Below are 144,179 nucleotides of genomic sequence, written 5' to 3'. Positions count from 1 at the left end.
TATGTCTGTAAAGTGGCGCAGTTTTCCCGTGATTAGTACAGTACCACAGCAAAATTACATTTCTAATGGAAAAAAGTGATTAAAAACTGATCGCAGCTGTAATGAATTGTCGGGTCTCGGCAATATAGATAATACTCATTGAAAAAACGGCATGGGTTCCCCCCCAGCCCATTACCAGGCCCTTTGGGTCTGGTATGAATATTAAGGGGAACCCCTAACCAAATTTTTTTTTTAAAAAATGCACGGGGGTCCCACCAAATTCTATACCAGGCCCTTCAGGTCTGGTATGGATTTTAAGGGGAACCCTGCACCAAAATTTTTTAAAAAATGGCGTAGGGGTCCCTCCCAAAATCCATACCAGACCCTTATCTTAGCACACAACCTGGCAGGCCGCAGGAAAAGAGGGGGAGAACATGGGGAGGGTGCTTTGGAGTAGCCCCCAAAGCACATTGTCCCCATGTTGATGGGGACAAGAGCCTCATCCCCACAACCCTTGCCTGGTGGTTGTGGGGGTCTGCGGGCAGGGGGCTTATCGGAATCTGGAAGCCCCTTTAACAAGGGGACCATCAGATCCCTTTCTCCCCCCCTATGTTAATTGGTAACGGGTACATTGTACCCCTACCATTTCACAAAAAAAGTGTCAAAAATAGTAAAAAAGACAGGAGACACTTTGGGACAAGTCCTTTATTAAAAGATAAAAAAATAAAAATGTCCCACGATGTAAGTCCATCTCACGCCGCCCGACAGACCGAAAAAAAAGCTGCACCAGCTCTGCCTCCATGGGAGGCTCCCGCCGAGTGACTTTTCTTCTCGGTAACAGCTGTTATATAGCTGAGGGCAGGGCCACCCAGTGACATAAATGGGTGGCCCGCCCCCTTCAGACACCATGTGACGTCAGAGGCGTCAGAGACATAGAGAGAAAAGATTAGACATTATAGAGACAATAGTCAAAGAGCTGTTAGTGGATGCTGCTGGAATGGGTGGGGGAAGTAAAATGATGATGATGATGAATGTTCTTGGCTGATTGTAACCAAAGAGGAGCAGTAAAATAGCTAGAACTTAAGTACACATGTACAGTCAACTTACTTTCACTTACAAATAATGCCGTTCGACATGAAGAAGCAGCTAAAAATATATGATCACCGCGAGCGGACATTTACAGTCAAATGCTCCACCCATAAGCTATAGAAGAATTCTAATGTTGTTTGACTAGTAATAATAATAATTATAGTTATTACTAGTTAAACAACATTAGAATTCTACTATAGCTTGACCGGAAATTTATGATTGCGGCATCGTACATTTTAGCTGCTTCATCAAATCTTCTTAGAACATTGGACAGACACCATAAGCCTTCAAGCAGTGTGACAGGAGGGGGCAGTATGATGGGGTGGCAGTATGACAGAGAGATATTGTGACAAGAGAGGGCGGTATGACAGAAAAAGGATACCTGGGAAGTATGACAGGAGGGGGGCAGTGTAATGAGGGAGCACTGTGAAAGGAGGGGGCTGTGTAACAAGAAGGGGTTAGTGTGACAGGAGGGGGGTAAATACGGGGCAGTGTAACGAGGGGTCAGAATAATGGAGGGGTAGTGTTGCAGGAGGGGGGCAGTATGACAGGAGGGCATTGTGCCAAGGGGCAGTATGACAGGGGACAGTGTGACAGGTAGTGGCAGTATGACAGGTGGGGGGCAGTGTGATGGGGAAGTAGTAAGACGTGGGCAGTGTGATAAAAGAGGGGCTATGTGGCAGGTGGGGGGGCAGCATGACAGGTGGGGGGCAGTGTGACAGGTGGGGAGGCAGTGTGAAAGGTGGGGAGGCAGTGTGACAGGTGGGAGGCCGGTGTGACAGGTGGGGGGCCAGTGTCACAGGTGGGGGGCCAGTGTCACAGGCGGGGGGCCTGTGTCACAGGTGGGGAGGCAGTGTCACAGGTTGGGGGCCAGTGTCACAGGTGACAGGTGGGGGGCCAGTGTCACAGGTGGGGGGCCAGTGTCACAGGAGACAGGTGGGGACTGTGTCACAGATGGGGGCCAGTGTACCAGGTGACAGGTGGAGGGGCAGTGTCACAGGTGACAGGTGGGGGGCCAGTGTCACAGGTGACAGGTGGGTAGGCAGTATGAGAGGTGGGGGGCCAGTGTCACAGGTGGGGGCCAGTGTGACAGGTGGGGGGCCGGTGTGACAGGTGGGGGGCCAGTGTGACAGGTGGGGGGCCAGTGTGACAGGTGGGGGGCAGTGTCACAGGTGGGGGCCAGTGTCACAGGTGGAGGGCCAGTGTCACAGGTGACAGATGGGGGCCAGTGTCACAGAGGGGAGGCAGTGTCACAGGTGGGGGGCCAGTGTCACAGGTGGGTAGGCAGTGTCACAGGTGGGGGGCCAGTGTCACAGGTATGGGGCCAGTGTCACAGGTGGGGGGCCAGTGTCACAGGTGACAGGTGTGGGGCCAGTGTCACAGGTGACAGGTGGAGGGGCCAGTGTCACAGGTGACAGGTGTGGGGCCAGTGTCACAGGTGACAGGTGGGGGGCCAGTGTCACAGATGGGGGGGCCAGTGTACCAGGTGACAGGTGGAGGGGCAGTGTCACAGGTGACAGATGGGGGGCCAGTGTCACAGGTGACAGGTGGGTAGGCAGTATGACAGGTGGGGGGCCAGTGTCCCTACTAAAGGAACTGCTGAAATGCACAGTAATGACACTGTCTGCTTCGCTTTGGGCTTTGGGTTTGGGTTGAGCTTTGGGTTTGGGTTGAGCATATGTTCAACCCAAACCTGAGCTTTACACAGTTTGATGAACGGGCAAACTTAAAAGAGGGGCTATGTGGCAGGTGGGGGGGCAGCATGACAGGTGGGGGGCAGTGTGACAGGTGGGGAGGCAGTGTGAAAGGTGGGGAAGCAGTGTGACAGGTGGGAGGCCGGTGTGACAGGTGGGGGGCCAGTGTCACAGGTGGGGGGCCAGTATCACAGGTGGGGGGCCAGTGTCATAGGTGACAGGTGGGGGCTAGTGTCACATGTGGGGCCAGTGTCACAGGTGATAGGTGGGGGGCCAGTGTCACAGAGGGGAGGCAGTGTCACAGGTGGGGGGCCAGTGTCACAGGTGGGGAGGCAGTGTCACAGGGGGGGCCAGTGTCACAGGTATGGGGCCAGTGTCACAGGTGGGGGGCCAGTGTCACAGGTGACAGGTGAGGGGCCAGTGTCACAGGTGACAGGTGGAGGGGCCAGTGTCACAGGTGACAGGTGTCGGGCCAGTGTCACAGGTGACAGGTGGGGGGCCAGTGTCACAGATGGGGGGGCCAGTGTACCAGGTGACAGGTGGAGGGGCAGTGTCACAGGTGACAGGTGGGGGGCCAGTGTCACAGGTGACAGGTGGGTAGGCAGTATGACAGGTGGGGGGCCAGTGTCCCTACTAAAGGAACTGCTGAAATGCACAGTAATGACACTGTCTGCTTCGCTTTGGGCTTTGGGTTTGGGTTGAGCTTTGGGTTTGGGTTGAGCATATGTTCAACCCAAACCTGAGCTTTACACAGTTTGCTGAACAGGCAAACTTAATGGCCAGAAATGGGCAGCTCATCTTCTCACCTGACCATTTGGCTGCTGTTCCCCTCTAGTGATTCATTTTGTGGTGGTATTACTATCACAGCCTGCTAGCCTACTGGCTGCCTGCTAGCGTGTTTCAAATAGTAAATTACAGTAACAGTAAATTGACCAAGTAGGGCACAATCATATTTGGTTAATGAAAATATTCTCCAACTGTTGACATTCAGCTACTGTCTGGGGAACTGGTATTTTGGTAAGAATCCAGCGTAAAGGGATTAATTTACAAAAAAATTAACTAGTAACTAAAACACACACACCATTAAACAAGTATTTTATTTTGAAAAAAGTCCCACAATGTAATTGCAATGTCAATTACCTATTTTGCGTTGTCAATCCTTTTTCAATCACAATGAATGACATCCTGCTGCTACAGCTGACACAAAACATACTAATAGGCACCAACAATCCTCTCCTTTCAGACTGTCACCAAAAATAACAGCTTCCCAACCAGCATTTATATTTTAACAAACTGGTTGGGAATGCTTGTTGGCATCTTTGACCACATATGGTCATGACCATATGTGGTCAATGATTTCCCACAGAAGCTAGCTGGGGATCAGAGCTGTTATTTAGCTGCAACAGTTTTTTTTTTCATAGGGTGCTTCCTACAGGTGTGTTTCTTCACATGCAGGTTTAATTTATCCCCTAAACATGGTTTTTAAATACATGTATGCTAAAGCCATATTGATGGATAACCAAATTGCTAATATCAAGAAACTGAATGTAAACAAAGTGATGGGGATGGTGGCTGAATAACTGACAAAATATGGCTTTGGCCATATTCAGTGAAATCAGTCAGAAGTGAGCAGTAGCAGACTTGTAGGTGGGTAGGCATGCTTTTTTTTCTCTCTTATTGAATCAGTGGGCATTGTTCATCATGATTGATCAGAATGAGGCCTGGTCAAAGTGTGGGGTGTGTTTATTTACTGTTTACATTTTTTTTTTGAGTTGAGTAGGGTACTATATACCCCATACTTATTCATGTAAAATGTGGGCCTTGTATCTGGGGCTTTTTTCGTTTTAAAGGGGGGTTTTCAGATTTTAATAAGACAACCAAGACAGAGTTATGGACAAGAGACCCTTGTCCCCATCAAACAATGTAATTTACACAAATTTGGTAATTTTTATTTCTTTTTTTATTGTGTAAATGATACTTTTGCTGTAGTGCATTTTGTACAACATATGCCAGTTCACAGGTAAGTTTAGGGCATTCTCCAACTGTGTGTGTTAATGTTTCACTTAAAGCATTTTTAAAAGAGCTGCTGCTGCCAATTTTATTTAAATGGTTAAATTATATAAAAAAATGTTATGCCTCAGGGAACTTCCCTGCTTCCGTGTCCTTTGTTTGACAATTCCTTGCTTATTAGCTTTGAAAATGGTCAGAATTTTTCATAAAGATTCTGCTCCCATTATCTTCAATAAGGTTTTGGTTAATGTTCATAATGTCAGCACCCAAAACCTGAACATAACTCCCAAACCCCAATTAAGCCTGTAGGAGAAGAATCTTGTCTTTTTTTTCTCTTTCAAGGCCAATTTGTAAGATTTTTGTAAAAAAAAAAAAAGGGGCATGGGTAGTCAGGCTCTGTTATGAAGTATATGTACTAGTGAAAAAAAATGCCCTAAAATACACAATTCCATTACATAACATGTGAGGAATGCCTTGGGGCTATGTACTACATCAAAAGTTACATTCAGAAAGAAAAACAATGGCTGCTAACTTAAATTTCCCAGCCAGCCTTACTCTGTTAGTAAACAAAGCAAGTGATGAATAGACCCGTGCAATTCGTTTCGTTCCAAATTAGTTTTTTGGTGAAATTCGATAAATTTGTTCATTCGGAAATATTCTAAATAACGAAAACCCGTTTAATAATTTTTTCCGAAAATTCGTAAGTGTGAAAATTCAGAAGTTCAGAAATCCAAAAATTCGATAATCTGAAAATTCGAAATTCCGTAAATAAGAACGAAAACCCGAGAATTTAAAAGAACGAAAATCCGAAAATAAGGACAAAAATCCGAAAATTTTAAACACAAAAATAAAAAATAATAACTAATAATAATATCTATTACTAACTATTAAATTATAGGTATTGGAATTTTCTTTCAAATTTGGCTGTTAGTAAACGTAACAAATACAAATTTATCTAAAGTTTCAAATTATCCGAAATAACGAATGCCGCATCTAAATGAATAGAACTTAACAAATTAATAATAATAAATAATATTAATAATTATAATAATAATACAAACTTTTTATCATTATCATTATTTTACTCTCCCAGTCTTATTCCCCCACCCTCTTCTTCTCCATCACTCCCAACCACCCCTTACTACTAGTGTTTACAAACGTAACCAAAACCCGAAAATCATATCAAAATCATTCCTTGTGTGATAATAAGGAGAAAAAATAAGGGAAAATGCTCCCATCTTCCTCTATAATTCTCCCATTTCCTTTCCACACCAAGCTCCCTTTCCCTTCCCTTTTATCCCTCCCTCCCTCATTACCCATTCAGGCCCATTGTGGGCATTCTAATCTAGTGAAATACCACTATCCCATAATACAGTGATATAGATTTTAAGGGGAACCTCACATGACTAGAGATCCACACCAGACCTTTATTCAAGCATAAAGCCCTACTGGCAAGGAAAGAGGGGTTGTGATGAGTGTGCAGCCTCCTCCTGAACCATCCCAGGTCACATGTCCTTAACATGGATAGCATACCTTGACAAGGGCTCCTCTGGGAAAGCACATTATCCCATGTTAATAGGGGACAAAGGTCTATTCTTCACATTCCTGGCCAGGTAGATGAGGGGATATATGAGGTGAGACCCATCAGAATCTGGAAGCCTCCTATAATACAGAGGGACACCAGATGTCCAGACCCCCTATGTGAGGGGGGTCTGCACCCCTTGGTACCGTTTTTACTAATTCCCAAAAAAATGTACATCTAAGAAAATTACACAGACACTGTTAACAAGATAAAGTACCACAGTGTAAATCCATCATCAATTTTGTCATCCAGTGATGTAGATCCATCATGAATCTCAATGAACAACACCCTGATGACCTGCCAACACAAACATGATGGTCCGTGTACAAAACATGCTCTCTACAGATTTTCACTATGATTGGCAGCTGCTTTTGCATGTGAATAGGTCATCAGGTGATGCTTGCTAATTTACAAAATATAGTCATGACTAGTCGTGACTGTATTTGGTCAGCGAAGTCACCCTGGATGCCCACTGGCTTGTTTTCTATATGAAACAAGCTGGTGGGTGGATTTGGAAGAAAGTAATTTACGATACTGCCATTAAATGAATTACTCCTTGCTGCAACAGAAGCCAATGGTTCAGAGGTGTAAACAGAAAAAATATAGCCATTTAGTTTGCACATTCGGCTAAACTCGAACAGTAATGCCGCGTACAGACGATCGGGTTTTCCAACGGGAAATGTTGGATGTGAGCTTGTTGGCGGAAAGACCGACCATGTGTATACTCCATCGGACAATTATTGCGGGACTTTCCGCCAACAAATGTCGGCTAGCATGTTCTCAAATTTTCCGCCAACAAATGTGTGTTGTCGGACTTTCTGATTGTGTGTACACAAGTCCATCAAGACAAAAGTCCAAAGTACAAACAAGCGGTTGGTCTTGTAAACTAGTGTTTGTAATGGAGAATTAACATTTGTGATTTGGCAAATTATGAAATCTGGAAATGCAGCACACAATTCTCTTCTTATTTAATGGGATAATAATGAAGCTGCTTTGCTGGTGATACTAATGGAGTTATTGAAAACAAATTTTCAAAGGCTTTTTTTTCTAGTGATATCAATAATAATTTTATTATTTTTTTAAATTTAATTTGTGCATTAAAAAAAAAAAATAGACATGCTATCTGCCAATAGAACTTAACCAAAAGTGCATTCTATGCATCCAAAAATATAGAAAATATACCAAATCAAATCATTATTCAACCAAAGAAATAATGTCAAAGCAATAACTCCAAGGCCAGTAATAAATAACACGTTATTTCCTCCGATTCCGCAACATGTCTGCTCGACAAACGGCCATTCAGAAACGAACTAAAAAGCACAAAATGAAAAGCGCGAATCAACACTCACCAAACTTCTACTAACACGAAATTAGCAGAAGGAGCCCAAAGGGTGGCGCTAAAGAGCTGAAAAACCACGTAGTACGTCTAGTACGTCACTACGTTCATAACTGTTGGTCAACATTTGTGTGACCGTGTGTATGCAAGACAAGTTTGATCCAACACCCTTCGAACAAAATTCCACGGTTTTGTTGTCGGAAAGTCTGATCGTGTGTACGAGGCTTTAGAGTTTGAGTCAAACTCTCTATCCACTCGAAGCTCAATCCTGCTAATGAATTGCTTTCAACACAAATTGCTGTGTTGTTATCAATTCTGGTTACATGTTGCACAGCTTTGAAATTTGTGGGATTGTACAATGTTACCTGTCCTGCAGACACAACATGAATTGAGAGTAAATCTTTCCAAACTGAAGAAGATATCGTTTTAGACAGTTGTTATTGCAGCAAGTGTCCCCGTTAAAAGGCACCCCAATAATCCTGTTTTGGTGACCATCTCTTTCATTCCCAGTGATAATGATCACCAAGACACATAGAGAGTATGGATTTCCCTTATCAAGATACAGCAACATTAAAGATCAAAACGCAAGAACAAAGGGGGTGTTAGATTCAGATTTTCTAAGGGTCACTGAAATGGTAACTGGGCACAGTGGCTCTGGTTTTTCTTTTTTTTTTCCAAGTGAATTTTTATTTGAAGGTAGAGACTAAAACATTTACAGCAGTCATGAACAATAGTGATACAATGAATAAAAAAGACAAAAAAGAAAAATGTAAAGCAACAGTATCCCGTTACATAGAAAATATAATCACTTCAGCATGAGTTATTACATGTGGAGGAATGTGGTCCCGATATAAAATTCTGGACATTTTCCTGTTTGCTTGCGGGTAGTCCCTTGAGGAGGCTCTAGTTTTTCAGCACTCCACAGAACTGGGCCTCACCTCAAAAAAAAGGAAAGGACCCAGAGTTTATAATCCACATACACACAACCTCGGACTCTTGAAATGTGTTTGGCACACTCATTGGATTGTAAGCATTAAAGTGGTTATAAACCCTCACGTATACTCAGTGAAGTGACTGGCTTTAGGTAAAACATAGAGTTGAAACAAATCCTTCTACACAAGTTATCCCTGTTTATCAGCAGCCCTCTCTCCTCTACAGTCATTCATAGTGCAGAATGTATACAGTTTGTCTGAACTTTCACACATCAGGAGGCCGGGAGCTTAATGTACACTCTGAAGAGTTCAGTGAAGGGAACACTGAGAGCTGATTGGAGGAAAGGGACAGCCCCCCTTCACACAGCACACAGGAACAGAACTGAGGCTTTCAATCACAGGCTGTGTGGAACTCCCTCCCCTGTCACCTGTTTACCTTTTAATGTCAGGAAAATCTGTCAGAAGTGACTCCTGCAGATAGCAGAAGAACGAGGCAGCAGACAGAAATTACACTGTTTTGTGTGTCAGGGATCTTCCCTGCTCCCCGTGTCCTTGGTTTGACAATCCCTTACTTATTGGCCTTGAAAATGGTCAGAATGTATATTAAAGATTATTTCAAACATTATTTCAATAAGGTTTTGATTATTGTTCAGTACGACAGCACCCAAAACTTGAACATAGCTCCAATGAAGCCTGTAGGAGATGAATCTTGCATTTTATTTCTCTTTCAAGGCCAATTTGCAAGATTTTTGGGAAAATTAAGCCATTATCAATGTTTTCATGGGATTGACCTATAGGGAAATAAATTTTAGATTTTTTTTATGTTTCATCAATAAGTTTTTATTAAGTACATAGGAAATTTAACAGGGAACATAAGAGACAACAAAGTGGGCAACAACCCAGTCTTATGAAGACATACATCATTGACAAAGGTATTGGAGAACAGAATAGAAGGAAATCAGAATGGAAGGAAAAGACTATACATTCTCCATACTAGGTAGCCTGGAATAAGGGAAAGACATACAGTTAGGGCAAGACAGTAGTAAGTTAGTAGCAATAACATATGGCAACACAAGACAGAATGCAATATTCAATGTTACAAGGATACCCATTGAATCCCATTGTGTCTGTTTGAATTTGGTGTGGGAACAAGAGCTTTTTCATATTCATAGGTGAGTTGTAGAAGAGCTATAAGTTCAGAAGCATTGGGTGCCAAGTCGGTTCTTCATATTCTGGTAAGAAGCGACTTAGCAATCAAGAAGATAATCACTATAATATTACAAAAGTCCTTGTGGAAGCACTCAATACCTAAAAATACAGTAACAGGACTAGTGCAGGGTTGGGCCTAGTAAGCACCCTGGTAATTTGAGATATGAGCTGAATATTGTTTTTACAGCAACTGTTTAGGCCTTTGCATGTCCAGAAAATATGGATGATGGTACCAGTATGTCCACACGACCTCCAGCAAAGGGAAGCGTTATTAGATGAGAATTTAGCCAAGTGGTGTGGAGATAGATACTGGCAGGAGATCATTTTTTGGGAGAGTTCCCAATGATTGATGCAGCTGGTGACACTCTGGGAGTATCGTATTAGCAACCATTGGTTGTCATAAATAAAACATGAGGTCAGATTCCCATTGAATACTGGGGGGAGTTTTAGAATTTTAGATTTTTTTCAATGTACCTTTTTTTCATAGTAAAATTAGTTGTAAACCCTCCCATATACCCAGTGATGTGACTGACCACAGGTGATATACAAAGATGAATCCTCCTACATAAGTTGTACCTGTTTGTCTGCAGCCTTCTCCTCTCTGCAGTTGTTCAACGTGCAGAATTTATGTAGCTTGTCTGAGCTTTCAGAAAGCAGGTGATGGAGAGCTGGAGCCCCACTCTGCAGAGCTCAGTGAGGGCTTTTTGGAGGAAAGGGACATACACTCCTTCACACAGCACACAAGAACAGAGCTGGTATTGCACCACAGATCCCAAGAATTATATATAGTGACACCCTTGCTGCTCACCCCACCTCCCTATGTGGTGCACACAGTGCTAATAAACAGTAAAGAAACAACACAAAAAGCGCTAGGTGCTAATAAATGATCTATGCAAATTCCCTTAGAAAGTGAATTTATAGGGTAAACATTACCCTTTACTAAATATGCTCAAATGTTCAAAAAAAATAAAATAAAATCCAAAAAATGTGTTGTATGAACTATATAAAAAATCCTTCATTAAAAGTGCACAAATATTATAGTGCCAAAATCTGTATAAAAGAGTGTATCCAACGTGCTCAACACTCTTCAAGCAAAAAGAGACAGCCTCCCCCAGACACGGTACGTCTGATGTCACTATGAGTGCCCATCAGTGCCCATCAGTGCCACTTATAATTTCTCATCAGTGCTGTATATCAGTGCCCATCAGTGCTGTTTATCAGTGCCACCTATCAGTGCCGCCTATCAGTGCTGCATATAAGTGCCACCTCATCAGTGCCAAACAGTACTGCCTCATCAGTGCCCATCAGTGAATGAGAAAAAGTACTTATTTACAAAGTTTTGTAACAGAAACAAAGAAAAACGTATTTAAAAAAAAATTGTTATTTTTATCTGTAGCGCAAAAAAAAAAAAAAAAAACAGAGGTGATCAAATACCCCCAAAAGAAAGCTTTATTTGTGGAAAAAAAAATTATAAAAGTTTTGTTTGGGTAAAGCGCCGCATGACCGCGCAATTGTCATTCAAAATGTGAGAGCACTGAAAGCTGAAAATTGGTCTAGGCAGGAAGGTGTATAAGTGCCCTGTATTGGTTGATAAAATTGATTTTAATTAATTCTGCTGTGAATCAATTTTTCCATTAAAAACCCTGAACTCATTTGTTTGGCACTCTCATTGAATTTTAAGCATTACATATTGAACAGGGTTTTAACCCCTCATTTTTCTGTTCAAAACTAAAAGAAAAAAAAATGTTTGGGTTTTAGATATGCTTTAAGATATTTGTAAATGTTAATGATTATTCAAACGTAAGTACAAAAACTTTCTGATAATTTCTCCTGCAACTTTTTTCAAGTCTTTATTCCTCAGGCTGTATATTATTGGATTCAGTAGTGGGGTGACCACTGTGTACAGTAATGACAGGAATTTAGAAATGTTCAATGACTGCCCCCTACTAGGAACCAAATAAACACAAACAATAGTGCCATAAAATATGGACACAACAGTCAGGTGGGAACTGCACGTTGAGAAAACTTTCTGTCTGCCAACAATAGATGGGATTTCTAAAATAGTGACTATAATACAAATATATGATACAATGATGGCAAAGAATGGGATGATAGCAAAAATGACGCTCAGTGCTGTAGCTTCTAGTTGAGCAGTGGTGGTATCAGAGCAGGAGAGTTGTAGAATCGGGTCAAGATCACAGAAAAAGTGGTCAATAATATTGGAGCCACAAAACTGTAATTTGGATATGGTTAAAGTGTGAATAAACTCAGATACAAAGCCCAAAGTCCAGGATATAAGGGTTATTCTCCAGCAAACCTTGTGATTCATTAACATAGCATAATGCAATGGCTTGCAGATGGCCAAATACCTGTCGTAAGACATTACTGTCAGAAGAAGACATTCCAATGTTTCTGTGGCAGCAAAAAAATAAAACTGGGCGATACAATCAGAAATTGATACTATCATAGTACTTTCAACAAAAGCAACGTGCAGCGTATTAGGAAGAACATCAGTTGCTAATAAGATATCTGAGACAGCAAGCTGTGCAAGGAAGAAGTACATGGGAGAATGGAGGGCTTTGCCATAGGACACCAGTGTGATGATCAGGAGGTTTCCACAAATTGTCACACAATAAATCATAAGAAAGAGGAAGAAGACCAAAAATCTTATATTTTCTGGAATTTGAAACCCTAAGAGGTGGATTACAGTGGCCACAGTCATATTGTTTATACCCATAATTTTAGGAAAGGGCACAGTGTTTTTTTTTTTAATAAGAGGATTCAACCTGATGAAAATTGAAAAAAATGAAAAGTGAAAATTATTCAAATTGAATTTTAATGGTGGTGGGGGGTAAGAAAGATTGGATATATGACAGTCATTGCCAATAATGATTAAATATTGCTTTCTTTTACAGCTGGCATATTTAATGACATGGACACATTGTGGAAGAAAAAAATACAATTGTTCATTGCAATCAGATTTCCTTTAATTGGAAATAAATCAGTGATTGCTAAATTACTGTACTTTACACATGGTTGACTGATGCAAAATAAAAGAAAGTTATTTTATATTAGATAAGAGTAGATGCATAATGTTATTGACTGTTGAGTGTGTAAAATGGGCAATTTTTCAAAGGCTGCAGGAAAAAAAAAAGAAAAAAAACTTGAAAGCTTGAAATGTGCTTTACTGTTCTAAAGCTTTGCATTGTAATTTTTTTTATAGCTTTTAAAAAATACCTAAAAATTCTAATTTTCAGGACAAGCTTTTGGGGTATACTATCGTCCTCTAAGGTTTAATTAAATCTTAGAAGATGGGGATACACCTTGAAAATTGTAAATTATTATATATATCACGGACAGTATTTGTTTTTGTTGCAAGTGTACTAATATGGCTACAGTCACCTTAAGCAAAAAATAGCTATATCCAAAGATTGTCATTATATTTAATTTACAAGCCTACAAGCAAACAGAACCAGGAAAAGGATAGTTATTTTAAAAAAAGGTGACAATTCATTTGAACTAAATCCAATTATATTTAAACATTATAGTTATGTGGCTAACATAAAGCTCATGACCAGAGACTATGGTCACTTTTAAATCTTTTATAATTTACTTACATAAAGCAGCAAATAATAATAAAACACACAGTTCAGCAGATGCACAAACATTGTATTTTCCCACTAGATGTTGAAATGTATAGTGATCATGTATTATTGTGTCTTATATAGGTAAGCAGAATTAATAGCATAGAGCCACTGGGAATATAAAGTCATTATTGATTTTTTTCATGGGATCGACCTATGGGGAAATTAATTTTATATTTTTCTTCAATGTACCATCTCTTAGTTATTTATTATTAGTAGGTCAAACAATCAGAATTCTATATTTGTTTTTATGCTTTGCAGGTTGCCCTTTGTTGGTCCATAATATCACATTGCTATGTACCAATTTGGCATAGTTACATAGTTAGTCATAGTTAGTCAGGTTGAAAAAAGACACAAGTCCATCCAGTTCAACCATAAAAAATAAATAAATAAATAAAATAAAAAATGTCATACAATCCCATATACCCAATCCTATACCCACAGTTGACCCAGAGAAAGGCGAAAAAAACCCCAGAAAAGCAAGATCCAATTTCCTACAGCAGGGGAAAAAATTCCTTCTTGATCCCAGAGAGGCAATCAGATTTTCCCTGGATCAACTTTACCTATAAATGTCAGTACCCAGTTAATAAATGCTGCCATCCTATTTTTGTGTTTTTTTCATGGGTAAAGTTCAGGTGTGGAAGCCGAACCCCACTGAAGTCAAGGGGAGCCGAATATTAACCACTTCCCACCCAAGGACGTCATATGATGTCGACCTTGAGTCTTTTTCCCTGATGAAGGTCTTGTATGGCTATCAAAGGGGAAAACCATGCAAAAAAAAATGACATGGGTTCCCCCAAATTCCATACTGGACCTGAAGAATCTTGTATACATTTAAGGAGTACCCTGAGCAGAAATGTAAGAACAAAAGTATAGGGTTCCCGAAAAAATCCATATCAGACCCTAATAAGAGCATGCAGCCTTGTTGGGCAGTAAAGTAGGGACTCAGCATGCGGCCTATACTCCTGAACCATACCAGGCCACATGTCCTCAACATAAGGTTGGGGTACCTTGCCAGAGAGGACCCCTCCCCCACCAAAAAAGCATCTCATCCCCATAAACTATTTTTTATTAAAAAGTGCAGCGCAACAACTAAATTGAAATGCAATCACATAAATATAATTTTTCCAGTGTATGAATAATAAAAACTTATAAAACGAACAGTAAGTGTCCGTGTTGTTTTTTAAGATATGTGCATAAATTGGAATGCCAAAACATATAATTAAATAATACATAAATGAAATAAAGTGCAAATAATTATGTGAGTCCTTGTTTCTTCCCAACATAGTAAAGAGTGACTAGCTCTCCTAGGTTTTAAAAAAGGGGGCAGTGCCACATCCAATAATGCATATATATATAGAGAGAGAGGTTCCCCTAAATGGATTTTACCTGCACTTATAAAGGGTTGTAAGCAGTAGAGGAGTACAACAGTGTATGAAGTGTAAAAAAAGGTTTTTTTATTTATTTAAAGATATCATATGTTAAAAACATTATGGACATTACAATCAACGAAACATATTACATATTCAACATATTTGTAGTTGGTTACTTAATGGTAACGTTCTTTAGTGGAACTCTTTTCAAACCCAACGCGTTTCGGGATAAATAGTGTTTCAGTCCTTCTTCAGGGGTGTAACAGAAAAGAGAGATTCATCTAAAGTAATTGAAATGTAAGGTGATAGATAAGTTGCCATATAAATATGTAAGCAAATATCCATTTTAGGTTTATGATCAACTGATCACCTACCTGGTATGTTTCGTTGTTTTTTTTTTTAAAAAGCAGAGAAGCAAAAAAAGCTCAAAAATAGAATAGCATTGGGTGTTTAATGTTGGTGCAAATGCTGTTCCTTAGATACCATGGTTCTCACTGGGTAGTATTGCTTAGCAGTGATTCCCATTTGGGGGGTATGTAGTTTCACCTACCCTCGTCCTTCCCGGATGCGTGCAGGCCAGAGCGGTATACTGGGGCAAAAAGAGGAAACCCTACGAGTAAAAGAGGAGCTCAAATAAGTTTAAATAGGTAATAAATCCTTATTGGGTATTGATGTTGGAAGAAAATAATTTATTTAGGGCATATAGCTGCCAATTGTGATTATACGAAGTATTCTATTATGAAATAAATACATCTGTTTTTATAGACATTATTACTATGTTATTAAAAAAAAAGGGGGAATATAGTCCGTGCAAATATATGTGAAGTGTATGGAAATTATATGTAAAACTTATGCAGCATTACAACATCCATTAGTAGCTATTTATACTGACAATATAAGTATAGTAATAATGCCATAGCTTTGTTGCTATGAAAAGGACATTGGGTAAGTTAGAGTAAAAGGTAAGTACAAGGGTTAAACATCATCCAGGGATTGTCCTGATATTTAACTAACAGTACATGTGGATCCTGATTCCAAGCAAAGATAGCGCTCGGACATCAGGAATGGAGGACCAAGAGGATTTTTTCAGATGAACAATTTGGTGACCAGATAAGTAATCTAAATGGACGTGAAGATAAAGAAATACCTTTGTTAGCATGTATTTTCAGTAAGCCAGCCACACATCCAACGCATTGTTTCTTCCCAAAGACAGTATTTTCTTCTGAATAAAAAGTACTATACTGTGTGCATACTTCACCAACGTGCATCACCACCTTTAATTCACACTGCTTACCTACACTAAAGTAAGGTCAATACTTGCTTTGCCCTTTAATTTAATTTAATTGTTGTGCTGTACTTTTTGTCAACATGGCAGTGGTTTAGCGGCAACATATTTTTATGATTATTTCGGAGTTGTATGGTAGGGTGGGGTTTTTTAGTTTTTACACACCTTGTTCCCATGGAGTCCAGTCACATGATCCTTCCAGATGCCAGGTTCTGTAAAGGGGAGAGATCACCAATAGTGACTGCAAAGCCTATGTGGTGACCTCACACATAGTCTTTCTATGGGGCATCCGTTGGCAGTCCCTCATCTACAATGAAGCTGCCACTGGGAGATGATCATGTGACCAGACCGGAACGACTTCAGCATAGGTAAGTATACACATCTTTCTTTGGTACAAAGGCTTACTAGTCAAGTGATGATGTAGGAGTTGGCATAGAGGTCATACACTAAGGCAAGGCTGAGCACAGCAACAAGGCACAAGGCAGTTATATTGCATCAGCAATGTCTCCCCAGGCAAAGGTTTCAAAGCAGACTGGGGTTTCAAAATGTGCTTTTCAATCTCTTCTTAACAAAGAAAGGGGCAATGTTGAAAACCGTAGACACATTGATCTGCCAAGGAAACTTAATACATCAGATCAAAGATACATCATGCTTACTTCCTTTTTTACATATCAGAAGATGTCCAGCAGTGCCATCAGCACAGAGCTGACGCGAAACCAGTAGGACCCAGGTAAACCCATCAACTGGAGAAGTCTGGCCAAAAGTGATCTTCCTGGAAGAATTGCGCCCAAAATGCCATACCTCTAATATGGAAACAAGGCTAAGCAACTCAACTATGCAGGAAAACATAAGAACTTGAGTGCAGAAAAAAATGGCAGCAGGTGCTCTGGACTGGTGAGTCAAAATGTGAAATATTTGCCTGTAGCAGGAGGCAGTTTGTTGGTGAAGGGCAGGAGAGTGGTACACTAATGAGTGTCTGCAGGCAAAAGTGAAGTATGGTGGAGGTTCCTTGCAAATTTGGTCTGCATTTCTGCAAATAGAGTTGAAGATTTGGTCATTGGAAGCAAATTATAGGGATCCCTATGGTCTTCACCTAGGTCGTCCAAAAACTTTTTGTAATATGAAGACAAAAAGCCATCAGGAGGCTTCCGGTTCCGGCGCCACATTAAGAGGAGGTAGGAACCCTCAGCTCCCGCTACACTCTCCATAAAAACGGCCTTAAAAGCCCAGCGACAGCCTTGGGGAGACCCCCCCTTGCACTGCCACACAGAGGAGACACACATGGATCGCTTTGTGGAGCGATCGTATGCCCGAGCGGCGTCCGCCTCACTGACACAGGCAGGAGGGACAGAGACAGGCGCAGCTAAAATGGCGGCCATGATCTCTTCAGCAGAACAGCTGCAGCCGCCTCCACTGCCTACACAACCGTCCTCCTTACATCCCTCAGCCCCAGTAACAATAGCAGCTGACCCTGCTTCACCTGAAGGCATAGCCCAGGCAGTTGTAGCGCTGCTGGGACCTACTCTTGCTGCCACAGTAGACACAGCAGTAAGCAGAGGGCTGGAGCTGCTACATGTAGAAGTACAGGAACAAGCACAGAGGATTTCACTCACGGAGGAACAGATCTCCTCTTTGGAAGATGAAGCTGCTGCTACATCTGCTGCAGTAGCACGTATGAGCATTACACACAGAGAGATCTGGGAAAAACTCGACGATCTCGAAAATCGTTCGAGACGAAACAATCTAAGGATAATAGGACTTCCTGAATCAATCACTACTCAACAACTAACAAACATATGTGCAAAGATCATTCCCGAACAACTGGGCCTCCGCATACCATGCATAGTAGAAAGAGCGCATCGCATTGGGCAATACACGGAAACCCGCATAAAACCCCGACATGTTATTGTCAAATATTTGAACTATGCAGATAAGAATGCCATTATGCAAAAGTTTCGTCGATCCCGCTCACTAACAGTAGATGGCGCAAAACTGCTCTTGTTCGCGGATTACTCTGTTGAGGTCATGAATAAGCGCAAGGCATTTTCTCCAATATGCTCCATTCTATACAACAATCAGCTCAGATTCTCCTTGGCCTACCCGGCAACCCTTCGAGTTCAAACACATGATGGGGAACAACTCACTTTCACGACGCCTGAGGAAGTGGAAAAATTTGTCTCTACCCTGGGCACGGAAATGGAACATAACAACTCAACAGAGGACTATGCTGCAACATCGGGGATCCCTCCATCTTCATCTGCTAAACCCCAACGTAGTCCAACCAAACCCCCATACAAGCGTCTTCGTGCTACACAGAAAGAGGATCGTTCAGGACACCGCTGATGACCTACAAGGGCCAGATGTTGCTCCACCTATCTGGGAGACGGGTAGTATTACTCCCCCCACATGCTCCCTTTCCTCTTTCCTTACGTTGTTTCTACAACTTTTATACCCTATATGCCTAAATGAATAGCCGCAGTTAATATTGCAACATGCTGCTATACTTGGGCACGGTTTTGTTTGCTCAATATTTGTTTGGTTAACCATAGAGATATTGCTTTGTAAAACTCATATTGTTTACGGGTTAAGCTATTTAACCACCACTGAGGCTTCAGTTGCAGATCCGCTCCTCTGATTCCCCATATTTCTAGTTCTACTTTACAAAAAATAATCCTTCAAGGACGCCGCCCTCCTAGGTGAGGACTTGATACGCCCCATGTAAAACCTCAGTCCTTAGGACTTCCAATTTACTCTCCTCCCCCATGCCCTTTTACCCCCCTCCCTCTGGCTTAACACCTGCAGCCAAGAGTGGAATGGGAGCTCGATGGGAGCCATGAAAAGTAATCGAACCTCATGTGGAAAAAAGTGAAGCCCATAATACATGTTAAAGGTTTTTCCCATTTAACTTCTGCCAAGCTGTTCTTTTCTATTATCCATAGCTATGTTTACTTATCAAATGTATTCACCTGTTCAATACTTATAACCTCAGGAAACTTTGGTGACCTTCAGATTGCAGATGCATTGTCTGATTGGGGACCTTATTCCATACCCTTAACCCAATATACTCCTCAACATCAGACATGGCCTCTTCAACCGGTGAGAACCACTTAAAGTTTACTTCATGGAATGTCAAGGGACTCCGCTCTCCATGTAAGAGGATGGCTATTCTTAGACATCTGAAGCGTCTTCGGACGGATGTGGCCCTGCTACAGGAAACACACCTGTCTGCAGATGATCTAACCCGCTTACGTAAATTGTGGGTGGGTACAGTATATGGATCGCCTGCACTTGGCCGCAAAGCGGGTGTGGCCATATTAATACATAAAAATTTAAAACACACATTAAAAGACGTCAGGATTGACTCATCAGGCCGCAAAATGACCCTACACATGACATTAGACAACAAACAAGTGGCTATCACTAACATCTATGCTCCTAACTCGCCAGACACCCCTTTCTTCCAAGACATGGTGCAATGGATACTCTCCGCTCCTGAAACACTAAACTTAGTAGGCGGGGATTTCAATTCGGTCATGTCCACGCTAGCAGACCGCACAAGAGATTCAACCCACCGAACACATAATCCCACATCGCAAACACCCGACTCTACTCTACTGGCACAAGCTGTTACTTCCATGCAATATGTTGATACATGGCGTCTGTACCACCCGACAGATAGGGAATACACTTTCTTCTCACCCCCACACAACTCCTTTTCACGCATCGATTACTTCTTTGCCTCCCCTGCACTAATCAACACCCTATGCGAATCAGAGATTTTAGATGCTAGGATATCAGATCATAGCCCTATATCTATACACATGACACAGGTGGCACCTTCATCTCCCTCGCCCATATGGCGCTTTCCATCTTACTTGATGGACAACCAAGATTTTCAACACACGCTAAACACAGCATGGAACGACTATGTCTCCACCAATGGAGCTCATATTACCGAACCCAATCTCTTCTGGGAAGCTGGCAAAGCCTTCCTCAGAGGGACGATCATTTCCTATACCACACAATTCAAAAAACACTCTAAACAACAATACCGACAAGCTAGTGAAGCGTTACGTACAGCACATGACTGCTTAACTTTAAATCGTACACCCGATAATATCCGAACATGGAGACAAGCTAAATGCACGTTTGATCTTTGGGCGGAACAACAGGAGGCAGCTAAGATGGCATACTCTAAATTACATTTTCACAGGTATGGCAACAAAGCTGGCAAGCTACTGGCTAAACTGTGTGCAGGAACGAGACGACCCACCCGCATCTCTACTTTGAGAAATGCAGATGAATCCCTAATTACATCTACTGATAAAATCAGTAATATAATCACAAAATATTACACAGATTTATATGCTGCTGACCAAACTGATCCAGCCACTACGGAAGCTCTCCTGTCCAAAGTACGTCTACCCAGACTTCAAACTGCACAACTAGAGGCACTTAATGCACCTATCACAACCGACGATATCCGGCGAACGATCAAAACTATGTCATCTAATAAAGCTCCAGGTCCTGACGGATACACGGCTGAATTTTATAAAATGACCAACGACTTCATCCCAGACACCCTAAAACACGTATATGCAGCCATGTGGGATGGGGGACCATATCTTCCTACAGGGACACAAGCCCACATCAAACTGATAGCTAAAAAAGGAAAAGACCCCCAACTTCCAGGTTCCTATCGCCCAATATCCCTCATAAACGTAGATGTCAAAATCCTCTCTAAAATCGTTGCGTCACGCTTAGCACATCTTCTCCCTTCATTGCTACACCCAGCCCAATCAGGATTTGTTTCGGGTCGATCAGCCACTTTAAATATACGAAAAGTACTAATGGCGTTACACTACGCTACAACACACCCAGATCAGGATGTCACTATTATATCACTAGATGCCGTGAAAGCTTTTGACAACGTTAGTTTGTCCTGGCTGTTTCGAGTACTACAACAATTCGGCTTCACGGGTCCTATCTTGAGTTTCCTTCAACAAATGTATGCATCTCCGACAGCACGACTTGTCACTCCTGACTTCGTGTCTGCCTCGATCCCTCTGACTAAGGGAACGAGACAGGGCTGCCCACTTTCCCCCTTACTTTTTTTTTTTTTTTTCAAAATATTTTATTAGGTTTTCACAAAAGTAAACAAGTGAAACAAATATATGCACACGTTACAGGTTGACAATGGATAAAGTAGATAGGTACAACATATTTGGTTATTGTTCATATCACATAACATTGTAGTAATGGCAGTAAAAGTCGGCAAATAGTGAACCTGTTATGGACCGTAGGTAGGGATGAAAATAAAAAAATTAAAGTGAGAGATAATAATAACAACATCTGGTTTGGGGTAACAGTCGAAGATGGGAGTTGCATTATGTCTAAGATATCCCTGTGGTGTAAGATAACACATCTATATGTAATTTTCCCGGTCGAATAATCTCCACTCCTACACCCGAACACCCCTATATGGGCGCTGACTGTGTCCGGGTGAAGGAGTAGATGGAAATGTTAGTCAGTGAAGTCGTAGTTAAGGCCGGGGAACTTGTTCCGATGTAGTGTTATCTTCCCCAGCGTATCGAGTCGTGTTTGTCACACCTGTGGGGGTGTGGAGTTTGCAGGGAGCAGTTGATGTAGTGATGTGGAAAGAGAGGATGGGAGGGGAGGGAGGAAGACGGAGAGTAATGGTTATTGAGTGGTGACTTATGGGCTTAGGTAGTCGGTTATGTGTTAGTAGATCCTCCTGGGTCTGAGGGGTGAGGGGTGGTTGAACTAGACTGTAATTGGGACGATTTAAAGTGAATCCAGCATGCCCAGATGTTCGTGTATTTGGTTGGCGTATCTGCCGTTTGGTGGATAAGGCTTTCCATTTCAGCCACTCTATCAACCCGTTGAAACCATTCTGTTATGGTGGGGGGGATGTGGTTCTCCAGTGTACTGGGATACATAGGTTTGCCGCGTTGATGAGGTGTAGCACCAGGGATCTCCTATACGTGTGTTGTGGGAGAGAGGTATGGTGGAGTAAATATTGTGCCGGGGTGAAGTCAGGAGTGTATGTTGTTATCTGAGAAATTAATCGATGGATTTCGGACCAGAAGGTCTGGATGAGAGGGCAGTCCCACCAAATATGGAGTAGTGTGCCTCTCGATGCTTTGCAACGCCAGCATAGGGGAGGGAATTTAGGTTGATACCTATGGATCCTGTCGGGGGTCCTATACCATTTTGTAAAGAGTTTGTATCTGTTTTCTTGAGTAGAAATGTTGCAGGAACCCTTATGCATATGATGGAGAGCTCGTTGCCACTCCTCTTCGGAGAGGTCTATGTTCAAGTCCTGTTCCCACCTTCTAATTAAGACATCAGTTTTGATTTCGTCTGTTGGAAATAGGAGTTTATATAGTGATGAGATGAGGTGTCTCTGGGGTTCGGAATTGTTACATAGTAGTTCAAAAGGTGTAAGATCTCTGTACAGGTTAGCCGTGGGTTTGAGGCTATAGGTGAAGTGGCGTATTTGCAAGAATTTGTAGAAGGGAATGTGGTAGTCTGGGAATGTAGAAGTAAGGTCATGGAGCGTCAAGAAATTTCCATTTCGGAACATTTGATGTAGCTTGAGTTGTGGTCTGTTGGGGTCTGTTGTTGGGTGGAGGGTGTGTACTCCTGGGGTAAACTCTGGATTGTTTTCCAGAGGTGTCATGGGGCCGGGAAAAGGTTTCAATTTTAGTGGATTGCAGGCTGCTTTGAAATTTATTAATGTGGAGTGGATGAATGGGTTTAGTTTGGCTTGTGTTGGTATTGATTTTGGGTTGATCCACGGTAACGCACGTATTGGTATCGGGGTGGAGGCGTTCTCGATATAGACCCAGTCCTTGCTAGTATCATTGGCATGCCAGTCCACAATTCTAGCTAGGTGGCATACCCAATAATATTTTTGCATGTCTGGAATGTTTAATCCCCCTTGCGACTTAGGGTAAGTTAGTCTTTTCCAATTTAATCTGGGCTGTTTGGAGGACCATATAAAGTTTCTACAGAGCTTTTTTAATGTGGAGAAGAAGGCAAGGGGAATTTGGATGGGTATGGTCTGAAATAAATATAACAGTCTGGGGAGCACGTTCATTTTTAGGACAGCTGTCCTTCCAAACCAAGAAAACGTCCCCGAGGTCCATTTATGTAAGTCTGTTCGTATAGTATTTAGGATAGGTAGGAAATTCAGCTTATAGATCTCTGTTAGTTTGGAGGGTATTTTAATGCCTAGATATGTGAGAGCCTGAGGTTCCCAGCTGAAAGGAAAATTTTGCGTGCATTGGGCAACTATTTCGGTGGATAAGGAGACGTTAAGGGCTTTGGACTTAGCTAGGTTGATTTGCAGGTTGGATAGAGATTTGAATGTGGCAAAATCTTTGAGAAGGTTAGGCAAGGTAGTGATTGGGTCAGTTAGAAATAGCAGGACATCATCCGCATATGCCGCAAGTTTAAATTGTTTATGGTCCACTTCCACCCCTTTAATATTTGGGTTTTCTTTCAGTTTGCGGAGGAGTGGTTCCATCGTGAGAATGAAGATTAAGGGGGACAGGGGGCAGCCCTGTCGTGTTCCGTTGGAGACGGAGAAGGCGTCCGACAGGTGTCCATTCACTCTTATTTTTGCAGTGGGTGAGGAATACAAAGCCATAATCATATGGATCAGTTGGTGTGGGAGGCCTATAGCGTATAATGTGGCTTCCATATAGTCCCAAGCAACCCTGTCGAACGCCTTCTCCGCGTCCAAGGACAAGAAAAAGCCTTTAACGTTGTTGGTGGTCATCCAGTACTGAATGTCTAGGGCTTTAGTGGTGTTATCCCGGGCTTCCCTTCCCGGGACAAAGCCCACTTGGTCTGTGGATATTAGTTTGGGGATTAGTGGTAATAGACGGTTGGCAATAGCTTTGGTGTATACTTTAATATCCACATTAAGAAGGGAAATTGGGCGGTAGTTGGAGACCCTGGTAGAATCCTTACCTGGTTTGGGAATAAGTGTTATGTGAGCTTCTAATATGTCTTTGGAAGCCGTACTATGGGGCGAGAGGTTGTTCAGTGCCTTAACTAAGGGGGGTATGAGAATATCAGAGAAAGATTTATAATACGCTACAGAAAGCCCATCAGGTCCCGGGCTTTTACCTGGTTTCATCTGCTTTAGTGCTAGAGTGGTTTCTTCTGTTGTCAATGGGGAGTCTAGTGTGGCGGTGTCTTCTGTCGTGAGGGGTGTGGGAGCGTATTGGGAGAGGAATGCTTGAATTGTTGTCCGTCTATCCTCTGGAGTCTCTGTTTGTGAGGCGAGTCGAAGGTTATAGAGGTCTGTGAAGTAGGTCACAAATTGTTTCGCTATGTCTCCAGAAGTGACGGACGGTTTGCCTGAAGGGTCTTTGATTGTGTGTATGGTCTGGGCCGCACGTTTCGCCCGCAGGGCTCTCGCAAGGAGCTTTCCCGATTTGTTGCCGTATTCATAAAAGCATTTTTGTTGCAACGTATACTTGCGCTTAAGTCTGGAGTGTAATTCGTTTAATAGTTCAGTTCTGGCTTGTGTCAGCGCTGTGAGTGCGTCAAATGCCAGCGATTTTTTATGTTTTTGTTCAAGTTGAGAGATGCGTGTAGTCAGTTCTTCCAGTTTAGCTTTTCTGAGCTTATTTCGGTGTGCTGCTATTGAAATGAGCGTGCCCCGTACAACGCATTTATGTGCGGCCCAGACCACGTCTGGCGAGGTATCACCCGGTTCGTTGTCTGTGAAGAAATTTGTGAGGTGTTGGGAAACCTTATTTGAGATATCTAGATCTGCAAGTAAGGAGTTGTCTAGTCTCCAGATGTGTGGACGTACCAGTTTGCTGGGAATGTGAAGGGACATTGTTATTGGGTTATGGTCTGACAGAACCATTGGTTCAATAGAGGTGTGTTTCAGCAGAGGGAGATCGTCTTGGGATATAAAAAAATAGTCGATTCGTGAATATTTAGAGTGTGGCGTAGAGAAGAATGTGTAATCTTTTTCGTTAGGGTTCATAGTGCGCCAGGTGTCATGCACTAGCAGTTCACTAAGTTGTTGTTTTATGGCACGGAGGGCTCTGTATGTGATGGAGGAGTGGCCGTTAGAGGTGTCAAAAGCTGGGTTGAGGGGTACGTTGAAATCGCCTCCGATTATTAGTGTGCCCGAGCTGAAAGCCGCGAGTGATTGTAATGTATCCCGAAAAAAGGACACTTGGTGCGCATTCGAGGTGTATAGATTGGCAATCGTGATTCTTTTCCCGAATAGGGTGCCTTTTAGGAAGAGGAAGCGTCCTTGTGGGTCAGTATGTGTGCCTGAGACAATAAATGGGCAATCTTTAGCTATGAGAATGCAGACACCTTTTGATTTCGCGCTGTCGTTGGTGGCATGGTAGATTGTGGGAAATCGTTTGCTGTGTAGTCTAGGGATAGCATCTGTTCTGAAGTGTGTTTCTTGGATTAAGGCTATGTGTGATTTAGACTTATGTAGCGAGGCGAGTAGGAGAGAACGTTTTTCGGGCGTGTTTAGGCCCCGGATATTGATTGAGAGGAGATTTAGGGGAGGGTGTGATTCCGACCCAGTGTTTGTCGTTCGATTTGTGTCCATTATTTCCGTCGGAGTCAAGAGTAAAGGATAGAGATGAACAAGTAAAAATTAAAAAGGAAGGAGTTGGGGAAAGGGGAGGTGTGGTCAGGGAAGAGTTTCTTTTATTTGTAGGGGAGAGTAAGGTTATGTTTGACGTCTAGGAACTCTGTAGAGTAACCGATGAGTCCACTGGGATATTGAGGTATCCCGTGTCCTCACTTTATAGTAAGGGATCGGTAATATACAGCTCGGGGGCTGCGCACGACCCGCTACAAACAGGCCTGTACACAACTCCAAAGCTGTGTGGGGGTTGAAGTAAGCCCGACACGAGAGAGCTGGCAGAGGTATAGAGGGAATGAGTGAGTGTCCCGCCACCGCACTGCCGTCGGGCAGATTGAGGGTAAATGGAGGGGTGTGAAAAGAGCCTGTAGGAGAAGAGTGTACCACTCATGCCAACGAGAATGTGCATACAAGCATCCATATAAATATCCAATGATAAACTATAACATTAATAACCGTTCTTGTAGGAAGGAACAAAATGGGTAGTTTCTTCAGTATCAACCTCCGCAAGGTATCTAGGCAGACCACGGGGGCCACTTCCGTGCCAGAATGAAAATGCCCTGGATAATCACAAGAGCGCGTCACGGCATATCATGCAGGGGTGCTAATACTGAGGAAGTTGAAAGGATTCCACGTCCTGAACAGCTGAAAATACTGGTCAAGCGTGTAACAACCATCAATGGCCCATGAACATAAGTGTATCATCCATGTAAAAAACATCAACATATAATAAGCTAAACTCAGGGCGTACTTGTAAGTTATGTCGTCTAAAGTTGCTCGAGTCCGTGGCTACCTAAGAAATATACCCTGTATATATTAGGATACCCCCTCCCTCTCAATGTCCCTGGGGACTGAAGAACTAGGGACATAATGTTAGCATATAATGAATTTGGATCATAAGACCTTAAATGTGTCCTGGGCGCCGTCCTGGGGCGTGTATGGTATATGGTCAAATACCTTGTATGGTCCGATGCTCACTCCAACTGCAGGTTTTGTGGTAAAAATGGGTAAAAGTGGGAGTGGGTCTTTGTAAACGCACGGAGTGAGGGGAGAGATCCCGCAAGTGCCATGCAGGCTGTTTGACAGAGAGGAGTCGTTGCTGCATTGAGGTTCTAAGCCGTGGGTGTATGTGCCGAGCATCTCTGTAGGTGATATTTCCGGAGTGATCTTCCGTGGAGCGTAAGTCGTCCGGAGATTCAGGATGACGTAGCGCGTTGGCAGGTGACTAGTGCGAGGTTGGTCACGGGTATCCTTATGAAGGTTCCGGTAATCGTCCTTCCGTGCGGTTCCGATGTCAACGGGTGCTAATCTGCGTGTCAAGTAAGCCGTAAGGGTTGTGACAGGGGTCGCAGTGTTGGATTACTTCCGTCGCTGTGGCGGTGAGTATGTCGGAGTTCCTGTTCCGCCGGATGAGGGCAAGGGAGTTTCCGTATCCTATGCGAGGTTCCCCTCGTACGTCCGGTGTGCGTTGCATTCTGGTTGTTGTAGTTTGTCGTTCGCGCTATGTGAAGCCCGTGAAAGAGGCACGTTAGTTAGAGGTCCTTTTGGGTCCAAACAATAAACTGATTTAACTCATACATGGCATGTGTACTCACTGTTTGTCCTGTAATAGAGCGATAGCGTTAGGGGGAGGCACATATATGAGAGGCTTGTCCAAAACTTAGCGTCCAGGAACAGTAGTGGAAAACAAAGAGAGCTTAACGGGGCTCAACAGAAGAAGAGGGTCACTGTGAAAATGCAATGAGGTATTGCCCTGAGGTATTAGCGATCTCTTCTGGCCCTTCTGGAAGAAGGCGAATCGGCTGAGCTGAGGTTGCGGTGCTGGGAGCTGCGAGTGTCATGGTATGTTGAGGCGGAGGGTGATCTTCTCCTCCTGTGCCCTGTATTCGCGGTTTCCATAGGCGTTTCATGGTGCTGCTCTCTCCGCACAGCTGAGCGTCGAAAGTCCGCATACCAGTTAGGTACTTCCACAGCGGGAATATTGAGGGTCTCATAGAAGTGGGGAAGATCCTCCGGTACTTTGAGAAAAGCAGTGCGACCTTGTGATGTGGCAGCCAGGCAGAAGGGGAACTTCCATTTGTAGTTTATGCCTCTGGTGCGGAGGGTGTCCAGCAGGGGTTTCAGATCCCTCCTGTGTTGCAGAGTGATGCCTGAGAGATCCTGGAATATCTGGATAGGTTTCCCCTCGTGTATTAGCTGTGGAATGCCTCTAGCCTGTCTAAGAATGTCCTCTTTGACTTTGTAGTCAATCAAGCAGCAGATTATATCCCTGGGTGGGTCAGTGTCCCTTCCTTTAGGTCTCAGTGCGCGATGGATTCGTTCAAATTCCACAGGCGTCTGGAGGGGCCTGTGTAGAATGCCATTGAATAGGCTGGTTATCGATGGGGTCAGTTGATCTCCTTCAATCGATTCCGGGAGCCCCCGGACCCTCAGATTGTGTCTTCTGCCCCGGTTATCGAGATCCTCGAGGTGTCTCTGCATGTCCCTCATCTGTAGGGTATGTGCATCTACATGGCGGGTGGTTTTGCGCAGTTGAAGGTTTTGTTGTTCGGCCATTTGTTCCGCTGTGGTAACTCTGTCAGACAGGGTACGGAATTCCAGGCGGAGGTCTGCTATGGCCGCCGACAGAGTGTCTTTTATATCAGTGGCTATCATCCGCAGATCATGTATGGTTAATTGGTGGTGGGGTTGTTCCTCTGGTAAAAGTTCCCCCGGCAGGCTTACTGGCGGGGCGAGAGACGGCGCTCCCTGCTGAGAGGACATTGCGGCCTGTGAGCTCCTGTGGCGGGATGACGCCATGTTGCTTCTGCCCGTCCGGAACATTTCGGGGATATTTTGGTCCGTGTGTTCCGAGTGTCCCCTCGGGGAACGGGAACGGGAGGCTGAGGTGTTCCTGGATGCAGTCCCCATGTTGTGTGACGGTTTTCGTTCGGCTGAGCCTCCGGTAAATGAAGGTTAGGTCGTGCGATGGCGGGAGCTGAGGAATTAAGCAGCCATCTCCGTGTCAGGCCAGGCCACGCCCCCCCCCTTACTTTTTAACTTAGCCATAGAACCACTATCCAGACTACTCAACGCACAAGATGGGGTCAGCGGGATCGCAATAGGAGACCAAGTTCTCAGATCCGCTTTATTCGCAGACGACATACTGTTGTTCTCCACTAACCCTCTTTCAGACTTTGACAAACTGCGAGAACTCTTTGCGGCTTTTCAACTGAGCTCGGGCTTTCGAATAAACCTCGACAAAAGCGAAATCTTACCACTACACCCACGATTATCAACTAAGTGGAAACATCTATCACCATTCACAGTGGCAACCCGATATATCACCTATCTAGGCATACACATAGGACGTGAACCCTCTTCTCTCTATGTACTTAACTACCCACCTTTAATAACTAAGATTGTGCAGGAGTTGGAAGCTTGGGCGGCCCTCCCCCTCTCGCTCTTTGGGAGATGCCACTTATTCAAAATGGTGTCGTTTGCGCGCTTGCTCTACCCAATGCAGACCATACCTTTATTATTAAAACACTCAGATGTACAGAAAATACATAAAGCATTAATTACTTTTATTTGGTCTCGCAAAAAACCACAAATTGCGCTACAAAAATTATGTCTCCCTAAGTCCGAGGGTGGGGCGGTTCTGCCCAATTTACGTTTTTATAATCTCTCTTGTTTGCTTAGGCAGGGTTTAGATTGGCTGAACGGAAAATCGAAATACTGCAATACTTCTCTTGAAGGTGCCATGACCTCACCTCACACGCTATCAGCTATCCTCCATTCTAATCTCAACGCTCTACCACCTCACCTCAAGTCAAATACACTTATCAGAGATACTATAATTGCCTGGAGAGAAGTACGAAAATTACTGGGGCTTCCCTCAAATATTTCAAGACATTTACCCATTCAAGGAAACCCTATGTTTCTCCCATCCACGATGCACAAAGCGTTTGACCAATGGGGTTCCAATGGCCTCACGAAAGTAGTCTCCATATACCAAGGCACCTCGGGGCCGCTTCAAACCTTTCCGATCACTGGCAAGCGAATTTTCCTTACCATCAAAACATATATTCTTCTACTTTCAATTAATCGATTATTTGAAGTCTTGCTATGGGCCCAAATCTGATCCCTTCCAGAAATCCTTCATAGACACAGTATTACAGCAAAATGACTATTCCATCACCAATCTCTACTCCTACCTCATCCAACATCAATCTGCAAAATACCACCTCAAACCGTTTCATAAATGGTCTGTTATCTTAGGAGATGATGAACTGTCAGAAAAAATACTTGAAGGATACAGACAAGTCCGCAAACTTACGATATCTGAAACGTGGCGGGAAACCCAATTCAAGATTATACACAGAGCATACTACCCTTTCTACTTCACCAAAGACAATCCAAGTCAAATGAAATGCCCCTGGTGCTCGGAACCACGCCCCACCCTATTGCACCGTCTTTGGGACTGCACAGCCATAACTACATTCTGGAATTCTGTCTTGGACCACATTGGCAAAATCAATAAAGCACATATCCCAAAGAATCAACTATTATGCCTATTTGGATACACGCCCCAAACATCTCCTCCAACAACCAGAGGACCTACGAATATTCTCCAGTGGGCACATCTACTCCTTCTAGTAGCCCGCAGAACGATAATGAAACACTGGATTTTAACGACTCCACCGGCCTTACCCGAAGTAAAAAAAGCTATGATGTCACTTTTTTACATGGAACGGCTCGACACCATCTCACTGAACTTTCGCTCTACTTCGCGCTTCTTCATGAGGTGGCATAAATATATAGAAGCCACATTCACCCAAACAGCTCTACAAGATGTCATGCGCCCATTCCGATACACTGACTGGTACCTGAAAAGAGATATCTCAAACTCTCTGGGCAACCTTAAAATTAAAAATCCTACTCAGACGGACCCCCCCAGCTTCCATCCACCATAATTCTACACAAAGTCATCACAGCTCCTTGACTTCCATGTTCCCCATATCTCTGACACTGGTTACTCACACAGCCTACATTGTTACTGTTAGAACATAATGCATCATTATAGGACATTGTTGTCTATACTATGCTTCCACTCCTGAGGTTGTAATGTAATGTAATACACCCATCATAATCGGTAATATGTTGGTCAGCTATTATTCTTTAAGAAAAAGTAATCCGCTTGGCAGATCCCCCCCCCCCCCCCCCATTTTTCTTTATTTAATTTTTTTTTTTTTTTTTTTTTTTTCTTTCTTTCTCTCTTTTTATTTTCTTGTATACAAGATAGTTTTGTTTTGCTACCACCTTATCTATGCTAAGACGTATGCATTTACTTGTATGTATATGAGCTAACCTGCTTTGATATTACTGAGCTGTACCTGTTTATACTATGTAAACCTCAATAAAAATTTTTTTTTAAAAAAAAAAGCCATCAGGTCCTAGAATTGTATGTGTTTTAGGATATTTGGTAGCCTTGAGGACTTCTGGAGTGGTGATTTCAGCTTCCATTGTGTTAAGCATGGTTTGGGATAAAGAGGTAGTTTAACATTTTGGAATAGAGTTTTGGCTAAATCTTTTCAGAAAGGGCCTGGAGGCTGATATAATGCAGATAAGGTTGATTTAAATTTGTCCATGATCGTGGATACGTTAGCTGTGATTATATTGTTTGGTAAGCATAGGTTAATAGCTTTGGTTTCTTGAATTTGGGTATATTTTCCTCATGGGCTATCACAGCTGTTTTTTAATCCTGTCATTACCCGCCGGATGGCTGTCATATGACAGACAGCTATTGACTGATCAGTTTACCGGCCTGCTGCTGGTACCATGTGATCGCTGTGATCAATCACAGCAGATCACATGACAATTGCACAGATTGATTGGTCACAGTGATCACACAGCACACACAGGGATAATCACAGCCCATCTGTACCATGTGATTAGCTGTGGCCAATCAAAGCTAATCACAACAATACACACTGAATGAATCAGTTTCCTTCAGTAAAAAATGGTTGCTTATTGCAGTGAAATCCCGTTATAAGCAATCATAATGTGAAAAAAAAATCCTGATCATGTCCCCAGAGTAGTACACTGTTACTATTACTATTACTATTTATATAATGACACTGTATTGCACTGGTGGCAGTATGTAAAAAAAAAAAAATAATTTCTTAATTTTCGAAAAAAAAGTGCCAAAAATGTACAACTTCAAAAAACTTGTTATGCCTCTTATTAAATATCTAGGACTGTCTGCTTTCCAAAAAGGGGTCATTTGGGGGATATTTATACTGTCCTGGTCAGTACATCAGGATTGATCAAATTTCAGATTTAATTCATATATTAAAGCACAATTGGAACCAATTAAATAATCAATTCCTCCCAGCGCACAATTGGTCAACATTAGGATCAACATATATAAAAGTCCTTCTATGACACTCTGTGAGTATAAAAGCTGTGAGCCTGTTCCCTATCTGGGTTGAATGGCAAGAGATTGTTGCAATAATTACAGTTCCCGTCACCATACCTTGTTGCAGACCCCCCAATGGGTAAGGACTCACTATATCGCTGCAAAAGCCGAGCCTTATACAATAATATCTCTTTATCTTGCGGTCTGTTAAATGTTAAACTCTTCATCTATATCAGCTAGCCACCATGAATGGGACACTCGCATAGCAACTCTCACCACCCTTTCCTTGAAATGAACAAGGCAGTTCCTGGGTTGAGGGTCACGTCTGTACAGATTGATCGTGTGGTCGCACCCTAATGCTTTTTGTAGGAGTCTTCATCAGAGGGCATAGCCACACTACTCAATTGCTCATTCATATAGGCCAGCACACAGGGTGGCTGCTAGGGGGGGACCACCGGTCCTCTTGTAGGGGACCCGGGTACACAGGGGGGCCCAGACAGCAGGAGGATCAGTAGACCAGAGAATGAAGGATGACAGCGCCTCTGACCCAGCAACTCAAAAATGGTTTCTCCCTCTCTCTCTCCCGCCAGCTTTCAGGCTGGGTGAGAGACACAGAGGCTGTTTTTAGGGGGTGCTGAGGTGGGTTGTGCCCACCCAGATTTAAATTCTGCCCCATGGCTGTCTGCCGCTGAGCTCTTTCCCCCGCCCTCACTCGCACTCACAGACAGGATGAGGAGACAGCAGAATGGAGGCTGGAGCAGTGGGAGATGAAGTGTTAGGAGGAGATGCGCTGTGCTCTGCTCTCTCCTCCTGTCAGAAGAGCGCTGGTCTTTACAGTACATGAGACCGGATCCCTCTTACTGTAGATCGCATACACACACACCACCCCCTATCTCCTGCACAGGCTGATCACCTCCCGGCAGCAGTAAATGTGGATAAGGGGCGGTGTGTATGTACAGTGCAATACAATCTACAGTAAGAGTGATCCGGTCTCTTGTACTGTAAAGACCAGCGCTCTTCTGACAGGAGGGGATAGCAGAAAACCATGCACCTACTCCTGACTGTTAGCCGGCCGACCCCCTCCTCCAACTTACAGGGGGAAGTTACTATCTGTAATGGGGATTTGGGGAGGGGAGATTTGTGCGAGGAGGAAGAAGAGGGGGGATATGTGCTAGGAGGAGGGTTTGGGGGGTTACAGGGTGGTTAAACAAGGAGAGGGGATGTTTGTGCTAGGAGTGGGGGTAGAGGATTAGTGCTGGGGGGATTTGGGTAGGGAGGAAGAATTTGTACTGGGAAGGGTAATTTAGAGGGGGTTGTGCTAGAAGGAGGGAATTGTGGAAATGTGTCCTAGAAGGGGGATTGAAAAAAGAAGATTTGTTCTGGGAGGGGAGATGGGGGGATTTTGTGCCAGGAGGGGATGAGGGAATTTGGGCTAGTAGGTAGGATTAGGGGGGATTTGTGCTGACAGGTGGGATTTGGGGGAGAAGATTTGTGCTAGGATAGAAAGTTTCAGAAGAAAGAGGATATGTGCTAGGTGGGGGATTTTTTGGGGTGAGAGAAATTTGTGCTAGCGGGGGGGGGGATTAATGCAGCACAATGTTCATTCTGCTCTGGTAGCAGAAGCCTGTGGAATTAAGGTAATTATGCCATGGCACATTTCATGCCAAGATTTTGTGTCCAAATCTCGGACACAGTCGTTTTTGGAATCCCCAGATCAGCACTGTCAGTCACCGATCTTTGTTGATTGCAGTACACCAAGGGTAGGCAACCTCGGCCTTTTAGCTGTGGTGAAACTACAAGCCAGATGAGACATTGCAAGACCCTGACAATCACAGGCATGACTCCTAGAGGCAGAGGCATGATGGTATATGTAGTTTCACCACAGCTGGGGTGCTGAGGTTGCCTACCCTTGCTGTACACGTTCAACATTCTCAGGTATTCTCAGGTATTCTGCTATTTGCAGGCCTTCCACTTTCAACATATTCTCTACCATCTTTGAAGAATTTGTGCCACTTTTATTTCCACTGCCCTCATTGAAATATCCCTGAAAGCCTTCCGAATCATCTGGATAGTTTCCACAGAGGAATGTTCAAATGTGAAAAATTTTAAGCAGATTTGTTGCCCTACTTGCTTAGTAATTTTCAGTGCAATGGCCACACAGTACACCTGCTCACTTAATGGCATCTAGATCCCCCAGTAACTAGTATAGTGAAGTCATCATTGCTCAGGCATGCACATTCCAGGCCACTCTTTTTGGCTGCCAGGCTACAGCAACGTTGCAAAACCATTTTCATTATATTAACAAAGGCTGGACATTTTCTGGACAGGCCTTGTATATATGGCTTACTGCCCAGTGTTACAAATCAGCAGTTTCAAATAATGAAATAACAAGCCCACATAACAATCTATTGGTGTTTTCCTCCCAATGGAATATACAGTATATCACCCACATTCCTGAAACCACCAAACACATCAGCAGATAGTTTGACCCCTTGATTTAACCACTTGCCTACAGGGCACTTTTACCCCCTTCCCGACAGGCCAATTTTCAGCTTTCAGCACTGTCACACTTTGAATGATAATTGCGTGGTCATGCAACACTGTACCCATATAAAAGTTTTATAATTTTTGTTCACACAAATAGAGCTTTCTTTTGGTGGTATCACCACTGGGTTTTTTTTCTGAATAAACAAATAAACACTGATAGGTGGCACTGACAGGCACCGATAGGCGGCATTGATAGGCGGCACTGATAGGTGGCACTGATAGGCAGCACTGATGGGCACTGATAGGTGGCACTGATGGGCACTGGTATGCAGCACTGATAGGTGACACTGATGAGGAGGCACTGATTGGCAGCACTTATGGGCACTGATTGGTGGCACCGGTGGGCAGAGATTGGCAGCACTCATTGGTGACACTGTTGGGCACAGATTGGCAGCACTGGTGGGCACTATAAGGACTGCACTGATAATCAGGACACTGATAATCAGTGCCTTGATTATTAGTGTAGATGCCCCTTTTAGAGAAGCCAGTTATCATCTCTCTTCTCCTCTACCGATGTTGTCAGCATGAGGAGAGGAGTGCTAATAACTGGCTTCTATTTACATCCATGATCAGCTGTGATTGGACACCAATCACCTCAATCTGTGATCAGCATCAGCTATCACAGAGTGTGCCGCCTGCCGCAGTAAGTGATCATGAGAGGCCTTTGTATGACAGACTCCCAGAACTAGCCGTCCTCTCTGTAGCCATCATTTGTCTATGGCGCACAGTGGGCTAATGGCTAAAGGGGGTCAAATTGCACTTAATGTTCCCTCAAGGGATTTAATCAACTCATTATATGTACTAGCACTGTATGTAAATAGTTTGATCCAATTTCCAAACTGGCACGGTAATTTTGGTCAGAGTAGACATTTCACATTAAAGGCATATCCCTATTTACCAACTTCTACAGGACAAACTAACATTCACCAAATCCAGTTTCTAGATTAAGTGGGAGCGGGAGCTTGGATCCTCCTCCACAGTAGCTAACATGGTTAGCCGCCCAAGTCGCCCCATATAAGACCTCTAAATCTGCAAACCTTTGGGAACTTTCCTACAAGTACAAGATCACCTTCCACTGGTATAGAACTCCCCACATATGACATACAATAGACTCCTCTCTATCACCTCTTTGCTGGAGAGGACGTGGATCTCATGACACATTCCTACACATATTTTGATTCTGCAACACCCTAAATGGTTATTGGTCCAATGTCTTTCTACTGATCCAGGAAAACACCCACATTCAAGTCAACCCCTTTTCCAGAATTAGCCATCCTAAACTTGGGTATTGACAAAATCCCCTTCCCACTCAGATGTAAAGTTATCCATATACTGCTATCTGCCAGACTGGTCATCACCCGCAATTGGCTCTCTAATTCATGGCCCTTCTTGCCCTGAAGTAATATCTCTCACTCAGTTGCATAGTATTTATGAATGCATGTTCACCTCAAGCAAAGGGGTGCCTCTGTGCAGCCCAGGCAAAGTGGTTCTATTGGTCTACTTGGTATAAAGAAGTGTACACTACTAACAATTAATATGACTTGTGTAATAGATTATGATTCCTTCTTGGACTTGGTGAACATGCTTCCAATAGGTCACTTCCAATAGGTCTAGCGTTGATCTTTTTTCCTACTGAATATATTGTATGCAGTTCTGCTGCTATAATCTTCTATTGACATTTAAGATCAAATAGAGGTATTTCTCACAACATACATTGCTTGGTAAAGCAAACAAGCTGAATATTTTCCTTGAAGCTCGGTTTATTATTTAAGCACTTTTTTAGGATGGCACAAATGTATTTTTTTACAGTAAAAATGAGTGCTTTAGGCTCAGCAGTTATCTATCTTCTAAACACAGAATAATATTGGTGGCAATATTTGCAGTTATCATTGAGGCCTATTTCCATGAGAGATATTTGTATAATTGAGGCCTTTTCATTCATGAGAGATATTTGTTTTTCGTGAAGGTAGCCATTATCCGTATCTGCAGTTAATGTGCTAGAAGTCCATTTTCTTAAAATAAAATAAAATTAGAAGAAAAGCTTAGTTAAAACAGTTTCCTCAATCTCTGCTAAAAGTTTATTGGCAGAAAATAAATATTCAGCTTTGATAGAGTTTTTTATTAGTGCAGCACAACTTTTATATATTCGTAAGAGAGGCAGCAGGCAGCAGGCAGCAGGCAGCAGAGCTGTTTGAAAACTTCTAAACCGTGGAATGCTTTTGTAACCTAATTAAAATTTAAAGTAGATTAAATATAGTATAGTGCCTTGAAAAAGTATTCATACCCCTTGGAATTTTCCACATTTTGTCCTGTTACAACCAAAAACATAAATGTATTTTATTGGGATTTTATGTGATAGACCAACACAAAGTGGCACATAATTGTGAAGTGGAAGGAAAATGATAAATGGTTTTCTAGACTTTTTACAAATAAATATCTGAAAAGTGTGGCGTGTATTTGTATTCAGCCCCCTTTACTCTGATACCCCTTACTATAATCTAGTGAAACCAAATGCCTTCAGAAGTTACCTAATTAGTAAATAGAGTCAAACTGTGTGTAATTTAATCTCAGTATAAATAATAGACATGTGCATTCATTTTCGTCCGAATGCATTTTCGTCCGAATTTCAGGTATTTTCGTTATCGTTTTAACAAACGATAACGAAAGTGCAGAATCCGAAAAACGAAAGATCCGACATAAACAAATGCTTTATTTTCATTTTTGTTGCTACAACAGTCTGGTATAGATAGGAGATTCGACATGATGATGACAATAACAATCTGTGTCCATCAAACCTGTGGTCGAATGTGCCTAACCTTAACTCTATTAGTCCAAGATTATTCTACATAGAGAGAAAAGATTTGACGTAGGGGAGAAAAGATTCAACGTAGGAGAGAAAAGATAAATAAAAATAATGATGATGATGAATGTTATTGGCGGATTGTAACCAAAGAGGAGGAGCAGTAAAATAGCTAGAATTAAGTACACACATACTTTGGCTTATAGTGTCTGTTGAAAGTTCTAAGAAGATTCGATGGAGCAGGTAAACTATACGGCGTCGTACAGTTTAGCTGCTCCGACTAATCTTCTTTGAACATTCGACAGACGCCATAAGCCTTCAATGACAGATTAGACCTTAATTTGGATTTTCGGACGAATGCAATTTTTAACGAAAAACAAAATAAATAAAAACGAATTTTGGGAGTAACTAAATACATTTATTTTTCGGCTGAAAACGAAATTCCGAAACAAAATATTTCAGTGTGAACATGTCTAATAAATACAGCTGTTCTGTGAAGCCCTCAGAGGTTTGTTAGAGAACCTTATTGAACAAACAGCATCATGAAGGCGAAGACAGGTCATGGATAATGTTGTGAAGAAGTTTAAAGCAGGGTTAGGTTATAAAAAAAATATTCCAAGCTTTGAACATCTCACGGAGCACTGTTCAATCCATCATCCGAAAATGGAAAGAGTATGGCACAACTTCAAGCCTACCAAGACATGGCCGTCCACCTAAACTGACAGGCTGAACAAGGATAGCATTAATCAGAGAAGCAACCAAGAGGCCCATGGTAACTCTGGAGAAGCTGCAGAGATCCCCAGCTCAGGTGGGAGAATCTGTCCACAGGACAACTATTAGTCGTTCATTCCACAAATCTGGCCTTTATGAAAGTGTGGCAAGAAGAAAGCTATTGTTAAAAAAAAGCCATAAGAAGTCCCGTTTGAACTTTATGAGAAACCATGTGAGGGACACAGCAAACATGTGGAAGACGGTGGTCAGATGAGACCAAAATTGAACTTTTTGGCCTAAAAGCAAAATGCTATATGTGGCGGAAAACTAACACTGCACATCACCCTGAACACACCATACCCACCATGAAACATGGTGGTGGCAGCATCATCTTGTGGGGATGCTTTTCTTTAGCAGGGACAGGGAAGCTGGTCAGAGTGGATGGGAAGATGGATGGAGGAAAATACAGGGCAATGTTAGAAGAAAACGTGTTAGAGTCTGCAAAAGAATTGAGACTGGGGCAGAGGTTCACCTTCCAGAAGGACAACAACCCTAAACATACAGTCAGAGCTACAATGCAATGGTTTAGATCAAAGCATATTCATGTGTTAGAATTACCCAGTCAAATCCAATTGGGAATCTGTGACAAGACTTGAAAATTGCTGTTCACAGACGCTCTCCATTTAATCTGACAGAGCTTTAGCTATTCTGCAAAGAAGAATGGGCAAAATGTCACTCTCTAGATGTGCAAAGCTGGTATAGACATCCCCAAAAAGACTTGCAGTTGTAATTGCAGAGAGAGATGGTTCTACAAAGTATTGACTCAGAGGGGCTGAATACAAATGCACCCCACATTTTTCACATATTTATTTGTAATAAAAAATTTAAAAACATTTATCATTTTCCTTCTAATTCACAATTATGTGACACTTTGTGTTGGTCTAACACATAAAATCCCAATAAAATACATTTACGTTTTTTTGATTGTAACATGAAAAAATATGGAAAATTTCAAGGGGTGTGAATAATTTTTCAAGGCACTATATGCAAATCTGAAAGTTAATTTAAATTAACATTTTAATGTGGGTTAAACTGGAGGAAAAAATATTTGTTGCACCAGGCAATCATGGGCGATTGTGATGGTGCTGGAAAGTGAGGCATGGACAAAAAGCTCGGATTATAAATGTTCTGAATAGAAAAATAAATCAGATAATATTAACTAGCCAGATGTCTTTTAAGACCTGTAATAGAACATTTTATCATACCATTTTTTTTAATTGAAGCAGTAGAGGGGAAAAAAATAATTAAAGGTAAGTCAGATAGAAAACTTTCTTCCAATCGTCCACCAAACCAAAAGCACTGAAAACTAAAAGATAGTAAGGACATTGCCATTCACAACCAGATCTTGATTTTTTCCTTCCTGTCCATTATGCCAATTGCCTTTTACTGCCTCCCTTCTAGAGTACAGCACTAGCAGGATCATATGCCATGACCCCACAAGGCACCCAGAAGCTTGGGGAGTGGGCAGAAATAGACACTTTGCCTACTCTACGGTAATAAACCCAATGTCAGTGATTAGAGTAGAAAAACTTTCACCCTACTCTGCTGGAAGTTTGGTGCTAGGAGAATGGGGCCAGAAAGGGTGCTACTGTAAGTACAAGGCCCATTATTTCATCAACTAAAACAAATTGTGCATGGAGAGCAGGTAGGTTGACAGTCTTAAAGCTTATGTTTAGTCAAAAAAGTTTAAAAAAAAAAAAAATGCAAGGGACATTACTTATAGTAAAGTGTCCAATGTGCTGCTGGCTACAGATGTAGTTGAAATCTATTGTCCCTTGATCCCCTTACACCAGTGGTTCTAAACCTTTCTAGTGCCGTGGCCCCTTGATAAAATTTGCCAAGTTGTGGGAACCTCTAACAGTAAAATTATTTTCGTAGCGTGGGTTGTCAGCATCCTAGGCAAGACAAATAATTTGCGCCCCTAACCCACAGACATTTAGCGCTCCCTGAGTCCCTTCCACTCGTACAGTATTACAACCCTTATGATACATTTTAGGATGTACCACTCCTTTTCTTTGTTCTCCTTTCTTTCCCTATTATCTCTCACTATCCTAATTTCTTGTTTTTTTTCCCCCATCCCTCTCTCTAGCCGTTTTTCATGTTCTCTCTTATGCTTTCTCTCCCTTTTTCTTTGTTCCTCCCCCTCTTTTCCTCTCCCTTCCATGTATTCTCTATTTTTATTCCTTATCTTACTCCTTGGTGGGGGAATGGGATGAGTGGCAGTGCTGGTGGGGGGTGGGATCAGTGGCAGTGCTGGGGGAAGTTCTGATCAGCCAACTTAGGTGCTCTTGATCAAGGTCATCTGCTGATCTGAGAACTGTAGTGGGGACTTTTTATGGCAACTATAATCACAGATAGTGTTACTTACTGTGTCTCCAACTTTGTAATGTCTTGTAGCAGTGACACCTATGCCGAAATCAGGAGATAGGGTCTCCTCCAGCCCCTCCCACTTCACATTCCTCCCCAGTCAGCTGACCTCTAGTCTCTGCCCCCCAGCCATGCTGTGAACTGAATGGGCAGCTGCGAAGAGGCTGAGTGGGCGACCACAGGCTCCAGGAACAGTCCTGCTGGGCAGCCACAAAAAGACTGGGAGAGCGGTGCAGGCTTCAGGAACAGCCCAGGATTCAGTGACCCCTGGCAAATCATCATTTGACCCCCGAGGGGGTCCCGACCCCCAGGTTGAGAACCACTGCCTTACACGAAGCCGTCATCATATCCTGGTGCCGAGGGGGTTAAAAGATCCAGGGGACCTGTCAAGAGTGCTGACTATGCCTGCCTCCCTCCTACATTCATAGTATCTGTACTTATGTTTCATAAATGAAAAATTATCTACATGTATGAATGGAGGAAGCGGACCTTTCATTCAACTGCCTACCCATCCATCATGGATCATTTTTCTTTCATAGCCAGCACGCTTGATGAGTGCATATGACAGGTTCCCTCTGCTTTATTAATGCCTGTGACACTGAGATATTATGGTGGTGGGGGGGGGTGTATTGGAAGATGGAAATGTTCAACTAAATCTGCAGCCAGCAGTACAAGGGACATTTCTCATTAATTATAAATAATGACCCTTGAGCTGATTTTTAAGACCTTTATTGACTAAATATTATTCAAAAGCCTAACTATCTAACTGCTGGACAGGTGCCCCATTTTCCAATGTATATACAAAAAACAAAATGGATTGGAGGAGGCACCAGCAACACTTGTATTTATTAAAAAAAGTTTTTGTTTATTGAACTTCTGTGTCCATGATGTTTCATTTTAATTGGATTTTAATATATTTTTATTCAATAAAAACTTTTTATGATAAATATGTGTTGCTGGTGCCTCTAAAGTCCCTTCTCTAATCCATTTGGTCTTTAAACCAATGTGTGGGTGGTGGAATTGTGCTCCTGGCAGTTCTGCCACCCTAGAATACATTGGCAATGCAGACTTTTGCTCTGTTGCAGGATGGTAGAGGTAAGTAGGGTAGTAGTTCTTATTATGGAGCTCTGATGGGCCAAAGGGTTAAAACGTACACACCTTTCAGAAATGGTCTATGGATCTCATAACTATACTGTACTGTATATCATGAACATTTAAATATTGATACAATCCCCAGCACACACTATAGTATGCTAGTCAATCATATTTTAATATAGAGCTATGTAGGAAGCAGTAACCAACCTTGCTTATGTGTTTTAGCCATACCAGGTCTTAACCATAGCTCATTTATTTTTATATAATTTATTTGAGTTGGCAGTTTTTCTTGCTGATGTTGGTTTGCTTGATTACTTCAATAATTTGTGAATGAATAACATGTGTATTTTTTGCAGGTGATCAACTCAACAGACAAGGGTCTGGTGTGACTTCCCATTTATTGATATAACATTTACTTGCAGTTATAGATTTTTGAATAAATGAATAATGTAGAACTCATTCTCTATACCTAGTGAGGAAGCAAAAATATAACACAAGAACTGGGCTAAAAAACATGCTTTGTCATAGCAGTTGCATTGAAGTAATTAAATACACATTATTATACAGGATTTATATAGCGCCAACAGTTTGCGCAGCGCTTTTCAACATCGGGGAAGACAGTACAGTTACAATACAATACAGGAGGAATCAGAGGGCCCTGCTCGTTAGAGCTTACAATCTAGAAGGGAGGGTCAAGTGGAACAAAGGGTAGTAGCTGTGGGGAATGATCAGATGGACAAAATGAAAATACAGTTGTTAGGTGTGGGTAGGATAGGCTTCTCTGAAGAGGAGAGTTTTCAGGGATCGTCTAAAAGCTAATACAGTAGAAGATAGACGGACAGAGTAAAAAATATCTTTTCTTTTAAGGTACTACTATATGCATTCATAACTAGAGAAAGCAAATAGCTTACTGGCAACAGTTTCACCAAATGTAAACAAATTTAAACAAATTTAAGGACTTCCAACAACACTTACTGATGTTTGGAAGGCTTGCTATAGTTTAAAATATTTCTGAAGATTGTATATAGTTAGTTTAAAAGCATTTTAGTATAAAAAAAATGAAATAAATAACATTAGCATTTAACAATTTACTAACAATCATTGCTGTATACAATATTACACATTAAAAAATGCGTTAAAAAAAAAAATTTGAATAGCTGCTTTTGTTCCTTAGTCCCTTTCATGCCATTTGTTGCTTACAAGTTAAAATCCATATTTTTGGCTAGAAAATTACTTACAATCCCCAAAAATTATATATATATATATATATTTTAGCAAAGACCCTAGAGAATAAAATGGAAATTGTTGCAATATATTATATCACACGGTATTTGCTCAGCGGTCTTTTAAACGCAATTTCTTGGGAAAATGACACTTTCATGAATTAAAAAAAACTAAACAGTAAAGTTAGCCCAATTTTTTTGTATATTGTGAAAGATGATGTTACACTGAGTAAGCAGATACCTAACATGCCATGCTTTGAAATTGCGTACACTCGTGGAATGGCGATAAACTACGATACCTAAAATTCTTCTTAGGTGATGATTTAATTTTTTTTTATGGTTACCAGGTTATGCTGTGTACACACAACTGGTTTTGCCATCGGAATAAACTTTGAAGGTTTCTCCGACGGAACTCCGACAGAATTCCATTCAAGCGGTCTTGCCTACACATGGTCAAACCAAAGTCCGACCGTCCGTGACGTAGAGCACGTACGATGGGACTAGAAAAAGGAAGTTTAATAGCCAGTAGCCAATAGCTTCAGTCTCATACTTGCTTCAGAGCATGTGGCATTTTTGGTCCATCGGCAGCATACAGACGATCATTTTTCCCAATAGGAATTGGTTCTGTCGGAAATATTTAGAACATGTTCTATTTCTAGGTCCGTCAGAATTTTCAAAAAAGAAAGTCAGATGAGGCATACACACGATCAGAATATACGATGAAAAGCTTCCGTCTGACTTTTTCTGTCGGACATTCCACTCGTGTGTACGTGGCTTTAGAGTTACAGAGGAGGTCTTTTGCTAGAATTATTGTTCTCACTCTGGCGATTGTGGTGATACCTCACATGTGTGATTTTCACACCATTTACATTTGTGGGTGTGACTTATGTATGCGTTTTCTTTGCTGCACAAGCACGCGGGGATGGGGGCGCTTTAAAAAAACAATTCTTCTTTTTTTTGTTTTTACATTGTCCCTTTAAAAAAAAAAAAAATCGGATCACTTTTATGGCTGTCACAAGGAATGTAAACATCCCTTGTGACAGTACCTGGTGACAGGTACTCTTTATGGAGGGAAAGGGGGTCCAAGAGACCCCAAATCCCTCCTTTGCACTTAAAAGTATTCAGATTGTCAAAATTGGCAATTCTGAATACTGTCGTTCTTTTAAAATCGGCGCCATTGGCAGTTGTGACGTCGCTTCCGGGATTTTACATCGGAGACCCCGATCAGAGCAAAATTCGGCTTTGTTCGGGTCTCAGCCTAGTAGATGTGCCAGCTGGTGACTCGGGTCTCCCAGTGGGATGGGAGGCCCGGAAAGAGCAGTGGAAGGTGGCAGGAGGGGGGATATTCCAACCCACTCCTTTAGGATATTAGCCGAGCGGTTTTTAGCCACATAGGTTGTTATCACTAAAGAGTAGACATGTGCACACTGAAATATTTCGTTTCGGAATTTCGTTTTTGTCCGAAAAATAAATGTATTTAGTTACTCCCGAAATTCGTTTTTATTTATCTAGTTTTTCGTTAAAAATTGCATTCGTCCGAAAATCCAAATTAAGGTCGAATCTGTCATTGAAGGCTTATGGTGTCTGTCGAATGTGCAAAGAAGATTTGACGGAGCAGCTAAACTGTACAACTCCGTATAGTTTACTTGCTCCGTCGAATCTTCTTAGAACTTTCAACAGACACCATAAGCCAAAGTACGTGTGTACTTAGTTGTAGCTATTTTACTGCTCCTCCTCTTTGGTTACAATCAGCCAATAACATTCATCATCATCATTATTTTTATTTATCTTTTCTCCCCTACGTCGAATCTTTCCTCCCCTACGTCGAATCTTTCCTCCCCTACGTCGAATCTTTCCTCCCTAGGTCGAATCTTTTCTCTCTATGTAGAATAATCTTGGACTAATAGAGCTAAGCTTAGGCACATTCGACCACAGGTTTGATGGACACAGACTGTTAATGTCATCATCATGTCGAATCTCCTATCTATATCGAACTGTTGTAGCAACGAAAACGAAAATAAAGCATTTGTTTATGTCGGATCTTTCGTTTTTCGGACTCTGCACTTTCGTTATCGTTTGTTAAAACGATAACGAAAATACCTGAAATTTGGACGAAAATGCATTCGGATGAAAACGAATGCACATGTCTACTAAAGAGTCAACCGCCCGCTCTAAAAAACGGTACTGGGGTGATGCCTGCATCTGCAGGCATCACCCCAGGTATAACCCCTTCAAACCATGAATGCAAATTTTTGTACGGTTGGCGTGAAGGGGTTAAACTGTATTACATTATTATTGTAACATAAATTATACAGTGGAGTAACTATAGTATATAGTACTGATGTTTCCTTCACTGGGTACCATATAAACACAGACCGTGATACCATAATAGATAGAGACAGCAGTCAACTGAGGACTACGTATACAAATATTGCCATCTCCCAGTAATAGAAGGGATTAAAAAAAAATTTCACTAAAATATAAATATATGATACATTCATAACAACAACTGAAATGACAGCAAGAAAAACACTTAAAAATAATAGTTCTAGCTCAAAACTTAATGTATCAGTTGAATAAAGTTGTAGAAATAATCAAGATCAGAGGACTTGTAAAAAAATGTATGCAGTATTCCTGTGTGCATTCCTGCCTAAACACAGGTGTAGCATATAATATGTACCAAAATTGAACTGAGTCTTTAACCACTTGCCGACCATCAGTTTTAAAGGCAAAACAACATTATGTAACGTCGCTTCACCGCTGCTCGCCCCTGGAGCTGATGCGAGTGCCCAGCGGTCGCGATGATCGCCGGGCTCAAGCGATTGTTGGTGACACACCAAGAACCGGGATCTGTGTGTGTAAACACACAGATGCCGGTTCTCCGAGGGGAGAAGAGACTGATCGTCTGTTCATACAAAATACGAACAGCGATCTGTCATCTCCCTTAGACAGTCCCCTCCCCCTTCAGTTAGAACACAGAGAGGGAACATAGTTAACCCCTTGATCGCCCCTAGTGTTAACCCCTTCCCTGCCAATGACATTTTTACAGTAATCAGTGCATTTTTATAGCACTGATCGCTGTATAAATGACAATGGTCCCAAAAATGTGTCAAAAGTGTCCAATGTGTCCGCCATAATGTCGCAGTCCCAATAAAAATGCAGATTGCCGCCATTACTAGTAAAAAAATAAATAAAAATGCTATAAATCTATTCCCTATATTGTAAACGCTATAACTTTTGCGTAAACCAATCAATATTTGCTTATTGTGATTTTTATTACCAAAAATATGTAGAAGAATACATATCGGCCTAAACTGAGAAAAAAAAAATAGCTTTTTTTAAAAAAAAAATGGGGATATTTTTTATAGCAAAAAGTACAAAATATTGTGTTTTTTTTCAAAATTGACACTCATTTTTTTATTATAGCGTAAAAAATAAAAACCGCAGAGATGATCAAATACCACCAAAAGAAAGCTCCATTTGTGGGGAAAAAAGGACGTCAATTTTGTTTGGGTGCAGCACCGCATGACCGCGCACTTGTCAGTTAAATCGAAGCAGTGCCGAATCGCAAAAAAATTGCCTGGTCATTCAGCAGCCAAAGGGGGTTGAAGCCCTTAAGCACAATTTTTAACCTCAAAAGGAAATTTATATCAAACCTTTGTTAAACACTTTTTTAATCACTTTTTTCAGGTCTTTATTTCTTAAACTGTAAATAATCGGATTCATCAATGGGGTAACTATAGTATATGGTAATGACAGAAATTTACTTATATTCCGTGACTGTCCTCTGCTGGGTACCATATAAACGCAAGCTGTGGTGCCATAATAGATGGAGACAACTGACAGCTGGGAGCTGCATGTTGAGAAAACTTTCTTTCTGCTCATAATTGATGGCATTTCAAAGATAGTAACTATAATACAAACGTATGATGCAATGATGATACAAAATGGAATGACAGCAAAAAGAACGCTCAGCAATATTACTTCTATCTGAATAATTGTTGTATCGGAGCAGGAAAGTTTAATAATTGGATCAAGATCACAGAAAAAGTGGTCAACCTTGTTGGGACCACAAAACTGTAATTTAGATATGGTTATTGGATACACCAGTGAAATTAAAATGCATACAGTCCAACAGGTAATGACCAATATACAGCAGGATTGGTGGTTCATGATCAAACTATAATGCAATGGTTTACAGATGGCCAAATATCTGTCGTAGGACATCAGAGTCAGAAGAAGACTCTCTAAAATTTCTGCAACGCAAAAGAAATAAAACTGGGAGAGGCAATCGGAAAAAGATAATATGACCTCCTTTAAGAAACATGCTTTTAGCATGTTGGGAAGAATGTCACTTGCTAATAAGACATCTGATAATGATAGCTGGGTGAGGAAAAAGTACATGGGAGAATGAAGAATTTTGTAGCTGAACACCAAAATGATGATCAGAACATTTCCACACAGTGTAAAACAATATGTTATAAGTAGAAGAAAAAACATTAAAAGTGTTGCATTTTCCGGTGTCTGAAATCCAAAGAGGTGGAATGTGTTAATTCTGGTTATATTTTCCTCCATAACCTTCAAATGGAATATTACAGTTGTAAAAAAGGGGGAGTAATAAAACACATTAACGTGACCCATACACGTTTCTTCTTTAAATGCTGAATTTCTGCCCAGTATTGTGGCTTTTAAAAGATAACTGAATTAATTACAAGGACACATGGGGAATTTGAGGTGCTCAGTGATATTTCCGTGGGATTTATTACTGTTTTTTTTAGGGAGATTCATTATGTGATGACAGATGTGAGTTGTAATTAGTAATTTAAAAATAATTGCATGAAAACTACACTACATTAAATTAGAGGCATGATTTCCCTTCCATTACTTTAAATTATATATGAGCTGTGCATGTCTGCATATGTATTATTTAAATATTATTATTAAAGTGTATATAAAGGCAACATTTTTTTTTTGGTTTTGAATGGAGTATGAAGGAGTTAGAACTACTGTAATTTTGTATTACCCTCTTAGTCCTCACTAGGGGCATGAGGGGAGATCACAAAATGTTAAGGTAAGTGTAAATCCTCCAATGAGGACACCTACTTTTATTACAGCTCTCCAAAACAGGAAATCCAAAACTTTGGAGAGGTTTCCTTTCACTTTTCGATAAGGAAACCACTTCATCTGGACACAGGCAGCTCAAAAGTGCTTGAAATGAGTGTTAACCCTATCCAAAAATGAAAAAAAAAAAAAGTAATTAAATTAAGAAAAAAGTAATAATACTAATACTTATTAGTATTATTATTATTAAGAAGAGGAAGAATACAATCCAATACTTTATAAGTACATACAAATATGACTAGAACATATAGGTGATCCAATATTTCAAATTCCTTATTGAGTTTGTTCAAGTAGCTCTGAAAGTACATAGTGTAGAGATAGTGCTGCCTATCATTACTTGGTTATAAGAATGGGGTAGTGTATACATTTAGGACCCAGACCTATTCAAATTTCTTATCATTTGTTGTCTCATTTGAAGTGCTCAGATGACATCAAATCATCAAATCATATGAGAAACATCGGCAAATGGCACAACTTTAAGTATTTAATCAATTCAACAGTAACAGGCCAAATTGTGATCCATCCAAGGCCATTCCTGTTCATGAGACAATATACTGATCAACTTCTCATGAATGGGAATTTGACATTTTTTTATTCAATCAGTATTTCGGCCAAATGGATGCAGTGCTGATCAGAGTTTTCTGACAGTGGAGGAGCCCCCGCAGTCAGAATACAACAGTGCAGTGGGGAGGATTCCCTCATCCACCTTGAATGTGTGGATGGGAGAATCATTTAATTGTTTTTATCTTATTTTAAATGCTCCATCTATGGCCAACTCGTCTCTCATGTCTATCATTTCTATAAATGGATATCAGTTCTCCATCATTTTATAGATATTGTTTTTAGAATTCAGACTATAAGACATTTCTAATACAATCTCTATATCACAATAGAAAACCAATACATTTAATCATCTAATTTGCAGATATAATTCTACAATCAAGCAGTAAGGGCACCAAATATAGTGTCCAGGCTTTCCAGACACATCACATATCTAAATGGGGGAACATTTTTCAAAAAAACATATATCAGTTATATCAGTCAACGGGCTTAATTTAGGTATCAGTCCTCAAGCGACAAAAGCATGTCTCTACATCCTGGCTACCAACAAATATATAACTACCAACTCATTCTGTTCAACTCCTCCACGCTAATCCTCTTATACCACCTGGGTGGTGAGTGGGGCTGCATCAGCTGAAAAACATTGATGCCTTTTATCCAGTCAATGTACTTAATCAGGATATAGAGAGTGCCAAGATAACCGGTTATACATCCAAAAAACACACTTACATACTCTCTGCCTCTTAACATGATCCTTGTGGTGGTATTTAACAATTAGTATTAAAAATACAGACATATAACTCAAGTAGGGTGTATGTATTTTCTACAGGTAGCCATACAATTACAATTATCTTACAAGTAAATTTACTACTTTAGTTCATTATTAAGAACAAAATGGCTTTTTGGATGCAAAACATAAATACAATTTTTATGAAAATGCTTTCAAATTCAGTTCATGATTTAGTCCATATGCCAGGAGTTTGCAGATTTTCAACAGTCTCTGCAGGTGTTACTATGGTTCCTGGACTATAAATGTGCAATTTCAGTGTCCACCAGAGGATGTCTCCCAGCAGGGCAAGGCACCATGTTCCTTTTAGTAAGTAGTTCCACCATTTAACACACTAAAACATGGATTACCAACCTGTGGCCCTCCAGTTGTTGCAAAACTACAAGTCCCATCATGCCTCTGCCTTTGGGAGCCATGCTTGCAACTGTTAGCCTTGCAAATCCTCAGGGGATTAGCCTTGCAATGCCTTGTGGGACTTTTAGTTGGGCTACCATGTATTGTACTGGACTGTGTCCAAAAAAGTGTTTGCATGCCTGATTTTTGATTCATGGTTCATAGGATGTCCATTTTATTAAATAAATGGGTGAACTTAAAAAATGATTACTTTTGGACGAAGTAGGAAATGGCTAGATACATTTTATTTATTTAAATAAAGTGGCTATTGGGTAATGCACTAGGCCTGTGTGCCATTTTCTGTTTCTATTTCAATAATAATTGTATTGTTTCTTCTTCATCAGCGAATATGCAAAAAATGTAACAAAAAATGGTCTAGGAACATAGTATAGTACAGTCATAGTAGTTGAATTGACCTACAGTATCTCACAAAAGTAAATACACCCCTCACATTAGACATGTGCATTCGTTTTCGTCCGAATGCATTTTTGTCCGAATTTCAGGTATTTTCGTTATCGTTTTAACAAACGATAACGAAATTGCAGAATCCGAAAAACGAAAGATCCGACATAAACAAATGCTTTATTTTTGTTTTCGTTGCTACAACAGTTCGATATAGATAGGAGATTCGACATGATGATGACAATAACAATCTGTGTCCATCAAACCTGTGGTCGAATGTGCCTAACCTTAACTCTATTAGTCCAAGATTATTCTATATAGAGAGAAAAGATTCGACGTAGGGGAGAAAAGATTCGACGTAGGGGAGAAAAGATAAATAAAAATAATGATGATGATGAATGTTATTGGCTGATTGTAACCAAAGAGGAGGAGCAGTAAAATAGCTACAACTAAGTACACACGTACTTTGGCTTATGGTGTCTGTTGAAAGTTCTAAGAAGATTCGACGGAGCAGGTAAACTATACGGCGTCGTACAGTTTAGCTGCTCCGTCGAATCTTCTTTGAACATTCGACAGACACCATAAGCCTTCAATGACAGATTCGACCTTAATTTGGATTTTCGGACTAATGCAATTTTTAACGAAAAACGAAATGAATAAAAACGAATTTCGGGAGTAACTAAATAAATGCATTTTTCAGACGAAAACGAAATTCCAAAATGAAATATTTTAGTGTGCACATGTCTACCTCACATTTTTGTAAATATTTTATTCTATCTTTTCATGTGACAACACTGAAGAAATTACACTTTGCTACAATGTAAAGTAGTGAGTGTACAGCTATATAACAGTGTAAATTTGCTGTCCCCTCAAAAGCCTATGAGGGCTTGCCGGGTATTTATAAGGCTGTAGTAATTGACCCTATGTTACAGCTGAGCACAGAGGGTGCTGTTTGCCCCACACTACTGGAGTGCACCCGCTGGTGGACACCGGTACTACGGCCCAAGGGTGCAACAGTGCCACCAGCTGGAGAGACCTCTTACTGCAGGTCCCAGGTGTTGGAAGACACCCGCTGGTGGACACTGGTACTGCGATCCAAGAGACCGATAGCGCCACCAACGGGTAAACCCTCTCATGACAGTACCCCCCCAAAGGAGCGGCCTTCAGACGCTCCAACAAGGTGCAATTGTCCAAAGTTCATGGCCTCCAACCGAACAGATGAGGGCACATCAGGCTGGGCATTGGGTACATCAAACTGGACAGTGGGTACATCCGAGAAGACAGCGGGCACATCCGAGCAGACAGCGGGCACATCCGAGCAGACAGCGGGCAGGAATACACCGAGCTGGGCAGCAGGCACTTCGAGCTGGGCAGCAGGCACTGAGACATCAGGCTGGAAGGCAGGCACTGGCACATCAGGCTGGGAAGCTGGCACATCAGACTGGGAAGCTGGCACATCAGACTGGGAAGCTGGCACATCAGACTGGAAGGCAGGTATCGAGGCATCAGGCTGGAAGGCAAGCTTCGAGACGGCAGGCTGGGAAGCTGGCACATCAGACTGGGAAGCTGGCACATCAAACTGGGAAGCTGGCACATCAAACTGGGAAGCTGGCACATCAAACTGGGAAGCTGGCACATCCGGCTGGAAGGCAGGCATAGAGACATCAGGTGGAAATGCAGACACCGAGACATCAGGCTGAAAAGGCAAACTTCGAGACATCAGGCTGGAAGGCAGGCATGAAGACATCAGACTGGGAAGCGAGCACATCAGACTGAAAAGCAGGCACCGAGACTTCAGGCTGGAAGGCAGGCATCAAGGCATCAGACTGGAGAGCGGGTACATCAGAAAGGAAGGCTGAGACATCCGGCTGGAAGGCAGGCATCGAGACATCCGGCTGGAAGGCAGGCATCGAGACATCCGGCTGGAAGGCAGGCATCGAGACATCAGACTGGATAGCAGGCGCATCAGACTGGAAAGCGGGCACCGAGACTTTGGGCTGGAAGGCAGGCATCAGGACAGACTGAACAGCGGGCACATCAGACTGTGAGGCAAAGGCATCAAGCTGGGAGGCAGGCGTCGAGACATCAGGCTGGAAGGAAGGCATCAGACTGGGAGGCAGGTGCCGAGACATCAGCCTGGAAGGCAGGCATCAGGACATCAGACTGGAAGGCAGAGACATCCGGCTGGAAGGCAGGCACCGAGACATCCGGCTGGAAGGCAGGCACCGAGACATCCGGCTGGAAGGCAGGCACCGAGACATCCGGCTGGAAGGCAGGCACCGAGACATCCGGCTGGAAGGCAGGCACCGAGACATCCGGCTGGAAGGCAGGCACCGAGACATCCGGCTGGAAGGCAGGCACCGAGACATCCGGCTGGAAGGCAGGCACCGAGACATCCGGCTGGAAGGCAGGCACCGAGACATCCGGCTGGAAGGCAGGCACCGAGACATCCGGCTGGAAGGCAGGCACCGAGACATCCGGCTGGAAGGCAGGCACCGAGACATCCGGCTGGAAGGCAGGCACCGAGACATCCGGCTGGAAGGCAGGCACCGAGACATCCGGCTGGAAGGCAGGCACCGAGACATCCGGCTGGAAGGCAGGCATCGAGACATCCGGCTGGAAGGCAGGCATCGAGACATCAGGCTGGAAGGCAGGCACCGAGACATCCGGCTGGAAGGCAGGCACCGAGACATCCGGCTGGAAGGCAGGCACCGAGACATCTGGCTGGAAGGCAGGCACCGAGACATCCGGCTGGAAGGCAGGCATCGAGACATCCGGCTGGAAGGCAGGCATCGAGACATCCGGCTAGAAGGCAGGCATCGAGACATCCGGCTAGAAGGCAGGCATCGAGACATCCGGCTGGAAGGCAGGCATCGAGACATCCGGCTGGAAGGCAGGCATCGAGACATCCGGCTGGAAGGCAGGCATCGAGACATCCGGCTGGAAGGCAGGCATCGAGACATCCGGCTGGAAGGCAGGCATCGAGACATCCGGCTGGAAGGCAGGCATCGAGACATCCGGCTGGAAGGCAGGCACCGAGACATCCGGCTGGAAGGCAGGCACCGAGACATCAGACTGGAAAGCAGGAGCAGGTTGGGTTACTGGCAAGATGGTGTGGGTCGGGAAGAATTTGTTTCTTTTTTGGTTTAGCCCATGCAGTTTTGTATGTAGGTGCAGGGCTGTAAGAAAAGAAAGTAGCTGGATCGAAGGAAGACCAAGGAACTGTAGCTAGAGAAGGGTTTTGTGGGACTGTTACAGGTGGAGGAGAAGAGACAGGTGGATTGAAGGCAGGATAGGTGCGACACTTGGAGACTGGGTGGTAGTATTTGGTAGGGGGCTGATTAAACTGGGCTGTAGCTGAGGTTGCCATAGGCGACGGGGAGATAGATTTTTGGGAAGGAAGATGATAAATGGCAGGGCTGGAATATTGTGGCTTAGTTAAAGACAGGAGATCTGACCATGCCTGCAGCACAGGTTGAACAAACGCTGATTCACACACAGCCTGACTAATCAAGGATTGCACCGACTGGATGCAATTAGACAACACTTGCTGTGAACAGGAGGAATAATGTTCCATAAAATAGGCTGGATCATCCTCTAACAACCAAACCAGGGATTCAACTTGGCCATAATTGAAGGGGGGCGAAAAATTATCACTTCCCTCGGGAATGCATGACAGGGCTGGTTTTGCACATAACTGGATCAGGGGCTGAACATCTTCAAAAGACATAAACCCCTGATCCACTAGGGAATGAGCTGATCGGATAGTTTCCATCAGCTGGTCACTAGTCCACCCTTTTAATATCTGGCGACAATATTCACCATCCTCTTCTGCTAGCGGAGAATAATAAATGATTTCATTGAAATCCATATTAGCAGACCCGACAAACCAGGGTGGTTTCCTCAATGCAGCCACGTCTGGTCAGGGATGGCCTTGGTATACTGTCAGGGGATCTAATTGACCAGACCGTGTGGACTGCACAGAGGAGACCAGAAACACATGTAAGTGAAAAAATAATGGTGTTTTTTAAACAAGTGACAAGTAAAAGGAATTTAAACAGTGCAAAACCAACACAACAAACCCACTACAAACAATATATACAAGTAAATGGAGATACCGGAATCGTAAACAAAGCCAGGCCAAGGTCATACACAGGGAGGTCAGCATATGGGCAAGGACGAGAAACCAGCAGGACAGGGAGAGGATGGATGGTTAAGCTGCAGGGCAGGGATCCAAGGGAATCAGGAGGGACAAGAACAGGATGGGCTTGGGATCGGATCGGAGCAGAGCAGAGCAGAGCAGAGCAGAGCAGAGCAGAGCAGAGCAGAGCAGAGCAGAGCAGAAAAAGGTTCACGATCAGGATACAGGCAGCAAAGTCAGGGCACAGGGAGAAAGATACCAAGGCAAGCCTATGAGGGCTTGCAGGGTATTTATAAGGCTGTAGTAATTGACCCTATGTTACAGCTGAGCACAGAGGGTGCTGTTTGCCCCACACTGCTGGAGTGCACCCGCTGGTGGACACTGGTACTGCGATCCAAGAGACTGATAGCGCCACCAATGGGTAAACCCTCTCATGACAGTTACAAGGTCTCAGGTGTGAATGGGGAACATGTGTGTTAAATCTCACTCTCTCATACTGGTCACTGGAAGTTCAACATGGCAAAAAACTCTCTGAGGATCTGAAAAAAAGAATTGTTTCTCTACATAAAGATGGCCTAGGCTATAAGAAGATTGCCAAGACCATGAAAGTGAGCTGCAGCACGGTGGCCAGGGTATTTATAAGGCTGTAGTAATTGACCCTATGTTACAGCTGAGCACAGAGGGTGCTGTTTGCCCCACACTGCTGGAGTGCACCCGCTGGTGGACACCGGTACTACGGCCCAAGGGTGCAACAGTGCCACCAGCAGGAGAGACCTCTTACTGCAGGTCCCAGGTGTTGGAAGACACCCGCTGGTGGACACTGGTACTGCGATCCAAGAGACTGATAGCGCCACCAATGGGTAAACCCTCTCATGACAGTTACAAGGTCTCAGGTGTGAATGGGGAACATGTGTGTTAAATCTCACTCTCTCATACTGGTCACTGGAAGTTCAACATGGCAAAAAACTCTCTGAGGATCTGAAAAAAAGAATTGTTTCTCTACATAAAGATGGCCTAGGCTATAAGAAGATTGCCAAGACCATGAAAGTGAGCTGCAGCACGGTGGCCAAGACCATACAGTGGTTTAACAAGACAGGTTCCACTTAGAACAGGCCTCATCATGGTTGACCAAAGAAGTTGAGTGCACGTGCTCAGCGTCATATCCAGAGGTTGTCTTTGAGAAATAGACGTATGAGTGCTGCCAACATTGCTGCAGAGGTTGAAGGGGCGGGGGTCAGCCTGTCAGCGCTCAGACCATACATCTCAGGCTGCATCAAATTGGTCTGCGCGGCTGTCGTTCCAGAAGGAAGCTGGGGGTTCATGATGTAAGGGTAGGAATTTGATGTGAACAGGTGGACTCGTCTTGACTGCTGTACATGTTGTTTTGTATGTTATTTATCCTGACCCCTGCACTCTATACATTATATTGTACATTACATAGTCCTGACCAAAGTATTCATCATCTCAACAGTTGCTGATTTTAAAGAAGTTCTTCTTGACACATGTAGGACTTAAGCCCAGTCTCCTGATATCTCTTTGTCCCCAACAACTTCCCCTCCCCTCCAAACCCTTTACAAATGACTTGACAAGGTTTTGGAGTAAATGGCCTTGACGGCCTATTTATTAACCAATTATAATATTAATTAAATAACATCTTCATAAATAACCATTAAAACTTCAATATATACTTTTTAGTGTCATAGCGGGAAACAACATAGATTGGTCACTGCGAACAACCTCTTTTAACTTTAGGCCTCCAGTCGGAAACCCCTGACTCTGAGGCAGTACCCAACCTTCGCAGTGACCTACCCTTTTTAACCCTTCCAGGTTAACCCCCTCGTAACCTGAAAGTACCATAAACAACCCCCATCCTTTTCATGGATGGGTACCAACAACAACCCCCATCCTTCCATGGATGGGTACCAGAAACAACCCCCATCCTTCCATGGATGGGTACCAGAAACAACCCCCATCCTTTTATGGATGGGTACCAGAAACAACTCCCATCCTTTTATGGATGGGTACCAGAAACAACCCCCCATCCTTTCATGGATGGGTACCAGAAACCACCCCCATCCCATGGATGGGTACAACATGTTCCATACATGTATCCTCTAAACTTCTCCTTCTCCATCGACCCAACACAGCCACAGCACGAAAGGGGTAACACCTTACCCTTGTGTGCGCCCCCACACCCTCAGCCCTCGCTGAATGCCTTCCTGAAGGTACATTGCCTGCCAAACAAAAAACCCACACCTTAAGGTGTACCCCAATCCTACTCGGATACCTCTATGTATCCAGCACCAGTTCTCAGAGGCGTATGACCAACCCCCGTCTTTTATGAAAGCCTGCCCACCTCCTAAAGCGGGCCCAGTCCACCTTCTTACTAGGCAGGGCCACTGCAATGACATCCAGCCCCACCATATTAAACCATATTATTACCCATACCTGGGTAAGCCGCTAATAAACGTAAAGCCATTGCAATATTACGTTACTAATGAGGTCCCTCATAAGTCTGGCTCCCATACCGATTACCCCGCGCGTAACCACAAACATACAGGGAAAAATACAAATGGGAGGATCTGTGTATATCCCCCAAACCTATCCCACCACCTGCCAGGGCCGCTGCACCAGACAAAAACTGCAGCCAGAGGATACTGGGCTGCCTGCCGTTCAGCAGAACCTCAGCTCTTCTGAACCCCCCATAACATAGGAGTGACAAGTCTACCAACTGGCCATCCTCGCGACCTGTGAACAATAATAAATGACAGCGCAAACCACATAAAACACAGCAATCACCAACGCCGTATGCCAATAGCACACAGAAATATGCAACATATTACAACATACAATAAGGGCGAATGTATCCCTTACATCTATCTGAGTCCCATGCGCCAATGCGCCGAACTGCTTCCTACCACAGACCCGCCCGTACTGCTCTGTGGCTGCCCCATCCAAAAAGGGATGATAAAAGAAAAACCCTTTTGTGGGTAATGCCCAGCTGCAGACCCCCTATCCTGACCGCTCCACGCTTGAACCTCGATAAGGACACACCTGTCCACATGTGTACAAAAGGACTCCAAGACCACAGGCCTAATGTCCCAACAAAAGAATGCTATTGCAACTGCTGCCCCCCATAAAGCCCTTGCATACAGAGAGCTGTGAACCTTTATCAGACAAAATACAAGACCTATAATACCTCAAAGGCGACCGGGCGCCTGCCATCCTTCTTCTGCTCCCCAATCTGTGCCCATAACCGTTTGTTTTATACCTAAAACCCTTTGGTGTGATACCGTAGCCCAAACCACTTAAAATAAAGGACAAACCTGACAACCTGCGTCACATGGCAGCTGCCGAGATCCCCTGCTAAAACCATATTAATACCATAGAGAACCGCATGTGCTGCGCAAAGACCTGAAGAGGACATGCCAATCCTGCTAAGCAAGCAAACCCGTCCTGTATACCGTGTAAGTAATCATAACAATTTTGCCTTACCAATAGGTAATCAATCCTCCTTAATACATTCCCAAAGCAGGCCTGCTTAAACCTATCCCACTGAAAAAAACGAGACCAGCAACAGCCAAAGTGTTATCAATCCCTAATAGGTGCACCGCGTAAATGAATGTATCCCTTATAAGCAGCGCAGTGCCCAATGACACAACGCGCCTGACCCCCGGCCCGTATGCCGCGGTAAGCAGAAAAACCACCTGTATCACCCCCCCTGATAGTCCTAGTTACCAAAGACCTGTTGGCTGCAAAAGGACTGCCCCCAAATTTGTAAGGTCACTACAATTTGAACCATTCCAACAATAAAACCTTGCCCCTGGGGGTAATGCTGTTGAAAACAACACACAGTTTCCCCCCCGCACCTATAGTAGTTGACGTAACTTGCACCTTGCGGACTCTAAAAAGCCCCCTGCACCTCGTCCTATAGCCTTTCTAGCTTGTCCCTGGCTGGCCCATTACATACCCATAGACTCCATTGCGATTTCCCGGAATGAAATGTTTTCCGAGGGGGCCTCTGTTATCCCCCTAGCTAACGAAACCCCGAAACATACCTCCAGCTGTTATACCGTCCCCCACACGACGGACAGATATTGGAACCCGCCGGGCAAAACATACAAACTCATCTAGGTAACGCATGCCCGCTTAGATACCCGAAAAATCCCGTACTGCCCCGTCTTAAAAAGAACTGCCCATACCAAAAAAACGGCACCTGCCTGGACCAGCCCATCAGCGGTCAAAGATCCGCCTGCTGTGCCCCTACCCTGTGTCTCCCACCAGCCAAAAGCTGACCGTATGTACCAGCAATATCCCAAAGGCCAATGAATTGTCTAACTTGGCCACCGGAGACCCTTACCTATACCATCACATGCATGCCACCGCTGCATAAAAGAAGTGTACTTTACCCTCCCCCTCCTCAGGGGTAACGGAATCACTGACGGACCCCCCTTTTGTAAAGGTCCGGTGTTGAATAGATCCAAACTTGTTGGGCTCTCTCTGTGGAAAACCACTCCCAGTGGAAAGACCACCCTGCCCGGAAGAGGCCTGCTAAAGGTGCCCTGGGCCCTATCGCAACCCCCTACACAGTTTTTTCAAAACGATTCTGTATGACCAAGGAGGCATATAAATTAACTGCCTGGGGTAGGACACTGGCGAACGCCGAGGTATATAAACTGTTAGGACAAAAACCCATCCCCCAAAAATTTACCGCTGCTCGGTCCAGGCATATACTGAGGAAAGAAAGCATACTACTCCCATGCACCGGCGTAGACCCTCTTAATACCGGACCCCACGGCACTTACTGTTCTTACCTCCAAAAAAAACCCCTCGGACCGTGAATGGGATAAACACCGCCTGAACCCATGTGTCGGCCTAGACGGTTTTCCCAAATTTACCCTTGCCTAAAAACCGATTAGTAGCCCGCGATGCTGCAATAGCCTCATCCTCCGGCTGACGCCCTCATGGGTCCAGTGTAGGGACAGTCGGACGGCCTTACGTCGCCGAAACTATGCATTGCGCCTAAGCCAAGCCACACCCCCATGAGTCTTGTGTGCATCACTAAAAGCCTGCAAGTAAACCAACCGAGCCGAACAATGTTCGGGGTCTTTTACTTAGTACTCTCTCCCCTATGGCAAACGCTTGTAGACACGCGGATGGGCACGGGGACTCAACCGATATCCCCGTTGTCCAACTTGCTTTTTTGCTGGCTGCAACCACCCCCGTCTTACCCTGGCTATACTGAGCCTGGCCCCCAAAGACTCACCCATGTCGCAGCTGCCTGCCGTACAAGTGTCATGTGTTGGTGTCACATGCCTGCCCAGGACTACTTCATAAGCCCAGCTAAAAACGCTTCACCAACCTCTTTGCCACTAACCCCACCTAGCCCAGATGGTACCTGTCCCGAGTCCTGTCTCTTGACAGTACGGGAGTAGACGTGTTTTCCCCCCCAGCTTCCGCAATTACCCCTAAACCTGACAGCCCAGGTAGACTGACCCAACCCCACCCGACTAATCGGAGAAATAGAAATAAAGTAAGAATCATCCTCACCAGGCTGCCCAGGCTAGGGCCCACCAGCCGTCACTCCTGGAACCACCGCTGCTGGATGTCTTTGACCATCGTCACACTCCGACCCGGACCTTTTACCCTCCGATCTGCTGCTGTCCTTCCGTCCTACCAACCGTAGGCTGCATCCCTGCAGGACCGCTCCATTTTCAGAGTGCTCGTAGTCCCCAGTGACGGGCCCCTGCGCTTACTGCTTGGTTGGGCTCCTCGACCCTGACCTCCGACGTCGCTCCCCACAACCTGTGCTCCTCTCGAAACCCTCAGCTGTGCCGATTGAAACTGTGGGCCGGCTGGCTACCCAGATCTGCCCCCCCGCAGCACTGGCCGCCTGCGCTGTGTGTCTGCGACGAGCCAGGGGGAGCAGAGCCATGTGCTGTACTGGGCTCCCCCCGCCGCGCCCTTGCCCCTTGGACAGGTCCCGCTCCGCCCCCGTACCTTGTCTTCTGGCACCATGTTGTGCGCTGGTTGGGGGGTTCACTCCCTTCTGCTTGCAGCTGCCCCCTTCGAGCTCCACTGTTGCCTGTTTCCTTGCTGAAAACGTCCGGCGGCCGTGACCGCCGCGCATGTGGTGCCGCTGCCCCCCTGTCTATCGCCGCTCCGCCGACCGCCTCCCTGGCTGCCATGGGGGCTCACAGCCAGTCTGCACCCCGTGCGGTGACCGCCGCTCTGCGCTGGGCTATCAGCCCTCCATCTCAGCGATGCAGCACTGTATGTGATAGGATGATAGGAGAGGAGGATACAGAGCGGTGAGGGTGAGGCGTCTAATCGCTTCCTCCTCCGCTCTTACGATTGACGTCACTTCCCCCTCTCCTTTCCTTTCACAAGCTCTGAGCGACGCCCTCACACAGCCCCCTCCCCTTTCTTAAAAGGGGAAACCTGATCTTAAAGTGGCCACTGTGCCGTCCAGCCATGTCATGCTGTCCCTACGCCTATTTCTCTCCTTTCTTTGGCTCCGGGACTCTCTTTAAGATAGGATCAGTCAGACAAAGGGATCACTTTCTGTGTGCAGTATAGCATATGTGATGGAAATGTATAAATTACCCTTCATTCTGAGGTTTATATGCATTCTACGGCCCTATTCAAAAGTAAAGTTCAAAAACACACAAAAGGTTACCCTCACAGGGGTTTTTAGCGTCAACACAAAAATATTTAAACTTTCCAACCTCCTGGCTATCCAGACATCCATAGTACCTGAGCTTGTCTTCGCACATTTTCTTATTCATCCTTATGTCAAACAAACTGCCCAACATGGAGCTCCACGGGTTTTTCTCTAATCACACACAGTCTCTTAATATGTCTTCTGAAGTGACAGCCTGATCAGATTGTCTCTCCCAGAGGCCAGAATAGTCACTCTCCTAGTACGTGTTTACACACTGCACCTGCAGCAACTTCTCTCCAGGGAAGGAGCCAAATAGGCCATAAGGTGAGCTAGGAAAAAGTGGCTAGAAATTTTTTTTCGTTCCCACACTTGGGCACTACTTTTTAAATGCATTTTTGCATACAAAACACCCCTATGGACTTTATGTTAAAAGTTCTCCAAATATCCTGCAGTTTTTTTTGTCACGATCCATAAATGTATGTAATTGTGAACCCCCCCAAAAAAATGAAAATCTTTTGGTGCTGGTTTTGCTTGTAGCTTTATTTCTATTCATTTTATCAACAAAAAATATCTCTTAAACTGACATTTACACATGTGCGTAACATTTGACACAGGTATTGGTGCATTAGTATACTCAAGAGTCAATTTAGACCATGAAATATGGCAAAGTTGTAGAAAATACGATTCAATTTCACAGATTAGCACCAAGCAAAATTAAACATGCACATTGTAAATGTATCAAAACTGAGATATTGCATTCATCAGAATTTTCAATAGGCACTGTGTAATCAAAGAAAGTTAAAAAAGCAGCAAACTTTGCCAAAAGTTTTCTGAAGTGACTTAAAATGCAACCCCATTCCCCACAAAGTCAAATAATGCCAAAAATTGACAGTTCTACAATAAATTCATTACAGCTCAAAAATCACCCTAAAATATAAAACAGTGTCTTCACTCATCAGTCTCATCCCTATCACTGTCATCAGAGCTATCGCCCAATGTAGCTCTTTCCTCTTTTTCTTGGGAAACATTTGCAGAATTTTTGCACCGACATACACCGATACAAGACAGTCTTGCAGCCATACAATAACATTTTCCAGTCTCACATTTGCCTTGCTTGCAACTGCAGTGGACTACCTGCAACACCCTTTTAGGGGCAGGGTATCTAGTCATCCAGGACACTGTTAACATCCCATCCTGGAGGTGCCATCCATTGCCAATGGGTAATGGGGCACACATTATACCTTCCAGAGAATGTTTTATTATGGCTGCCTGGTAGTTTACACTTTTACAGTGTTGGTAAAAGGTGTCAATTGTTGGAGGCATGGATAGTTCTGGCAAAGCTGACAATGCCACGCAGAATGCTTTGTATCTTGCATCATTCAAATTTTTTGCAGATGACTGGCCACACTGGTGGCACACATATTTGCAAAGTAGTTCAAAGGGAGACTAGCCCAGGTTAAAACTGCTAACAAGATTTGTAAATGCAGTCAGGTATTCATCTTTCTCGCAAGCAATAGGGATGAGCTGAACAACCCCCAGTTCAGTTCGCATCAGAACATGCGCACAGGCAAAAAATTTGTATGAACACGCAAACACCGTTAAAGTCTATGGGACACAAACATGAAAAATCAAAAGTGCTAGTTTTAAAGGATTATTTGCAAGTTATTATCATCAAAAGTGTATGGGGACCTGGGTCCTGCCCAAGGGGACATGTATCAATGAAAAAAGAAGTTTTAAAAATGGTTGTTTTTCGGGAGCAATGATTTTAATAATGCTTAAAGTGAAACAATAAAAAGGAAATATTCTTTTAAATATCATGGCTGGGGGGGGGTGTCTATAGTATACCTGTAAAGTAGCACATTTTTCCCGTGTTTAGAACAGTACCAAAGCAAAATTACATTTCTAAAGGAAAAAAAGTCATTTAAAACTGCTCGCGGCTGTAATGAATTGTCGGATCTCGGCAATATAGATAAAAATCATTGAAAAAAACAGCATGGGTTCCCCCCGTCCATTACCAGGCCCTTCAGGTCAGGTTTGGATATTAAGGGGAACCCTGCAAATTTTTTTTTTTTTTTTAAATGGCGTAGGTCTGGTATGAATTTTAACCTCCTTGGCAGCATTCCTGAGTGTGGCTCAGGTGAAATTTCAGTACCATTAGCAGGAACCCCGAGCCACACTCAGGATTGCATCTCTAGATCCTGGAAGAGGTGACTTACCTTGTCCCTGGGATCCTGCGATGTACTCCCGCTGTGTCCGGTGGCCAGATCTTCCGCCCGATGCTTTGTGTATTTCGGCTTCCCCTCCCTGTGAGCGCCAAGACACAGGAGGGTGGAACCGGCAGCAGATTCAAAATGTGTAAATCGCAACACACACAATACATTGTAATCTTATTGGATTACATTACTGTATCAAATAATTTGACCTCAGTTTGCCCCCCCCCAGTGCTTTGTCCAATGCCCTTGCCTGCAGTTTTACTGTTCTTTCTGCCTGGAAACTGGAGAACAACCATGGCACCAAAAAAGCGTGCCTCTACGTCAAAAGCGGTTTTTGACCTGCTGGAAAACAGCAATAGTGATACAGAATCACTTGCAGAATTGAGTGTTAGCGATTTGTGGGGAAATTCCTCATCAGACACAGAAAGTGATTTCAGCAATGATCCTGTGACTGAGCTCAGTGGTGTGCAGACTTGGTGCTCTATTGATTGTGGTACGGATCACCCAGTGCCCCCAAAATTCCCATTTGCTGGAGCACCTGGTATCAAAGTGGATGTTGAAGATGACAACCCCTTGGCATACCTCAAATTATTTTTGACTGATGAGGTTATTGTAAAAAATAGTTATGGAGACAAACCAGCACCAGGAGCAACAAGCTGCTACGCATCAGAGGTTTTCAAGAAGCAGAAAGTGGGAATTAGTGACCAAAGAGGACATTTGGAAATTTCTGGGCCTAATAATTCTTCAGGGAGTGGTGGGGAAACACCTGCAGAAGGGGTATTGGACAACCAATACATTACTAGCCACTCCATTCTTTGGCACGGTCATGTCAAAGTACAAATTTTCCCTGATAATGAAGTATTTGAACTTTAAAAACAATGAAGAATTTGATGAAACTACTCATCCAGCAGCAAAACTCAAGAAGATTTGGGAAGTATATCAAATGATTCAGAAGAATTTCCAACTGAGCTATGTGCCAGATAGAGACATCAGCATAGATGAAAGTCTAATGGTCTACAAGGGAAGGATCAGCTGGATACAATACATGGCATTAAAGAGAGCACAATTTGGCATAAAATCTTTCATGCTATGTGAATCGAGCACTAGTTACATTTGGAAATCTGTCCTATACACTGGGAAGGGAACCAAATTCAACCCAAAATACAGTAATTATGGAATGGCAACATCTTCCGTTCTTTCAGTGATTGAGCCATTGCTAAATCAGGGCTATTGTGTAACTACAGACAACTTTAACACATCTCCTGAACTTTATAAGTTTCTGCTACAGAACAAAACGGATGCCTATGGAACCGTTAAGGCTAAACGGCGTGACATGCTGCCAATCTTTGGCAATAAGAAGCTCAAGACTGGAGAAACCGTTGCCTGGCAGAAAGGCAAAATGATGGCACTGCGATGGCGTGACAAATAATATGTGTGCCTAATGAGTACAATCCATACCACCTCCACTGTCATGGTAAACACAAAAGATGGGAAAGACATCATGAAGCCACAGGTAGTGATAGACTACAACAACACCATGGGAGGGGTTGACGGAGCCGACCAGGCAATAACATTTTATCCAGTAACGAGAAAACAACAAAAAAAGTATTACAAGAAGATCTTCAGGCATCTTCTTGAGCAAGGCTTGTGGGATACCTACATTCTGCTAAAAAAAGAGTGATAAGCCTGTGGTTCATGCTGACTTTGTTTGGAAAGTTGCCAAGCTGATATTTCTGAACCACCAAACACCAACAGCTGTGAATAGAGCTGGACGTCGTGCTGCTGGCATTGTGAACCCAGAACGCCTGACTGGTCATCACTTCATGGACCACATCCCACCAACTGCAAAAAAGTCATCACCCACAAGGATGTGCATGGTTTGTTGCTCAAAGCGTGATGGCAGTGGAAGGAAAATCCGAAAGGAAACCAGGTTCTTTTGTCCTGATTGTGATGTTGGACTTTGTGCAGTCCCATGTTTCAAAATGTATCATACCCGGAGTGTTTACTGAAGCAATATGACTAGAAATATTGCACCCTTGTTTGGACAAAAAAAATTTCAGTGATTTTGCTTTGATTATATTATTGACTAAAATGTATTGAATAAAATGTATTATTATTATATTTTTATTTGTTATTATATATAGTTATTTATTATGTTATAATGTATGATTTTGTGTTTCAAGCTTTATCATACCCGGGATGTCTACTAGACTCTGGTTTGGACAGATTTAAAGGGGTTGTAAAGGTTCATGTTTTTTGACCTTAATGCATCTTATGCATTAAGGAGAAAAAAAACATCTCTCAGTAACGGCCCCCCAGCCCACCCGTTTTACTTACCTGAACCATCAAACTTGTCCCATGGGGACGCGCTGCCTCTCTGCTAGGGGGTTCTCAGGTGTTGATTGGATAGATTGATAGCAGCACAGCCGTTGGCTCCTACTGCTGTCATTTAAATCCAATGATGCAGCCGCTGGGGCGGGGCCGAGTCCTGCATTCGGCGTCTATGAACGCAGAATGCTGGACTCAGGAGCGTGCCCGCGAAGTAACCCCCGGGAGAGCGCTTCTCCCAGGGGGTTTTCTGATGGGGGGAGGAGCCGAGAAAGCTGCCAAGGGACCCCAGGAGAGTAGGTTCAGGGCCACTCTGTGCAAAACGAGCTGCACAGTGGAGTATGATATGTTTGTTATTTAAAAAAAAAACCTTTAGTGTCACTTTAAGTGAGTTTTCCCTAACAATTACAGGCCTGCAATATAAAATGCCAAATTTCCATGCAGAACAATTGTACCGCTTTCATCATGAAAAATCTGATATAATCATTCTGCCAAGGAGGTTAAGGGGGAATCCTGCACCAGAATTTAAAAAAGAATGGCGTAGGGGTCCCCCCAAAATCCATACTAAACCCCCCAAAATCCATACTAAAATGGGGGAACGAGAGAGCGCCCCCGCCTCCTGAACCATACCAGGCCACATGCCCTCAACATGGGGAAGATGCTTTGGGGTCCCCCAAAACACTGTGTCCCCATGTTGATGGGGACAAGGACCTTGTCCCCACAACCCTTACCCAGGGATTATGGGGGTCTGCGGGCAGGGGGCTTATCGGAATCTGGAAGCCCCCTTTAACAAGGGGTCTCCCAGATCCCCACCTATGTGAATGGGTATCGGGTACATTGTACCCCTACACATTCACAAAAAAAGTGTCAAAAATAGCAAAAATGTCCCACGATATAAATCCATCGTCCATCACGCTGCCCAACGAACTGAAAAAAAACAAACAAAAAAATCTGCAACAACTCCGCCTTCACCGACTGAAGCCTCTTTGTGATGACAGCTGTTATATAGCTGAGGTCGGGGCCACCCGGTGACGTAAATGGGTGACCCGCCCCCTCTGACGCCGTGTGACATCAGAGGAAGGCGGGGCCACCCGGTGACTTAAACGGGTGACCCCGCCTTCCTCTGATGTCACAAGGCATCAGAGGGGGGTGGGGTCACCCGTTTATGTCACTGGGTGGCTCCACCCTCAGCTATATGCTGTCATCACAAAGAGGCTTCAGTCAGCAGGAGGCTCCCATGGAGGTGGAACTGTTTCATTTTTTTTTGTTTTTTTTTTCGGTTCATCTGGCGGTGTGATGGACGAAGGATTTACATAGCGGGACTTTTTTTTTTTTAATAAAGGATTTGTCCCAAACTGTCTACTGCAATTTTTACTATTTTTGACACTTTTTTTCCCCTTGTTAAAGGGGGCTTCCAGATTCTGATAAGCTCCCTGCCCACAGACTCCCACAACCACCGGACAAGGCCCTTATACCCATCAACATGGGGACTAGGTGTTTTGGGGGGGACCTCAAAGCATCCTCCCCATGTTCAGGGCATGTGGCCTGGTACGGTTCAGGAGGGGGAAGGTGCTCTCTCGTCCCCCCCTTTTCCTGCGGCCTGCCAGGTTGTGTGCTCAGATAAGGGTCTGGTATGGATTTTGGGGGGCCCCTATGCCATTTTTATTTATTTTGGAGCAGGGTTCCCCTTAAAATCCATACCAGACCTGAAGGGCCTGGTATGGATTTTGGGGGGACCCATGGCATTTTTTTTTTAATTTGGTGCAGGGTTCCCCTAATATCCATACCAGACCGGAAGGTTGTGGTATGAAATCTGGGAGGACCTCCACGCATTTTTTTTTTTCTAATTTTGGTGCGGGGTTCCCCATAATATTAATACCAGACCCCAAGGGCCTGGCAATGGACTGAGGGGAACCCATGCCATTTTTTTAAATGATTTTTTATCTATATTGCTGGGATCTGACAATTCATTACAGACGTGAGCAGTTTTAAATTACTTTTTTTCTTTAGAAAGGTTGCTGTGGTATTGTATTGTATTGAAAAATGTGCTACTTTACAGGCATACTATAGACACCCCCCAGGCACGTTATTTAAGTACACCTCTAAGTGAAAATGTCCAAATTTGGCCCAATTTGCCATTTTGCCTCCCGGGTGTCATGTGACTTGTTAGTGTAACAAGGTCTCAGGTGTTAATGGGGAGCAGTTTAAATTTGGTGTTAAATTTGGTGTTTTTGCTCTCACTCTCTCATACTGGTCACTGGAAGTTCAACATGGCACCTCATGGCAAAGAACTCTCTGAGGATTTGAAAAAAAAATTGTTGCTCTATATAAAGATGGCCTAGGCTATTAGAAGATTGCCAAGACCCTGAAACTGAGCTGTAGCACAGTGGCCAAGACCATGCAGCTGTTTAACAAGACAGGTTCCACTCAGAACAGGCCTCGCCATGGTCAACCAAAGAAGTTGAGTGCACGTGCTCAGCTTTATATCCAGGGGTTGTCTTGGGGAAATAGACGTATGAGTGCTGCCAGCATTGATGCAGAGGTTGAAGGGTGGGGGTCAGCCTGTCAGTGCTCAGACCATATGTCACACACTGCATCAAATTGGTCTTCATGGCTGTCTTCCCAGAAGGAAGCCTCTTCTAAAGATGATGCACAAGAAAGCCTGCAAACAGTTTGCTGAAGACAAGCAGACTAAGGACATGAATTACTAGAACCATGTCCTTTGGTCTAATGAGACCAATATAAACTTATTTGGTTCAGATGGTGTCAAGCGTGTGTGGTGGCAACCAGGTGAGGAGTACAAAGACAAGTGTGTCTTGCCTACAGTCAAGCATGGTGGTGGGAGTGTCATGGTCTGGGGCTGCATGAGGGCTGCCGGAACTGGGGAGCTACTTTTGTACTCACTTTTGTGAGATCCTGTAGGTATCTGCCTCTGGCCCTTAGATGCGAGATACACAATGTCTTAACACATAGATAGAACCTTTAGGTTCAAATCATCAGGAATATCAACATAATGGGCCAGTGTTGGTTCCTCAGTTGCACCAGTAATCCAGCAAATACAGTTCAAGTGGCACAACAGATTTTGCGTCACTCACATTTAAATCATCTGACGTGGGTGGCCATGGGCATATCATACCGGGAGAGTATGTTTATTATCAATGCACTATAAAGTGTCCTTGTGTTGTTTGTACTGTAGTATTGATAGAGGCCATTAAATTTGATCTTTGCGGACCAACTGTTGTACTTGATGTGTTTTCACCATCACTTTGTCTAGTTATCTCAGTTGACTCTGTTGTTTCTGTACCTGATTTATGAAGTAGTCTGTCTATCAGCTTGTATTTTTCACAGGGGTTGGCAACAAAACAAGGATCATTGACTTAGCTAACATGTCATCATCTCTTGGCACCAGTGTGTGTTTGGCACTTATTGGGATCCATACTTTCTCAGGCTGTGACTCTACAAGCGCCTTTTATGGCCAAGGTAAAAGAAAGGCATTTTCTGTTGCTTGCAAGAAAGAGGAATACCTGACTGCATTTACAAATCTACCTTTGAACTACTTTGCAAATATGTGTGCCACTTGTGTGGCCAGTCATCTGCAAAAAATGTGAACGATGTAAGATACAAAGCATTATGCATGGCATGCTTTGCCAGAACTATCCATGCCTCCGACAAGTGATGGACACTGTAAAAGAGCAAACTACCAAGCAGCCATAATGATACATTCTCTAAAAGGTATAATGTGTGCCCCATCACCATTGGCAATGGATGGCACCTCCAGGATGGGAAGTTAACAGTGACCTGGATGACTAGAAATCCTGCCACTGAAAATGTGTTGCAGGTAGTCCACTGCGGTTGCAAGCAAGGCAAATGTGTGACTGGAAGATGTCCCTGTATGTCTGCAAGACTGTCTTGTACTGATTTATGTTTGTGCAAAAATTGTGCAAATGTTTCCCAAGAAAAAGAGGAAAGAGCTACGTTGGATGATAGCTCTAAAGACAGTGATAGGGATGAGACAGATGAGTGAAGACGCTGTTTTGTATTTTAGGGCCAGTTCACACCACATGCAGTCCAGTGCGTTTTCTTCTGCATCAAAAACGCATGGAAAGTAGGTTTAATGATCTTCAATGGTATAGTTCACACCTGTGCTTGCAGTTCCAGTGCGTTATAGTTTCAGAACAAAAAGTAGAACATGCTGCATTTTTCCTGCACTGGACTGTACTGGAATTCTGTAAAATGCATCAAAAAAGCAGTGGAACACATCAAAAATGCACTGGAACACATATGTCCTTATAAGGTTGAAAAAAAGAGGGGGAAAAATGCACTGGAAAGCATCAAAAATGCGTAAAAATTAACATGCAGAAAAGCACCTGGAACACATCTAGACTGCATTTCAATGCTGTGAACTGGCCCTTAGGGTGATTTTTTAGCTGTAATCTATTGTAGAATTGTCAATTTTTGGCATTATTTTAGGGGGGTGGGGTTGCATTTTGAGTCATTGCAGAAAACTTGTGGCAAAGTGTTCTGCTTTTTTAACTTTCTTTGATTACACCGTGCCTATTGAAAATGTTGATGAATGCAACATCTCAGTTTTGATACATTTACAATGTATATGTTTTCATTTTGCTTGGTGCCAATCTGTGAAGCTGAAGCGTATTTTCTACAACTTTGCCATATTTCATGGTCTACATTCACTCTTGAGTATACTAATGCACCAATACCTGTCTCAAATGTTACACACATGTGTAAATGTCAGTTTGAGAGATATTTTACGTTGCTAAAATGAATAGAAACAAAGTTACAAGCAAAACCAGCACCATAAGATTTTTGAATTTTTTATAGTTCACAATTAGATACATGTATGGATCGTGACAAAAAACTGCAGGATATTTTGTGGAGAACTTTTAACATAAAGTACATAGGGGTGTTGTCTATGCAAAAATGCATTTAAAAAGTAGTGCCCAAGTTTGGGAACGAAAATTTATTTTTTCCTAGTTCACCTTATGGCCTAAAACCTTAGACAGTCCCTTTAGCCATGGATGTGCACATCTGCACAATCAGGGTGCTGGTTTCCAGTACATTGTGGAGTCAATCCGGGAGTTAACTGCAAAATCTATTTCTGTTTGAATTTTGTAAAAAGGGGCCAAACCCCAAACCATCACAATATCACAATACTGTGTGTGTGTATATGTATATATATATATATATATATATATATATATATATATATATATACATACTGTATATTTAGTGTAGCCTACACAATTAAAAAGCCCTTTAATCATATTTTAGCCTTCTTTTGGGAGTTTATAAAGTGTCTATTCATGCAGGTACAAGTTTTTTTTCTTTTTAATTCTTTATTTATGTTTTTCATAGAAGTAACAGGTACAAAGAGCTATACAACAAGCTTCACAAAATCAAAGTGTTACAGTAAAACAGCATATCAAAGATAAAAAAGTGAAGCATGCATATTGTATTCAAGATCAGAATACATGGGATGAACAGTTATTTAACTAAAATTTCTACAGGGGTCTACCAACTTCATCAATAACTAGATCAATAATTATAGAGTACAAATAAACTGTTTTGATCAGCTGTACTAAACTGTGTATTATCCAACAAAAAAAGGAAGCTCAAGTAGACAGAGATTAACTTTAAGGAGTAGTGATTGCGTAGGTGTGTCAGTGAGAGACCTGGAATGCCTTCTCCGTGGTGTACATTGTGGAAGAGTATCAGCCCTGGATTGAGATCTGGGGAGCTGAGACCATATACATCCAATTCTGGATCGTCACTGGTCTGGTATGTATACCAGACCAGTGGATGGTATGGATAGTATGGGAACCCCACACCCAATTTTTTTTAAAAAATACAAAACTTCCACACCTGAATTGATGCTCCTGCCCTACTCAAACTCTAGGGTGCTGGCTCTGCACTATTGTGTAGGAAAAGGAGAAAGATCCTGGACTGCTGCACTGCATGAAAAATAGCATCTTTATTGGCAAAAATAGATAAAAATCCAAAATACAGTCACATCAAGGGTGGATAAGATTATTAATCTCTGTCTTATCCACCCTTGATGTGACTGTATTTTGGATTTTTATCTATTTTTGCCAATAAAGATGCTATTTTTCATGGAGTGCGGCAGTCCAGGATCTTTCTTGTTTTTCTTTTTAAAAAAATGGCGTGGGGGTCCCCCAGGCACTATATACTCTGAACAGCAGTATACTGTATATGGTGGTTGTGGTGCCCTAAACCAAAAATATTTTTGTAAGATAGCATCATCAAGATTGAGGAGAATTAGGATAGACAGCATAGGCAGTCTTCAAGGGATCTCACATCCATAGCAAAATCAATCAGTTACATCAGCATCAGGTGCTTGTTAGCTGCTGATCCAAGACTGATACGTTTTTATGAATTTGAGCCTATCGACAGAGTCTGTGGACAGATGTACTCTTTGATCCGTTACAAACCCTCCAGCAGCACTGAATGTGCGTTCAGAAAGCACACTGGATGCAGGCCAGGCCAGTAGCTCAATTGCATATTGAGCAAGTTCTGGCCAGTGGTCCATCCTCAAGACCCAGTAACCCAGTGGATGCTCTGTTGAAAAGGTCTCTAAGTCTGCTCTTGCCCCTAGATATTCCTGCACCATGTAATGCAGGCTCTGGCGATGGTTGCTTGAACTGGTCAGACCTTGGCGCTGAGGACTGAAAAATTGTTTAAAGGCATCAGCCAGCTGGCCACCTTCTCCACCGCTCTTCCTCTGACTGAACAAAGCCTCAGCAACACATTGTCCAGCACCAGGAAATAGTAACCTCCCAGGCCTTCAAGGCCTCCTGAAGATGTTTCATCCTCTGCTCCCTCTGAGAAGGCAGGATGAGTTCTGCAACCTTACCCATGTAACGTGGATCAAGAAGGGTTGCCAGCCAGTAATGATCCCTCTCCTTGATACCACGAATCCTAGGGTCCTTTCACAGGCTTTGCAGACTAAGGGAGGCCATGCAGCGTAAGTTTGCAGAGGCATTCGATTCTGAGTCCTCTGGGTCACTAAGGATCACATGATCCATAACTACCTCCTCCCAGCTACATATAACTCCATGGGTTTCTGGAGACTGAAAACCATCCCTTAAAGATTGCTGCTGAGTGTTATCCTCTACATCCATGCTGACACAATCCTCCTCCTCCTCTTCTTCCTGTGTGTTTGGCGGGCCCACAGGAATGCTATAAAGGGGGCTTTGAGAGGTAAGGAAGTCCTCCTCTTCCTCCTGCTGTTCTGCCTCAAGTGGCCTGTCCATGATTCCACAAAGCGTGTGCTCCAACAGAAAAACTAGAGGGACAGTGTCACTGATGCATGCATTGTCACTGCTCACCATCCTTGTGGCCTCCTCAAATGGTGACAGGCTAGTGCATGCATCCTGGAGCAGTAGCCACTAGCATGGCAAAAAGAAGCCAAGCTCCCCTGACCCTGTCCTGGTGCCATACTCACACAGGTACTCATTGATGGCCCTCTGCTGCGTGTGCAGCCCACCTGGTGGGCATGTCACAAATGAGGCGGTTGGTGGGCAGGTTGCATTCCATTTAAATGTCAACCAGTCAAGCACTGGCATTGTATGACCAGCAGCAATTACACAGACTTTTCTGGCCTGCCTCAGGAGAATCTGTAAGCCTGGCTACCTGCACCACTGCACCAACAAATTCAGGATGTGTGCCAAACATGGAGCATGGGTCAAGTGTCCCTGTTGGAGGGCAGAGGGAAGGTTGGTTCCATTGTCTCATACAACCATTCCTGGCTGAACCACCTCTGAGCCTGCCCCTGCAGAGCTGATAGAATCTCTGTCCCAGTGTGGCTCCTGTCCCCTAGGCATACCAATTCAAGCACCGCATGGCATCTTTTAGCCTGACTGCCTGAGTAGCCCCTTGAACGCTTACTGAGCACCGCTGGTTCAGAGGACAAATCTGCAGAAGAGGCCATAGAGGAAGAAGAAGAGGAGGGGTGGAGGAGAGAGCTGTGGCAGAATCACCATTAGCATTTTGGAGGCGTGGTGGCTGAACTCGCTCCAACAACACTGAACCCTTTCCTGCATCCTTCCCAGCTGCCAGTGCAAATTAAGAACAGAATAAAATATAATAGAATTAAAAAAAATTGAATAAAATAAAAAGAATATAACTATCTTCTAAAATTTGAATTTCAAATAGAATACATTTGAATTTGAATACAATAGAAAAGAATAGTATACAATAAAAAGTATAGAATAGACTAGAATAGAAAAAAAGAATAGAATAACATAGAAAGAATATAACATTCTTCTGAAATTTGAATTTTGAATAGAATAAATTCAAATTCGAATACAATAGAATAGAAAATAAAAAAAAATAGAATAGAATTCAAAACACAACAGAATAGAAAGAATATAACCATCTCCAAAAATTTGAATAGAATAAATTCCAAATGAATAGAAAAGAATAGATTAGAATAAAATATAAAATAAAATAATAGAATAGACTAGAATAGAATAGAAAAGAATAGAAAAAAAAAAGAATATAACCATCTTCCAAAATTCAAATTTTGAATAGAATAAGTATGAATTTGAAAAGAAAAGAATATAATAGAATAGAATAGAAAATAATAAAATAGAAAAAAAAAATAATAGAATGTAAATAAATTGAATAGAATAGAATAAAAAATTTAATAGAATAGAACAAAATAGAACAATATAACCATTTTACGAAATTCATATTTCGAATAGATTAGAATCAAATTGGAATGGAATTTGATTCAAATTCAATTGCAAAATGAACAGAATTCATATTCAAATCGATTAAAATTTTCCAAATTCAGCCAAATTGAGTTCAATTCGACTGAATTTAGAAAATTCTAAATAGAATAAACAAAACTAATTTTGAAAACAAATTAAAAGAATTAAACAAATTTAACTAAATGAATGAATGTAAATAACGAATCAACATGAACGAAACAAAACACTTTTTTTTTGTTTTGCATATGTCTAGTTTGTAAGATTTTATAAAATAAATTTCCATCATGCAAAAGCATTCAATATAAGTGTATTTGTATTATATTTTATATGTCTAATTCATTTTAGAGTAATTTTTAATGTCTAATTAAATCCACATACAGATGTTAGTAAAAATAATGTTCAATACTTTTTTCAGGTCCTTGTTCCTTAAAGTGTATATAACTGGATTTATCAGTGGGGTAACTACAGTATAAGATAATGAAAGGAATTTAGTAATGTTGCCTGACTGTCCTTTACTGGGTACCATGTAAGCACAAGCCAGGTTGCCATAATAGATAAAGACAACAGCCAGGTGGGAACTACAAGTAGAGAAAACCTGCTGCCTTCCTGTAATGGATTGGATTTTAAGAATGGTGACTATGATAATAATGTAAGATAAAATGACAATGAAAAATGGAATGACATCAAATAAAACACTCAACAATGCTATTTCCATATGAATAATTGCTGTATCGGAGCAGGAAAGTTTAATAATTGCATCAACTTCACAGTAAAAGTGATCAATGATGTTGGGACCACAAAATTGCAATTGAGATAAATTTAAAGTGTGCATCACCACAATTATAAAACTTGAAGTCCAACAGGAAATAATCAATATAAAGCAACAGCGGGAGTCCATTATCAGACTATAGTGTAATGGTTTACAGATAGCCAAATATCTGTCATAGGACATCACAGATAAAAGAAGACACTCCAATAATAATGCAACACAAAAGAAAAAAAACTGGGAGAGGCAGTCCGAAAATGGCATTATGGTATCATTCACCAAAGCTGTTCTGAGTATATTTGGAAGAATGTCGGTTGCAAGTATGATATCCGACACAGCGAGCTGGGAGAGGAAGAAGTACATGGGAGAATGGAGAGATTTGCTGTAGGACACAAGTGTGATGATTAGGAGGTTTCCACATATTGTCACACAATAAAGCATAAAGAAAATAAAAACCACCAACAATTTTACATTTTGTGGGGTCTGAAACCCTAGGAGGTGGATTGCAGAAATTCTGGTCATATTCTTCTTCTTCATGATCTGTAGACAGTATATTAAAATTAACATAACATTTGTGAACCAGCTTGGGCCAGTTAAAGAAGACTTTGCCTGTAGAGAAAAAAGAAAGAACGAGGTGACAGAAAAGGGAAAGAGAGAGAGAGAGAGAAAGCAAGGCAAATAGGACAGATATAGATGGAGAAAGAGAAAGATAGAAGGAGAGAGAGAGAGAGAGAGAGACAACTAGGATAGAGTAAGACAGAGAGAGAAAGAAACACATAAGAGAGAGAAGGAGAAGAGGAAGACATTTCTTCGTTTACTTCTATAAAGAAGTACACATGTGAATTATAAGTTACAAGGTATAAAATCAATGAAAACCAATAGAATTGCATTTCAATGTAGTTTTGTCAGTAAAAAGTAGACACTTACATCTTGTGGTTGGTATTTTTCCTCATTTAGCTCAAATCTTATAGATACCACCCCGGCTGGCTACTGATTCTTCTCAAAATACCTGATATTAAATTGGTTGCAGTCGGGGGGGCTGAGCCGGCAGCCAGAGCGTATGGTGCTGTGAGAGAGGAGCGCTAACACACCAGGTGCTATACAGCTATCTACAGCGATGTGACACAGCCAAATTGCGGAGAATAGAGAAGACCACGGAGAACCAAAATACAGCCATGTCTAAAGTAAAGGAGAGAGGGGGCCACTGAAGCTGACTGAATTCTTCACCTTAGTCCCATCCAGGCTGATCCAAGATGGCGCCAGTGCTGAGAGACATGCTTCCCTGTCACAATCCAGCAGCGTCCCCTGCAATGGAGAGGGTGAGTCACCTGACACAGGCACCCAGCACACATCCCCATCCTCACCCTCCAACAGCCCTGTGAAGCAAAAAAGAAGGCTAAACTCCCCAGATGCCAACCCTGATGAGAATAACCCTGGGAGGAAATGGAGCAGTCTATTGAATGCAGTCAGAAGCTAGATGCATTCCCCACCTCAGGCCTACCTATGACTGAAGTTACCATGAAGGATATGATCTTTACTCTTAAAGGGGCTATACAACAAGATTTAGCTAGGTTTATGCGCTCCACAAATAAGGAAATGGCTGAACTGGGAGACATATATATGTATAAACCTTGTGAGCTGCCAAAACTAAAAAAATCAAAAAAACTAAAAATTTAATAAAACCTCAAACCCCCCCCCAAAAAAAAAATACTAGAAAATAGCTGCCAGCACTCACCACTTCCTCAAAATGTGACAATATGAACATATATACGCAATGTGCATCGCTAAAAAATATGCAATATACTAAAACTCTAAAATGATAATATATAATAAATAAACAGATAATAAGATATTAAGTAAAATATCCCCAATTATAGTGCAAGCGCTCAATAATAGATGACTAAAGTGCAAGTGCTCAATGTGTATATACACAGTCCTCAATATTGATAACCAAGAAAAAGTCCATAAACATATCAAAGAAAGAAGTGAAACAAATGGTGTCTTCTTGCAATGTGCACTCTCCCCCTTCAGGTGTGCCCTCACCTGAAGGGCTTTAAAAACAAGCCTGTAGTGAATGGTAACAGTTGTTAATATCTTATTATCTGTTTATTTATTATATATTATCATTGTAGAGTTTTAGTATATTGCACATTGGGTATATATGAACTGGGAGACAGATATGATTTTGTGGAGAACAAAATGGGAGATTTCACATAAGCACACAATGAGCTTGTGGATGCCGACTTTGAGGTAGAGGATGAGCTTAAAGCCCTCAGGTTAAAGGTCGCAGACCTCGAGGATAGGTCACGCAGAAAAAATGTTAAATTTAGGGGGATCCCTGAAACAGTAAAATCGGCAGACCTGCGCCCCTTCCTCCAGCAACTTATGGTGACAGCTCTCCCATCCCTCATGCCTGCAGATGTTATCGAATTGGATGCAGTCATCAATTGGATGACAATTTTCCTCCCAGCTTCTTTACCAAAAGCTACATTTTGTTTATTTCAACACAAATGCAAAAAAAACTAAATCCTTTAATGCAACTGAAATACCTGCATTCAAATGAGAAATTCAGTGGGTACTATGACCTGCTTTATCTTCAACACAGATTTCACAGATTTCAATGGGACCTTCAGCATATACTGAAATACAAAGCACAGCAGGCCAAAGGCATCCTAGGGTTAGTCATGCACACTCCACAACTAAAGTAGATGGAAATTTGCTGAATTACAGGTACTTAATCAAAATGTGCTTTAAATGTATTTCCAACACACAAAACTAAGAAAAGACTTATTGGTATTATTTTAACTAATAAAAAAAAATTGTGACAAGTAATTACTGTAAATATTGTTTACAAATGTATACGGTATATATACCGTATATGTGGGCAAAGATATTACCACAGCTGGAAATTGTGCTCTTTTAAATGCTCTTCTGATTTTCTGATGCTGCTTTTATAAAGGGACAAAATGAGTTGCATGGAGCTTCTGTGTTCAGTGATATTCTCATGGGCTAAAATATTTATGTAGTTAGAGATATGGGATTATCAATCAGAAATTAAGAAAGAATTGTAAAAGGAATATTAATAATAATAATAAAAACAAAAAGTATTTCTTCCATTTTATTTCTTCCATATTCTAGGCCTGTGTATGTATGATTCTCTGTTCATTTCAGAGTGGCATAACATGAAATGAAATAGCTATTATGAATAATATTTTTGTAATTATTATTAGAAGTACTAGTAGTAGTAGTAGTAGTAGTAGTAGTAGTATCACAACAAACTATTATTATAGCAGTCCATAGTTAAAGCAGACCTTCAGTCATTTTTTCATCTTTCCATTTATTAAATCTTCTGCCTTGTTGTATTAACTTTGGATAGTAAAACATTTTTTTTTCTGCCAGTAAACACCATATACAGTCCACTTCCTGTTTTTTGTCTCGTAAAAAGCCTAGGCTTATGACATCATGCACAGGTCTCTCTCTAACTCTTGTGAGAGTTTGCCAGGAAGGGAGGGAGGATGAGTCATAAAAGAGCCAATGAGAGCTGCAAGGCTGCAGAGCTGGAGGTGGGCCGCTGTGTGTCTGTGTAAATCCAGGAAGTGAAGAGGCAGCAGCTTCAGCTGCCCACAGTTAAAATTGTTGCAGCCAGGCTCAGTGGAGGGAGATTTCTGCAGCATATTTGGCAAGTACAGAATCACAGTATATATAAAATAATATGCAAAATGCTTGGAGGGAAGATTCAGAACGACAAAGATGTTTTTATTACAAATTATGTGAGCAGACTGCAGTTCCGCTTTAAATAAGAGCTGCAAGATTGCCAAAATGCCTTCTTGAGTCTTTTCAAGTAGCAGTGAGGTTATCCAGGATAGAGATGGTCGTGCCTGCCACAAATGTATCCCTCTTTATCCCTATCACTCAACAAATTCCTCATATGACATAAACAAGAAGCAACAAGAACCAACAGCATTATCTGTACCATGAAGCCATGTTAATATTACATAGTTTCTTAGTTGAAAAAAGGATAAATGTCCTTCAAGTTTTACCCAGCAGGTTTCATTTAGTGTAAGGATAAGCTATGAACAATTTTCGGCAGTAAGATCACAATGACCATACTATACATAGTGATCCTGATTTGGACACCATCAGGGAAATGGAAATTATTAAGTCTCTTTTTTACTTTTACCACCTCCAGTGGCAGCATATTTCAATCTTACCATGGAGAACTTCATTCAGGAGTGATGGTAACATCATATGCCCTCATTACATGCATATTTTACTTTCTGCCTGCCATCACCCTTGTCCAACTCTGATGGCAGAACATCACTGGTATATTCCCTCAATTTATGATTCAGTTGCTCCTGTCACGATCAGAGGTAAGACCACCTGGGACTTTAACTCAAGATCTCGCATACCAATGGACAACTAAATAGGTGTACTCCAGGAACGGATCCTCACAGATGCGGGAGCAGTGTGACCGCACACAGAGTTGCGCCAGAGTCGCAGGGTCTAAGGAGCCACCAGATCTTCACCAGAGCCACTGGAGGTGTGGATGTTGTACTGCGAGCGAGCCCCCAGGTTGTGGCTCTCTAGCACACCCGTGCGGGCACAGTGGAACCAAATATCATGCTGGAAGGACACGGGGTACACACAGAAATGATACTGAGAGAGACACATAGGAAATGAAGGGATCCATGGACATAAACCAAAGGGAATATAATTACACAGCTATAGGGAAACACTGAGAACAAAGACAGGATCAAACGACACACAGAATAAGGGAATACTCAGAAACAGCAAATACCAGAGGAACAGAAGCGTGGAGACACATTGCTTAAAGACTAATACTAATTATGGCCCTGGTATGAAGAATACCTGGGAGGAAAAGGGGGTTACTATAAGTGACAAGGAGTCATAATTGGGTGTGTACTACAAAGCTTAAACTGTATTAAATATATTAAAATTCCATGATTTCAATCATACGATTTGCATAATAAGATCGGACCCTCAGCATTTTAGGAATCACTCAAGTCAAACAGAGCACATAATGGGGATGATAAGGGATGATAAGGGACTATATACAAGATTCTAGTAATGAGAACGGTATCATTAGCAGTAATTAGCATGGATTCATAAAGAATCGTTCTTGCCAAACCAATCTATTGACCTTCTATGAGGAGGTGAGTTGCCATCTAGATAAAGGAAGGCCTGTAGACGTGGTGTATCTGGATTTTGCAAAAGCATTTGACACAGTTCCCCATAAACGTTTACTGTACAAAATAAGGTCTGTTGGCATGGACCATAGGATGAGTACATGAATTGAAAACTGGCTACAAGGGCGAGTTCAGAGGGTGGTGATAAATGGGGAATACTCAGAATGGTCAGGGGTGGGTAGTGGGGTCACCCTGGGTTCTGTGCTGGAACCAATCCTAATTAATTTGTTCATAAACAACCAGGAGGATGGGGTAAACAGTTCAATCTCTGTATTTGCAGACGATACTAAGCTAAGCAGGGCAATAACTTCTCCGCAGGATGTGAAAACCTTGCAAAAGATTTGAACAAATTAATGGGGTGGGTAACTATATGGCAAATGAGGTTTAACCATTTCAGCCCTGGAAGATTTGGCTGCTCAATGACCAGGCCATTTTTTGCGATATGGCACTGCATCGCTTTAACTGACAATTGCACGGTTGTGCGATGCTGTACCCAAACAAAACTGACATCCTTTTTTTCCCACAAATAGAGATTTCTTTTGGTGGTATTTGATCACCACTGCGTTTTTTATTTTTTGCGCTACAAACAAAAGAAGACCGACAATTTTGAAAAAAACACAATGGGGGTTATTTACTAAGGAAAAATCCACTTTGCACTACAAGTGCACTTATAAATGCTCTGAAAGTGCACTTGGAAGTGCAATCGCTGTCAAACTGAGGGGGACATGCAAGGAAAATAAAAAACAGCATTTTAGCTTGCACATGATTGTATGCTAAAATCAGCAGAGCTTTCCCTCATTTTAGATCTTCCCCTCAGATCTACAGAGACTGCACTTCCAAGTGCACTTATAGTGCACTTTCAAGTGCATTTGCCTTTAGTAAATCAACCCCAATATCTTTAACTTTTTGCTATAATAAATATCCCCAATTTAAAAAAAAAAACACATTTTTTTCTTCAGTTTGGGCTGATATGTATTCTACATATTTGTGGTAAAAAAATTACAATAGGCATATATTGATTGGTTTGCGCAAACCTTATAGCGCCTACAAAATAAGGGATAGATTTATGGCATTTTTATTATTATATTTTTTTTTCACTAGTAATGACAGTGATCAGTGATTTTTATCAGGACTGAGATATTGCGGTGGACACATCGGACACTTTTGACACATTTTTGGGATCAGTGACAATTATACAGCGATCAGTGCTATAAAAATGCACTGATTACTATATAAATGTCACTGGCGGAGAAGGGGTTAGTATGAACACATGGTCTGTCTCCTCTCCCTTGAGAGAACCAGGATTTGTGTGTTTACATAAAAATCCAGCATTCATGAGGACAAAGGGGACAAAGGGGACATTCACAGCATATTACAATCATGGTAATTAGGGAATGAGGAAAGAAATACAAGATATTATCAAACATTATATACAATAAAATGTGATATAAAAGCATAAAAATCTTACCTTCATATACTCCTTCTGTAGGACCTGGATGATGGCAGAACAGGTCTCTGGGATAATGATCCCCAGAGCCTGGGGGGAGATGCCTGTCGAGAACTTCAAGTCCTGCAGGCTTCTCCCTGTGGCCAAATACCACAAGGTAGCGACCAACCTCTGCTCCGGAGTGATGGCTTGCCTCATGCAGGTATCCTGCCTGCTGATATAGGGGGTCAGCGAAGCCAACAAACGGTGAAACACGAGATTAGCAAAAGGAGCCCAAAGGGTGCCGCGCTTGGTTCTGAACCGGCCTTTTCTAGTCTTGTCGTACGTGGTGTACGTGACCGCGTGGTTGGCGATCGGAAATTCCGACAACTTTGTGCGACCGTGTGTAGGCAAAACAAGTTTGAGCCAACATCCGTCAGAAAAAATCCTAGGATTTTGTTGTCGGAATGTCCGAACAAAGTCCGACCGTGTGTACGCCCTATTAGAACACACACTAGGGAACACAGTTAACCCCTTGATTGCCCCCTAGTGTTAACCCCTTCCCTGCCAGTGACATTTACACAGAAATCAGTGCATTTTTATAGCACTGATTGCTGTATTGTCAATGGTCCCAAAAATGTGTAAAAACTATCCGCCACAATGTCGCAGATCACCGCCATTAATAGTAAAAAATAAAAAATAAAATAAGAATGCCATAAAAATGTCATAATACTTTCCCATAGTTTGTAGACGCTATAACTTTTGTGCAAACCAATCAATATACGCTTATTGCGATTTATATTATCAAAAATATGTAGAAGAGTATATATTGGCCAAAACTCATGAAGAAACTTGATTTTTAAAACATTTTTGGGGATATATATTATAGTAAAATATATATATATATATATATATATATATATATATATATATATATATATATAGATATTTTTCAAAACTGTCGCTCTTTTATTGTCTATAGCGCAAAAAAAACACAGAGGTGATTAAATATCACTAAAAGAAAGCTCTATTTGTGGGAAAAAAAGGACATCAATTTTGTTTGGGTACAGTGTCGCACGACAGCGCAATTGTCAGTTAAAGTGACACAGTGCCGTATCGCAAAAAATGACCTGGTCATTAAGCAGGCAAATCTTCCAGTCCGTAAGTGATTAAAGACAGACCCCTGTCAGGGAAACTGTCTGCTCTGTGTAAGACTACATCCCTGGTGAGGGGGGACTTTGTGCCTGAAGGACTGGGAAGGTCGGCACGGCTACAAGGGCCTAGGAGACCAGAAGTGGGTCTGAGAGGCTGGGAGAGCTGAGGTGGCTAGTAAGTCCAAGAGGGTTGGAGATAATTTTCTACTCCTGAGGAAGGGGACATTGATCTACGAAATGCATATAGGATGCCAAGACATTTGTGGATCGCTATGTATTTTGTACTTAAGTATTTCCATCTGCCTAAATCATGTATCTCTAACAAAAAATATCATGTGTATGAATATTAATCATTTTTATGAATTTATAGTGTGTATTATGATTACTTATTATGGATCAGCTCAAACTTGTAATCATGTGTACTATTCTGTATGGAAATTATCTGCCTGATCTAAAGTCCCATTACAAATGCTCTTGTTTCCAGGGATAGGCAATGGAATAAGGGGTGCTGTCCAAACTTGGTTAGGGGATTTAATAGGGGCAAAAACCAGGCAGGTCTTCAGAAAGTCCTTAACATCCTTGTGAGGCTTGACCATCAGTAAAGATGAGAGTGGAAAATGAGGGTCCTATGGAAACCCAAATAGCCAGAGAACTTAGAGTTATGAGTCCAACAGTACAGCTTCATCCTAGAATTTACTGGCACAAAGTGCCAACTGCCCTGAAGTCGTGGGGACAGTGAGCAAACCCAGGGGGTGGGAGAATCCTGATAAGGCCAGGAGTAGGCCGGTTTAGCAAGGAACTGCAATAAAAGGCAAAGTAAGCCTAGGAGCCAGGTGGCTTGGTATTTTCTCAGTTGTTGCATTGGTTGGAGAAGAGCCCTGTGTGGGCAATCCTGTGTATACACGTTTAATTTTGTTCCTTTTAAGAATTAACTGACTGCCGTGGACTCACTGGAAAAATGCCTCTATCACTGAGCTAAACATCCCCAATATCACAAGTGGTTGTAGGATGCAATACAGACGGTGAAATCTGGGTCTCTGCTCCAGTGGTGAGTTCATGTCAGGAACTGTTAGCTGTGCGTGGAAGTGCAGCCAGGCGAAAGGCATTGCGTGTTGCAGGTGGTGTACCTGTGAAAGGAGAATCAAACTTTTTTTTTTTCTGCTGTGAACTGTCTTACCAGTCGCTGTGTGCAAGAACACAAGGATGGGGTGGTCGAAGTAGAAAAAGGATGCAATCCTTGCTAAGGTAAGGGAAAGGCTATTATGGCTAGAGGGTATTTCACCACATGCCCCAGCCATGCCAGAAAATTCATCTGAGTGTGAATTTGCTGTGAAATGGTGTAAATTAATCACGCCACCCCCAGTTAAAGTGGAAGTGAAAGAGAATGTCCCCGGCAACAGGAATCCAGGTGGACAACAGTGTGTGGAAAGGAGGAGTATGGTCACCTATGGAAGCAACGTTCAGGCAAGCCAGGATGTGTGGGATCCAAGGAGTTTTTCTGCTGATGATCGTGACCAGTGGAGTCCTCGAGAATGGTATCCTGTGGCAACAAGAGAGAGCCAGTCATTGAGTAGATGCCAAGACACTAAAGTTCAGCATCCAGTACTGTGCTTGGAGTGTGGTCAAGTGGGGCATGGGATCTTTACTTGCTCAAGGTTCTGGAACACCACTGAAGAGTCTGGAAAGTCTGCAGTGTCACCGTGTAGCCACAAAGAGGCAGTAGCTTGTGAGGATGCAGCTGAGAGACAGCACACTCAAATGAAGCCAAAATTACCTGCTACAGGATATGGTATCTATATTATCATTTTTTTATCTCCTTTTGAGTTTTTTCTATTGTACAACGTACTTCTATAGCTAGGTTTGCTACAAGTTTAGCAGTGTGTGCCCGTTTGGTCCATGTGGAGTTATAGACGCCCGCCCACTGTTTGGGGCCTCTCAGCTACCGCTGGGTCATCTCCCTTTCCAACGGGCCACTTTGCATTATCGACTGTGTAGTCTAGAATGGCGCTTCGTGCATGTGCATTGACTCCCGCACGTCCACACTCGACCAGTGAAGTCAGACGCATATAAAAAGCTTAGTTGCATCAGGGGTGACCTTACATCATTAAAGACGGCTTCTAGGTAAAACTTTTTTGGAAGTTTACATTTATTTGTCTTTTTGCCAATCCTTTTCCTGTTTCTTTATTGGATCTGTGAGCCAATCATTTACAGTGGTCTGCATTTAACCACAGGTATGCCTTGCTTGCTGCCATCTGCCTAATCTCCTCCAAGTGCAGGAGACAGATGATTTGTAGCATGTTAGTTCAGCTTTATATATACGTTGGCTCCCTGATTCTATGAAATCCCCTTTTGATCTATTGGCCGATAATAAGAATACTGGTCTCTGTATGAATGTGTGAATCAATTTCACATATATCAATGCTATACCATATCTAAGCTTATTGCTACTTACTGATTTTTCCCAATGCTGTTCAGCTTTCTTTGGCTTTGGCCCTTAATTCATATCTCCTAACATCATACGGAACCCTTGACTTATCCACAACCCAATAGCTTGTTTAGTTGGTATATCTTTTGTTTGTAGTGTCTTTATCTTTAATCTTTTGGCCGCTTTTAGCTGCCTTTACCTGTCCATCAGGATTTATCAAACTGATGGCAGATGAATTTATTACTTATTTTTAATCCTTTATTTTGTTCCATAGTTGGTCAGATAGGACCTTGTTTGGCTGCTCTGTGTGCCCCACTGGGGTGATTCTCCTTGGTTCAGGCGCCCACTTTGGAGTTGCATGGAGTCCAATATGGGTGAGTGGTGGTGCGGTCAGTCTCAGTGGGCAATGTTTTGATAACTTTGTGAGTATGAAGTATAAACAATATGTCCTAAATATATTTTATTCTATATTTAGTGATTTGTGTTGTGCTATTTTAATATATCCCCTGAGGAAGCCCACGATGGCGAAACATGTTGGGATAAATTTACTTTAGCTACCATCTACACAACAAGATATCTTCTATTCCATTCTATCTTCCATTCCACACAAGCTGTATTAATGTACCGTATTTTTCGGACTATAAGACGCATTTTTTCCTTCAGAAATATGAGGGAAAATGTCCCTGCGTCTTATGGTGTGAATATACAATAGGCACCGCCCCCCGCCGCCGCTGGCACCCCCCCCGCTGCTGGCAATGCCCCCCCACTGCTGGCAATGCCCACTGCTGGTAATGCATCCCACAGCCAACACCGGAAGAAGAGAGGCAAGAGAGCTGGGACATAATTCAAAACCCCCCGTGGGCGCAGGGCACCGGGAGAGACAGAAAACAGGTTACTATGGGCCTGATGGAGGAGGAAGAAGTGCCAGCTGTTCCTCGGGGAGCCCGGCACCATAGAGGCAGGGAAACGCAGGGCCGGTGACTCTGACAGGAGCGGCCGGAGGAAAAGGCGAAGGCAGGGGTCGGCTACCAGAAACGATTGCCGGGGAGGAGAAGGAGGGCGGACCGAGGGCAGGAGAAATAGACAGGCCGCTGGGAAAACAATGGTTACTCTGCATTTCTATGTCATGGTCACTCTGCTTTTTTTATGGTAATGGTCACTCTGCATTTTCTATGGTAATGGTCACTCTGCATTTTTTATGGTAATGGTCACTCTGCATTTTTTGTGGTAATGGTCACTCTGAATTTCTATGGCATGGTCACTCTGCATTTTCTATGGTAGTGGTCACTCTGCATTTACTATGGTAATGGTCACTCTGTATTTTCTATGGTAATGGTCACTCTGCATTTTCTATGGTAATGGCATCTCTGCTTTTCTATGGCATGGTCACTCTGCATTTTCTATGGTAGTGGTCACTCTGCATTTTCTATGGTAATGGTCACTCTGCATTTTCTATGGTAATGGTCACTCTACATTTTCGATGGTAATGGTCACTCTGCATTTTCTATGGTATCGGTCGCTCTGCATTTTCTATGGTAATGGTCACTCTGTATTTCATGGGCACTGGAAAATATTTTAGTACACCATTTGGTTCAGAATATTTTTTTTTCTTGTTTTGAACTTCTAAAACCTAGGTGCGTCTTATGGTCAGGTGCGTCTTATGGAGCAAAAAATTTGGTATATGTTGTTTGGCAACAACTATCTGTGTTTTTATTTTATATGTCTTAAATAAAAATTGTTTTTACTCAAATCCAGTATGTTTTTTCACTATATTAGCACCTAAAAAATCTGGCCAAAAATATTTCTCTGTCTACAGATGTAGAAAGTCCTCTCATTGGAAGCCAACAATAGGAGAAGAGACCATCAGAGTAAAAATCCTGGGGTGAATGCTGTAGAAATCAAGGGAGAACAATTGCAGAAGCATCCAAAGCAGGATCTAGAGCGGGCCAAATCTGTGTATGGGGTGATAATGGACCTCCACTCACCTTACATGCTTTGGGGCCCTTGCCCCTTCCTATTATTGTTCTTGATATGCACTGATCAAATCTTTTCTATGTAAGTGCAATTCCCCTTCCTATAATTGTTTTTGATATACACTGATCAAGTATTTTCTTTGTAAATGCAATTTTAATTTTTATTAAACAATGAATATTATTAAAAATGTTTTTTTTTTATTTACCTGCACTATCCAGTGCACTCTGTTTTTGTGTTGACACTACTTTCCTCGCTCAGGGAAGTTCTCTCCCCCTTTATACAAGGCATCTTGTCCCAATGATGATGGTGACAAGGGCCTTATGACCACATCCTGTCCCCAAAATGGATGTGGGGATCTGTGGCAGGGGGACTTATTGGACCCTGGAAGTCTTCTTTATTTAGTTTGCATCCAGAACACGTGAACAGACAAAACATTTGTTTGAACACGCGAACACCGTTAAAGTCTATGGGACACGACCATGAAAAATCAAAAGTGCTAATTTTAAAAGTTAATATGCAAGTTATTTTCATAAAAAGTGTTTGGGGAACCTGCCCCAGGTGATACATTGTACCCCTACCATTTCACAAAAAGAAAGTGTCAAAATGTTAAAAACCACAGGAGACGGCTTGGGACAAGTCCTTTATTAAAAATTAAAAATTAAAAAATAAAAAAGAGATTCCAGCGATGTAATCTGATAAATCCATGCTCCTACTCCAGCGATGTAATCCAATTCTCGATCTCCAGCGATGGATGATCTCCAGCGACTCCAGCGGGGAACACGCACAGGATCCTGCCTCCACCAGAGGCACCCAGCCAATGATGCGGCGCTAGCTTGATAGCTCTTGTAGCTGAGGGCGGGGCCACCCATCAAATGACCCACGATCTCCAGCGACTCTGACAAGGGGAAATGCCGGGGTTTCCCAGTGACATGTTCGGGTGACCCCACCCCCCCTCTGATGCAATGCAGGATTCCCATTGCATCAGAGGGGGGTGGGATCCCCCGTACACATCACTGGGAAACCCCGGTGTTTCCCCTTGTCAGAGTCGCTGGAGATCATCCGTCGCTGGAGATCAAGAACTGGATTACATCGCTGGAGTAGAAGCATGGATTTATTGGATTACATTGCTGGAATCTCTTTTTTATGTTTTTATTTTTAATAATGGACTTGTCCCAAGCCGTCTCCCGTGGTTTTTAACATTTTGACACTTCCATTTTGTGAAATGGTAGGGGTACAACGTACCCCTTACCAATTCACATGGGGGGCGGGATCTGGGTATCCTCTTTGTTAAAGGGGGCTTCCAGATTCCAATAAGCCCCCTGCCCGCAGACCCCCACAACCACTGGGCAAGGGTTGTGGAGATGAGGCCCTTGTCCCCATCAACATGGGGACATCCTCCCCATGTTGAGGGCATGTGGCCTGGTACGGTTCAGGAGGGGGGGTGCTCTCTCATCCCCCCTCTTTTCCTGTGGCCTGGCAGGTTGTGTGCTAGGATAAGGGTCTGGTGTGGAATTTTGGGGGAACCACACACCATTTTTTTTTTTAATTTTGGTACGGAGTTCCCCTTAAAATCCATACCAGACCTAAAGGGTCTGGTATGGATTTTTGGGGGGAACCCACGCCATTTTTTTTAATATTGGCGCGGAGTTACCCTTAATATCCATACCACACCTGAAGGGCCTGGTAATGGAATTTTGGTGGACCACCACACATTTTTTTTTCATTGACTTTCAATGACTTTTAAGTGTATTGTCGGGACCAACAATTCATTAATAACCGGCACTAGCGCTAGTACTTTTAAATGACTTTTTTTTCATAAGAAATGTCATTTTGCTCTCGGACTGTTATAAACATGGGAAACATGCGCTACTTTATAGGCATACTATAGACACCCCCCGGGTACGAAATTTAAAGGAATATTTTACTTTTATTGTTTCACTTTAAGCATTATTAAAATCACTGCTCCTGAAAAAACAGATGTTTTTAAAACTTTTTTTGCATTGATACATGTCCCCTGGGCAGGACCCCGGTCCCCAAACACTTTTTATGACAATAACTTGCATATTAACCTTTAAAATTAGTACTTTAGATTTCTCCCACAGACTTTTAAATGGTGTTCCGCAGCTTTTCGAATTTGCCAATGTTTGAGTCGAACTCATGTTCGACTCGAACAGATAGCCCATCCCTAGTCAAGAGATATCCACCTCCGCATATGGAGGAGTGCAGGGTGTATAGTACATCTTGTAACATACTCACAAAAAAGGAAATAGTAACTAAATACAACCATACCACTGAATAGGTTTTATATATATATATATATATATATATATATATATATATATATACTGTATAAATACTGCACATCTAACCAATTTTCATTCCACTGATGGTATCCAAATCATGATCACTATGTATAGTATAGTCATTGTAATCTACAGATATGATCATATAGTCTTGTATCCAATATTGTTCATAGCTTATCCTTACACAAGATAAAACCTACTGGGTAAAACTTGAAGGACATTCATCCATTTATCCAACTATAAAACTATATAATATTAACATGGCATCATGGTACTAGTAGTACTGTTGGTTCTTGTTGCTGCCTATCTATACCTTAAGAGAAATTTGAACAGGGATATGGATAATTTGGTGGCAGACACCACCATCTCTATACTGTGGACACTCGCTGCTACTTGGAAAGACTCAAGGATGCATTTTGTCAATTGACTGCTATAACATTAGTTTGTAGTGATACTACAACTACTACTACTACTACTAATAATAATAATTACTATGTCACCATGAAATAAACAGAGAACTATAATTAAAGTATGCAATAAGAAAAAAAAAAACCTTTTGTTTTTATTCTTGATCTGAATATTCCTTTTACAATTAATTCTGAAGCACTGACTGATAATCTCATATCTCTAATCACATCGGTATTAGCTCATGAGAATATCACCGAGCACAGATTCCCAGTGGCTCCATGCAATTTATTTATTTTTTATAAAAGCTGCATCAGAAAAGCATTTACATAAAAGAACACACTTCACAGATGTGGCCATATCTTTACTTATATATATGTAACACATTTGCTAACAGTAATTACAGTAATTACTCTTTGACATTTCTTTATTTCTGTTTCTATTTTAAGTTAAAATAATGCCATTAAAACTTGTCATCTTCTTTTTGTGTTGGACCTGCCTTTAAATTACAATTTAATTGAAATTCAGTCATTTCCATTGACTTTAGTTGTGGAGTTTGGATGACCTTTGGCCTGCTATGCTTTGTATTTCACGCTATGCAACGAGTTCCATTGAAATCTATTTGTGTTGAGGATAAAGCAGGTCAGACTCATCCCCTACTGCATTTCACATTTGAATGCATACATTTCTGTTGCCCTTGAGATGAAATTATTTTGGTTTCCCGTTAAAATGAACAAAATTCTAGCTGGGGGTGGCCCTGTTGGTAACACCAAGCACAACAAAAATAGATTTTTCAGTCTGCTTTTGTTAAATGACCTTGGAGGAAAATCGTCAGCCAAACAGTGATTGCATCCAATTTGATATGGGGTATTATGACAGCTGCTGGGTCCGGTTGTCAGAATACAACAGCCAGCAGATGAGAAATCTATCAGATATTAGCTAAATGAGAAAAAGTGAAGTAACCAACAAGACAATATAATATATAATGTCTATTTCTCACTGACTAAACTACAGTGAAATGCAATCCTATTGGTTTTCACTGTTGTGTTTGTTTTTTTTTTTAATTTGTAACTTAAAATTCAGTTTTGTACTTTTTTATAGAAGTGAAAAAAGAAAGGTCTACTCAATTGGTAAATCCCCTCTTGCTCTTTTCTCTCTCATGTCTTTCTTTCTCTCTCACACTATTCTATTTCTCTCTCTTTTGCCTTCTATCCCTTTCTTCCTCTGTCTCTATCTCTCCTATTTTCCTCTCACTCTCCCTCCATCTCTCTCTTTTCTTTCTCCTTTCTGTTTTCTCTTCAGACAGTCCACATTTTCTTCAGCTTCCTTTAACTAGCTGAAGCTGCTTCACACATGTTACACTTTCATTTTAATAAACTGCCTTCAGATCATGGAGAAGAAGAATATGACCAGAATTTCCACAATCCACCTCTTAGGATTTCAGACTCCAGAAAATGTCAAACTTTTGGTGTTTTTTATTTTCCTTTTGCTTTATTGTGTTACACTTTGTGGAAACCTCTTGATCATCACACTGGTGTCCTACAGCAAAACCCTTCAGTCTCCCATGTACATCTTCCTCTCACAGCTCGCTATGTCAGATATCGTACTTGCAACAGATATTCTTCCTAATACATTGAGAACAGTTTTGGTGAATGATACCATATTGTCATTTTCTGATTGCCTCTCCCAGTTTTATTTCTTTTGTGCTACATTAATATTTGACAGTCTTCTTCTAACTGTGATGTCTTATGACAGATATTTGGCCATCTGTAAACCATTACATTATTGTTTGATAATGAATCACCACTGCTGCTGTACTTTGGTTATTATCTGTTGGTCTTTAAGTTTTTTAACTGTGCTGATGCATACTTTAATTATAGCTCAATTGCAGTTCTGCGGGCCCAACATTGTTGACCACTTTTTCTGTGATCTTGATCCAATTCTTAAACTTTCCTGCTCCGATACAGCATTTCTTCAGATAGAGATAACATTGTTGACTGTTTTATTTGATGTCATCCCATTTATATTTGTTGTTGTATCTTATGTTATTATCATAGTCACCATTCTTAAAATTCCATCTATTACAGGAAGGAAGCAGGTTTTTTCTACATGTAGTTCCCACCTGACTGTTGTATATATCTATTACGGCAACCTAGCTTTTGCTTATTTGGTACCCAGTGAAGGGCAATTGGGGAATGTTACTAAATTCTTATCATTATCCTATACTGTAGTAACCCCATTGATAAATCCAGTTATATACACTTTGAGGAATAAAGACCTGAAAAAAGCCTTGAACATTTTTTTAACAAACTTCTGTATGTGCATTGCATTTTAATATTAAAAAATGAATTGAATTAGTCATATAAAGTATCGCATAATGAAATAAATATCTAATACTTTTAAATGATCAACATGATAATATAAAATCTTACAAACCTTGTAAAAACAGATGTACAGCACCACAATTGTATGATATAAGTTTCTGTTATTGTCTCCTTAGCTTTGCCATGTATAATTTTTTTATTCTTTATATTTTTATTGTAAAGTCATATATTTCTTTATGTAAGTAAAGTTTGCTCTGTACTTTTGGCTCTGGCGACATCAGGATCAAGTTCCAATATTTGTGTTTGGTGTCTCAATAAAGATAAATTGGAGCCACAATTGTTAAGTATGATTACATATTGGTATCATTACACTCAGCACACTTATATTCTTTTAAAGTTCCTGCTATGTCTAAATATGCCTAACTGGCAACTAATGGCCCCTTTAAATCTAACTGAAGGAAGAGGCAGCAATGGAAGTTTTAGATCTAAAAATCCATAATTTTCCATATTCTAGAGCAGCCTTTCTCATTCTTTCAAACCCCAAGGAACCCTTAAATGAACTTTCCAGGCTCATGGAACCCCTGCTAATAATTACTATATCTACAATTCATGGTACATAACATGGTGGCCCGTGGAAAGTGTGCTTCTTACATTTGAGGTCAGTGAAAAGAACCCCCCTTACAGATAGCTAAAAACGTCCTTAGTGTCATTGGTTAAGTATACAAGAGGCAGAAATTGCTCAAGGAATCCTTAGCAACATCTGAAGGAACCATAATTGAGAAAGGCTGCTCTGGAGGTTCAATTGTTGACTAGGGCTTTGTCCTACATATTTCTGTCAAAGGTCATGGAGTCAAAGGTAATATATCTATATATTATATCCGTTTTATTTTAAGCAATCGCTTTACTTGTACTGTATGTAAACTATATTATCTGGCACACTGATGAACTAGTCTTCCAACTCAATTTATGATGGCTCTTTTTAACCACTTGCCCACCGCCGCACGCCGATGTACATCCCTTTTTTGGGGACAGATATCGTTGTTATGGCAGCAGCTAGCTGCCATAACCCCAGTATCCCCGTTTTTGTCCGGCAGTCGGCTACAAGATAAAAGTTGCCTCTGCCGCGGATTTGCCGCGAGATTACTTTTATAGGTGGCGGGAGAGGGCCCCCCTTCCCACCGCGATCCGGTGCCCTCTGCTGCTTACCGGAGCTGTCGGTAGCAGCAGAGGCGATCGCGTCTGCTGCCTAGCTGTGCATGGAGGCGAGTGAGGGGAAGATGGCACCCACTCGTCTCCATGACACTGCAGGGCGGAAGCAACATCAAAACGTCACTTCCGCCCATACGTCTTAAAGGCGCATTTTTTTCAATATAATTTTTTTAAATGACTTTTTTTTATTGCATTTTAGTGTAAATATGAGATCTGAGGGCTTTTTGACCCCAGATCTCATATTTAAGAGGACCTGTCATGCTCTTTTCTATTACAAGGGATGTTTACATTCCGTGTAATAGGAATAAAAGTGACACAATTTTTTTAAATAGTGTAAAAATAAATAAAATCATGTAAAATAAATTAGAAAAATATATATTTTTTTTTAAACACCCTCTCCCGACGAGCTTGCGCGCAGAAGTGAACGCATACGTGAGTAGCGTCCGCATATGAAAATGGTGGTCAAACCACACATGTGAGGTATCGCCACAATCTTTAGAGCAAGAGCAATAATTCTAGCCCTAGACCTCCTCTGTAACGCAAAACATGCAACCTATAGAATTTTTTAAACGTCGCCTATGGAGATTTTTGAGGGTAAAAGTTTGACGCCTTTCCATGAGCGGGCGCAATTTTGAAGCGTGACATGTTGGTATCAATTTACTCGGGGTAACGTTATCTTTCACAATATAAAAAAAATTGGGCTAACTTTACTGTTGTCTTATTTTTTATTCTAAAAAGTGAATTTTTTCCAAAAAAAGTGCGCTTGTAAGACCGCTGTGCAAATACGGTGTGAAAAAAAATATTGCAATGACCACCATTTTATTCTCTAGGATGTTAGAAAAAAAAACAATATATAATGTTTGGGGGTTATAAGTAATTTTCTAGCAAAAAAAACTGTTTTAAACATGTAAACATCTAAATTCCAAAACGAGGCTGGTCCTTAAAGTGGTCTTCCACCCAAAAAAAAAAAAAAAAAATACATGAATGTGCCTAAAAAAAAAAAAAAAAAAAAAAAAAATTGGAATTTTTTTTTTTTACTCACCTCTAAATGCCTGTTGCTAGGGGGTCCCTCGTAGTCTGCCTCTTTCAGTGCCTGGGCTGGTGACATCACTTCCCCCTTGGCACAGGAAGGGCTCAGCTCTGCTCTCTCCCTCTTGTCAATCATCTGGGACCCATTACAGGTCCTGGACGACTGAGCGGCCAATCAAGGCTGTGAAGCCACAGCCCGGCACCCACAGTTGCAATGCCGGCGCCACAGAATGGAGGGGGAGATGAGTGGGGCTTCGATCCCCCGCATCGCTGGACCCTGGGACAGGTAAGTGTCCAATTAAAAGTCAGCAGCTGCAGTATTTGTAGCTGCTGACTCTTATTTTTTTTTTTTTAAATGGGAACTCCTCTTTAAGTAGTTAAGAAAGATGACAAGGACATTTAGGCTCCGTTCACACTATGGGAATCTGGATTGCGGACAGAATTGCCGCAATTCTGCCAGTGATTCTGAATTGCTGCAAATTGTGGGATGCCCTTTGCGATCCCTGTTATTTTCAGTGGCACTCAAATCGTGATGTGATTTTGCCATGATTGTCACCTGATGAACCGCGGTAAAATCGTGCAAATGGAATCATGGGACGCTTGTTGCCTAGAAGAAGTTCTGTGCTGCAATTTGAATGCCAAGTTGAAAATAATGGGTATTGCAACCACGACGATTCGGAATCGTAGGCAGAGTCACGGTGATTCTGCCCGCGATCCAGAACACCATAGTGTGAACGGAGCCATATGCTATTTTGTTTATAACCAAGCTTGAAATGTGTTTACTTTATTGATGTATTTACTGATAATACTGTCATCCCCACATATCAGTTATGGTTTCCTGCAAAATCATGGAATGGCATGTTGTTTATCATAAGACATACCTCCTTCTTCCAGCTTCTCCTAAAAAAAGTGAAAAACAGTGGTCTCTCCTATTACAAATAACAAGCTGATGCCTTCCAGTAAACAGTGATGCTCATGGTGAGTGGAGCCTAATGGGAAAGCAAAGACACCAAATCCCCTTCAACTTGTGATTGACAGCTGACTGTCTATTGGCTATAATTCCACCCACTATCTCCTGTCAACCACAGGGGGAGTGGACCTGATAGGAAACTAGTGTTTTTAGCTTCCCCACCCAGCTACAAAACTTCTCAGCACTGTACTGTTTGTGTGACAGCTGCAGTGGTGGAGAGGGAGCTTAGCTGTACTAAAGACAGAATGTCCAAGTGGAAACGCTAGTCTCAGTGTTGAGTGTTCAAAGATATTCTGCAGTTGCTACCAGGAACTTGTGGCCCAGTTCTTCGGAACTTCTTCCATGCTGGCACACTGACCTCAGTAACTGTTTGTGATTGCAAGATGACACCTGGTACTGCATCACGGAGGGGTAGCCGCTCAAACTCCCTGGCATGTACTGCAGGAGAACCCTCATCTCCGATGCTGTTGTTCAGCAGTAAGTCTGCCACCCAGTCTGTGGTAGGAGAAGCTCCCCCAGCCCAACCAGCACATATACCTCAAAGAGACATGCTCAACTCAGGCATTCACCACAGGCAGGGATACACACAGTGCCAATATACACAGAATCCTCTCTGAGAAACATCTCCCCTACCTTCACCACTTCAATACTGGGCACTTTCACCCCCTTCCTACCCAGCTTAATTACCAGCTTTCAGCTCTGTTACATTTTGAATAATGATTGCGCGGCCATGCAACAATGTACCCCTAAGAAATTTTTATCATTTTTTTCACACAAATAAAGCTTTCTTTTGGTGGTATTTAATAACCACTGGCTTTTTTAATTACTTGTTAAATAAACACAAAAGACCAAACATTTTGAAAAAAAAACATCTTTTTCTTTGTTTCTGTTTTAAAATTTTGCAAATAAATAATCTTTCATACATTTAGGTCAAAATGTAATCTGCTACATTTCTTTGGTAATAATAAACTAAATCAGTATATATTATTTAGTCTGTGTGAAAGTTATAGAGTCCACAAACTATGGTATATATCTGAAAATTGATCACACCTAATTTCTTGAGGGCCTAAAGTGGCAGGGCAGTACAAATTACCCATTTTTGGAAAGTAGACAGTCCAAGGTATTTAGTAAGAGGCATCGTGAGTTTGTTGAAGTTGTGATTTTTTGTCACAATTTTTTGGAAAATTAAGAAATAAAAAAAAATCTTTTTTTTTTTTTTTTTTTACATACCGTCACCAGTGCAGTTCTACACTTGATCTTAGCCAAAAGGTTGAGAAACGATGGTGTGGTGGTGATCAGGAACTGGTTACATTATGTAAAAAAAATTTAAAAATTATATATATATATATATATATATATATATATATATATATATATATATATATATATATATATATATATATATATATATATATATATATATATATATATATATATATTTATGGTTGGAGCCCTATGTCCGATATGGACATAGATAACACTTATAGTAAAGATAATACTTACCATCAGCAATAGACCTGAAAGTGTGGACTTACCATATGAAATGGACCTGAAAGTGTGCCTTGGTCTAATGGCCGGTATGCCAAAATAAGGGGGCATACCCTGGTTTAAGAAATGATTATTCTGTAAGAGAAATTAATGAAATGAATAGTTGAGAAATGCTGTGAAATGGGGATGGGAGGATGGGTATCGCGCACAGGAAACCGACAAGCACCACAGGTGAGCGGGCTGCTTAAATACCCCCCGGGCTCTTCCCATAAATTCAGGCCACCATACTGGCCTTCCTACTTATGGTTGGAGCCCTATGTCCGATATGGACATAGATAACACTTATAGTAAAGATAATACTTACCATCAGCAATAGACCTGAAAGTATGGACTTACCATATGAAATGGACCTGAAAGTGTGCCTTGGTCTAATGGCCGGTATGCCAAAATAAGGGGGCAAAAACATTCAGGTAGGGTTATAATTTTTATTGGTTTTCAGTTTTTATTGAGCCAATTTGGAGAATGCCTGTGCCATCTCTGTTTGCGGATTGGGGATATACCGGGCGAAGCAGGCTGATTTCCACCTGCCTAGCCTTTTGATGATGTGGTCTGGAACCCCGTGGCGGGACGCTGCGGAGGCTGCTCCGATGCGAAAGGAGTGTCCGGAATACTGACTAGGGTTAAGGTGAAGATTGCGGAGAAGTATCCTTATGTGTTTCACAAACTGAGAGGCGCTTAAGGGTTTAACTGGGAATGGTAGAAGGGGACTGGTGTCTGGTTGCTCAGGCAGGAGTGACCGGAGTCGGTTGAGTACAGCGACTGGACACCAGCTGTTGTTAGTTTCGTAGAGGTGAATGTTCACTCCTGAGCCCGTTTGCTGGGTTTTAGAGACCTCGAGGTGCAGGATGAAATGGTCTTGGTATCGAAGCAAGTGCTGTCTGCATAGTACTTGGTCTGTGGGTTTGTTAGAGGTGAATTCGCCAGGTCGCAGGAACCCATAGTAAGCTAAATATATGGCTGCTTGTAAGACCGTGCTGGGGAGCAGACCGAATGGCGAAGTAGCCAGAATAGTTGACATGTCCCTAAAGATGGGCCCCGTAATGGGTAAGCGCTTGGTGCTGATGACTGGTTGTCGTTTCTGAATGCCCCTTAGAATGGCTCGTATAGCGTGTGATGAGAACAGTGAAGATTTCGTGGGGTCTTCAAGCGTCAAGAAATGTTGAATGCCGGCTAGGTATAGCCGAATGGTATTGTAGGATAAGGCCAGCTGCGTGTGACAGTGTGCAGTGAAGGCCAGTACCTGTTTGACATCTGTTGGTCCTTTACGGCAGGATGTGAGGAATTTATTGAACGCCTTCCAAGCTGTCTGGTAGGCTTTGAGTGTGTTGTGAGAGAGTGAATGATTGATGAGTTGCGTTGCTCCGTATAAATGTTGAACTAGTCCAGGGTCAGTTGTGACCAGACAGGGATAGGGGCCGACATTGGTTCGGCATCGGGAACCTGTTCAAAAAAGGAGGTATAATTAAAACGTGACAGTGCGTCAGCAGCTAAGTTGTATCTGCCGGGAATAAATGCACAGTGTATGTTAAACTGATGCTGTAAAGACAGTTGTACCAATCTGCGCAGGAAGGACATGACTGCTAGGGACTTGGACCTGCCTCTGTTGATGATGTCTGCTGTGGCCTGGTTGTCGGTGGTGAAGACTACGGTTTGTCCTGTCCAGTGGTGGCCCCAGAGCTGTGCAGCTGCCACTATGGGATAAAGTTCAAAGAGGGCAGATGTTTGAGTAAAGCCAGGTATCAACAGTATCTGTTGAGGCCAGGGTCCTGAAAACCAATGGCGGCCAAAAATTGCCGCGAAACCTGTGGAGGCTGCAGCGTCTGTCACCACCTGGGGTGAATGGACCAAAACCATAGGTATAAATAGGGATATGCCATTCCAGGCGGACAAGAATTCCTCCCACATAGATAGGTCCGCTATAGCTGCGGAGTCTAGATTTAAGATCTGATCGGGGTCTTGAGTTTCTGACAGAAATCTAAGCAGGCGTGATACAAAGGTGCGGCCTTGTGGAATAATTTGCATGGCGAAATTAAGCATTCCCAGGAGAGATTGCAACTGCTTTTTGGTACAGCCCTTGGTGTGTGTAAATTCGTGAAGGACTGCCCTAATGCGTGTTAGTTTGTCGAGGGGGAGACTGGCTTGCATAGCGCAGGTATCCAAGCTGACCCCGAGAAAGGTGATGATGTGTGCTGGGCCGTCGACTTTGTGCTCGGCGATGGGAACATTGAGGTTTCCAAATATCACTCTGAGTTTGTCGAGGTCTCCTGGGGGCTTGCTGGGAGGTTCTATTAGTAGGAAGTCATCCAGGTAATGGATGACTTCTTGGCATTGACCCTTGTGTAACAGTATCCAAACAAGGGACTGAGCGAACGTGTCGAAGAGCCATGGACTACTCTTCGAACCGAAGGTGAGTTTTGTGGCAAAATAATATGCCTCTTTCCACTTGATGCCATGCCAGCACCAAAGGGATGGGTGGATGGGCAGGAGCTTGAAGGCATCCGAGATGTCGGCTTTGGAGAGCCAGGCACCTGTACCTGCTTTGATGATTGCTTGTATTGCCATGTCGACGGAGGAATATTTTAGGGAAAACTCTTCGGAGGGGATCAGGGAATTGAGACTGGGTATGTGGGAAGAATGAGGCGCAGACAGGTCGTACACCAAACGCAATTTATTCGTGAACTTGCCCTTGACAAGCCCAATAGGGCTGACTCTCCATGCGCTGAAAGGGGGGCGAGTGAAAGGGCCTATCACGTACTCTCGATCTACCTCTGCTTGTAAGAGTTGATCTATGGCTTGTTCGTCAATGGCTGCTGAACGAAGATTGGCACATTCGTGAGTACTGTGGGGTAGTGAAATGAGGCCGGTGTGAAAGCCTGCTGTGAAGCCTTGGATAAGGTAGGTGGCCAGGGAAGGGGTGGGATGTGAGGTGAGGTACAGTCCTAACCATAAGAGGTTGATCCGGCTTAGTCATGCCCTCTTGTGTTGTTTGACTTCACACAAATTCCTTGGGTGTGCTCTTTGGCATAAGGTGCAGATGTGGAGTAGGCGGCACTGGCTGAAGTTGCAGGACCCATAGTTGTAGTTATTACAGATGGCTGCCCCTCCCATGGTTCGGACTGGGCGTCCAAATTTGTCCACCTGAGGCGTTGGTTCAGGGGGCGACTGACCCTGAATTGTACCCGAGGTAGAGGGAAACTCGAAGGGCCGTCTGATCGCCGCATTGGCGCACCAGGTGGCAGTGTGGGTGGAGGACTGACAAATCGCACACAGAGGTGAGCGTAAGCCGGCAAAGTGGCGGCAGAAGAGCTCTGTGTCCATGAGACTCCATTTTGTCGTAGTCTGGAACTGTGTGAGTCTGGCGGCGGCCTTAGCGGAAAAAGAACGGTGGTAATCGTAAAATGCAAAACCTCCATACTTGTAGCCCAAGTCTACTACCGTATGGAGATACAAGTCCAGCTCTTCCCGTCTGCTGGGGGTGGCTGAGCATAGGACGTCTCTGAGCATGCCAAAGGCCAGGGTAAATTCTGGGACCGATAACTTGCGGTTCAATCTGGGGTCTTTGGCTTTAAGGACCACCGATATGTCACCCCAGGAGTAGGCCTTATTTTTTGCCAGATCGTGCACGGAAATAAGGAGAGAGGCCAGGTTGATGTCCCTGCCGTCCAAAATGTCCTTCCTGATACTGGTTGGGACCAGATGGGAGGGTTAGACAATGGGGCTCCAGCCTGAGGTACCTGCAGGAAGGGGTGTCAAGGTTTGAGTTGCGGTTGGGTCGGGGACAGCAGTGGCCGGTCGAGCCTCCAGGAGTGCCACCCTGGTTTGGACGTCTGTAACTGAGGTAGACAAGGATGACACCATCGTGTGTAATTGTGAGATAGCTGATGATATTGACTGGAGGGATGCCTGTTGGGTACTGGGTCCTGCTGCTGGTGGGGGAAAGAGGAGTTTGAAGAGCTCGCCTTTCCTCGCTGTGGCGGGGAAGGGGACACCTCTGCATCTGAGCTCTGCCGTCAGTTTGGGGATAGTCCATCCCCTGAGGGACTGCACGCTGCCGCTCTCTGAGACCGGAGAAGGTGACAGAGGGGCCGTGAAGTCTTCGCTGCCGGCCTGAGACATAGTTGCTCTGGTGAGAATCTCCTGTCTTGAGCTCTTATTTCCTGGTTGACTGTAACCTATTGGGGGTGACACGAATTTCAAGTTTTTCTTTGCTCCCCTGAGTCATACTTACCTGACTTATTCTCCCATTCCCTTTTTTTTTTTTTTTTTTTTAATTATTTACCTGGGGGGATATCGTCCAACCTGGTGCAGGGTGGACCTACTGAACTTTGACTGACCTAGAGGAAAATGAAAAGGTGATAATTTGTGAAGGGATTGCTAACTAAACTCGAAGCAACGATTTGTATGGTGCTTGCAATCTTTGTGACAATGAAATGATTCGAAATGTTTTGCCTTGATTATGAAATGAATGAACTCCATGACAGAGGTCCGGCCTGGTCGTGTCGTGACTGATCCGACCGTGAACCGGGCTCTGGAGCATGTACTGAAATGAGGCAACTGAAAAAACATTGGTGCACACCGGGACGAATCGGTGCCTGTTTGATGCATCTGGATTCGAATCGGAGCGCAGTATGAAATGAAATGAGAGAAATGTTTACCTTGACCGAGGCTCGAATTGGTTGTGCCGTATTTTGCGACTGCCAATGAACCGAGCTCTGGTATAGGTATGGATACGGCTGAAACAAGTGGGGCATACCATGACGAATCGGTGCATCTCAGATGCGACTGGTTTCGAAACGGTGATGCGCTGTGGGAGTGAAATGGTAGTAATTGCATGACAGAGATACGGATCAGTCGCCCGATATCTGCGACTAGCTATGATCCGGACTCTGGAGCATGTTTCAGAAATGAGGCCGAGCCCTGGGGCACGCCGTAACGAATCGGTGCATGGAAGATGCGACTGGATTCGAAGCGGAGCGCGATAAGTGCAGGTGTAACATATCGTTTGCCATGACGGAGGCTCGAATCGGTCGTGCTGTTGTAGCGACTGACTACGAATCGGACTCCGGAGCATGTACTGAAATGTGGCCAATCCTGGGGCACGCCGAGACGAATCGGTGCATTTCCATGCGACTGAATTCATGTCGGAACGTGATACGTGGTAATGAAATGAAAACCATGACAGAGGTACGAATGACTGATAATAACGTAACTCTGGAGCATGTACTGAAATGAGGCCGTAACTACTGGGGCACACCGAAGCGAATCGGTGCATCTTTTAGGTGCGACTGGATTCGAATCGGAGCGCGGTAGGTGACTGAAATGAGAAATGATTGAAATGATTTGAAATGTTAGAAATGAGTTTAGAAATGTTTCAGAAATGAGAAATGACTGGTATCAAACTGACTTGATCCGATAGATTTGCGAATTTGCGACTCGCTATGGCTGTCTACAGACGCATATTCAAAAATTTCGACATGCTAGAAATGAAGCGACGTCTGCGTCGCGGTGGTTTTCTCGAGTAAGGCGAAATGGTAACATGACGATAGTACGAGTGATATACATTGCGGTTACGTTTGTAAAAAAGCGAGTGATACGTAAATTTGAAATCACGGTTTAGTGACATGATATGAAAACGTAAAAACAAAGTCCGACGGGACCCTACCTGCGACAGCCAAGCCAGACGCGTGGTACGAACTACGAACGATAAACACGGACTTCGAAAGTCTTGAGCATGGAAATAACGAATACGGGAACATGCGAGGCAAGAACTTGCGGACGCTGGTATTCGAATAGTCGGCCTAGTGACGTATATCGCGCACAGGAAACCGACAAGCACCACAGGTGAGCGGGCTGCTTAAATACCCCCCGGGCTCCTCCCATAAATTCAGGCCACCATACTGGCCTTCCTACATATATATATATATATATATATATATATATATATATATATATATATATATATATATATTTTACCATTTTTTTAACACATTGTGACCAGAGCATAGCAGTGTTACCATTGTAACACTGCTAGACATAGCTTAAACTGCAGGGAGGCATTCTCTAGTTTTATATCACAAAGCTACTCACATGGCTAGAGCTATAGACTGGTATAAACACACAGATTAGGGTTCAGCTGGAACAAAACCAACTACCATTTCCTAATTCCCAATTTAGGGTCTTCTGAGGATGTCACACTCATTGGGTTCCTTAATGAGCTGCCATCTTTTGATTGGTGTAACCCTCCAGGCCTTATCTTTGGATAAACTCCCCTTGCAAGCATTGATTCTCCAGGAATGGATGATCAAGGTTTTCAGCCCTTGGTGGCAGAAAACAAGTTTAGAATACATTTTTTAAATCCAACTGGATGGGAGACTATACCTGAAGGTTTTGACTGCACTCTTATTCTCACAGTGGAGAGCAACCCAAATTAGGCATTTTCTCTTGACTCTTTCCAAACCTCAGTACATTGCCAGGCTCCAACTCCATTTAAATGCACATTCTTAAATGCTTCTCTCCTGGACCATGCATTGTCTTATTCATACCAATTGATCAATCAACTGCCTACCCCATTCCTTCTTAAATGAGAGAAGGATATTGAAGTATCCCTTTCCACTGAATAACATGGTAATATCATTTACTTTGCCTGCAAATTGTGTACTGCCATCAAGATTCAGGAGATATAAAATTATGTCTAGATGGTATTGGGTACCTAGGATCCTCTATAGGTCCTTCACTCTATTCTGCTGGCAGTGTGGGAAGGAAGAGATACCTTCTTACACATTTTTTGTTAGTCTTAGAAACCTCTGGGATGCAGTGTAAGCTCATACCAAACGACTCACAGGCTTTGACCTTGGAAACAACCCCACTACATTCTTGCTATAGCTCATCTGAATTATCTTTCTAGAAAGTGTTGAAAGCAATCCCTACTGAAACACCTGATTAATGCAGCAAGAGCTTGTATTCTGGTTAAGTGTAAACAGAATACCACCCCCTCAACACTCCCCACGCTGGCTATGTGGTTCTCAAAAATTTGGGATCTATACATCATGGAAAACCTTAGGCTGTGTTCACATCAGTGTTCTGCAGTTTTTTATCTGATAATTGTATGAGTGTTTTACACATGGTTTTAGGTGCACGCTATTAGACTGTGTCTTTTCTGAAAGCACATCAGAGATGCAGCATGCAGGACTGTAGAGTGCTTTCATGAAAAATCATGGTCTAATAGAAGTTAAAAAAACACCTAAAACCTTGTGTAAAAGATGCACACAATTGCACTGCGCCCAAACCTCAATGCACTAATGTGAACCCAGCCTTATTGTGATATTTAATCAAAAAAGTGAGACATTTAGGAAGACATGGAGCCCTGACATAGTAGGTTGTAAACTGATGCCTTTCTAGAATACTGGACGAATGACCTGGACTAGTGTGATGCATCCCTGAATACCCCCACCCCCCCTTTTTACTCTGCTCCTCCTCTACTTTACCAGATCCCCTGATCTTCCCTTTTTCCCTATTTCCCTTTTATTTTTCCTAGGTATTATTGATTCTTTTGCCATAATAGGAATTATGATTCCTTATATTATTTCTGTACTGTTTGTTCTACATTTTACTTCTCGTTTACTCCAGACCACCAAAGTGTTTTCTGAGCTCATTGTACTGGAACTTATTTACAGTTTTGAAGCGTACCTGTGTTCTTCTTTTTTGCCAGTTTGTCATGGGTATGGTACAATTCTATTGAAGAGGAATCATGGTTTTTACAGGCACCAATTTAGTAAAAATAAGTAATTTTTATTAATAATAGATGTACCAAAATATGTTAAAAACATATAAAATACAGACTTATACAAGCGGTAATCAGCTCATCCAACTCTAGCCACTGGGCTCGGGTCAGTAAATGTAATGACCACTGGGGGTCTCTGCTAGTTTATGGGTATGGTACAGTTGCATGGAAATAGTGGATTTGTACTCAATAATTCTTCATCTAATTATTGCTACAGTCGGTATACCCCAGTGTAAAAGTCAGTTAGATAACTTTTCATTATGTCACCCCATGTATTCTGATTTTGGATAAATGATTTATACTTCATATTTTTTTCCTTGATATGTTTTTTTTTGCTGTAACACTATGGTTCTATGAAGCTTGCTGTATATCTTTCTGTACCTGTTGCTCCTTTTCTATCTAAAAAACTAAAATAAAGAATTTTAAAAAAAGTCTTGAATCTTTCACCGGCACCAACATAGACACTTTATAAATTCCCAAAATAAGGTTCAAATGCTAACAAAGCCTGGGGAATGCCCAGGAAAAAAACAAAGCCTACTTACCACCAGCTTGCAGACAACCAAATTGACCTGTCTAACAGTACGCGTTAAAAATAGGGGTTTAGTCCGCACGCATTTGCAAATGCATGCGTAAGCCACAGAGCCTCGTCACGGCACCCTGATATCTGTGGTCCTAACACTAAAATATGAGTGTCCCCACAGTGGAGGCTATTTGCTGGGTGTTTGGTGTGCTTCTGTACGTTTAAGAAGGGATGGGCTGCCCTTCAGTCCACCTGCCAGCATTTATCCATTAGAATGCATGTGCCTCCACTGTGGGGACACTCTTATTTTAGTGTTAGGACCACAGATATCAGGGTGCCGTGACGAGGCTCTGTGGCTTACGCATGCATTTGCAAATGCGTGCGGACTAAACCCCTGTTTTTAACGCGTACTGTTAGACAGGTCAATTTGGTTGTCTGCAAGCTGGTGGTAAGTAGGCTTTGGTTTTTTCCTGGGCATTCCCCAGGCTTTGTTTGCAAAGGTTCAAATGCTATTGTTTTTATTTACATTATGTTGTTCCTAATTGTTTTTTTCAAGGGGCGTGGCCAGGATGTAGAACAGAGTGGACGTTTGCTTGTGGAGCTCCCAGGATCCTGAGCTATCTTCACCTCGTTCCTCCGCAAAGATCTCCCAATTCAGCTCTGGCACCCTTTGGAAGGCTTCTGGTGTATTCAGATGCCACCAGGTAATGCCATCCAAGAGCTGCTCCTCTGGACTGCAGCCAGAGAACAAGCCAGCTGCTGCCTCAGCCTCGTATGTCGACTCCATCTTAGCCAAGAGGCTGTGCAAGCACCTCAGCCCAGACTGCTTCTTCTCCTGAACTGGCCTCACCTGACAACACAGCTGTCATCCTGGCTTCTATAGAGCACAGTAATACCTCATTACTCGTTCATATAGACAAACTGCCAGAGGAAAGTAATTTGATCAGAAATGATCTTGATAAAATCCGTGGCCATCTTTCAGAGACGGAGTCCCACATCTCAGCCACAGAAGACACTACTGCCCAGCACTTTGATCTCCCACACTCTTTGCAACGTGCAGTACAAATACTTGTTGTCAAATCAGATGATGCAGAGAACTAGCTCTGTCAGAACAACGCTTGGGTGTTTGACCTGCCGGAATGAGCTGAGGGAGACAACCCAGCTGGTTTGGCAGAATCTCTCTTTAAAGATCACCTGGGTCTGCATGATGTCTTTCCCACTCATGTGGTGGAGAGAGCCCACAGAGTCCTGTCAGGCAGCAGGGTGTCCAGGTGCTACCACGGTCCTTCATGGTCCAGTTCCTGAATTACCAAGATGAGGACAGGATTCTCAATGAGCCCAGGAAAGATCCTACACTGTAACAAACAAAGGGCCCCTGCTCCACCCATAACTGGCCTTCACAGCAAGGAGCATATGGAAGGACAATGCATGCAAAACAATACCAGAGAAAATTCCCAGTTTAACTTTGCAAACACATGTGTAATCTGCAGAGCCACTTCACAGCACCCCAGTATTATCTGCAGTCATAACTCTTGTAAATTTATGATAACTTCCACAGTGGAAGCACATGCATTCTAATGAATAGATAGAGGGCAAATGAGCCTGGAGGTAGCCTGAAGTCCAGTTATAGGTGGGGACATTTGTTTGTTACTGATGTAATATTGGTGAGGAGACACACTAGACACCTTTTCTGCCATGTGCTGGGTGTACAGTGTGCCCCTGTGCCTTTAAGGAGGGATGGGCCACCTCCAGGCTCATCTGCCCTCTATCTATACTTTAGAATGCATGTGCTTCCACTGTGGAGGCTGTCATAAATTTGCAAGCATTAGGACTGTAGATAATACTGGGGTGCCATGAAGTGGCTTTGCAGTTTATGCATGTGTTTGCAAATGTGTGCTAATTAAACCCCTGTTTTAACGCATACTGTTTGACAGGTTAATTTGGTTGGTAAGCAGACTAGTTGGTGAGTTAAGCTGGGAATTCTCTCTGGTTTTGTTTAACATCCTACAATGTCCTACAAAAACACTGCAGCCCATTTGTTTCTAGACTTCTCTGCAAAATTTCTGAGAAAGTGCAAGATTTTACTAGAAGGCTCAGTCGAATTCTTCAATACTCCAGATGAAGCAAACTCCTGGATTTAGCGACTTTGGTGAGCTACCTGTGGTCCTATTGCCTATTAATCTTTTTTGGTCACCTCTGTTGCATTTCCACATTGCCTATCAAGGCTCTTGAGACTCTTCCATTTTAATTCTCCTGGTGGAGTCAATAAATATGTGTTGGTCAGGGACCTCATGGGGCTCCCTGATGCCCCATTGTACTCCTGCCCTTATATTACCTCATAGGCTCCAGGCCTTCAATTTACTGGGAGCTTGGCCCACATGACCACCCCTCACACTTTTATTGGACTACTCTACCGCAGAGATTGAACATCTTCACTACATGTTGTTCTTCTGATTCATCTCCAACCATGGGCTTTCTTTGTTAACATTGTAGACAGAGTTCTATATTTCTCCAGGGATATCAAACTGACTGACTAAATTTATTCTGGGGTATAGGCTTGTCAGTAGGGAGTTGCTTGTTTTACTTTTTGCTCTCTAGCTCAGGTACATTATAATGATATATCTAGGGCCTTATTCGTTTATGCATTTTGTTCCCTGGACGGACTTAAAGGAGTTGTAAACCTCAGCCATGAAATCTGAACAATATCTGTAGTGTTTACTTATCTCTCCCCAAAGCTGTAATTGTTGTTTCTCTCTGGTGCTTTGTTCCTTTGTTATCAAGAGGAGTATGCCTAAAACATGAGATGAATCCTCTGTATCCTTTCCTCCCTCCTGTTTTTTGTGTGGAGGGGGGTGTGTGCCTTTCCTCCAATCATCTCTCACACACTTTAATTGCAGATCTCTGCCCCCCCTCTGTGATACTTTCAGATGGAGAGGGATTTTAACATGATTCTGCCCTTTTGAAGGGGTGTAGGGAAGAGAAGACTGCAGTTCAACGAGTAAAACATATGTAGGAGGAGATTTGTTTCATCTCTATGTGTCACCTGAGGCCTATCACCTTTAACATAATGGCAATCTCCTTGGTGCTGGGTGAGGGGCTGTTTTTGACAGTGGATAGGCACATTATCTACTTGCAGTTCATTACAGTACCTACACATTTCATGGACCTTAAGGTAATGTCATGGGGGGTTATTTACTAAAGCTGGAGAGTGCAAAATCAGTCACACTTCTGCAGAGAAACAAATTAGCTTCTAACCTCAGCTTGTTTAATTAAGCTGTGGCAATAAAACCTGGACGCTGATTGGTTTATCTGCAGAAGTGTGACTGATTTTGCACTCTCTAGCTTTAGTAAATAAATTTCATAGTGTTCTGGGACTGATTGATAAAACTAAAAGAGATCTCTAATGTTTAAGTTCCCTAAATCACATTGACCCCATGTTCTGTTTCTCCAAGAAACCCATTTATTGAGAAATAAAATTCTGTCCCTGCGCAGATCATGGGTATAGTAGGCCTTCTATGGCACCTAGCCTGAGTAAACAAGGGTTGCCATCCTTAGTAATAAATCTTTATCATACAAGGTTAAATGAGGTCCTTACAGACCCAGGATTTGGATACATTGTACTCATTATTGATGTCCACGCTGCCTTATATGCCTTTGTCAATGTCTTTATCCCCCCACCTTTCAACCAGTCTATTTTATATGTGCTCTATGAAAAACTGGCCCCCTTTCAAATATCTCAAATCCTGATAGCAGGGGACTTTAACAATATACTTGATAGTAGTTTAGACACATTTAACCCTCAGCGAAGGGCTAATTCAGATTTAGCACATTGGGCTAGTGCACTCAATCTCACCGAGGTGGGGAGGTGGAAAAATCACCCTTCCAAGCCAGGGCCTAATCTTGTCTCTCAGTCGCCTATTACTTGGGTTCCCGAATCAAACTGACTTTCTGCACCTGACTGCTATCTGCTGTGAGAACTGTTGCTTACTTGCCTGCAGGCCTCTGGGATCACTCTCCACTTGAGATTGTCTTCAAGGTGGGGAGTTGGAGAGCTCCTGGTGGTTGGAACTTGACATCTAAGTGAATTTGGAACCCATTTGGAACCCAAAGGTCTGTGACATTCTCTTTGAGAAAATAACTCAATACTGGAATATGAACAAGTCCACTGCCTCACCCTCCTTGGTCTGCAATGCCTTTAAGACTACTGTCTGGGGCAAATGTATTTTGGCTATTTAAACTGCTCAAAAAGAATACTCCTTCTGAACACCTCAACTGGAGGACCATGAGTTGGAGGCAGCGGTCTAAGCATAGGGCCTAAGCAAGACGTTATCTCTTCTTACACTACACTATCCACTATCCTGACTCATTTGGATTTCTAACTTCTTTCTAGGAGACTTTCCAAACCAGATGACAAGAATGGTAGCCCTTTGGCTAGGTTGATGGTGGATTTCAAACAAAACCTTTTGGCTGAACTGGGTACACTTCCCCTAGCCCCCTTACGGAGGAAGAAGTTATGGCATTGGACACAGATATAACCTCCCTCAAAAGTGAGACGACCATCCATTCATTCCCCGTCACTAAATCAGCAGGCTTGGATGGCTCCCTTAGTAAATGCAGAAACTCAAGAGTCTCTATGCAGTGTGCTTGGAGGCTGGGGAATTACCTGATTCCATGTAGCATGCTCATATCACCCTGATCCCCAATCTGGACATGGATCTGCTCAATTGTGCCTCCTATAGACCTATATATTTACTAAACCATGATCTTAAGATTTTGATGCAGGTCCTGGGCACCAGGTTGATGAAGTTCCTCCCTTCTGTGATTAATATCGATTAGGCCGGATTTATGCCAGGAAAATCCACTGACATAAACTTGTGCAGGGTCTTCATTCATTTACCACTACCTTCATAGATCTCTGATAATAGGAATCTGGTTGCTGTTGATATTGAGAAGGCCTTTGACTCCATGCATTAGCATTACATGAGTTCTGTGTTGACTGCCAAGGGTTTTGGATAGAAATCCTATACAAATTCTTTACAAATCTCCAGTGGCTCAGATCAAACTTGAGGAAATCTTTCAAATTCCTTTCCAATACAAAGGGGAATGACACAGGGGTGCGCACTCTCCCCATCTCTGTTTACCTTAATCATGGAGCCCCTGGCCACATCCTTAAGGTTGTTTTTTCACATAGGGGGATTCAGGTAGGTACCATCACCATTATAGAAAGTTGCCCTATATGGGGACAATTTAGTCCTTTTTCTCCATGACCTAATAACATGCCTCTAGGAGGCTATATGCCTTCTCTCCCATTTTGCTGCTGGTGAATTGGTACAAATCCCTGATTCTCCTTATTGACCTTATTGGCAACTGACTTGCCACTTCCGCTCCACTGGATGGACACCACCTGATACCTTGGCATTAATATCTCCCCCGATGTCACAAAGTTCTGTATTTAAATCTGTACCCCTTGCTAACCAGTGCAAAGCTGAAACTTGAGGCGTGGAGTAGCATGCTTCTGTTATTGACTGGCAAAATCATCCTAGTCAAGATGAAAATCTTACCAGCTTTATTATTTGTTCTCCACCATTCCCCTAGATACCCAAAGATGTATTCCAGCTTCCAGGTTTTGGCTAGCAGTACTCTGTTGGTCGTGGACCCAGGGGGTACTGGCTTGTCCAGATGTATACTCTTATTAACTTGCAGCTCTCCTCTCACATGCACATAATTGGGTGACTTGAGACAACTCCAACATGTTGGTGGAACGGGAAGCAGCTTCCCTTGGCTCCATTGAAGGCTTATGGAACCTCCCCTATAGGGGTCTCAAAACTACTCACTCCCTCTCAAAGGCTTTGTAAGTTAGTCCCCTGACACTCCTCTATGGCTGAACCCTATGTTACCAGAATTCTTGTCAATTCCGGACTGCTCAGTTTGGGCTACTAAAGGGATTAAGAATCTAGTGAACATTTGCAAGGGGTGCATCCTGAAGTCTTTTGACAATCTCAAATTACAAGTTGATCTCCTCAACTCCTGTTTGCTCAGGTACCTGCAGCTTCGCCATGCCTACTATACTTAGTTTGGGACCTCACAGTTGACTCTCACCTCCTCCACGATGGTGACCCTGATCTAACTAAACAATCTAGCCAAACCACTTACAAGGCATTTACAAAGCCTTTCAACCCTCTATACATACTGGTTTGGATCATCTACAATCCGAATGGTGGGCAGAGGAGCCCGACCTGGACCACAAGGATTGGGAGGAAGCTTTGGAATATTCCTTCCACAACTAGTATCAGCAAGAGTAATAGGGCGTACACACGGTCGGACTTTGTTCTGACATTCCGACAACAAAATCCTAGGATTTTTTCCGACGGATGTTGGCTCAAACTTGTTTTGTCTACACACGGTCGCACAAAGTTGTCAGAAAATCCGATCGTTCTAAACGCGGTGGCGTAAAACACGTACGTCGGGGCTATAAACGGGGCAGTGGCCAATAGCTTTCATCTCTTTATTTATTCTGAGCATGCGTGGCACTTTGTCCGTCGGATTTGTGTACACACGATCGGAATTTCCGACAACGGATTTTGTTGTCGGAAAATTTTATCTCCTGCTCTCCAACTTTGTGTGTCGGAAAATCCGATGGAAAATGTCCGATAGAGCCCACACACGGTCGGAATTTCCGACAACACACTCCGATCGGACATTTTCCATCGGAAAATCCAACCGTGCGTACGGGGCAATAGAGTTATCCAGTTAAAGATTCTGCAATGGGATCAATCTTACACCCCAAAGATTACATAAGATCTACCTGAATGTTTCCCCTACCTGTTGGATAAGTGGGAGTGAGTCAGCTGACTTCATCCATATGCTCTTGGATTACCCATAGTTACAACAATATTGGCATGCAGCTGCCAATTTATAGCTCATCTAAGTATTATCCCTTTTTTACAAATCAATGTGTGCCTGCTGGGCCTTGTGAACTTACTGGTCTATGCAGGAGCAACAATAACCCTACTGGGCCTTCTTTTGTTTTATGCAAGAAAGACCAGTATACTGAAATGGAAGTTGCCAGTAGCACCAACTCTGGACTTCTGGAGGTCTCTTGTGAATTTGTTAACCCTTTATATAAAGCTATGTATCTCTCTTGTGGTTGCCCACTGAAATTAAACAAAGTATGGGACCTCTGGATTACCTCAGTAGACACTAACAACTCCAATGCTGGGTTTTGATCCGCATAACATTAAGTAGCTACTGTAAGTGCTATCCAGGTGACCTCTTCTCCTGCACCTTGGATCTGAAAAGTATGACACTGTATTTCTTGTCAACATTTTTTATTAATGTAACAAAAGTGAGAAGGTACATGATTAAAGAAGATACCGTCTTAGATTGCTTATATGATAACAAGCATACTAACAAACTTATCAGAACTACGAATGAGTATAACCATGAGTATACAAGGGGAGGTGATAAGTAAGATCGGCTATAAATACATACGTTAAATGGCGCTATAGAAACATTCTACAATCGCTGATATGGTTAATAGTGATTGAACATGTTACCAGATTATATCTAGGAGGAAGAAGGTGCCCCATATTTGTGGCAGGGGTAGGAAGGATATGTAGAAAGAAAGGAGGGGGAAAGGAGGGTGAAAAGAGCGAGTGAGTATGTGAGCGAGTATAGGATAAAGTGAGGATGAGTAATCAGAAAAGGATCTCAATAGAGCGCTCACTCCTGAAGGGTCCAATAGAGGGAAGAGCAAGAACAGGTTCAACAGGGGAAAAGTTTCCCTGGGTGGTGGCATGGCTCTAGTTCAGGAGATGATGGGGTTGAATAAAAGAGAGGTACAATTTCCAGGGCTATAATAAGGTCTTGTTGAAGTCAGGGGTAAGCAATGCTTAACCCAGGGTTGCCATTTCTTCTCAAATGTACGCATCTTGTGGTTTTCAATGGCTGTCATTTTAGCATTGATAAGGGCCATATTCATTCTATGTCTAGCTCAGCCACAATCAAAGTCTGAGATTTCCATGCCTTAGCAATAGTTTGCTTGGCTGCTGTGGTAAGTTGTAGGAGTAATTGGAATTGGTTACGAGTCAACTCAGCTGACTTTAGGTTTGTTGGTTTCTAGGGCGTGTAGGTGTGTGCCTTGAGCTGAGCAGCCTCGAAAACACATCCCCGAGTATGGTGGGACATATTTTGCTATCCTAGCTGGAACAAGGTACCAACATGTGAGGACCTTATAGTTAGTTTCTATTAGGTGAGGAGTCCTAGGGTAACCCGGTATATAAGAAGGCGATGAACAATGTAGAGGTTGAGTTCCGAACATGTGGCTGAAGTGAGTCCAGTTAACTACGAGCAGGATAAGCCAATGGAAATGTTATTGTAAGAGAATCAGGGTCCAGTAAAGAAAGGGCAGAAGATTTACCATCTTCCATCTTACCATCTTCCAGGGAGGACAATAAAGAAGATGTGCTGTAACAAACGGTTGTTGCATGAGTGAAGTCAGTCCATTGAGTCCTCAGTGTTTGCTGCAGGGGTTTTAAAAAATCCACGTTTGTAGAGACTTAGACGGGTGTGATCCTTACAGGCAGCCATCAGTTTTTGTGGGGAGCGGGAGGCCGATCCCCAGTGAGAGGAGTCCCTATTAGGGGTACAGTCCAGCAGGTTTAGGTCTTGCAGGGCTGACTGAAGTTCCTCGGCTGTGCGGCAGGCATATTTGGTCTCCAGATGGGTAAAGAGTATTGAGAAAGGAAACCCCCAGTGATATGTAAACTGATGGCGCTGAAGTATCTGGAGATGTGGTTTCAGAGCGCATCTCTTTGCCACCGTAAGCAGGGAAAGATCTGCAAATAGCCTGTATGTGTAACCCTGAAAGGATAGGGAGTCTTTGCCTCTGCCGGCTGCAAATAGCTGTTCCTTAGTGCGGTAGTAGTGGAATTAGCTATTATATCTCTGGGCGGGCAATTAGTTTTGTGGGGGGATAGGGCCCTGTGGACCCTGTCCATCTCCAATCCTTCTGCAGGGATGGCAGGTTACAGTTCCAGGAACAGGGCCAACATGGTAGCTTGCAGGTCTAGCACGGTCTCAGGGATCTCCTGATCCGAAGATTAGAGTGACGGGCCCCGTTCTCTTGATCTTCTAAATGGAACTGTAACACCAGGTTCTCCTCCCTGAGGTTCTCAAGCTCAGCAGTACTTGTGTGTGATTTTCATGGATATCCACCCTCACTTCTAGCTCAGCTGTCCTTTGGCCCAGCTCCCAAATCTCACGGGTTAATTTATCTGTGATGTGGTTAGATGTTTGTTTAAGGGCCTTCTGGAGCATACAAAGTTTAAACTGCTTGAACATGCCTGAGTGAATTACAGTTTGTGTGCTGCCAGTGTCTGAGTCTGACTCACTGTTTGTGTCCAGGAATGGCTGAGCGTGCTGTGGTGGCTTAGCAGAGCACGGTGTGCTGGGCTGGGAAGATGAAGTCGGCACCATCTTGGCAAAGGGCCGGACAGGGCGCCCCTGATGTTTTTGGATTGTATTTACCTTTGGAGCCTCTGAGGACCATGGCTGCAGGAGTGGTGATCTCGCTATGTCAATAGGAGGCAGCGGGTGCTGCTTAGGGAACTGATGCATGTCTGTGGTCTCCGGTGAAGTTATCCCTGGAGCTGAGCTCCTGGCCAGAATTACCGCTTGGTCAGACTCTTCGCATGCACCCCTGACACTGTATTTCAATCCTCCTTGGTCCAGTAGGGACCCGCGTGCAATTGTAAAGTGCCCCTTAGGCTCTTCTATGCTGAATACACCTGTGAGCGAGAAGTTGTTGGTACAGTTTTACTACAGTTTGTTAACCGTTCACTGTACCCTGATGTTTTTACCTGGATTCTTGGGCCTGGGTATGCCCAAAAGGCACAGTTTTATATATTGATTTTGCATATACTGCAATAAAAATTTAGGTTGCATGCCAGTGTATTACACTAAGCAGTGGTTGGCACGAATAGTCAGTAAAATTTATGATTTTCAGACTCCAACCTTTATGAGAAACAAACAGGAAAGAACAGTAATGTAGCAATATATGAGTCATGATTTTCTACTATGCTGATACAAAAGTTTTGCGAATGTCAAAAGATCACCTAATGATAACTCTGAAAATGTTGTGTACATGTGCACATCTACATGTACATCTGTGTAGCATTACCACCCACAAAGCATTTGTAAATATCAATATAGGACAGCCTTTCTCATTTAGGGTTCCATGGAAACCTTAAGGTTCCTTTAGAAGTTGCTAAGGGTTCCTTGAGCAATGAAAGCAATGAACAATTTCTGCATCTTTTACAAGTAACCCATGACATCAGTGATCATTTTAGCTATCTGTAAGGGGGGTTATTCCCACTGACTACAAAGGTAAAAAGCAAACTTTCCACTGACAACCATGCTAATGTACCTTAAATTGTAGATATAGTAATTATTGGTAGGGGTTCCATGAGACAAAAAAAATTATTTTAGGGTTCCTCGGAGTTGAAAACGTTTGGAAAGGCTGCTAGAATATGAAAAATTATGGAATTTTAGACATAAAACTATATTCCATTTTGGGATGAAAGTAAAGTTGTTGCTTCTTCCTTCAGTTAGATTTCAGTTACATAACTGTGCCGAGATATATGGTACCAATATGTAATTATACTTACAAATTGTGGCTCCAATTGTGGCTACACTGAGACGCCAAACACAAATATTGGAACTCAGTCCTGATGTCGGTGGAGCCGAAGTACAGAGCAAGCTGTACTGATATAAGGAAATGTATGACTTTTTTTTCTTACAATAAAAATAAAGAATAAAAATAAAAGCATAAATGGCAAAGCTAAATAGACAATAGCAGAAACTTATTTCATACAATTGTGGTGTGTGCCTGTAAATCTGTTTTAAAGTAATATTTTATAATATAATTTTGACCATCAATCATTTAAAAGCATTAGTTTATTCTGTAATCATATTATATATCTAATTAAATGTAAAATATAATTTTTAATTTCTAATTTGAATGCACATGCAAAAGGGTTTTATAAAAAATTGCCAATACTTTTTTCAGGTCTTTATTCCTTAAAGTGTATATCAAAGGATTTATCAGTGGGGTGAGTACAGTATAGGATAATGATAAGAACTTAGTCATGTTTGCTGACTGTCCTCTACTGGGTACCAAGTAAGCACAAGCTAGGTTGCCATAATAGATACAGACAACAGCTAGATGGGAACTACATGTAGAGAAAACCTGCTGCCTTCCAGTAATGGATGGAATTTTAAGAATGGTGACTATGATAATAATATAAGATAAAATGACAAAGAAAAATGGGATGACATCAAATAAAACAGTCAGCAATGTTATCTCTATCTGAATAATTGCTATATCAGAGCAGGAAAGTTTAAGAATTGGATCAAGATCACAGAAAAAGTGATCAACAATGTTGGGACCACAAAACTGCAAATGAGCAACATTTAAAGTATGCATCAGCATTGTTAAACAACTTGAAGACCAACAGAAAATAACCAAGGTACAGCAGCGGTGGTGGTTCATCATCAAACTATAATGTAATGGTTTACAGATGGCCAAATATCTGTCATAAGACATCACAGTTAGAAGAAGGCTGTCCAATATTACTGTAACACAAAAGAAATAAAACTGAGATAGGCAACCAGAAAATGACATTATGGTATCATTTACCAAAAGCGTTTGGAACATATTAGGAAGAATATCACTTGCCATTAAGATATCAGACATAGCGAGCTGAGAGAGGAAGATGTACATGGGAGATTGGAGGATTTTGCTGTAGGACACCAGTGTGATGATCAGGAGGTTTCCACATATTGTCACACAATAAAGCATAAGCAAAATAAAAAACAGCACATGTTTTACAATTTGTGAAGTCTGAAATCCTAGGAGATGGATTGTGGAAATTCTGGTCATATTCATCTTCTCCATGACCTGAAAACAATATATTAAAATTAACGTGTAACATTTATAAAGCAGCTTTAGCCAGGTAAAGAAAGCAATGTGGACTGTCTAAGTCCGAGTTCACATATGTGAGGCCGCGTTTCCCAGCATGGGGTCCTGTGCATTCCTGTTCACTGGTTCAGGTGCGAATTAAGTATGAATTTTTACCAGAATTCTGACTTGAACTGGAGCCAAACATGCACACACTTTTGGAATGCGGACCACAGCCGCTCCGGACATGTGTGAACCGGCTCCATTGAGAGGAGATCACACTCGCATGTCATGTGAATTGGATGCAGGGAAACCCACATTCAACTTGCACATATGTGAACCAGTGCCTAAAGAGAAGGAAAAGAAAGAGAGAGAAAATGAGAGAGACAGAGAGAGTGAGTGGGAAATAGGAGAGAGGAGGCTTTTTTTGGGTGGCACAGTGGTGTAGTGGTTAGCATTCTTGCCTAGCAGTAAAAAGGGTCGCTGGTTCGAATCCCAACCATGACACTACCTGCCTGGAGTTTGCATGTTCTCCCTGTGCTTGCATGGGTTTCCTCTGGGTACTCCTTTTTCCTCCCACACTTCAAAGACATGCTGGTAGGTTAATTGTCTTCTGTCCAAAATTGGCCCTAGTATATGAATGTGAGTTGGGAACCTTGGATTGTGGGCTCCTTGAGGGTCGGGACCAATGTGAGTGTGCGATGCATGTGTGGAGTGCTACGTAAATTGACAGCGCTATATGGGTACCTTAAATAAAAAAATAGGGATAATTGTAGACATGCACCCACGCTCACTCAGGATGGACTGGTGTCTTTATTCAACCTTACTAACTACGTAACTATGTAACTAATCAAGTAGATTTTTTTTTTCAATGCTATAAGGAAGTACAGAAGGGAATATTCATTTACAAAGTTCAAAAAAGCAATGAAACCAATAAGAATATATTTCACTGTAGTGTAAACAGTGAGAAATAGACACTTACATTTTGCTGTTGGTTACTGCACCTTTTCTCGTTTAGCTAATATCTATCAGATACCTCCCCTGTTGTTTATTGTATTCTGAAAGCTGGAACCCCCAGCTGTCAAATGCCTATTATCTAATTTAATGCAGTCACTCTTTGGCCAATAATATTCCTTCAGATCCTTTAACAAAAACTGAAAAGTTAATTTTGGTTGTGCTTGGTGGTAGCAACAGGGCTACCCACAGCTAGAATTTTGTTCATTTCAACCGGAATAAAAAAAAAATCACCCTTGAGTTTAACTGAAATTCATGCATTTAAATGTGGAATGTAATAGAGGTTGAGCTTAACATGCTTTATCTTCAGCACAAATAGCTTTCAATGGGATCTGCTGCATAGAGTGAAGTCATCCACACTCCACAACTAAAGTCAATGGAAATGTGCTTAATTCCAATTAAAGTGTGATTTAAAGGTAAGTCCAATTGTATTATTATTATTTTATATATATACCTAAAATAGTGGTCAAAGATGTTACCAGAGATGTATATTGTGCTCTTTTGAATGCTTTTCTGGTGTGGCTTTTATAAAGAAACAAAATGAATTGCATGGAGCCACTGGGAATCTGTGATCAGTGATATTCTCATGGGCTAAAACATTGATGTGGCCAGAGATATGAGATTATCAGTCAGTACTTTGGGAGGAACTGTAAAAGGAATATTCAAAGTAATATTAAAAACAAAAGGTTATTTCTTTTATTTCCTAGGTCTGTATATGCATGGTTCTCTGTTCATTCATTATACTGGCATAACCATAATAACAATAGTTAATATTATTATTACTATTGTTATTATTATCTATTGTTACAGCAGTCCATAGCCAAATAAGAACTACAAGATTGCCAAAATTTCCATTAAGTCTTTTTAAGCAGCAGTCAGAATCCACAGTGTAGAGATGGTGCCTGACACAAATGTATCCTTATCCCTTTACATATTTCTCTTATGTCATAGATAAGAAGCAACAAGAACCAACAGTACTGTAAGTAAGGGCCAGCATTTCTTGTATCCCACATTGCTCTTACCTTATTTTATTACTTGTTTTTTGTGATCACTTTTCTTACCTTGGAGTATACCATTTGACTGTTTTAAAAAACCCAAATGGTTTTTGACCTGCACCATTGGAGTCCTTCTCCTTTCCTCTGTTTTATATGACTACTTCCTGGAGCCTTCACGGAACAGCTTCGGAGACGGCTATCAGGCTGGGGAGCACTTGGAGTCTGCACGGTTCAGGAGCCAAGGATATTACCTTGAACCAGGTCTCATTCATCTGTGTCCAGCACCTGAGCAACCTCCGATGAATACAGCACAAGATCCCAAGCTTGTTTGACCCCTCTGTCGTACCGCATATGTGGTCCATCACAGCTGGTAAGAGTACCCATTTACTTTTCGAGTTTCGTTGTTATTGACTACAGACAAGCCTTACACCATTTTTCCAAGATTGGGACTACCTCCGTCAGAGGGACATACCATTCAACACTCTTGTGGACACTTTTTTCACCTACTTACTGGGCTATATTTAGTCTAGCCAATATGTTTTGGTTTTACATTTAGTTTTTTATTTATACTTTTTAATAGCGCTACACTGTCACTGTATTATCTAATTTGAACTTTGTATGTTTGAGTGTTAGCAGCTCACTTACCCCATTATAGCGCAGTCCTTTCCTTCACCAGTACTATCTGTACCATGAAGCCATGTTAATCTTACATAGTTTCATAGTGGGAAAAAATATGAATTTCCTTCAAGTTTTACACAGCAGGTTAAAACTTTGGACAACAATGGACACAAGGCTGTATGATCATATTTGTAGATTAAAATAACCTTACTACAGTATATATAGTCATTAGGGTTGCACCGATACCACTTTTTTAAGACCGAATACAAGTACCAATACCAATACTTTTTTCAAGTACTCGCAGATACCAGCAAAAGAGCAATACTTTTTTTAATGTCACGTGGCAGTGGCACTAATATGCAGCACTCATGATGCGTGGACTGTGTCAGTAGTTTTGTTCTTATTTTTTTACAATTTTATTTTTTACAATTTTTTACAATTTTATTTTTTTGGTTTATTTTTTTACAATGCTTTTTTTTTTGGGGGGGGGGATGGTGTCAGTGGGTTTTTTATTTTTTAATTATTGTTACAATTTAACCTTTTAAATATTTATTTATTACAATTCTTTATTTTAAATTTTTTTATCAGCCCTGTGGGGGGGCTTTGGTGAGATATCTGGGGTCTTAACAGACCCCTGACATCTCCCTTTTGAGACACAGAAAAAGACTGGGGACAGAGATTCCCCAGTCCCTTTCTCAGCAGCCTCAGCTGCACTGGAAAAGAACACAGTTTACGATGCTCAGTTATGAATGGACAGAGTCAGTCACTGATCATTTGGAATAGGAAGGAGCCGACAGATTTACTGGCTCCTTCCTCCGCTCTCCATCCTGAGTGATTGACACAGAGGGGGGACAGGAGCGGAATACATGGAGGGGGGCCCGGAGCGGAATACACGGAGGGGGGATCGGAGCGGAATACATGGAGGGGGACAGGAGCGGAGTACATGGAGGGGGGACAGGAGTGGAGTATACAGAGGGGGGACAGGAGCGGAGTATACAGAGGGGGGACAGGAGTGGAGTATACAGAGGGGGGACAGGAGTGGAATATACAGAGGGGGGACAGGAGCGGAGTACATGGAGGGGGGACAGGAGTGAAGTATACAGAGGGGGGACAGGAGCAGAGTATATAGAGGGGAGACAGGAGCGGAGTATACAGAGGGGGGGCAGGAGCGGAGTATACAGAGGGGGGACAGGAGCGGAGTATACAGAGGGGGACAGGAGCGGAGTATACAGTGGGGGGACAGGAGCGGGGTACACGGAGGGGGACTGGAGGAGCCTAGAGGAGGACATGGAGGGGGACTGGAGAAGTATACAGGGACAGTCAGGGGGTGATCAATGCGGTGGTGGTGGGGAGTTACAAGCACCGATCCCCCCTGTATAGATTTCAATAAAGCAGCTGGAAGCCGCAGAGGGGAGAGGAGGAGAAGCGGCTGTCAGTTACTTTATTGAAATCTATACAGGGGAATCCGTACTTGTAACTCCCCCACCACTGCCTGACTGTCCAGGTATTGGATAAAGCATCGGAGCATTTGCCCAAGTACAAGTACTCGGGCAAATACTCGGTATCGGCACCGATACCGATACTAGTATAGGTATTGGTGCAACCCTAGTAACGACAAATGGGATGCAGCCAAAGAAAAAAGACACCAATGTTGCTTCTAGTTGAATAATTGCTGTATCGGAGCAGGAAAGCTTAAGAATTGGGTCAAGATCACAGAAAAAGTGATCAATAATGTTGGGGCCACAAAAGTGCAGTTGGGCTACATTTAAAGTATGCATCGCCACGATAAAAAAAACTTGAAGCCCAACAGGTAATAATCAATATAAAGCAGCAGCGGAGGTTCATTATCAAACTATAATGTAATGCAGCCCTCAAAAATTTCACTCACCTGCTCGTATTTTGCGAGTGGAATTTAACAGAGGGCGAGTGAGGAGCAGAGGCGGAACAGGCTGACAGTTTCCTGGCTGATTGCTTCTGGCTGGGCCGCTTTGATGTCCTGTAAAAAAGCCTGCATCGCTTCTGGCAGAAGCGATCAGCCAGGAAAAGGTCAGAAGGATCATGCATCCGGAGGACACAGAGCGGGGATCTTCCGCTGAGACATATATGAGCTTGTATATGAATAGCCTGGCCGATGTCAAACAAAGTCCTGCCTCCGGACCGGCATTGGACCAATATGCTGTCTATTAGATTCCAGGAGATGAGACTTTGTTTGAAAAGTGCAGCTATTCATATACAAGCCATGTTTTAGCGGGAGATCCCGTTCTGTGTCATCCGGCTGCCCCATCCTGACTCCTTCCTGGTACAATGCTAGGCATGGATGATTGATGAGGCTGCACTTTTGGGCAATGGTAGGCTGCACATATGGGCAATGATGAGGCTGCACTTATGGACAATGAGAGGCTGCATGATACGCTGCACTGGTGGGCAATGGTATGCTGCACTGGTGGGCATTGATAGCCTGCACTAATGGGCACTGGTATGCTGCACTGGTGGGCACTGATAGGCTGCACGAATGGGCACTGGTATGCTGCACTGGTAGGAAATTGTATGCTGCACTTATGGGCAATAATATGCTGCACTGATGGGCACTGATATGCTGCACTGATGGGCACGGATACGCTGCACTGATGGGCAATAATATACTGCACTGATGGGCTATAATACGCTGCACTGATGGGCACTGATACGCTGCACTGATGGGCAATGATAGGCTGCACTAATGGGCACTGATATGCTGCAATAATGGACTGCACTGATGGGGCTGCACTGATGGGCACTGATGGAATGCACTGATGGGGCAGCACTGATAGGCACTGATGAGGCTGCACTGATGGGGACTGATACGCTGCACTGATGGGCACTAATAGGCTGCACTGATGGGCTTCACTGATGGGCTGCACTGATGAGTACTAATATGCTGCACTGATAGACTGCACTGATGGGCACTGATAAGGCTGCACTGATCAGCTACACTGATAAGGCTGCACTGATGGGCACTGATGAGGCTGCACTGATGGGCACTGATACGCTGCACTGATGGGCTTCACTGATGGGCTGCACTGATGAGTACTGATATGCTGCACTGATGGACTGCACTGATGGTCACTAATAAGACTGCACTGATGGGCACTGATAGGCTGCACTGATCAGCTACACTGATCGACTTCACTGATGGGCACTGTTTGGCTGCGCTAATGGGTACTGATATGCTTCATGTTAATATTGTTAAAGTTTTTGTTAAAATGTATTTTTGGAACTTAATTCTGCATAAAACATTTAACAGTGTAATTTCATGAGATAATTTACTAGGGCGTGTTTAGGGGCGGGGCAGGGTAGGGCAACTGGTGGCGAGTAACTCTTAAGGCCTGGCTAGTGGCTCACAACTTGAAATTTTGAGCCCTGATGTAATGGTTTACAGATGGCCAAATATCTGTCATAGGACATCACAGTATCAGAAAAAAAATTGTCAATTAAAGTGACGCAGTGCAGTATTGCAAAAAATGGCCTGGACATTAAGGGGGGAAATCTTTTGGGCCTGAAGAAGTATGTGCCTAACATTAACACACATTGAGCCCTGGTTCACATTGATGTGATTTGGCATGCAATTTGACATGTCAAATTGCATGCCAAATCGGTGGCAATTGCCGGCAATTTGCAGCGCTGCAACGATTCCCAAAAGTTGTTTCTATACTACTTTTGGCGATTTCGGGGTGTGATTTCCATTGACATCTGTGCAAATTAAATTATTAAAAATAATGTGGAACTTTTGTGAAGTAGTTTCAAAACAATATAGACTACATAGGCGTGCCCACGGGGTGTGCTGGGTGTGCCCAGGCACACCCTAATCATCCCTGTGCTCTGTCAGTGTTTCACACCTTTTGTTAGTGCTGACTGCCTACAAAATGTCTGTCCTCTCCCTGTGTAACTCAGTCACCACTACTGGGGTCGGGTCCAGCCAGCAAAAAACAGCTGTGCTGCGAGTTGGAGGTGATTGGGCAGGAAACTAGGGCCACAGCCGCGGAGTAACCCAGCCGCATTTGCCGATGCAGCTTCTATAGTTCTGGCTGCAGGTCTGGCGGAATGATCTACATCTGCACTCTGCCCCCCCTCCGGCCTCTCTCTCCCTTAGAAGCAGCGGACTAGCAGACCCTGGAGAGTGGCAGACGAGTGGCTGCAGCCTGCTAGATCGAGGTGAGCACTACAGTGAGTGAGACAGCACTGAGCAGGGCACCTGGGCAGGCAATGGGCAAATGATGCACCAAAAAAAAAGCCAACCAATCCATATGAATCTTACCCCGGCTTGTCACTATATATATATATATTTATTTATATTGTGTAAAAATAAATAAATATATATTTTTTTTTTCTACACAATATATATATATATATATATATATATATATATATATATATATATATATATATATATATATATATATATATATATATATATATATATATATATATATATATATATATATATGCATTGACAAGCCAAGGTTCATATAGTTTTATTGTGTGTGTACTATATATATATTTATTTTTACAATATATATATATATATATATATATATATATATATATATATATATATATATATATATATATATATATGTATATATATATATATGTATATGTATATATATATATATATATATATATATATATATATATATATATATATATATATATATATATATATATATATATTACATATACAATTAAAACTATATAAACCTTGGCTTGTCAGCAAAAAAGTGCATATTTATTTATATATTATATACTACATGTGTATATTAACCACTTCCAATATGCCCACAGCCCTAATATATGGCGGACAGGAAGCAGTGCCAAATTTGGGTTAACGTACCTGTACGTCAGCCCACATTGGAGCAGTGGTGCTCAAAATTTTTTTAGGGTGTGCAAACAAAAAAAACCCATCAATTGCAGCCACTGTGCCCATCAAACGCAGCTACTGTGCCCATCAATTGACGCCACTGTGCCATCAGACGCAGCCACTGTGCCATCAAATGCAGCCACTGTGCCATCAAACGCAGCCACTGTGCCCATCAAACGCAGCCACTGTGCCATCAATTGCCGCCACTGTGCCATCAAATGCGCCATCAATTGCCGCCACTGTGCCATCAAACGCAGCTACTGTACCCATCAATTGTCGCCACTGTGCCCATCAATTGTCGCCACTGTGCCCATCAATTGCTGCCAGTGTGCCCATCATTTGTCAATAAAAAAAATGTGCATTTATTATTTTTTGTTGCAGAAGCCTGGAAAGCATTTCACCAGCAATCAGCAGATCACTGATGCCATACAGGTCTCATGTACACTGTCGGTGTATCGGCTTACCCGTATGGGTAAGCCAATACTCCCTGACAGCCTACCATTAAAGTTCATGTGCGTTTAAAGGCAGGCGTCCCAATACTTTTAGTAATATAGTGTAAATATATATTGAGCTTTGGGGTGCACAACCTAATGCATAAGGCTGCGCACGCCTATCGTGGACTTTATGATATAAAGAGAGAAAGGATGGTTAAAAACCTAGAAAGCTGTAAATGTTGGCCCTTGCTTTTCAATCATGCTTGGTACTGAAGCTTTTATGAAGAAACAGAATGAATGTCAGGGAGTCACTAGGGATCAGTGATATTCTCATGGGATTAATTATCATTGCTATTTAGAGAAAACATTTATGAGGTTAGAGATGTAAGACTAGCAATTAGCAAATTAGAAAAAACAAAAGTTGATACTTTAATTACCATGGTCTATCTAGCATATGTATGGTTACCTAATTATTTCACAGTGGCATAATTTTGTATAATATTAACAACAATAATATTAATACAAATGCTCAGATGCTTCTTTGAGCTCTTCTTGTAGCACTGAGTATACAGTGCCTGCCACTGATTTATATATATTACATACAGTCTACATATGAGTCACTTATGGCATAGCTAAGAATCAGCAAGAACCAACACTACACTCTTTACTATAAGACCATATTAAAGTGATATTAAAGACTTTTTCTTTGTTTGTTGTTCTGTGCAGTTGGTTTTGCATAGGGCAGCCCAGATCCTCCTCTTCTCAGGTCTGTGCTCCAGGCTCCTCCCATCAGCCTAGTCCTCCTAGAGCAAGCAGCTTGCTATGGGGGCACCAAAGCAGGCTCACTCCCGAGCCGCTGCTCTGTATGTCTATTCACAGGGGACTCTCAACGGCATCACGCCCTGTCAGTCTACTCTAAGGCAAGGAAAGAGGAGGACGCTGCTTAGCAGCTGGTAACCTTATACCTTGTGCTCCATATGCTTGTTTGGAGGGACTCTTTGCTTTTAATTAAGTTTGCACTTTGCTGGGCAATCATTGCTGTCCTATTCCATCTGGACAGAAATTTATAATCAGTATCTGGATTTGGCAGTTTTATTTTTCTTTATTTTTTAATTTTTTTAATTTTTGTTTGATTGAGACTTTATAATTTTTATTTCTCAGTATAGTTTTTGTCAATTGTAAAACACTTTCTTTATAAGATCAGCGTGGCTGGTCTAGTTATAATTTTAAATAAAGTGGCCATACGGTATTATGCTATGGAAACTCTCCCATTTTTTCTGAATATATGAGTGGAAGCAATATCGCCAAGGATTTAAAAGCACAGGATATATCTACTACAATATCTGGCAGCAAGGGGATCTATTTCCCACTACAGACGAAATACCCCACTGGGGGGTTTGGGGAGCTGGCTACAAGATAAGAATCCACTAGATGGAAGCAACCCAGCGCACCACATCATAAGCGTTATACCCCTGTTGGGGGTCTGGGAGCTGGTGAGTAGGCAACCAAAGGGGGAGGACGAGAGTCACCTGACAATTTATTGCAGCACCAAAGTCACCTGTGGGAATCTGCATGAGCCACCTAACATCAATATATGGGACTGTCATAATATCTGTTGCAAATCTAATCACTGCTGTCTCCTATGTTATTGAGTAGTTTTTGGCCTATGTAATTGCAATTTATGCTGAATTAAATGTAACATATCAGATTAGGATAGTAATACTTATATCTATACCACTGTATTGCTATATGGTTCCTAGTAAATGCACTATATGGAATCTAGTCTCTGGTCTCATTCCCAGATACAGTAGGATCCAATAAGTGGTGCGACACTTGGTTTTATCATAATTTATTGAACATATGAGCATTGGTAAAATACTTGTCTGGTGGCATTACCCATATTGTGAATAAGGGAGTTTGTACATACTGCACACCCCTTAGATTTATAATTTCAAGTAGGTGGTGCGAATTTATTGGCTATCCCAGTTTTTAAACATATTGATTAATATAAGATTTTTTCAGGTAGCGCCAATACACCCTATCCTTCATTTCTACACACAGAGCCATGTCTTGACCCCTCTCCCACGCTCTCCTCATTGGCTCACTGGTTGTGACTGAGACAACCGATGGCTCCCAATGTTACCTCAGCCAATGAGGAGGGAGAGTCCCCGGAGAGCCGAGGCTGTTGTGCACATCGCTGGATCACAATGGAACTCAGGTGGGGGGGCTGCGGGTGCTGCTGCACAGATAAGGTTTTTTTTATCTTCATGCATAGAATGCATGAAGGTAAAAAGCCTTGAGCCTTTAGAATCACTTTAAGATTACAATTTGTACATTTAAAAATAATTAGGTTAGGACAAAGACAAATGTCCTTCCAGTTATAAGAAAGGTTATGGATGGTTCCGCGCAAATGGCTAGATTGAATTGGTAAATGAGAACTGCTGCTCCTACAGATAAAACCACCTAGGTGGAGTATGAAAATTAAGGAATAAAAGGGTGGGTGTGGCGCTGTTCTTAAATCCTGGGATTTGAGTGCTCCAAAATCACTCTCTGACCAGTGACTTATATATCTAAACATACTTATGTGCATTAATTATAAAGTGACTGGTGCTAAAACATAATTAATATGCGTAATGTGCAAACAGTGCAATCATGAGAAAAGTGACAAATCAATTGATGTGCACAATCCTAATATAACATGTCCAAAGTGACAGGTGTTCTTCAATCGTATGTGTCCTTTTATGCTGAAATAAAATTAATATATACAGTCCTTATAAAACATATGGTTTTTCAAAGTGACAAGCGCTCTTCAATCTTTACAGTGCCCCTAGAGGTAAAGCACTCACCAGAAATACTCACCCCTCAAAGGGGTAGTGCACGTTCACAGTATTTGCCACTGTGTGGGAGTAACCAGATCCATGCCTAGGTTTACTCTAATGCTGTGTACACACGATCGGACACTCCGACAACAAAACCGTGGATTTATTTCCGACGGATGTTGGCTCAAACTTGTTTTGCATACACACGGTCACACAAATGTTGTTGGAAATTCCGAACGTCAAGAACGTGCGGCTCTTCTGCTTGATTCCGAGCATGTGTGGAATTTTGTGCGTCGAAATTGTGTACACGCTCGGAATTTCCAACAACAAATTTTGTTGTCGGAAAATTTGAGATCCAGCTCTCAAACATTTGTTGTCGGAAATTCCGACAGCAAATGTCCAATGGAGCCTACACACAGTCGGAATTTCCAACAACAAGCTCACATCGAACATTTGTTGTCGGAAATTCTGACCGTGTGTACGCGGCATTAGTATTATTCATCCGTGTCTCCCACCGACAGGCACTTTTCACCAGATGCTCCTCTCCTCTGCGTGGTATTCAGTTACCCCAGATGGAGATTACACTTAGATTTATTGTCTAAGGATGTCGGCTGGTGACTGTGAGGGTCCCTCTAATGTCCTATGCTCCCCTGCTCCAGTGAGGATCCTGTCTGTCTCTCTCTCTCTCTCTCTCTCTCTCTCAGGTTGATGCATCTCTGTCAGATTCTCTATCATGTGACCAGTCTGCTAGCTCTACTGCATCCATGGAGTTTTACATTTCACAAACCCTTTAAAAAAAAAATACGAAGAAATTTATTTAGTGGAAGGGTAAGCTATGAACCCTATTAAATACAAGACAGCAATATGAATTCTGTAGATTAAAACCACCATACTATGCTTAGTAGAGATGGACAAACTGTTCGGGCCGAGCATTGGTTGGGCCCAGAACAGCACCTGTTCAGATGTTAGCCAAACACCTGAAATTTCAAGGCATTCAGCAGGATGTTCACCCGCTGAGCTCACAGTGAATAGCTGCCAGTTGTTAAGGAGTGGGCCAGGAAGCCAGCCACCATGTTCTTACCAACGGATGAGTCATCAGCTGTCAGCAGGCTTCCCCAATGACAGCTGAATGAAAAAAAAAAACATTGCCGGAATAAAAAAATTTGAAAACAATGGTGTAGGGGTCCCCCACAATCCATACCAGACCAAACTGTGTCCCCCGATGAAGATCCATCGTCAATCATGACGCCTGCTGCACCGCTCAACCCGAAAAAAGAAAAAAAGTTCTGCGCATGACAAAGGCTAACCACTGACTGTCTGCTCCACTGTCTGACAGTTCTTAAATAGGTAAGGGGTTGGCCCACCGGACGATGTCAGCTGGTGGCACCACACCTTGTGACGTCATCATCCCGGCATGCACCACAGTTCCCCACAAATACCACTCAGGGTTGTGGGGAAGAGGCCCTTGTCCCCATCAACATGGGGACAAGGTGCTTTGGGGTGGGGCTCACTCAACCCCCCTTTCATGGCCTGCCAGGCTGCATGTTCGACCCCACACCATTTTTTACATTTTTGCAAGTTCCACTTAAAATCCCTACGAGACCCAATTGGCCTGATGTTGATTGGGGGGGCTCACATTTTTTTTATTGCTGGCAATGGGTTGTTTTTTCTTTCAAGAAAGCTTGCAGAAGGGAAAATCCATTTAAATGTCACTTTTTTCCTTATCTATGTCAATTGCTGCAGCAGGTTCTATACATGGTACAGATGCACTTTACAGGCAGACTAAGGCAATCCCCCCCCCCCCCAAGGCACTATATTTACAGGAATTTTTCATTTTTAGCATTTTACTTTAAGTATCAATAAAATTACTGCTCTTTTTTTTCTCTTTCAATCATTTTTATTGAAGAATATAACAATGACAATGAACAATAATAGTGGAAATAATAAATTGACAAGAAGAAACGTGGGGTAGGGTGCATGTAGATAAAATACCACACCCTCCTGGGGTGAGAAAAGAATTACATACTTTTTATAACAAAAAAAACTCTTTTCAGGGGCCCTAGTCCCACGCCTGGGTAGATGTTATTAGAGACTGAGGTCACGGGGGCCGTGCACCTGGAAATGGTTGCAACACATACGGGCCCCAGGAGCTCAGTCTACTGGAACCCAGAGAGGGGTGGTCCCAGGAAACCCCATTTGACCAAATCCTAATCTCCAGCAGAGGTCAGGAGTAGGGTGTCATGAAGACATGAAATAACTATGCCCCAACTTTCAGCGTGTCTAGGAGAGGCCAAGGACAGAATTCCCAACCCCCTCCTGGACCCGCTTGAAAGGGGGTAGCAAGTGGTAATTTGTTTAAAAAAAAATCGCATATAAAAGGAAGACATTATAAAACCAGAAAGACAAAAAAGGAGCAGCAGAAAGGTTGTCAGTAGGAGGATATTATAAAAGTTTGAAGGGGGGAAGAGAGAGTGAGTCAGTTACTGAGGGGTAAATGGTGCTAAATACGAGGGAAGATCTCAAAGGGGTATCAATATAGTTTTCCCAAGATTCCCAGACACTTTTGAATCTCCTAACTTTGTCTTTGTCTAGAATACTAACAAGTTTGTCTTGTGCCATGATCCAAGAGATTTTCCGCTTGGCTGCCATGAAAGAAACTATGGGTTGTTTCCAGGCCCCAGCTAATGTAATTTTGGCTTCTAGAAGGATGTAGAAGAGGAGAATCTGAATATGTCTTGGAGTCTTCTCTATTCGTCTATTGAGCAGAGCTATTTGGGAGGTTTGAAGGATAGGACAGCCAGTGACATTCTGTATCATCCGAAAAATTTTGTTCCAAAAACGTTGATAGTGGGGACATGTCCACCAGATGTGAAAGAAGGTTTCACATCTGACCACAGCCTCGGAAGCAAAGTGGTGAGGTGTCAGGGTACATCTTAGCAAGGTGTGGGGGCACAAGGTACCAGCGTGTAAAGAGCTTTACATTAGCCTCAATCAAGGAGATATTGATAATTCCCTTAACCCCTTCCCGCCCAGGCTATAGCAGATTGACGGCCCAGGAAGTGGTTCTGTTATCCTGACTGGGCGTCATATGATGTCCAGCAGGATAACATACCAGTGCGCGCCCACAGGGGTGCGCAGCACGGCGATCGCGAGTGCAGCGTGTCAGTATGACACGTCGCATCTCCGATCATGATAAGGAGCCTTCTAGTTCTGAAATTGGTAACTCTAAGCTAGAGCGACATTGAGATGCCAATTTTGGAAGAGGGATATTCTGGAGGAACTCCGCCAGACTTTTGGGGGTGGCAGGGTCATGCGCATTATAGAGTTTTGAATAAAAATTCTGGAAGGTTTGCATTACTTTTTGGGGGTTCTGGGATAGAACTCCAGGGAGAGTGCAGATTTTGGGGAATGAAAAAGTGTGTGGTTTGGAAGATAGGAGGCCAATTTTGAGCCAATTCTGTCTTTTTGGGAATAGTAGTGTGCCCAAACCCACGAGAGATTTTTTTCTACTGTACTTCCGTGGTCAGTGCTAAATTTTGGGCAAGGCAAGCTGCATCTAATTGAGCCATTGAGTCATTTGTGGGGTTTCATTTATGTAATTTGCTGAGTCTAAGAAAGTCCTTCTCCAGCTTGATTATTAGACCTTGGCACAGCCAAAAAAATCGTAAATTCGTAAATTCGTGCATTCGTAAATTCGTTCATTCGTACATTCATACATTCGTACATTTGTAAATTCGTACATTCGTGAATTCGTACATTCTTACATTTGTACATTCGTAAATTCGTACATTGGTAAATACGTAAAATCGTACATTTGTAAATTAGAAAATTTGGAAATTTGTAAATTCGAAATTTGAAAATCCTAAAACCCGAAAATTCAAAAATCTGAAATAGTATCTAACTATTAAATTATAGGTATTGTAATTTCCTTTCAAATTTGACTGTCAGTGAACGTAACAAATACAAATTTATTCGAAGTTACGAATTATCCAAAACGAATGCTGCATTTAAACAAATGGAATGGAACAAATTAATAACGAATAATAATAATAAAACGTTTTTATTATTATTATTGTTATTTATTATTATTAATTAATTATGTTCCATTCGTTTGGATACGGCATTCGTTATTTCGGATCATTCATAACTTCGGATAAATTTGTATGTGTTACGTTCACTAACAGCCAAATTTGAAAGGAAATTACAATACCTATAATTTAATAGTTACTAGTAATAGTTAAGTTATTGTTAGTTAAAGCGGGGGTCCACCTATCTATCGTTTTTTTTTTTTGGAGTTCATTCACAAACTTTTCTTCTCATGATTATTTACTCACATGTTCTGTGTAATAAGTCCGCCTGTGTCCGATTTCGTTGTAAAGAATAACTTATAAAATTCACTGAAGGCGGTTTCCATCTTCATTGTGGGCATTTGAAGCCCACAAGCATGTATTTCCTGGATGCGGTGAATGCTGTGCTCCCAGCATTCACCGAGATGTTGTGATGACGCTGTTGCACAATACATGCTGGGAAGCCTGAGAATAGCTCCCTGGGGACTGTGGGAGGTCTGGGAGAGGCTAGAAACATATCTACTCCCATGGGAGGAAAACCAGGAAGTGCTAAGAAGTTTAGAAAAAAAAAGGTAATTACGGCGATTTAAATTTTTTTACACAGCATGTCAGCATCTAGGCAAGGAAGAGAATGCATAGAGATAATGTTCAAAATTTGGGTGGAACCCCGCTTTCATTATTATTTCAGATTTCCAAATTTCCGAATTTACAAATTTACAAATTCACTCATTTACTAATGTACGAATGTACGAATGTACGAATGTATGAATTTACGAATGTACAAATTTTTCGAATTTACAAATATTTGGAAAAATTTGTTAAACGGGTTTTCGTTAATTCGGATATTTCCGAATTAACGAATTTGTCGAAATTCGTTAAAAAAATTAATTCAGAACAAAACGAATTGCACAAGCCTATTGATTATCTCAGATCTCCTCTCTTTTTTAAGATTGGCTGAGATCTATATTAATTTACCTCTGAGCATGGCCTTATGGGCGGCCCAGAGGGTTTCTGGAGATATATCTCTCAAGTTGTTTGTGAGAAAGAATTCTTTAAGTTCCTTCTCCAAGATAGTGCATTGGACAGGGCCGCTAAGTATGGACATATTAAGTCGCCAACTAAATGGGCCTCTGAGGTCCGGTGAATGTGTAAGTAAGAGTAGAACAATGTCGTGGTCTGAGAGAGCAGTATCTCTGATAAGGGATCTGGAGGAAAGTGGAATCACTGCAGTGGGGACAAAGATATGGTCTATCCTGGAGTAGGTTTGATGCAGAGCCGAAAAGTGACTGTAGTATTTGGATTGTGGGTTAAGTTCCCTCCATATGTCTATTCGGCCCAGCGAATGCAGGATTCCTAGCAATGCGCAAGCTTTGTTTCATGGGATGTTTGAGGCGTGATTTCCCCCCCTCCTGATTTGTCGAGGCTAAGGTCCACGGCTATGTGGGAGTCTCTGCCGAGGATTACTGAACCTTCCGTGTGGGACGTGATGATTGGCACTAAAGAGGAGAAGAATGTTGCTTGTCCACGGTTAGAGGCATTGTAACAGAGAAAAGTGTAAACAGTGCCATTAATTGAACCCGATAGGAGAATGTATCTCCCATGTGGGTCCCTAATTACATGGGTGAGGGAGAAGCTCAAATGTTTGGCAAAAAAGATAGCTACACCTCTCATCTTGTCTTCTGCATTCGCTAAGTAAAACTGTGGATATTTATGGTGGATAAATGAAGGAGCATAACATACTGGAAAGTGTGTCTCCTGAAGTAGAGGTTTTGGGAGTGGTAAAGTGGAAATAACTTATGTCTCTTGACTGGAGAATTTGAACATTATGAGAGGCTATCCTCAATGGGGAGTTGACTGGATCAATTGAAGTCATGGCCCAGGAATTGTAATCTCTGCTACAGGAGATGGAGGCCCGACTTTGTAGCAGCTGAGTGCTCTGGTAGAGACGCAGCATGGGGTACCTGGGAGCTGAAACCAACTGCCATATGATGAACCCGCAACTGCTAGGAGAGAAGAGGGTGGAAAAAAGACTAGCAGGAGAGCAGAAGGAGAGTAAAGAGAAATGAGTCAATACAGGGCAAGAGTAAAACAACATAAATCCCCCAAATTCAGGTAGAAGGGAAAGGCCCAGCCCATTCCGCTCTACCAACAAAACCCAAAAGTTGTCCACCAAAATTGGGGACACTAGTCTTCCCTGGCATGATGTCCCATACTTCATGCAGAGGAGGATGGAGGAGCAGGAAACCCACTCTGGCCTTGAACCCGCTATAAAGTAAATGTCCTCAAAGGTCCTACATCTGAAAAACGAATTGTAGCATTTATGATCAAACTAACAGTCTTCGGAGTCCTGGTTGGGAGTAGAGTTCCCTATAGACATTGGGGTAGACCCCGAATAGAAAACTGGGAACTGAGGTGGGTTCAGCAAGTAAAGTCTCCAGAGAGAATACTCATTCTGAGGATCATGATTATACCAAATCCCCATTAAAAAGATAAAGAAACAGCTAACAATGCTAATTAAATTTAAAACAAGATATCCCTTGAGGGGGTTAGACAACCACTTGGGGCTAGGAGGCTCAAGGAAGCCACAAAAATAGTTGAATATATCAAAAGAAAAGGAATAGGAACACAAACTTAGTTCTTTCCATGGTGAAAGAATAGCTTGTTGGATAAGGGTGGGCGTCTTAGCCAGGGACCTTCCAGGATTGATGGTACCCAGGTCAGGGAGGGCGAGAGTCCTTGGATCTCTTTGGTTGTTGCTTCTGTCAAACAGGGTGAGTGGACTTGTTGGGGGGGGTCTCTTTGCCGATCCGGAGCTCCTGTGGGACAATGTCATGGGGGGTCTTGAGAAATCAGGCCTAGCTGGTACAGAAGGCATTCGCTGTCATGGAATGATGAGAACCCATGGGTTTTCTGTTGGAATAAAAAGCTCAGATGGAAGAGGAAGGACAACCAATGTTTAATCAATTTCTGAGTAAGTGCCTGGAGAAGCAGCTTTATGGTGCGTCTCTTCTGAATGGTTGTGGGTGAGAGACTGGTGAAGATTTGCACATGGTGACCTTGGATAGAGAGTTGGTCCAAGTTCCTGGTTATCCTCATAACCTCCTCCTTCACCTTGTAACAGTGGGGCATAACAATGATGTCTCTCAGAAGTCCATTGGGACAGGGGGTCGTAGGGCCCTATGAGCTCTGTCCAATTCCAGGCAGTGAACTGGGATGTCAGGAAGTAGGTCCTTAATAAAGGGACAGACAGCAGAATCAACATCCTTCACTGATTCAGGAAGGCATCTAATCCTGAAGTTGTAACGCCTGGATCTGTTTTCCAGGTCATCGATTTTAGATAGGGCAGTGTCCAGTTGGTCCTGAAGATCTTGAATTCTGGCAGTATTTTGGTTGACCCTTGCTACTGTGTGGTCTGTTTTTAGTTCTATGGCTTCAATTCTTGCTCCCAGGTTCTGCATATCTGTTTGGATGGCCGAGTTTATCTGTGTGGCAGTCTGAGAAAGACCCCTAGCTAAAATTTTTGAGAATACGGTTAGCAGAGTGGAGAAATCTGTGGGACTGGGTGGGCAGATCAGTGGTGGGCCCCCTGTGAAGCCCAGGCTAGCAGTGAAGTCTCCTGCAGGGGAGTGGAGGAGATCATCAAGGGTCCTCTCCAAGAGGGGTTCAGTGGATGTTGGAGAATGGAAGGCAGGGACATGGGTATTTGCAGTATTGCTGGAAGGACTGACCTGTCCAGGGGCGCGGGATCTGCGTCTACAATGTCCTCTTCTTCCTCTGCTGCCGTGCCATGCTGTGGAGTGGTCGCCATCTTGAAGGCCTCGGAGGTCTGGTAGGCTGATCCCAGCTAACAGGAGAGGTCTCTCTGGCTCTCCAAGGGTTCGGGCTTGTGGTGAGGCTCTGAGCCATGCTGTATAGCCGTTGCAGAGGGATCATTCAGCCGGAGTGGGACGGAGCTTCCCGGTTAAGCGTCCATTCGGGAAGGCTCCGCACATGTGCCTAAACAATATTTTTTTAAAACATTTTTTGCATAAATACATGTCCCCCAGAGCAGTACCTGGGCCCCCACACCCATTTTATGACCAATAACTTGCATATAAGCTTTCAAAATGGAGACTTTTTTTCAAGTTCTGGTCCTATAGACTTTGATAGGGTTTGTCATTCGGGTCCAAACTTTTTCCATGTTCTAGTGTGAACTGAATCGGGGGGTGTTTAGCCAATCACTAATGCTTAGTGCTCATGATTTGTATACCATTAGTGGAACAGGAATTACCAAGTTTTTTTTTATTTTACTGAATCACATCTTGTGATAATATATTAAACAGTGTAACCAATATTACCATCAAGAAACCCTTTCCATAATTATGGTAAATTAATTTGCCCTCCCTAAATACCTTTTTTACTTCCTTCCTGCCAGCACTCTTGTCCAACTCTAGTGACAACACATCACTAGAACATTCACTTGTTTCATGATTCAGCTGCTCCTAGCCCTGGCTGGCAGGACATTAGATATTGCACCATGGACGCATGACATTCATTAAATTTAATTTTAAAACATATCACTGAAGTTTAATACCTCCCCCTGGTGGTTATTTGTCCTGTACAGCAAGGTTAATAAACTCAACACTTGATGGGCTCTTCTCCTTAGGTATTTAAAGCTACTATAAGGAAGGGGAGCATATATATTGCAAATATACTGTATATACTAAGAATAAGCTTTGGATTCAGGCTGAACATGACTTTGACTCAAGTCCAGCATGTTCATGTTTGAGAAACAAACTGGCCATATTTAGCTGTTTCGCCCTTCCAACAAAACCTCTACCTGATGTAGCAAGAAGACCATTATTTTGCACAGGTATCACTACTGCTGCCAAATTGCAGAATTCCAGCAACTTCTGTTTGTAATTCTTGCGGGTATCTCAGGTGATGTCATCGGTCAAATATAGTCATGACCATATTTGGTTAATGACATCACCTGGGATTTCTGCTGTTGTGTTTACATTCCAGTAGTAATTCCAATGAAAAATAAAAACCAGACTAGGTTACAAAAACACAAAACATAAATCACCGCAATACCATATTTAAAAACCTAACTGGCTAATTATAAAAAATCATCAGCTGCTAATTATGGTCAATTACAGTATATGTCTTTAAATATGTCTTTTTAGGACCAGCCGTACTAAAACCTTAAAAATGTTGGTAAAATTGTACCTTTTTTGAGGACACTAAGCAGTGAAACCTTCTCCCTTTTTCAGTACTACTACATAAGGTTTGTTTATTTCTGTATCAATGCTACTATCTACCTTCACTGTTCCTAAATAGAGAGACGAGGATGGGCGGGAGGAAAGTGGTAAGGGGGAGAGGTGAAAGAGGAAAGGAAAAATAATTTGCTTCATATAGAGAGGGTAATACAGAGAGAGAGGAAGTATATCATAATATTGAGAAATATCCTGTCAAGGAAATAGTATGCACAGTCATGCACGAAGATGGGCACATAATAATTCTGAAGTGACAACTAGATGTGCCCTAACTTGTGCGTGTACCCACGCATGTGTGCATGCACATTAGCGTGATCGTGCATGATAGCATGAGTGTGCATGAATACTCAGTGCTAACTCGCCTATTTAAAGTAGTTCCAGAGACCAGAGGATTGCTGAGTAGTCATCAGCTTCAACCATTTGTGATCACCCAGTTTGTCTTGACCCTGCTTGTTCCTGATACCATGGTGCTGATATTGGCCTGTTACCTGACCTTCCTTCTTCCTGCAGTTTTTCTACCTTCTCTGCTCACCCGATATCAACCCCGGCTTGGCTCTGACCCTGCTTTGGTTCCTGATTCTGCACCTCTGCTGCCCGGCTGATACTGACTCTTGCCTGCCTGACCACCCGAGATCCTGCGTCTGCCTGCTGGCAAACCTTCTTTCTGCCTGTTGTTCTGTACCTGCTACAGTGCCTCCACATCTACCAGAGTATCCTACATTGGCCTGCTGGCCAGCCTGCTTGCTGCCTGTGGTTCTGCATCTGCTGCTGTGTCTTTGTGTCGGCCAGATCATCAGTCTGCCTGCTGCTCTTCTTCTGGCCTGGATCTCCTACAAGGCACCGTGCCACTCCGTGCCCTATTATATCCTGTTATCACCTCCAGGAGAACCAGAGCAGGAGGTGTGATGGGAAGTCCTCTTATCAGCTTGGCATTGACCAGGTACGTGACATAACCCACGGGATTCTTACATATAAAGTGAAGATTCAATACAGCTCTTATACTTTTAAAGGGAACTCTGGTTGATAAAATAATTGTAGCATCTTTATTTCTACCAAAAAAAACCAACATATAAAACAAAAAAGATTGCTATAAAAAGTTTGACATTACAAAGAGTAAACCATAGAATAAACTGGAAATATGTTCAAGTAGCACATTTCTCGAACGTACAATAAGTAAAATGATCTCATGGAATACGCAAACCAAATAAAAATAGAAGTAAAAAACAAAGCAAAAAAGCAGGAAAATATAACAACATAATGCCTCCTCTTTATTGCACATATGTTAACAGTGTTGTAAGAAAATGAAAGAACAGATAACCTCTGTAACTATTTATCAGAGGGATATATTCCCTCTCATGTCCGTACTTCACTTGCCCAGTAGTGAGACCATTTGGCTTAGTGCATGTATAGTGTCATCCTTATATCAATAACCAGAAAAAATGAATATCAAGAAACATCAAATCTTTCACAAATCAGAATATATCCCATATTTTCTACTTCTGCTCCCTTTATCAAGTGGATTCTAGATATATGCTTTCAGTCAAGCAATCCATTTAAGGTAGAATGTTGATAAGGACTAGGGACGGTCCCAATGTTTGAATCGAACATAAGTTTGACTCGAACATTGTGTGTTTGTTTGTCCGCAAACAAATCAAACATATGGGGCGCGTGCGGCAAATTTGAGCGCCGCAGAGCACCCCATAATGCACTGCAGGGATGCAGGTCAGGTGCATGCTTTGGCCAATCAAAGCGTGATCTGCTGGGAGAGTCTTTGGCCAATCATGGCTCAGGGGGCTAAGTTCACGCACCACAATATATAAGGCTGCTTACACAGCGGCCGTATGTAGTGTGATAACGTGGAGAGATTGAGAGAACTTGAGCTAGATTAGGCAGGTTAGTTAGTGGCATGCAGGCAGTTTAGTATATATATATATATATATATATATATATATATATACAGTGCAGGCAATGTATTAATTTACAGTATCTCACCAAAGTGAGTACACCCCTCAAATTTTTGTTAATATTTTATTATATCTTTTCATATGACAACACTGAAGAAATGACACTTTGCTACAATGTAAAGTAGTGAGTGTACAGCTTGTATAACAGTGTAGATGTGCTGTCCCCTCAAAATAGCTCAACACACAGCCATTAATGTCTAAACCGCTGGCAACAAAAGTGAGTACACCCCTAAGTGAAAGTGTCCAAATTGGGCCCAATTAGCCATTTTCCCTCTATGGTGTCATGTGACTCATGTTACAAGGTCTCAGGTGTCAACGGGGAGCAGGTGTGTTAAATTTGGTGTTATCGTTCTCACTCTCTCATACTGGTCACTGGAAGTTCAACATAGCACCTTATGTCAAAGAGCTCTCTGAGGATCTGAAAAAAAGAAATTGTTGCTCTACATAAAGATGGTCTAGGCTATAAGAAGATTGCCAAGACCCTGAAACTGAATAGCAGCACTTGGCCAAGACCATTAAGCAGTTTAACAGGTCAGGTTCCACTCAGAACAGGCCTCGCCATGGTCGACCAAAGAAGTTGAGTGCACGTGCTCAGCGTCATATTCAGAGGTTGTCTTTGGGAAATAGATGTATGAGTGCTGCCAGCATTGCTGCAGAGATTGAAGGGGTGGGGGGTCAGCCTGTCAGTGCTCAGACCATACGCCGCACACTGCATCAAAATGGTCTGCATGGCTGTCATCCCAGAAGGAAGCCTCTTGTAAAGATGATGCCTGTAAACAATTTGCTGAAGACAAGCAGACTAAGAACATGGATTACTGGAAGATAATTTTATTAATTAATTTTATTATTATATTATTATTATTATTATTATTAATTTTATTTGTTTCAGATGGTGTCAAGCGTGTGTGGCGGCAACCAGGTGAGGAGTACAAAGACAAGTGTGTCTTGCCTACAGTCATGTATGGTGGTAGGAGTGTCATGGTCTGGGGCTGCATGAGTACTACCAGCACTGGAGAGCTATAGTTCATTGAGGGAACCATGAATGCCAACATGTACTGTGACATAATGAAGCAGAGCATGATCGACTTGCTTCGGAGACTGGGCCGCAGGGCAGTATTCCAACATGATAACGACCCCAAACACACCTCCAAGATGACCACTGCCTTGCTAAAGAAGCTAAGGGTAAAGGCAATAGACTGATCCAAGTATGTCTCCAGACCTAAACCCTATTGAACATCTGTGGGGCAGCCTCAAACAGAAGGTGAAGGAGCGCAAGGTTTCTAACCTCCACCAGCTCCGTGATGTCATCGTGGAGGAGTGGAAGAAGACTCCAGTGACAATCTGTGAAGCTCTGGTGAACTCCATGCCCAAGTGGGTTAAGGCAGTGCTGGAAAATAATGGTGGCCACACAAAATATTGACACTTTGGGCCCAATTTGGACATTTTCACTTAAGGGTGTACTCACTTTTGTTGCCAGCGGTTTAGACATTAATGGCTGTGTGTTAAGTTAATTTTAGGGGACAGCAAATTTACACTGTTATATAAGCTGTACACTCACTACTTTACATTGCAGCAAAGTGTAATTTCTTCAGTGTTTTCACATGAAAAGATATAATAAAATATTTACAAAAATGGACTGTACTCATTTCTGTGAGATACTGTAAGCTACAAGACAGGATGTTTTTTTCATGATGTTGCATCTACCCATCCATGAAAAGTTGTATGTTCCATGTTGCCAGGTCATTCTTATGCCCCGTACACACGGTCGGATTTGTCCGATCGGAGTGTGTTGTCGGAAATTCCGACCGTGTGTGGGCTCCATCGGACATTTTCCATCGGATTTTCCGACACACAAAGTTGGAGAGCAGGAGATAAAATTTTCCGACAACAAAATCGTTGTCGGAAATTCCGATCGTGTGTACACAAATCCGACGGACAAAGTGCCACGCATGCTCAGAATAAATAAAGAGATGAAAGCTATTGGCCACTGCCCCGTTTATAGTCCCGACGTACGTGTTTTACGTCACCGCGTTCAGAACGATCGGATTTTCCAACAACTTTGTGTGACCGTGTGTATGCAAGACAAGTTTGAGCCAACATCCGTCGGAAAAAATCCTAGGATTTTGTTGTCGGAATGTCCGAACAAAGTCCGACCGTGTGTACGCCCTATTAGAAGTAGAGAATAGTGGGAGGAAGTTTAGGTGAAATAATTTGCCAAGTCATTAAAGAGCAAAATATCTAGGTATAGGAGATGATGCCTATTTATATGTGAAAGTGGACTTCTATGTACAGTTACTAGTGAAAGAGTTAAATTGAGGGCTTATGATTTTTGGTAATTTATATGGTAATCAGACAAATTACTGTATATATTAAGCTCCGCCATCACTATAGGTATACTATACTATAATGTGGCATGGTGACAACTATTTCACTAAGGGACAGGAATAGTTTCCCACATATGCAGAGACTTTGTGTTGATATGATCCAGTGGTAATCTCTCTAATGTTAGAGTTCATTTATATGGTCTGAAGAAAAGGTTCTAAAGTAAAAAAGAAAATAGGGGGGAGAGTGTGCACCCCTGACATGTTCCATTTTTAAGAGGAAATGTTGATGAAAACACTCCATTTATCTGTACTTGGGCCAATGGTGAAGAGTACAGGAAACCTATCCAGTTACACATGGCAGGATCCAGCCATGCAGCTTTTAAAGTTATCCAAATAAACGACCAATGCACCCTGTTGAATGATTTCTCTGTGTCCATAGAGAGAATGAAGGAGTTTTCTGCCTATGAAGGTACTGCTTGGATGAGTTTGATTTCATGTATGGTGCCATCCTTGGCACCATACATGAAAGTGTGGTTATTAGCTTTCTTAAAATATCTCCTTGAATATCTCCTTGAAATAGCCAACATGATTTAAACTGGAAGATTGGTTTATCTGTGGGCCAGATAATGCACTGTATATACAATTAAAGCAGTTGTTTAAGATAACATAGATACAATGTACACAGAAATATTATCCTCTGCACCCTGAGCATTGAGACTGGAAAATGTAGCACTGCTCCTCAATAATATGGAAAATTATGGAATTTTATACCTAAATCTACCGGTATATTCCACTTGAGGATCAAAGTAAAGTTTCCTTTCCACCCCTTAGATTTAAAGGGGCCATTGTTTGCCTGCTAAGATAATTTCGATAAGCATATATAAAATTAGTAAAAGTTTTAAAAGCACATGACTGAGCAGAGTTATGTGATACTAATGTGTAATAATACTTAACAATTGCAGCTCTCAATTAGTCTGTAATCAGACACCAAACACAAATATTGGACTATATTGGTCCTGGTATTGGTGGGGCCAAATGTACAGAACATGATGTATTAATATAGAGGTATGTATGACTTTTTTACTATAAAAGTAAAGACAATGGAAAAGAGATACTAGCAGAAAGTTATAGTAAAATGTTGGTACCCAGAATTCTATTTTAAATAGTTTTTAAGATCATATAATCATTTTGGTAATTTAAAAACATTAGATTTTTATTTTATTATATTTTACATATCAAAGTCAGTTAGGAGCAATTTTTATTTCCAATGAAATTCACAAACCAAAGTTTGTAAAATGAACTGTTCAAGACTTTTTTAAGTTCTTTATTCCTTAAAGTGTATATAACTGGATTTATCAGTGGGGTGCCTACAGTATAGGATAGCGATAAAAATTTAGTAATATTCCCCGACTGTACTCCACTGGGTACCAAATAAACACAAGCTAGGTTGCCATAATAGATACAGACAATAGTCAGGTGGGAACTACATGTAGAGAAAACTTGCTTTCTTCCTGTAATAGATGGGATTTTAAGAATGGTGATAATGATAATAACATAAGATACAATGATAATGATAAATGGAATGACACCAAAGAAAAAAGTCAACAATGTTGCTTCTAGTTCAATAATTGCAGTATCGGAGCAGGAAAGTTTAAGAATTGGAACAAGATCACAGAAATAGTGATCAACAATGTTGGGACCACAAAATTGCAATTGAGATAAATTGAAAGTATGCATCACCACAATTAAAAGACTTAAAGTCCAACAGGTAATGATCAAAATACAGCAACAGCAGGGGTTCATTATCAAACTATAATGTAATGGTTTACAGATGGCCAAATATCTATCATAAGACATATCAGTTAGAAGAAGACACGTCAATATTAATGTAGTACAACAGAAATAAAACTGGGTGAGGCAATCAGGAAATGACATTACAGCATCATTCATCAAAACTGTTCCGAACGTGTTGGGAAGAATATCAGTTGCCTGTATGATATCTGACATAGCGAGCTGGGAGAGGAAGATGTACATGGGAGACTGGAGGGTTTTGCTGTAGGACACCAGTGTGATGATCAAGAGGTTTCCACATAGTGTAACACAATAAAGCATAAGCAAAATAAAAAACACCAAAAACTTAACATTGTGTGGGGTCTGAAATCCTAAGAGATGGACTGTGGAAATTCTGGTCATATTGTTCTTCTCCATAACCTGAAGACAGAGTATAAAAATTAAGGTGTAACATTTGTTAAGCAGCTTAAAAAACAATGTGAAGTGATTCAAGTAAAGGGAGAAAGGATGGTCAAAAACCTAGAAAACTGTAAATGCTAGTCCTTTAAATGATTTTCTGATCATGCTGGGTACTGTGGCTTTTATAAAGAAACAGAATGAATTGCATGGAGCCACTAGGGATCTATGCTCAGTTATAGTCTCTTG

General features: G+C 42.3%; 3 protein-coding genes across 3 annotated transcripts; 1 reads left to right on the top strand and 2 right to left on the bottom strand.

Moving 5' to 3' along the window:
• Positions 1 to 11,614: 11,614 nt before the first annotated feature.
• On the bottom strand, positions 11,615 to 12,568 carry LOC141134218 (olfactory receptor 11L1-like). Its single transcript, XM_073623801.1, has one exon. The coding sequence runs from the start codon at positions 12,566 to 12,568 to the stop codon at positions 11,615 to 11,617; it is 954 nt and encodes a 317-aa protein (XP_073479902.1).
• A 78,839-nt stretch (positions 12,569 to 91,407) lies between these two features.
• LOC141134217 (olfactory receptor 1468-like) lies at positions 91,408 to 92,352 on the top strand. Its single transcript, XM_073623800.1, has one exon. The coding sequence runs from the start codon at positions 91,408 to 91,410 to the stop codon at positions 92,350 to 92,352; it is 945 nt and encodes a 314-aa protein (XP_073479901.1).
• A 13,945-nt stretch (positions 92,353 to 106,297) lies between these two features.
• On the bottom strand, positions 106,298 to 136,008 carry LOC141134216 (olfactory receptor 1496-like). The gene is made up of 4 exons (XM_073623799.1): positions 135,929 to 136,008; positions 135,449 to 135,707; positions 116,457 to 117,356; positions 106,298 to 106,318 (listed from the first exon to the last, which is right to left on the bottom strand). Exons 1-4 carry the CDS (start codon positions 136,006 to 136,008, stop codon positions 106,298 to 106,300), a joined length of 1,260 nt encoding a protein of 419 aa, XP_073479900.1.
• Between the last annotated feature and the right edge of the window lie 8,171 nt (positions 136,009 to 144,179).

The sequence above is a fragment of the Aquarana catesbeiana genome, linkage group LG03, assembly GCF_042186555.1.
Source record: "Aquarana catesbeiana isolate 2022-GZ linkage group LG03, ASM4218655v1, whole genome shotgun sequence".
Classification (NCBI taxonomy): Eukaryota; Metazoa; Chordata; class Amphibia; order Anura; family Ranidae; genus Aquarana; species Aquarana catesbeiana.
The sequence above is the reverse complement of the archived record's forward strand: the minus strand, read 5'-3'. Positions and strand labels throughout refer to the sequence as shown.

Bases quoted from the DNA above. Each gene is read 5' to 3' on its own strand.
- LOC141134218 (XM_073623801.1), bottom strand. From the start codon at position 12,568: ATGGGTATAAACAATATGACTGTGGCCACTGTAATCCACCTCTTAGGG.
- LOC141134216 (XM_073623799.1), bottom strand. From the start codon at position 136,008: ATGGCGACCACTCCACAGCATGGCACGGCAGCAGAGGAAGAAGAGGAC. The intron at 135,708-135,928 runs GTCAGTCCTTCC...AATTTTAGCTAG, and splicing joins GATCCCGCGCCCCTGGACAG to GGGTCTTTCTCAGACTGCCA. The intron at 117,357-135,448 runs GTCTGTCCCTTT...TATTGTTTTCAG, and splicing joins TGAAGGATGTTGATTCTGCT to GTCATGGAGAAGATGAATAT.
- LOC141134217 (XM_073623800.1), top strand. From the start codon at position 91,408: ATGGAGAAGAAGAATATGACCAGAATTTCCACAATCCACCTCTTAGGA.